The sequence below is a fragment of the Oncorhynchus gorbuscha genome, linkage group LG23 (genome assembly GCF_021184085.1).
Source record: "Oncorhynchus gorbuscha isolate QuinsamMale2020 ecotype Even-year linkage group LG23, OgorEven_v1.0, whole genome shotgun sequence".
In the NCBI taxonomy this organism is placed as follows: domain Eukaryota; kingdom Metazoa; phylum Chordata; class Actinopteri; order Salmoniformes; family Salmonidae; genus Oncorhynchus; species Oncorhynchus gorbuscha.
This window is the reverse complement of record NC_060195.1, coordinates 18,926,635-19,068,991: the sequence shown is the minus strand read 5'-3', so window position 1 is coordinate 19,068,991 and position 142,357 is coordinate 18,926,635. Positions and strand designations below refer to the sequence as shown.

The 142,357-nt window shown below is 47.6% G+C and overlaps 4 protein-coding genes and 1 pseudogene across 6 annotated transcripts in view; 4 read left to right on the top strand and 1 right to left on the bottom strand.

The window, feature by feature from the left end:
- Positions 1 to 4,924, top strand: part of LOC124010634 (inositol-trisphosphate 3-kinase B-like) — a 9,958-nt gene extending 5,034 nt beyond the window's left edge. The window contains exons 4-6 of the mRNA XM_046323304.1: positions 4,097 to 4,195; positions 4,286 to 4,357; positions 4,465 to 4,924. Of these exons, the coding sequence (XP_046179260.1) occupies positions 4,097 to 4,195; positions 4,286 to 4,357; positions 4,465 to 4,803 (510 nt within the window). The 3' untranslated portion in view covers positions 4,804 to 4,924. The remainder of the gene's footprint in view (positions 1 to 4,096; positions 4,196 to 4,285; positions 4,358 to 4,464) is intronic.
- A 16,380-nt stretch (positions 4,925 to 21,304) lies between these two features.
- On the top strand, positions 21,305 to 65,899 carry LOC124010505 (autophagy-related protein 2 homolog A-like). Its single transcript, XM_046322997.1, has 40 exons — positions 21,305 to 21,838; positions 22,259 to 22,421; positions 22,776 to 22,931; positions 23,165 to 23,267; positions 23,576 to 23,714; positions 23,981 to 24,175; positions 24,322 to 24,421; positions 25,738 to 25,908; positions 26,045 to 26,236; positions 26,346 to 26,589; positions 26,697 to 26,838; positions 26,957 to 27,055; positions 27,190 to 27,348; positions 27,775 to 28,048; positions 28,137 to 28,209; positions 28,371 to 28,539; positions 32,946 to 33,088; positions 34,805 to 34,929; positions 35,165 to 35,319; positions 35,575 to 35,725; positions 35,900 to 36,084; positions 36,214 to 36,294; positions 36,416 to 36,522; positions 36,638 to 36,730; positions 40,095 to 40,165; positions 40,268 to 40,344; positions 46,281 to 46,451; positions 46,656 to 46,782; positions 46,948 to 47,174; positions 56,484 to 56,713; positions 56,853 to 56,988; positions 61,248 to 61,472; positions 61,635 to 61,821; positions 61,989 to 62,154; positions 62,247 to 62,316; positions 62,421 to 62,503; positions 62,589 to 62,710; positions 62,896 to 63,050; positions 63,332 to 63,487; positions 63,634 to 65,899. Exons 1-40 carry the CDS (start codon positions 21,668 to 21,670, stop codon positions 63,868 to 63,870), a joined length of 6,030 nt encoding a protein of 2,009 aa, XP_046178953.1. The 5' UTR covers positions 21,305 to 21,667; the 3' UTR covers positions 63,871 to 65,899.
- Positions 65,762 to 70,682, top strand: LOC124010633 (multifunctional methyltransferase subunit TRM112-like protein). Its single transcript, XM_046323303.1, has 4 exons — positions 65,762 to 65,768; positions 66,630 to 66,739; positions 69,916 to 69,993; positions 70,581 to 70,682. The coding sequence occupies exons 1-4, from the start codon at positions 65,762 to 65,764 to the stop codon at positions 70,680 to 70,682; spliced, it is 297 nt and encodes a 98-aa protein (XP_046179259.1).
- Positions 70,683 to 73,104: 2,422 nt separating this feature from the next.
- LOC124010437 lies at positions 73,105 to 86,074 on the top strand (annotated as a pseudogene).
- A 2,459-nt stretch (positions 86,075 to 88,533) lies between these two features.
- Positions 88,534 to 114,747, bottom strand: LOC124011470 (potassium channel subfamily K member 4-like). 3 transcript variants are annotated; one of them, XM_046324890.1, is made up of 8 exons: positions 114,388 to 114,747; positions 113,138 to 113,253; positions 104,466 to 104,749; positions 102,926 to 103,043; positions 102,473 to 102,633; positions 101,949 to 102,135; positions 101,623 to 101,759; positions 88,534 to 90,442 (listed from the first exon to the last, which is right to left on the bottom strand). In XM_046324890.1, exons 3-8 carry the CDS (start codon positions 104,652 to 104,654, stop codon positions 89,444 to 89,446), a joined length of 1,791 nt encoding a protein of 596 aa, XP_046180846.1. In that variant the 5' UTR covers positions 104,655 to 104,749; positions 113,138 to 113,253; positions 114,388 to 114,747; the 3' UTR covers positions 88,534 to 89,443. The 3 variants fall into 3 exon arrangements, with proteins under 3 accessions (XP_046180846.1, XP_046180845.1, XP_046180847.1); XM_046324889.1 differs by having other exon boundaries at positions 113,138 to 114,747; XM_046324891.1 differs by lacking the exon at positions 113,138 to 113,253.
- Between the last annotated feature and the right edge of the window lie 27,610 nt (positions 114,748 to 142,357).

Below are 142,357 nucleotides of genomic sequence, written 5' to 3'. Positions count from 1 at the left end.
ATCGACAACCGTAAGAATCACAGTCTTCCCCGCAGACAAAGGCAGACCGGTAATGAAGTCTAGGGCGATGTGAGACCATGGTCGAGAAGGAATGGGGAGCGGTCTGAGGACGACCGGCAGGAGGAGAGTTACCCGACTTAGTCTGCGCGCAGTCCGAACAAGCAGCCACGAAGCGGCGCGTGTCACGCTCCTGAGTCGGCCACCAAAAGCGCTGGCGAATAGACGCAAGAGTGCCTCGAACACCGGGATGACCAGCTAACTTGGCAGAGTGAGCCCACTGAAGAACAGCCAGACGAGTGGAAACAGGAACGAAAAGGAGGTTACTAGGACAAGCGCGCGGCGAGTGTGCGTGAGTGCTTGCTTAACCTGTCTTTCAATTCCCCAGACTGTTAACCCGACAACACGCCCATAAGGAAGAATCCCCTCGGGATCAGTAGAAGCCACAGAAGAACTAAACAGACGGGATAAGGCATCAGGCTTGGTGTTCTTGCTACCCGGACGGTAAGAAATCACAAACTCGAAACGAGCGAAAAACAACGCCCAACGAGCTTGACGGGCATTAAGTCGTTTGGCAGAACGGATGTACTCAAGGTTCTTATGGTCTGTCCAAACGACAAAAGGCAGTCGCCCCCTCCAACCACTGTCGCCATTCGCCTAGGGCTAAGCGGATGGCGAGCAGTTCACGGTTACCCACATCATAGTTGCGCTCAGATGGCGACAGGCGATGAGAAAAATAAGCGCAAGGATGAACCTTATCGTCAGACTGGAAGCGCTGGGATAGAATGGCTCCCACGCCTACCTCTGAAGCGTCAACCTCGACAATGAATTGTCTAGTGACGTCAGGAGTAACGAGGATAGGAGCGGACGTAAAACGTTCTTTTAGAAGATCAAAAGCTCCCTGGGCGGAACCGGACCACTTAAAACACGTCTTGACAGAAGTAAGAGCTGTGAGAGGGCAGCAACTTGACCGAAATTACGAATGAAACGCCGATAGAAATTAGCGAAACCTAAAAAGCGCTGCAACTCGACACGTGACCTTGGAGCGGGCCAATCACTGACAGCTTGGACCTTAGCGGAATCCATCTGAATGCCTTCAGCGGAAATAACGGAACCGAGAAAAGTAACGGAGGAGACATGAAAAGAGCACTTCTCAGCCTTTACGTAGAGACAATTCTCTAAAGGCGCTGTAGAACACGTCGAACGTGCTGAACATGAATCTCGAGTGACGGAGAAAAAATCAGGATATCGTCAAGATAGACAAAAACAAAGATGTTCAGCATGTCTCTCAGAACATCATTAACTAATGCCTGAAAAACAGCTGGCGCATTGGCGAGACCAAACGGCAGAACCCGGTACTCAAAATGCCCTAACGGAGTGTTAAACGCCGTTTTCCACTCGTCCCCCTCTCTGATGCGCACGAGATGGTAAGCGTTACGAAGGTCCAACTTAGTAAAGCACCTGGCTCCCTGCAGAATCTCGAAGGCTGATGACATAAGGGGAAAGGATAACGATTCTTAACCGTTATGTCATTCAGCCCTCGATAATCCACGCAGGGGCGCAGAGTACCGTCCTTCTTCTTAACAAAAAAGAACCCCGCCCCGGCCGGAGAAAAAGGCACTATGGTACCGGCGTCAAGAGACACAGACAAATAATCCTCGAGAGCCTTACGTTCGGGAGCCGACAGAGAGTATAGTCTACCCCGAGGAGGAGTGGTCCCCGGAAGGAGATCAATACTACAATCATACGACCGGTGAGGAGGAAGGGAGTTGGCTCGGGACCGACTGAAGACCGTGCGCAGATCATGATATTCCTCCGGCACTCCTGTCAAATCGCCAGGTTCCTCCTGAGAAGTAGGGACAGAAGAAACGGGAGGGATGGCAGACATTAAACACTTCACATGACAAGAAACGTTCCAGGATAGGATAGAATTACTAGACCAATTAATAGAAGGATTATGACATACTAGCCAGGGATGACCCAAAACAACAGGTGTAAACGGTGAACGAAAATCAAAAAAGAAATAGTCTCACTGTGGTTACCAGATACTGTGAGGGTTAAAGGTAGTGTCTCAAATCTGATACTGGGAAGATGACTACCATCTAAGGCGAACATGGGCGTAGGCTTCTCTAACTCTCTGAAAGGAATGTCATGTTTCCGAACCCATGCTTCGTCCATGAAACAACCCTCAGCCCCAGAGTCTATCAAGGCACTACATGTAGCACCCGAACCGGTCCAGCGTAGATGGACCGACAAAAAATAGTACAGGATTTTGATGGAGAGACTTGAGTAGTTGCGCTCACCTGTAGCCCTCCGCTTACAGATGAGCTCTGGCTTTACTGGACATGAATTAACAAAATGTCCAGCAACTCCATAATAGAGGCACAGGCGGTTGGTGATCCTCCGTTCCCTCTCCTTAGTCGAGATGCGAATCCCTCCCAGCTGCATGGGCTCAGTCTCTGAGCCAGAGGAGGAGATGGTTGCGATGCGGAGCAGGGAAACACCGTTGATGCGAGCTCTCTTCCACGAGCCCGGTGACGAAGATCTACCCGTCGTTCTATGCGGATGGCGAGAGCAATCAAAGAGTCCACATCTGAAGGAACCTCCCGGGAGAGAATCTCATCCTTAACCACTGCGTGGAGTCCCTCCAGAAAACGAGCGAGCAGCGCCGGCTCGTTCCACTCACTAGAGGCAGCAAGAGTGCGAAACTCAATAGAATAATCCGTTATGGACCGTTCACCTTGGCATAAGGAAGCCAGGGCCCTAGAAGCCTCCCTACCAAAAACTGAACGGTCAAAAACCCGAATCATCTCCTCTTTAAAGTTCTGGAACTTGTTAGAGCAATCAGCCCTTGCCTCCCAGATAGCTGTGCCCCATTCTCGAGCCCGGCCAGTAAGGAGTGAAATGACGTAAGCAACCCGAGCTCTCTCTCTAGAGTATGTGTTGGGTTGGAGAGAGAACACAATCTCACACTGCGTGAGAAAGGAGCGGCACTCAGTGGGCTGCCCGGAGTAGCAAGGTGGGTTATTAACCCTAGGTTCTGGAGGCTCGGCAGGCCAGGAAGTAACAGGTGGCACGAGACGTAGACTCTGGAACTGTCCAGAGAGGTCGGAAACCTGAGCGGCCAGGTTCTCCACGGCATGGCGAGCAGCAGACAATTCCTGCTCGTGTCTGCCGAGCATGGCTCCTTGGATCTCGACGGCAGTGTAACGAGCGTCTGAAGTCGCTGGGTCCATTCCTTGGTCGGTTCCTTCTGTCATGCAGGTGAAAGAGGACCCAAAAGCGACTTAACGAAAACAGAGTCTTTAATCCAGTAAAGTAAATACAAACAAAAAACACAACTTTCACTCGAAATGACGAGGACAAACTGGAGACTCGATCTTGAACAGCAGGTGAACAGCAGGTTGCCTCGGGAAGGCACTTGAACCAGACAGACTCAGACACCTGCTCACCACGCAGCATCTGAGGAAAACACGACACGACAGGGCGATACACAAACACAGCACGGTGAATTCTAGACAAGGAACCGACAGGACAGGAACGGAACACAAAGGAAGAAATAGGGACTCTAATCAGGGGAAAGGATCGGGAACAGGTGTGGGAAGACTAAATGATTGATTAGGGGAATAGGAACAGCTGGGAGCAGGAACGGAGACGATAGAGAGAAGAGAGAGCGAGAGAGTGAGAGAGGAGGGGGGGGAGAGAGGGATAGAAAGAGGAAAGAACCTAATAAGACCAGCAGAGTATGTATGCTGGGCTACTTTATGCTGGGGTTATGTATGCTGGGATTATGTATGCTGGTTTTATGTATGCTGGTTTTATGTATGCTGGGATTATGTATGCTGGAGTTATGTATGCTGGGGTTATGTATGCTGGGCTACTTTATGCTGGGGTTATGTATGCTGGGCTACTTTATGCTGGGGTTATGTATGCTGGGTTTATGTATGCTGGGATTATGTATGCTGGGATTATGTATGCTGGGTTTATGTATGCTGGGGTTATGTATGCTGGGGTTATGTATGTCAGCTATCGCCAATTAACACTTGATCTGATTGAATCTAGGCCTTAGTCTGCGTCTGTCCCTCTGTGTCCATGTTAGATGGAGAACGGCAGCGTACAGCGGGACTTTAAGATGCTCACCCCAGCCCAGGTCACCGAGGCCCTCCTCTCCTTCACCAACAGTCATCTACACATCCTGGTCAGTCATTCACCATCAACAGCTCTAATAATGTAGCTGAATATTTCTCCTTTTCACCCTGCACTCTCCCTTCCTGTTTCTCACCCTTAGAAGGCCTACCATTCCAGACTTCAGGCTCTGGATGAAGCCCTGAAGGAATCCCCATTTTTCAAAGCCCATGAGGTCAGTTGATATGTGCTACTTAAACATGTCAACCTTCCCTCTACTTCATAATAACGTATTTAGCCTCAGAACTAGTCATGCAGTAATGTTTTGGGTTCACCTGGCAGGTGATTGGCAGCTCGCTCCTCTTCGTCCACGACTGGACCAGTAAGGCCAGCATCTGGATGATAGACTTTGGGAAGACCACCCCGTCGCCCAGCACTGTGCAGCTGAGGCATGACGTCCCGTGGGCCGAGGGGAATCGGGAGGATGGGTACCTGATCGGGCTGGCCGCCCTCACCTCCCTCGTGGGTCAGGCCATCAGCCAGGCAGCCTGCAGACAGGAGGAGAACCATGGAGAGGAGATGGGCAGTGTCACACACACCCTGCAGGAACAGGAACACACACAGACTAAAAGTCAGGGTGGTCAGGGCGAGGCAGCACAGAATGAAGATACTTCTGATTGAAGAAGAGAGGCCACATCAGGACAATATTCACAGGAATGTGTTCTCTAATTTACATGGATGATGTTTGTGGATAATTGCAATAGACACTATTAATGGATAGAATTATCTTAACTGTTTAGAAGCAGGACAATATTTTTATATTTTTCACAATAAAAACAACCTACTGTACAAATTCCTCGTCTATACACATCATATTGACAGTTATCAATATATTCTAACTCAAATTTGCACCATAGACCATGGTCTGGTTTGTCTCATTTGCTTGTGCCATTAAGGAAATGAAATTTGAATAGCCACAGTAGATACTCCAGGCTTTGTGGTGGTGGTTATCTCCTCAACCATCACTGCAGGACAGGTGAGGGAGGTTAACACCCAACATCAGACGCAGCCAACAAAAACAGGGTCTTTCATTTCTTTCATTACACATTTCTTCAGCATTACATCTGTGGTACAAGTTGGCAAAGTTCATGAGGTCAAAGTTGACAGGAATTGTCTTTGCTGCTCAATGGATATCCCTGTGCCCTATCAGAGATACTGTACTTTTGAGGAGATGGGAAACTCCAATGGAATTCTATTAACGCCCATTGTGTACGCCCAATGGGTCACGCGGTGCATTCTGGGCAATTCGGGACAAGGAGAGCTCTCCTTCAAGGAGTGACTGGGAGTCAGTTGGGCGCTAACTCAAAAAAAATCGAATCAAATCCAATGTTACTTGTCCCAAGCACCAAATACAACTGGTGTAGACTTTTTCCTTAAATGCTTGCTTACGAGCCATTCCCAACGATGCAGTGTTCAAATGTAAATATAAAATAGTAACACGAGGAATAAAATAAAATACACAAGAATGGAGCTGTAAACAGGGAGTACCAGTACCAGATCAATGTGCATCTATATACAGGGAGTACCAGTACCAGATCAATGTGGAGCTATAAACAGGGTGTACCAGTACCAGATCAATGTGCAGCTATATACAGGGTGTACCAGTACCAGATCAATGTGGAGCTATATACAGGGAGTACCAGTACGAGATCAATATGCATCTATATACAGGGAGTACCAGTACCAGATCAATGTGGAGCTATAAACAGGGAGTACCAGTACCAGATCAATGTGGAGCTATATACAGGGAGTACCAGTACCAGATCAATGTGGAGCTATATACAGGGAGTACCAGTACCAGATCAATGTACAGCTATATACAGGGAGTACCAGTACCAGATCAATGTGCAGCTATAAACAGGGAGTACCAGCACCAGACCAATGTGCAACTATAAACAGGGAGTACCAGTACCAGATCAATGTACAGCTATAAACAGGGAGTACCAGTACCAGATCAATGTACAGCTATATACAGGGAGTACCAGTACCAGATCAATGTGGAACTATATACAGGGAGTACCAGTACCAGATCAATGTGGAGCTATAAACAGGGAGTACCAGTACCAGATCAATGTGCAGCTATAAACAGGGAGTACCAGTACCAGACCAATGTGCAACTATAAACAGGGAGTACCAGTACCAGATCAATGTACAGCTATAAACAGGGAGTACCAGTACCAGATCAATGTGCAGCTATATACAGGGAGTACCAGTACCAGATCAATGTGCAGCTATATACAGGGAGTACCAGTACCAGATCGATGTGCAGCTATATACAGGGAGTACCAGTACCAGATCAATGTGCAGCTATAAACAGGGAGTAGCAGTACCAGATCAATGTGCAGCTATATACAGGGAGTACCAGTATCAGATCAATGTGCAGCTATATACAGGGAGTACCAGTACCAGATCAATGTGGAGCTATATACAGGGAGTACCAGTATCAGATCAATGTGCAGCTATATACAGGGAGTACCAGTACCAGATCAATGTGGCGCTATATACAGGGAGTACCAGTACCAGATCAATGTACAGCTATATACAGGGAGTACCAGTACCAGATCAATGTGCAGCTATAAACAGGGAGTACCAGTACCAGACCAATGTGCAACTATAAACAGGGAGTACCAGTACCAGATCAATGTACAGCTATAAACAGGGAGTACCAGTACCAGATCAATGTACAGCTATATACAGGGAGTACCAGTACCAGATCAATGTGCAGCTATATACAGGGAGTACCAGTACCAGATCAATGTGCAGCTATATACAGGGAGTACCAGTACCAGATCAATGTGCAGCTATAAACAGGGAGTACCAGTACCAGACCAATGTGCAACTATAAACAGGGAGTACCAGTACCAGATCAATGTACAGCTATAAACAGGGAGTACCAGTACCAGATCAATGTACAGCTATATACAGGGAGTACCAGTACCAGATCAATGTGCAGCTATATACAGGGAGTACCAGTACCAGATCAATGTGCAGCTATATACAGGGAGTACCAGTACCAGATCAATGTGGAGCTATATACAGGGAGTACCAGTACCAGATCAATGTGCAGCTATAAACAGGGAGTAGCAGTACCAGATCAATGTGCAGCTATAAGCAGGGAGTACCAGTACCAGATCAATGTACAGCTATATACAGGGAGTACCAGTACCAGATCAATGTGCAGCTATATACAGGGAGTACCAGTACCAGATCAATGTGCAGCTATAAACAGGGAGTAGCAGTACCAGATCAATGTGCAGCTATAAACAGGGAGTACCAGTACCAGATCAATGTGCAGCTATATACAGGGAGTACCAGTACCAGATCAATGTGGAGCTATATACAGGGAGTACCAGTACCAGATCAATGTGCAGCTATAAACAGTGAGTAGCAGTACCAGATCAATGTGCAGCTATAAACAGGGAGTACCAATACCAGATCAATGTGCAGCTATATACAGGGAGTACCAGTACCAGATCAATGTGGAGCTATATACAGGGAGTACCAGTACCAGATCAATGTGCAGCTATAAACAGGGAGTAGCAGTACCAGATCAATGTGCAGCTATAAACAGGGAGTACCAGTACCAGACCAATGTGCAACTATAAACAGGGAGTACCAGTACCAGATCAATGTACAGCTATAAACAGGGGGTACCAGTACCAGATCAATGTACAGCTATATACAGGGAGTACCAGTACCAGATCAATGTGCAGCTATATACAGGGAGTACCAGTACCAGATCAATGTGCAGCTATATACAGGGAGTACCAGTACCAGATCAATGTGCAGCTATAAACAGGGAGTACCAGTACCAGACCAATGTGCAACTATAAACAGGGAGTACCAGTACCAGATCAATGTACAGCTATAAACAGGGAGTACCAGTACCAGATCAATGTACAGCTATATACAGGAGTACCAGTACCAGATCAATGTGCAGCTATATACAGGGAGTACCAGTACCAGATCAATGTGCAGCTATATACAGGGAGTACCAGTACCAGATCAATGTGCAGCTATATACAGGGAGTACCAGTACCAGATCAATGTGCAGCTATAAACAGGGAGTAGCAGTACCAGATCAATGTGCAGCTATAAACAGGGAGTACCAGTACCAGATCAATGTGCAGCTATATACAGGGAGTACCAGTACCAGATCAATGTGGAGCTATATACAGGGAGTACCAGTATCAGATCAATGTGCAGCTATATACAGGGAGTACCAGTACCAGATCAATGTGGAGCTATATATAGGGAGTACCAGTACCAGATCAATGTGCAGCTATAAACAGGGAGTAGCAGTACCAGATCAATGTGCAGCTATAAACAGGGAGTACCAGTACCAGATCAATGTGCAGCTATATACAGGGAGTACCAGTACCAGATCAATGTGCAGCTATATACAGGGAGTACCAGTATCAGATCAATGTGCAGCTATATACAGGGAGTACCAGTACCAGATCAATGTGGAGCTATATACAGGGAGTACCAGTACCAGATCAATGTGGAGCTATATACAGGGAGTACCAGTACCAGATCAATGTGCAGCTACATACAGGGAGTACCAGTACCAGATCAATGTGCAGCTATATACAGGGAGTACCAGTACCAGATCAATGTACAGCTATTACATTTACATTTAAGTCATTTAGCAGACTATATACAGGGAGTACCAGTACCAGATCAATGTGCATCTATAAACAGGGAGTACCAGTACCAGATCAATGTGGAGCTATAAACAGGGAGTACCAGTACCAGATCAATGTGCAGCTATAAACAGGGAGTACCAGTACCAGATCAATGTGGAACTATATACAGGGAGTACCAGTACCAGATCAATGTGGAGCTATAAACAGGGAGTACCAGTACCAGATCAATGTGGAGCTATATACAGGGAGTACCAGTACCAGATCAATGTGGAGCTATATACAGGGAGTACCAGTACCAGATCAATGTGCAGCTATAAACAGGGAGTACCAGTACCAGATCAATGTACAGCTATAAACAGGGAGTACCAGTACCAGATCAATGTGCAGCTATATACAGGGAGGGGAGAGCCCCATTCACATTGAAAGGGTTGTAGTGGAGCGGTTCGAGAGCTTCAAATTCCTTGGCGTTCACATCACTAAGGACTTAACATGGTCCACAAACATCCGCACAGTTGTAAAGAGGGCACGGCAGTGCCTCTTCCTCCTCAGGAGGCTAAAAAGATTTAGCATGGATTCTCGGATTCTCAAAAAGTTCTACAGCTGCACCATCAAGAGCATCTTGACTGGCTCCATCATTGCGTGGTATGGAAAATGCACCGCCCTTGATTGCAAAGAGCTACAGAGGGTGATGCGGACAGCCCAGTACATCACTGGGGCCAAACTCCCTGCCATCTGACACAAAACAAATAAATATATATTACACACACTTTTCCACTCATTATTTGCTGGTGTTGCTCTGTTCTTAACGTACTCTTATTATCTATCCTGATGCCTCGTCACTTTACCCTGCCTTCACTTTTGAGCCAGGAGAGGTTGACATGCATATCATTAATATTTGCTCTCTGTGTACATCCAAGGGCCAGCCATGCTGCCCTGTTCTGAGCCAATTGCAATTTTCCTAAATCCCTCTTTGTGGCACATGACCACATGACTGAACAGTAGTCCAGGTGCAACAAAACTAGAGCCTGTAGGACCTGCCTTGTTGATAGTGCAGTTAAGAAGGTAGAGCAGCGCATTATTATGGCAGACATTCATCTTAGCTACTGTTGTATCAATATGTTTTGACCATGACAGTTTACAATCCAGGGTTACTCCAAGCAGTTTAGTCACCTCAACTTGCTCAATTTCCACATTATTTATTACAATATTTAGTTGAAGTTTAGGGTTTAGTGAATGATTTGTCCCAAATACAATGCTTTAATTTTTTATATTTAGGAACAACTTATTCCTTGCCACCCATTCAAAACTAATTGCATGTCTTTGTTAAGTGTTGCAGTCATTTCAGTCGCTGTTGTAGCTGACATGTATAGTGTTGAGTAATCCGCATACATAGACATACTGGCGTTACTGAAAGCCAGTTGCATGTCGTTAGTAAAGATTGAAAAAAGTAAGGGGCCTAGACAGTTGCTCTGGGGAATTCCTGATTCTACCTGGATTATGTTGGAGAGGCTTCCATTAAAGAACACCCTCTGTGTTCTGTTAGACAGGTAACTCTTTATCCACAATATAGCAGGCAGTTTGCTGAACACATCTGCAAGATAGGAAAGGAGGGCTCCCCAATCTGTGTCCTCGAACACAGCCACAAGGGGGTGTGAGTGCTCAGACAGAAAATCACTTATTTTGGCACGCAGCTCAAAAAGCCTCTTTAGCGTTTTCCCTCTTGATAGCCAATGGACGTCGGCGTGAAGCCGTAGCTGCTGGTGCCCAGTCCCACTGTCATCACAGAGCCTTTCAAACAGTCAGTGATTCAGAGGCCTGGACGAGATAAAGTTAATCACTTTCACTGTCTCATTCAAAACATAATGTAACCTAGGACTCATTCTCTTGCTAGCCAATTCCTCTTTGTGAATGATACAGTGGGTTTGACCTTTTTGTGGGCAATTAATCATTTCACTCTCCCGTGCATTGATGCAACACGATCGGTGCACACATGAACACAGGATTTCCAATCCTGATTGAACTCTGAGAAAGAGCAGTCAATAACGTGAAACACATCTTCACCTGTAGTTCTCTCCATTAGCTTCTTGCAGAACAGAATGTGTTCATTAATTTGCGAAATGTCTCTGTATCGCACAAACACAATCAACTGGGCTTCCCCACTGACATCAGTTGATTTTATTTTTCTCCACCTATTGATTAACAATATCAACGCCCATGACGTCGATCCTATGGCACACCGTGTTATTGTACAATGGTACAGTCTGCAGTGCATCAGGTGCTGTCTTATCATTCATAGTTTCTATAAGGATAACAGCAGCAGGCACTCAAGCGCCCGGAGCAAAGCATCACTTGTGCACTTGGCAGAAGCAGAGGCCAGATAGACAGAGCAATGCGCACAGACCAAGACTAAAGTAAAAAAGTAGGCCTATAAATATAAAATAACTACAGATTTTACACGAGTGCCCTCAGTAAATGTTTTCCTGACTATTAAAATTGAATTAAATTGAATATATTGTTTACGGTAATATTTTTCAAAGTATTTTGTTTCTTCACATTTTAGAACATTTTCTGAAGTACACCCTGGAGACTGCTTTTTCACCTCCTCTCCTACACCCACTCCTGCCTGTGTGTGCACCTTTGCTGTGACTTCTGTTGCAGAGAAGTGGGAAAAGTCACTAAATGCTACCAAAGCAATAGCGATAATCGGTGTCAAAACTCCACAAAGGCACTGAAAAGTAGATGTATTTGTCGCTTGCCTCTACCAAATAAAGTCGCTGGAGGGGTCTGAACTCAATCCAAAGTCACCCAATTGGAAACACTGGTGACCGTTGGTCAGACTGAGGCAAGCTCATGTTTTAAATGTTGATAACGTGTATAATTGCACCGGAGTCAGAACCTATAATGGCATTTTAAGTCAGAACCATCCAGAGAAGTGATGCTAGTCGGGCGGGCGGGTGCGGGCAGCGATCGGTTGAAGAGCATGCATTTAGTTTTACTAGCATTTAAGAGCAGTTGGAGGCCACGGAAGAAGTGTTGTATGGCATTGAAGCTTGTTTGGAGGTTTGTTAACACAGTGTACTAAGAAGTGCCAGATGTATACAGAATGGTGTCTTCTGCATAGAGGTGAATCAAAGAATCAGAGCGACATCATTGTTGTATACAGAGAAAAGATTCGGCCCGAGAATTGAACCCTGTGGAACCCCCATAGAGACTGCTAGAGGTCCGGACAACAGGCCCTACAATTTGACACACTAAACTCTACCTTAGAAGTAGTTAGTGAACCAGGCGAGGCAGTCATTAGAGAAACCAAGGCTGTTGAGTCTGCCGATAAGAATACGGTGATTGACAGAGTCGAAAGCCTTGGCCAGGTTGATGAAGACGGCTGCACAGTACTGTCTTTTAGCAATGGCGATTATGATATCGTTTATGACCTTGAGCGTGGCTGAGGTGCACCTGTGACCAGCACAGAAACCGGATTGCATAGCAGAGAAGGTACGGTGGGATTCTAAATGGTCGGTGATCTGTTTGTTAACTTGGCTTTCGAAGACTTTAGAAAGGCAGAATAGGATGGGTGTAGGTCTGTAACAGGTCTGTAACAGTTTGGGTCTAGAGGGTCTCCTCCTTTGAAGAGGGGGATGACCGCAGCCGCTTTCCAATCTTTAGTAATCTCAGACGAGCAGTTTCGCTAGCCAACAGGCAACACAGCACTTCTACAATTGTCAGGATTTGGCCAGGGTTGTTCCAGTTTTTGGTCACTAGATGCCCCCATTGTGCCTTTTGACCTTTTGTTTTCCCTTGATCCCCATTATTATTTGTGCCTTGTTTCCCCTGATTGTATTTAAACCCTTTGTTTTACTCAGTTCTTTGCTCTGTGTTTGTATGTTAGCACCCAGCCCTAGTACTCTGTGAACTCTTGTTGTTCCCGGTGGACTCTCTTGTGGAATTCTGTTTTTTGTTCTTGTTTGTTTGTTTTTGAGTATCTTTTGAGGCTTTTTGTGCTTTACCTTCCACCTTGTGGATTTACCTTTTTGTCTTGGAGGATTACCTTTGTTCTTGTGGAATTCCTTTTGAGGTTGTGGAGTTACATGTTTTCCTGAAGAACTTCACTTTTTACTTCATTAAATACACCGTCTCAAGTACTGCTGTGTCTGCCTCATCTTCTGGGTTCTGCCGATTATTTGTCATGTTTTGTCATATATTGTCATGTCTTGTCCCTGTGCTTTCTCTTCTATTCGTTTCCCCCTGCTGGTCTTATTAGGTTTCTTTCCCTCTCTCTCTATCCCTCTCTCTCTATCCCTCTCTCTCTCTATCGTTTCGTTCCTGCTCCCAGCTGTTCCTCATTCTCCTAACTACCTTGTTTACTCTTTCACACCTGTCCCCTATTTTGCCCTCTGATTAAGTCCCTATTTCTCTCTCTGTTTCCGCTTCTGTCTTTGTCGGATCCTTGTTTGATGTTTGCTGTTCGCCTGTGTACTTGTTCCGTCCTGTCGTGTTTTTGCCTTCTTCAGATGCTGCGTGTGAGCAGGTGTCTCTGTCAGCTACGGCCTGCGCCTACCCGAAGCGACCTGCAGTCTGTGGCCGCTTCTCCTGTTATTCCCCTCTACAGACTAGAGGATTTCTGTTATTCCCCGTTTGGACATTTCCTGTTAAGGATTCAGGATTTGTCGTTTTCTGTTTGGACGTGAATAAACTCTGTTTCTGTTAAGTCGCTTTTGGGTCTTCACTCACCAGCATAACACTATTCGTGAAATCCCTGATCACACTTGTGGGCGATATCATGGCAATGTTGGCTAACTAATGCTCAAAACAATTGGGAACTTGGAAATCTCAGACTTCAGTGCCTTAAAGATAACTGGGAACTCGGATAAAAAAAAATAACCCCTCCGACTGGGGAAAATGGTTTTAAAAGGTCATCAAACTCGGGAACTCTGGCCTCTTTTTAGAGTCGTACTTTTCGACCTGATGAACACTGACATCATGATTGACCACGTATTTTTCAGAGTTCCCAGTGGTCTAGAACACACCAGAAGCTCAAGTGTAGAAATACGTCATTGTGTCTAACAGTAGTGTAGCGCCGAGCTGCACATGTGCAGGCCATTAAATCAAAGGCACTCCTTCAATATAAAGTTGTTTTTGACGAAAATGAAATGTGTCAGTTTGTCACATTCGCAAGGTTGGAGTAATAACATGTTTAACTACATAAGACATTGGCTCGAATATAGGTTGTGCCTTTAGATTCAGAGAAAATGAACAACTAAGGAAGAATTCTTCCCTTCTCTCATTGACTTCTCAAACCTTGGCCTGGTTCCCAAAGGCTTGCGTTGTTCAGTGGTGTAAAGTACTTAATTAAGTAAAAAGTCATTTTTTGGTGGTGTCTGTACTTTACTATTTATATTTTTGACAACTTTTACTTCTACTCCACTACATTCCTTAAGAAAATAATGTACTTATTACTCCATAAATTTTCCCTCACAAAAGTAGTTGTTAAATTTCAAATGCTTAGTAGGACAAGAAATTTGTCCAATTTGTTCAAATTTGTCCAATTCATACACTCACACGCACCCTGGTCATCCCTACTGCCTTTGATCTGGCAGACACACTAAGTACAAATGTTTTGTTAGTAAAATATGTCTAAGTGTTGGAGTGTGCCCTGGCTACTTGTACATGTATTTTCATTCCATAATATAAGGATTGTGAAATTATTTATACTTACATTTTTTTTAAACCAAATATTTGTAGACTTTTACTCAAGTACTATTTTACTGGGTGACTTTCACTTTCACGCTTGAGTAATTTTCTATTAAGTTATCTTTACTTTTACTCAAGTATGAAAATTGGGTACTCTTTCCACCACTGGTGTTGTTGCGCTTCTGGGTTTAGAAACTGGGTTTAGAAACTCATATGGTTCTTTCAAGACAACTGGGTTTAGAAACTCATATGGTTCTTTCAAGACAACTGGGTTTAGAAACTCATATGGTTCTTTCAAGACAACTGGGTTTAGAAACTCATATGGTTCTTTCAAGACAACTGGGTTTAGAAACTCACATGGTTCTTTCAAGACAACTGGGTTTAGAAACTCATATGGTTCTTTCAAGACAACTGGGTTTAGAAACTCATATGGTTCTTTCAAGACAACTGGGTTTAGAAACTCATATGGTTCTTTCAAGACAACTGGGTTTAGAAACTCATATGGTTCTTTCAAGACAACTGGGTTTAGAAACTCATATGGTTCTTTCAAGACAACTGGGTTTAGAAACTCATATGGTTCTTTCAAGACAACTGGGAACTCAGGGGGAAAGAAATGTATACATCAGCGGTCTTCAGGTCAGATTTATTTGTTCATAACTGACCCAAGCAGACCAGAGATGGTTGTTTCCAATGGGCGCAAATGAATTATAGTGGACAGAACAAGCACTGTGATTGACAGAGCCAAGAATGAGCTAGTGATATCCTGTTGGCGCGTTCAACCATTTATTTGCATATGTCTGTTAGGGAACGCCTAACAGTGTGCGAGTGTGTAATAACTCAATTTGTCCTTGCACTGCTAAACAATGTCATTTTTAAGAACTTTGACAAAGGGTAAAGTCTACAAATGCAGTCCACTCTGTTTGTTACAGATTGTAGTTTTTGAAACACAAAGGCCAAAGTCCATCTCGCTCCATCTTCTCCCACTTCTGGCCACTGGGTTTCCTCTCATCACCATATTTGGCAGTGAGAAGAAAAGCCAAATGGATTTTTCACCTTTATATCTGGCTCATTGTTATATCTGTGGTTGGATGAACGTTCAAAATGTTTTTTTTTCTCAGTCGGTGATAGTTTTTTCAGAGTCTCAGTGGTCTTGAAAGCACTGAAATTGGAAATGACAAAATAAACAGACCACAAATTCCAATTGGCTATACTTAAACTCTTTAACATCATCCGCAGCTCTGGAATTTCCACCAATATTTGGAACCAAGAACTGATTTGACCCCAATAACTACTCATGGTGTAATTGTGATAACTTACAGGAACTTAAGTCCTTTTGTTTACCCAATCTAGAATACCTCACAATCAAATGCCGACCGTATTATCTCCAAAGAGAATTCTCATCGATTATAGCCACGGCTGTGTATATCTCCCCTCAAGCTGATACCACGATGGCCCTCAAAGAACTCCACTGGACTTTATGCAAACTGGAATCCACATATCCTGAGGCCGCATTTATTGAAGCTGGGGATTTTAATAAAGCAAATTTGAGAAGAATCATGCCGAAGTTCTATCAACATATCGACTGTAGTACTCCCACTGCAAAAACACTCAAACCACTGTTACTCCAAATTCTTGTTATGCACTTGAGTGAGGACCCAAAAGCGGTTTAACAAAAACAGAGTCCTTTAATGTAAACACAGGGAAGACATAGATCCTCTTCAGATGTAGATAAAGGAAAAATAGACAACCCGCAGAGAGGGCGACAAATTAAACAAAAAGTCCTTCTGATAATCACAAAAGAGTCCCCTTCTTAGCAGCAGAGGAGAATAGCTGGGTTAGCGGTGACAGGCTGCAGGTCTCTCTGGGTAGGCGCGGGTCGTAGAGGAACAGTGGTACCTGAACCCACGTAGCATCAGATGAACTGGACACAGTACAAACGATAAGACAGTTAGCTGAGTACAGGATGCACTTGCCAGGCAGATTCCGACAGGACGGGACAAGGATGAAGCAAACGAGACGATAGTTTGTTTCTGGAGAAACTCAAACGAGAATCTGACAAAGAAAGAAGCAGGAACAGAGAGAGAAATGGAGACCTAATCAGAGGGAAAAAGGGAACAGGTGGGAAAAGGGTGAACGAGGTAGTTAGAGGAGATGAGGAACAGCTGGAGGAGGAGAGAAAGAGAAGGTAACCTAATATGACCAGCAGAGGGAGACAGAGTGAAGAGAAAGAACAGGAACAAGACATCAAGACATGACATGACCAGCAGAGGGAGACAGAGTGAAGAGAAAGAACAGGAACAAGACATAATATGACAAGACATGACACTTCTGGGATGCCTATAAGGCCCTCCCCCGCCATCCTTTCAGCAAGTCTGACTACGATTCCATTTTGCACCTCCCTCCTCCCTTAACCATGGGAATATGGCAGAAACTCAAACAGGAAGTACCCGTGCAAAGGACTATTCATCGCTGGTCTGACCAATCAGAATCCACGCTTCAATATTATTTTGATCACACGGACTGGGATATGTTCCGGGTAGCTTCCGAGACTAACATTTAAGAATACACTGATTTGGTGACTGAGTTTATCAGGAAGTGTATAGGAGACGTTGTACCCACTGTGACTATTAAAACCTACCCTAACCATGGGAATATGGCAGAATACAAACAGTGTAGTTATTCCCTCCACAAGGCAATCAAACAGGCAACATATCAGTATAGAGCCAAAGTGGAGTCGCAATTCAATGGCTCAGACATGAGACATCTGTGGCAGTGTCTACAGACAATCACAGACTACAAAAGGATGACCAGCCACATTGCGGACACCAACGTCTTGCTTCCAGACAAGCTAAACACCTTCTTTGCCCGCTTTGATGATAACACAGTGCCACCGGCGCCAAGGACATTTAAACCTGTGTTAAACCTTGCAAGGCTGCCGTGCTAAATGGTATCCCTAGCCGCGTCCCCAGACCAGCTGGCTGGTGCATTTATGGACATATTCAATCTCTCCCCATCCAAGTCTGCTGTCCCCACATGATTCAAGATGGCCACCACTGTTTCTGTACCCAAGGGAAAAGGGAAAAACTCCCTAGAAAGGTAGGAACCTAGGAAGAAACCTAGAGAGGAACCAGGCTATGAGGGGTGGCCAGTCCTCTTCTGGCTGTGCCGGGTGGAGATTATGACAGAACATGGCCAAGATGTTCAAATGTTCATAAATGACCAGCAGGGTCAAATAATAATAATCACATTGGTTGTAGAGGGTGCAACAGGTCAGCATCTCAGGAGTAAATGTCCAGTGGCTTTTCATAGCCGATCATTAAGAGTATCTCTACCACTCCTGCCTGCTGTCTCTAGAGAGTTGAAAACAGCAGGTATGGGACAGGTAGCATGTCCGGTGAACAGGTCAGGGTTCCATAGCCGCAGGCAGAACAGTTGAAACTGGAGCAGCGGCACGACCAGGTGGACTGGGGACAGCAAGGAGTCATCAAGCCAGGTAGTCCTGAGGCATGGTCCTATGGCTCAGGTCCTCCGAGAGAGAGAGAGAGAGAGAGAGAGAGAGAGAGAGAGAGAGAGAGAGAGAGAGAGAGAGAGAGAGAGAGGCTCAGGTCCTCCGAGAGAGAGAGAGAGAGAGAGAGAGAGAGAGAGAGAGAGAGAGAGAGAGAGAGAGAGAGAGAGAGAGAGAGAGAGAGAAAGAAAAGAAAGAAAGAAAGAAAGACAGAAAACCAGAAAGACAGAAAGAAAGAAAAAAAGAGAAAAAGAATTAGAGAGAGCATAGTTAAAATAAGACCACACAGGACACCGGAAAAGGCAGGAGAAATACTCCAGATATAAAAGACTGACCCTAGCCCCCCGACGCATAAACTATTGCAGCATAAATACTGGAGGCTGAGACAGGAGAGGTTGGGAGACCCTGTGGCCCCGTCCGACGATACCCCCGGACAGGGCCAAACAGGCAGGATATAACCCCACCCACTTTGCCAAAGCATAGCCCCCACACCACTAGAGGGGTATCTTCAACCACCAACTTACCATCCTGAGACAAGGCAGAGTATAGCCCACGAAGATCTCCGCCACTGCACAACCCAAGGGGGGGGCGCCAACCCAGACAGGAAGATCACGTCAGTGATTCAACCCACTCAAGTGATGCACCCCCCCCTAGGGACGGCATGGAAGAGCACCAGTAAGCCAGTGACTCAGCCCCTGTAATAGGGTTTGAGGCAGAGAATCCCAGTGGAAAGAGGGGAACCGGCCAGGCAGAGACAGCAAGGGCGATTTGTTGCTCCAGTGCCTTTCCGTTCACCTTCACACTCCTGGGGCCAGACTACACTCAATCATAGGACCTACTGAAGAGATGAGTCTTCAATAAAAACTTAAAGGTTGAGACCGAGTCTGCGTCTCTCACATGGATAGGCAGACCATTCCATAGAAATGGAGCTCTATAGGAGGAAGCCAAGCCTCCAGCTGTTTGCTGAGAAATTCTAGGGACAGTAAGGAGATCTGCGTCTTGTGACCATAGAGTATGTGTAGGTATGTACGGCAGGACCAAATCGGAAAGATAGGTAGAAGCAAGCCCATGTAATGCTTTGTAAGTTAGCAGTAAAACCTTGAAATCAGCTCTTGCCTTAGCAGGAAGGCAGTGTAGAGAGGCTAGAACTGGAGTAATATGATCATTTTTGGGGGTTCTAGTCAAGATTCTAGCAGCCGTATTTAGATTCATTCAACACCATAGTACCCTCCAAGCTCATGATTAAGCTTTAGGCCCTGGGACTGAACCCCGCCCTGTGCAATTGGGTCCTGGACTTCCTGACGGGCCGCCCCCAGGTGGTGAAGGTAGGAAACAACACCTCAACTTCACTGATCATCAACACTGGGGCCCCACAAGGGGGCGTGCTCAGTCACCTCCTGTACTCCCTGTTCACCCATGACTATGTGGCCAAGCACGCCTCCAACTCAATCATCAAGTTTGCAGATGACTCAACAGTAGTAGGCCAACGATGACAAGACAGCCTACAGGGAGGAGGTGAGGCCACTGGGAGTGTGGTGCCAGGACAATAACCTCTCACTCAATGTCAACAAAACAAAGGAGATGATCGTGGACTTCAGGAAACAGCAGAGGGAGCACCCACGATCCACATCGACGGGACTGCAGTGGAGAAGGTGGAAAGCTTCAAGTTCCTCGGCGTACACATCACTGACAAACTGAAATGGTCCACTCACACAGACAGTGTGATGAAGAAGGTGCAACAGCGCCTCTTCAAACTCAGGAGGCTGAAGAAATGTGGCTTATCCCCTAAAACCCTCACAAACATTTACAGATGGACAACCGAGAGCATCCTGTTGGGCTGTATCACCTCCTGGTACAGCAACTGCACCGCATGCAACCGCAAGGCTCTCCAGAGGATGGTGCCCTACACGTCACCGGGGGCAAACTACCTGTCCTCCAGGACACCTACAGCAACCGATGTCACAGGAAGGCCAAAAAGATCATCAAGGACAACAACCACCCAAGCCACTGCCTGTTCACCCCACTATCATCCAGAAGGCGAGGTCAGTACAGGTGCATCGAAGATGGGACCGAGAGACTGGAAAACAGCTTCTATTTCAAAGTCGTCAGACTGTTAAATAGCCATCACTAGCACATAGGCTGCTGCCTATATAGATAGACTTGAAATCACTGGCCACTTTAATAAATGGAACACTAGTCACTTTAATAATGTCTACATATCTTGCATTACCCATTTCATATGTATATACTATTCTACTATATCTTATTCTATAACGCTCTGACATTGCTCGTCCAAATATTTGTATATTCTTAATTCCATTCCTTAGATCTGTGTGTATTGGGTATATGTTGTGTAATGGTTAGACATTACTTGTGGAAAGATTTAGATATTACTGCACTGTTGGAGTTAGAAGAACAAGCATTTCACTACATGCATATTCACCCTGCACACCCTAATTGATAAATAAATCAAACATTATTTGTCACATGCACGGAACAAGACAAGTGTAGACCTTACCATGAAATGCTTACTTACAGGCCCTTAACCAAAGGTGCAGTTCAGGAAGAGTTAAGAAAATATTTAACAAATAAACTAAAGTAAAAAAATGTCAAAAGTAACACTATAAAATAACATTAACGAGGCTATATATATATACAGAGGGTACCGGTACCGAGTCAATGAGTGGGGGTACAGGTTAGAGGTCATTTGTACATGTAAAAAGGGTGAAGTGACTATGCAGAGATAATAACCAGCGAGTAGGAGCAGTGTACAAAACAAATGGAGGGTGGGGTGGGTGGGTGTCAATGTAAATTGTCAGGTGTCCATTAGATTAATTGTTCAGCAGTTTTATGGCTTGGGGGTAGCTGTTAGGGAAACTGTTAGGGAGCCTTTTGGTTCTCGACTTGGCTCTCCGGTAGCGCTTGCTCTATGGTAGCAGAGAAAACAGTCTATGACTTGGGTGAGTGAATGTTATGGGCTTTCCTCTGACACCGCCTTTTATATAGGTCCTGGATGGCATGAAGCCTGGTCCCAGTGATGTACTGGGCCATACGCACTACCCTCTGTAGCGCATTACGGCATGTAACATGGCATGTAACATGGCATGTAACATGGCATGTAACATGCCATGGGCAGAACATGACATGAACGCAGTTTGGTTTTGACCATTAACATGGCAAAGATGGCAACGTGGGCAGAGGAACGCAGTTTGGTTTTGACCTTCCAAAGATGGCGTATTTATAATTTCGGCCTTTGCAATTGACGCAATGACGTCCCCCACCGTACAATCAATTCGCGTATGAAAACAATAAACAACCCTGAGAAACGGTGAAACGCGAGATATGCAAGAGGACCTGTCGCCAAGTTTAGACAGAAATACCGTTAAAAGAGGAACTGAAACAACAAGTATAACGTCTTGTAAAACGACGTTGGACTCATCGGTCCTGACACAAAGGATTCCCGAGATACGGGTTACCCCCTTCCTTAGCCACCTACTAGGCTCTAACGTTAGCTAGCCAGTCCTGTAGCTCGTTCCTCGTTAGTACACTTTGTTTGATTTGTTATGCAGTTGTCGGAGGACTATTTTCGCATTCGTTTCCCTCCATCGCCTCATCGCCCCCTCACCCTGAACTCGCTGGCCCTATGTCTCGCTGGCTTTTCCCCTGGTCAGGCTCAATCAAGAAGCGGGCCTGTCGGTACCTCTTACAGCATTACCTCGGTCACTTCTTTCAAGAACGACTGAGTTTGGAACAGCTGAGTTTGGACCTGTACAATGGTAGTGGTGTCATCAAAGAAATCAACATCGATGTTTGGGTGAGTTAGTCAATGTAGTAAGGCAGTTTTAACTGTCAAGGAACAACTGGTCCCTTTTGTGTGTTCCCATGCACTACGAACCTCAACTTTTTTGCAACTTTTTTGCAATTTCAGGACTTGAGTATAACAACAGCATCAACGCCTCTCGAGTTCAAGGAACAGCAGTTCCGATAAATATTTTTGTCAGCATCTGATTGGAAAATAACTCTCCTCATCCAGTGTCCCTGCAGTTCAGTTGAAATATACTGTATATGACTTAGGTCTCACCAACTCACTCACTTTCAATCTGCACATCAGACAAAACCATTGCCCGACGCCATTTCCACCAGCTGTTTATTGTAGGACAAGGTGTTTCTTTTTCCAACATCTTCCACTCATCTCTATTCATATCTCATCGCCCATTTCCTTCCCTCCCCCCAGGCGGTCAACGAGCTCTTGGAGTCTCTTGGGGCTCCACTTGAGATTGTGGATGGGTTTGTGAGCAGCATAGAGGTGACAATTCCCTGGTCAGCTCTTGTCACTGACCACTGCACCCTCGTCATCTCAGGCCTTCAGATAACATGCAGACCCAAGTACAGGACCAGTAAGTCTGTCTGACAGCCAGTCTTCCCTCGTTATTGCTCCTGTCACTGCCTCAGGCCTATCAGGTTCAGGAAGGAAGTTGTGGTAACCATTGATTAGCTAGCTACCTTTAGAATGTCATTGTCAACTAAGACAAATACAGTTGTCTAGTACTAGCTAACTCTTTGTTGTAAACCAATGTCAGAGCTCAAGAGAAGATGTGTTGCACTATCCCAGGCCCAACATTTTTCAGAGCCAGCTACAAACCAATTAACAAAATGACTGTTGCTCAGTCATACAGTACAGTATGTCCATGAGTCATCACTTAGCATTGATTACAGTCACTGAATTCTGTATTGTTTTTTTTTCCGTTTAGGTGTAGGTGGGGGTTTGGACTCCCAGGGCTGGTCCACATGCATGACGTCCAGCATGCAGCTGGCCCAGGAGTGCCTAAAGGACCCCCCTGAGGCGTCCGAGGAACCACCCGCTCCACTGGAGGGCTTGGAGATGTTTGCACAAACTATTGAGACTGGTGAGTCAATGTGTAGGCCTTGTTTGCACGTGTGCATGGCATTGAAAAGCACTGTGCCTTTTTGAAGATAACATATTTGTTCAGTTGTTTTCAAACTGCTGAGTCAGTTGTGTACCATCAAGTCCAAGCCTGTGAAATAAGGACTCATATCACATCACTGGTGTCCCTTGTTAGTGTCTTTGTGACCAATATGCTTAGTGATAATGGATGTCCCTTTTTGTGTTGTGTTGCAGTCCTGCGTCGGATAAAAGTCACCCTCCTGGACACCATCGTCCGAATCGAGCACCAGCCCCTGGACATGGAGACGGGCATTGCCTTAGAGGTGCACATCAAACGGTATGTTGGTTCTCACCACACTGACACTCACACTTCCTGTGGTGATCTGTTCACCTTTGACCGGTTTAGAAGTCAGGATGGAAAGGAGATAAGGCAACACTTGATTCAAATATGCAATGCCAAACAGTCACTGGATTTGTCTGTAGATCCAAAGAGAACCTTTGAACCTTGGAGAAACTTCACTATCTTTGGTAGAGCTTGTATGGTGAATGTGTGTGTGGTGGGTGATTTGGCTGAGGTTGAAGGTATATAGCGTTATTGTGCTGAGTGCTCATCTCTGCCCCCGGTGGCTGTGTGGTGCACTGTAGGCTGGAGTACTGTGACGAGGCGGTAAGGGACCCCAGCCAGACAGTGCCTGTGGACATCCACCAGCCCCCTGCCTTCCTGCACAAGATCCTCCAGCTCAGCTCTGTTCAACTGCTGTATGAGACCACCGGAGGGCCCCAGGTAGCATACAGTTTCACATTGACCATGGCACTTATCAACCCCCTCATTGTACACTATCACTCTCACATGCATATACTCACATTGGGTCCCAATATAACACACACCTCTTATATAGACTAAATATTCACTTAGAAACTACTCACATACACTCATACAGTATTTCCTCTCGCTCTCCTTCTAGTGTGAGAGGCAATATGAGACTTGGGGCTGACAGACTATCAAGCAGTGGTGCTAAGGGTTAACCCTGGTAATCTTTCTCTCCTCAGGGTCCTTTAAGAGCTGACACCCCTGGCTCAGCCTCAGCCAGTGATGAGGAAGTTGAGGAGGAGGAGACTGACCCTCCAGCTGCCCCCACCTCCCTCCCTCCGGCCACCCAACGGCCCCTCCTCATCGGCAGCTGCTCTGGCTTCATGGAGACCATGGTCAAGATCAAACAGAACGACATGCTGCCTGGACCTAAGGTGTGTGTGTGTGTCTGTCTGTCAGTGTGTTTGCATGAGATTTGGTTCACTTCCTGTGTGCTTAACCTAGTTTTAAAGAACACAGTTTTGCTTTTGTCTTGTTCTGTCTCTGTTATTACAGCCAATTGTCTCTCCTTATCTTTCAGTTGGAGCTGGATGGAAAGGTGGGCTGCCTCCACCTGCTGCTCTCTCCAGACCAGATCACTCACCTGACCGACCTTCTGTCTGCCCTCTGCATCGACACAGGTGATGAAAGACAGTGGTTTACCTCCCCACCTGCATTCCACCTACACTGAGTGTACAAAACATTAGGAACTGTTCTTTTCATGACATAGACTGACCATGTCAATTCAGGTGAGAGCTATGAGCCCTTATTGATGCCCCTTGTTAAATCCACTTCAAGCAGTGTAGATGAAGGGGAGGAGACCGGTTAAAGAAGGATTTTTAAGCCTTGAGACAATTGAGACATGGATTGTGTATGTGCCATTCAGACGGTGAATGGGCAAGATAAAATAGTTGAAGTGTCTTTGAACTGGGTTTGGTAGTAGGTGCCAGACGCAGTGGTTTGTGTCAAGAACTGCAACGCTGCTGGGTTTTTCATGCTCAACAGTTTCCATGTGTATCAAAGAATGGTCCACCACCCAAATGACATCCAGCCAACTTGACACAACTGTGGGAAGCATTGGAGTCAACATGGGCCAACATCCCTGTGGAACACTTTCGACACCTTGTAGAGTCCATGCTCTGATGAATAGAGGCTGTTCTGAGGAGGGGTGAAACATAATATTAGGAAGGTGTTCTTAATGTTTTATACAGTTAGTGTATGTGTCTTAGTTCCACATCCTAATGTCATTAACAGTGGAACAAAACTCTGCCTTTTAACCATGCACATCTTCATCCACACGGTGTACTGCAGAGCCTGTATGATTCATTCCTGTCTATTCTACCAGAGCCTGTATGATTCCTTCCTGTCTATCCTACCAGAGCCTCTATGATTCCTCCCTGTCTAACCTACCAGAGCCTGTATGATTCCTCCCTGTCTAACCTACCAGAGCCTGTATGATTCCTCCCTGTCTATCCTACCAGAGCCTGTATGATTCCTTCCTGTCTATCCTACCAGAGCCTGTATGATTCCTCCCTGTCTAACCTACCAGAGCCTGTATGATTCCTCTCTGTCTAACCTACCAGAGCCTGTATGATTCCTCCCTGTCTAACCTACCAGAGCCTGTATGATTCCTCCCTGTCTAACCTACCAGAGCCTGTATGATTCCTCCCTGTCTAACCTACCAGAGCCTGTATGATTCCTTCCTGTCTATCCTACCAGAGCCTGTATGATTCCTCCCTGTCTAACCTACCAGAGCCTCTATGATTCCTTCCTGTCTATCCTACCAGAGCCTGTATGATTCCTCCCTGTCTATCCTACCAGAGCCTGTATGATTCCTCCCTGTCTATCCTACCAGAGCCTGTATGATTCCTCCCTGTCTATCCTACCAGAGCCTGTATGATTCCTCCCTGTCTATCCTACCAGAGCCTGTATGATTCCTCCCTGTCTATCCTACCAGAGCCTGAAGCCAGTGGTGCTGGGGTTCACAGCCGTCCCCTGGACTCTGAGGACCTGCGTCTGATAGAGGAGGACTTGAGCAAACAGTTGAGCTCCAGCCCCGGAGATAGAGATCCGGACTGGGATGAAGAGCCTGACATGGAGCCCTACCTCACCGGTCTGGAGAACGGGGGTATGTGGGTTAGTGGAGGGAAGCTATAGTTGGAATGCAATATGGAGGCTAGTGAATTTGAGGTCACATTAGCCTTTGTTGAACTAGACATGTGAAGCATAATGCACCTTTTCTCTGTTTCCACTCTGTCTTTCAGATATGTTCTTCTCCATGGGTCCTGGTATGACTAGCAGTGGGACGTCAGCTCTCTCTGGCAGCTCTCTCTCCAACAGCATGGCGTCGTCTACACACAGCCAGGCTAGCTACGCCCAGGGCCTTCCACAGGGTCCCAGGTGTTATCCTGTACCAGGATCACTATCCAGCCTGCCCCAGTGTAGCAGAATACCAGGTAACTCTCACAGCATCTTACTACATTGTTTTGTACACATTTCACAGATAACAAAAACTATATTATACAACTTATCTTCCTGATTCATCTTATTAACCCCCTTGTCCAGGGCGAAGTAGCCAATCTGAGCCCCTGAAACCAGAGGCATTGCTCCGCCTCTCGCTTGGCGGGCTCACCCTAACCCTACTGGAGCAGGAACCACACCCCGGGCCGGACGGGGTGTCCTCATTGACCCAGGTGTCTCAGGTGTTCTTCCGGGAGCTGGCCTTCTTCAAAGACAGCATGTTCACCGAGAGAGACTTCCACCACCTCAGAGCTAGCTTCACTAAAGCATGCCCGCACTCACACCTAAGGTACAAACACACAATAGTCTCTTCAACATTGGCCACCACTCCTCAGATATACCAACAAACCTGCCTGCCCTACATACCCATAAATAATCACTTGCTCTATCTCTCAGGATGACTGGAGCAGCGGTACAGGTGGTGTGTGAGATGCGCAGTGCGGGTCGCCACTCCCGTGCTGTGACCTCTGACCTATCCTTCAGTAGGCTAGAGCTGCTTGAGTGTCTCTGGGAGCCAGGAAAGCCCCAATACACTGAGGTAGGTCAGGGGCTGTTATTTGAGATCATCTGAGGATTTATACACACCATTCAACATAACAGTGTGCTACAGCATGGGCTAGCAATGCCCAGGATATAACTCTTTCATCCTCCTCTAGTTGCTCCAGTTCCAGCGTGCTGGGATGTTCACAGTGGGAGATACAGCCAGACCCTGTGCACAGCTACACTACAGTCTCACAGAGAAACACCTGCGCAAGGTTAACCATGACAGTGTCCATGTTGTGTGTTGGCGTCATGTTCGAAAGCTAATATCATTAATTCAGTCTGTTTTGGTTTCCTCTGTTAACCTGCTACCCCCTCCTCCTGATATGTCAATGTCCCTGTATTGCAGGGGAGGCAGCGTGTGCAGCGTAGAGACAGTGTAGTGAGGGTAGAGTTGGGAGAGCTGAGTGCTGAGTTGGACCTGGACATACTGAGTCGACTGGAGCCTCTGAGCAGAGCCTGCAGCCACTGTCCCACACAGACCGGAGGAGGACCCGTCCACACACAGGTAAACACTTAGCAAGCAATCAGCCACTAAGAGGACCCGTCCACACAAAGGTAAACACTTAGCAAGCAATCAGCCACTAAGAGGACCCGTCCACACAAAGGTAAACACTTAGCAAGCAATCAGCCACTAAGAGGACCCGTCCACACACAGGTAAACACTTAGCAAGCAATCAGCCACTAAGAGGACCCGTCCACACACAGGTAAACACTTAGCAAGCAATCAGCCACTAAGAGGACCCGTCCACACACAGGTAAACACTTAGCAGGCCACCAGCCACTAAGATGAGCCATTTGATAATGGTTGATAAGGATTTTGACATGCCTGCCCCACAATTTAAGTTAAATTGCAGGTTTTCTTTGTTTAGATTTTTGTATATTAATATTCTCCCCTCTTTTTCCTCCAACTCTTCTCCCATCCCTCTCTCAGACCCAGAGCAGTGAGCTGCACTCCTCTCTCTCCCTCCTCTCGCCCCACGCCATCCTTAAGCTCCGCTTCCCCATCCCAGACCTCCGGCCGCTCCCCTTCCGACGCCCGCCTTCCCAGAGAGCCATGCGGCAGGAGACCCTGGTACTGGAGCTGTGTGACCTGGATATCTGCTCCCAGGAGGGCCTTGACCTCCAGCCAGATCACCATGCACCCCCTGGCCCCTCCCACAGCTCCCTCACACAGCTATTGGAGGCCAGCTTCAGTGACATGCACGGTGAGGAACACACACACACAGTCAAATATACATACACACACAGTAACGGTCACATTTTGAGCAATTGTTTGTTCATTGTCTCTCTCAGGAACGTATGAGGGCTGGGAGGGAGGCTCCTTCCCCTGTATCAGAGTCAAGAAGAGTCAAGACTCCATGGCCAAGTGAGTGTGTTTCTGGAACATTTGTTTTAGGAGAGTTTGTTTCACTTGCTGTGTCACTTGAATTGAATGTCTTTCATCAAAAACCTACTGTACACCAATTCCACAGCTGTATAGTATACATCTCCCTGTCTTTCTTTGTCTACCTCCCTCCCTCTCTCCAGATTGTCAGTGCGTGTGAGTGGAGGAGAGGGTCTAGGGTCAGCGTTAGGGGGGGTAGGGGTGGGTCTGATGAGGGACCTGGGGTCCATGTCGTTTGAGAACCCCTGTGAACTCCGAGAGAAGACCAGCTCTCCCTTCTCCTCCAACCGCACCATGTTCGAGACTGAGGAGGTACCGCACCATCCCATCACAAACACCTCTCTCACAACTGGCCATCCCTCTCTCACAACTGGCCATCCCTCTCTCACAACTGGCCATCCCTCTCTCACAACTGGCCATCCCTCTCTCACAACTGGCCATCCCTCTCTCACAACTGGCCATCCCTCTCTCACAACTGGCCATCCCTCTCTCACAACTGGCCATCCCCCTCTCTCACAACTGGCCATCCCTCTCTCACAACTGGCCATCCCTCTCTCACAACTGGCCATCCCTCTCTCACAACTGGCCATCCCTCTCTCACAACTGGCCATCCCTCTCTCACAACTGGCCATCCCTCTCTCACAACTGGCCATCCCTCTCTCACAACTGGCCATCCCTTTGCATGTAAATCTCTCATGGCTTAAAGTGGAAGAGATTGACTTCATCCATACTTGTTTTTGTAAGAAGTGTTGACAAGCTGAATGCACCGAGCTGTATGCTTAAACTACTAGCACACAGCTTGGACACTCATGCATACCCCACAAGACATGCCAACAAAGGTCTCTTCACAGTACTACATAGAGCCATGGCTACATTGAACTTTTCCACATCAGGTACTTTTCCACAACTATTCCACATCAGGTAACTGATATAAGCAGTAGAATCATATAAAAAAACTGATAAAATACACCTTATGGAACAGCAGTGTCTGTGAAGAGACATATGCGCGCGTGCACACACACACACACACACACACACACACACACACACACACACACACACACACACACACACACACACACACACACACACACACACACACACACACACACACACACGTAACAGTACCAGTCAAATGTTTGGACACACCTACTCATTCAAGGGTTTTTCTTTATTTTTAGTTGTAAAATAATAGTGAAGATATCAACATTATGAAATAACAAATATGGAATCATATATGGAATCATCATATACACATGTATGGAAATATGGAATCATGTAGCATCATGTAGTAATCAAAATATATTTTAGATTCTTCAAAGTAGCCACCCTTTGCCTTGACAGCTTTGTAAACTTGGCATTCGCTCAACCAGCTTCACCTGGAACGCTTTTCCAACTGTCTAGAAGGAGTTCCCACGTGCTGAAGACATGTTGGCTGCTTTTCCTTCACTCTGCGGTCCAACCCATCCCAAACCATCTCAATTGGATTGAGGTTGGGTGATTGTGGAGGCCAGGTCATCTGATGCAGCACTCCATCACTCTCCTTCATGGTCAAATAGCCCTTACACAGCCTGGAGGTGTGTTGGGTCGTTGTCCTGTTGAAAAACAAATGATAAGTGCAAAACCTAAGTGTAAACCAGATGGGATGGTGTATCACTGCAGAATGCTGTGGTAGCCATGCTGGTTAAGTGTGTCTTGAATTCTTAAAACAGACAGTGTCACAAGCAAAGCCCCCACACACCACCACCTTAATGCTTCACAGGGGGAACCCCACATGCAGAGATCATCCGTTCACCTACTCTGCATCTCACAAAGACACTGCGGTTGGAACCAAACATGGCACATTTAGACTCCATCGGTCTAAAAGCCATTGTTCATGTTTCTTGGCCCAAGCAAGTTTCTTCTTATTATTGGTGTCCTTTAGTAGTGGTTTCTTTGCAGCAATTGGACCATGAAGGCCTGATTCACGCAGTCTCCTCTGAACAGTTGTGTTTGTTGCTACATTTATTTGAGCTGTAATCTGAGGTGAGGTTAACTCTAATGACCTTATCCTCTGCAGAAGAGGTAACTCTAGGTCTTCCTTTTCTGTGGCTCTTGATGTTTTTTGCAACTGCACTTGAAGAAACATTCAAAGTTCTTGATTTTCCCGAATTGACTGACCTTCATGTCTTAAAGTAACGATGGACTGTTGTTTCTCTTTGCTTATTTGAGCTGTTGTTGCCATAATATGGGCTTGGTCTTTTACCAAATAGGGCTATATTCTGTATACCCCCCTAGGGTTGCACATTTTGGGGAATATTCAGAGATGGAAACTTTCTGTGGGAATATATGGGAATTAATATGACTACCATTTAAATGTAGATGTTTTTTGCATTGGATATATTTACCATACCATATGGAGACAGAAACAAACCTTTTACCTTATCATAAGTAGACATAATTGCTCATTATTATCCTTCCAATATATATATTTTTTAAATATTTAACTTACAAATTGAACTTTTAATTAAATGAGTTTACTCTTCGTATGGGAGGATTTCACTGAACAACTAAAAGGAATATTGAACAATCCCCAGTGATCCATCGCATCTCTCAAAAAGTCCCTTTCCAACCCTGTTGAGGATGGCTCATTGTCAGGCTCAAAAAGTCCCTTTCCAACCCTGTTGAGGATGGCTCATTGTCAGGCTCAAAAAGTCCCTTTCCAACCCTGTTGAGGATGGCTCATTGTCAGGCTCAAAAAGTCCCTTTCCAACCCTGTTGAGGATGGCTCATTGTCAGGCTCAAAAAGTCCCTTTCCAACCCTGTTGAGGATGACTCATTGTCAGGCTCAAAAAGTCCCTTTCCAACCCTGTTGAGGATGACTCATTGTCAGGCTCAAAAAGTCCCTTTCCAACCCTGTTGAGGATGGCTCATTGTCAGGCTCAAAAAGTCCCTTTCCAACCCTGTTGAGGATGGCTCATTGTCAGGCTCAAAAAGTCCCTTTCCAACCCTGTTGAGGATGGCTCATTGTCAGGCTCAAAAGTCCCTTTCCAACCCTGTTGAGGATGGCTCATTGTCAGGCTCAAAAAGTCCCTTTCCAACCCTGTTGAGGATGGCTCATTGTCAGGCTCAAAAAGTCCCTTTCCAACCCTGTTGAGGATGGCTCATTGTCAGGCTCAAAAAGTCCCTTTCCAACCCTGTTGAGGATGGCTCATTGTCAGGCTCAAAAAGTCCCTTTCCAACCCTGTTGAGGATGGCTCATTGTCAGGCTCAAAAAGCCTCAAGTTTGCCCATATGGCCACCAATTTTTCAACCTTTGTATTGGTCAGCCTGGTGTGTGTGTTCCCAAACAAGGACCAGTTGTGCTCTGAGGTGGCTGATGTTGGTGGGATTTGGAGGATGATGAAGGCAACAGGGGAAAGAGCCTCAGATCCACAAAGTCCCTTCCACCAGGTGGCTGATGAGACATGTTGGCATGACTGCCATATTGCATCTCCATCCCAAAGCCCTTGCTTGGAAGTGTACTTCACCAGACTGCCAAGAACCTTGCCCTCATCCAGGCCAAGGTGGCGAGACACAGTAGGGATGACACTATAGGCATTGTTGATCTGTGCACCAGACAGGTGGCTCTTGCCAGCGTACTTGGGGTTCAACATGAATGCTGCGGCATGTATGGGCTTCAGGCAGAAGTCTTCACGCTTTTTGATGCATTTCAGAACTGCAGTTTCCTCTGCTTGGAGCAACAGTGATGTGGGCAGGGCAGTACAGATTTCTTCTCACATCTTCAAGCAGAGTCTGAACATCAGACAGGATGGCATCAATCTGTGCAATTTAAAAAAATAATAATAATGTTTAAACCTTTAACTAGGCAAGTCAGTTAAGAACAAATTCTTATTTTCATTTATGGCCTAGGAACACTGGGTTAACTGCCTTGTTCAGGGGCAGAACAACCGATGTTTACCGTGTCAGCTCGAGGATTCGATCTTGCAACCTTTCAGTTACTAGTCCAACACTAACCACTAGGCTACCCTGCCGCCCCAATGGCCACTGCTATAGGTTTCGGGAGTTTCAGGCTGCTTTACCACTCTCTCCCAAAATACATCATCCAGGAGGATCCTCTTGATGGGGCTGTCCATATCGGCAGACTGTGATATGGCCATTTCTTGGAGAGACTCATTCCCCTCCAGGAGATTGTCAAACATGACAACACCATCCCGATGGGTGTTGCTGGGCAGCTTCAATGTGGTGCTCTTATTCTTCTCACTTTTGTGAGGTAGATTTCTGCCATAACTTGATGGCCCTTCACATACCTAACCATTTCCTTGGCTCTCTTGTAGAGTGTATCCGTTGCATGAGCAGCACAGCCAATGGGTGTGATGTGAGGGTAGGACTCCTCCACTTCAGACCAAGCAGCCTTCATGTTCGCAGCCTTGTCACCAGTGCAAATACCTTCTGTGGTCCAAGATCATTGATGACTGCCTTCAGCTCATCTGCAATGTAGAGACCAGTGTGTCTGTTGTCCCTTGTGTCTGTGCTCTTTTAGAATACTGGTTGAGTGGTGGAGATGATGTAGTTAACTATTCCTTGCCTGACCATCCCGCTCTCTCACATAATCTCACACTTCCTGAAGATATTGGGTTTTTATTTGACCCATTTTCCAAAAGTCGCAGTCTAATCTTTTCTCATTCTCCCTCTCCTCTTCATCCTGCTGTCTACTTTCATTGCCCCCCCCCTCTCAGATGGTAATCCCAGCAGACCCAGAGGGGATGCAACAGTTCCAGTCTCAGTGTGTTTCTCAGTGTCAGTGTGTAGTAGATGTCTTTCTGCCCCTGGCCTACATCTTCCTGCCCAGCAAACAGGCCTTCCAGAGCATCTACAACAGGTCTGTGGGTCTCTTTTTCTGCTAGTTTGCTTATTTGTACAAAAAAAATCAATGTACAGTTGAAGTCGAAAGTTTACATACACTTAGATTGGAGTCATTAACTTGTTTTTCAACCACCCCACAAATTTCTTGTTAACAAACTATAGTTTTGGCAAGTCGGTTAGGACATCTACTTTATGCATGACAAGTCATTTTTCCAACAATTCTTTACAGACAGATTATTTCCCTTATAATTCACTACATCACAATTCCAGTGGGTCAGAAGTTTACATACAGTAAGTTGACTGTGCCTTTAAACAGCTTGGAAAATTCCAGAAAATGATGTCATGGCTATAGAAGCTTCTGATAGGCTAATTGACATCATTTGAGTGTACATGTGGATGTATTTCAAGGCCTACCTTCAATCTCAGTGCCTCTTTGCTTTACATCATGGGAAAATCAAAAGAAATAAGCCAAGACCTCAGAAAAAAAAGTCTGGTTCATCCTTGGTAGAAATTTCCAAACGCCTGAAGGTACCACGTTCATCTGTATGAACAATAGTACGCAAGTATAACCACCATGGGACCACGCAGCCATCATACCGCTCAGGAAGGAGATTCGTTCAGTCTCCTAGAGGTGAATGTACTTTGGTGGGGAAAGTTCAAATCAATCCCAGAACAACAGCAAAGGACCCTGTGAAGATGCTGGAGGAAACGGGTACAAAAGTATCTATATGCACAGTAAAACAAGTCTTATATCGACATAACCTGAATGGCTGCTCAGCAAGGAAGAAGCCACTGCTCCAAAACTGCCATAAACAAGCCAGACTACGGTTTGCAACTGCACATGGGGACAAAGATTGTACTTTGGTCTGATGAAACAAAAATAGAACTGTTTGGCCATAATGACCATTGTTATGTTTGGATGAAAAAGGGGCAGGCTTGCAAGCTGAAGAACACCATCCCAACCGTGAAGCACAGAGGTGGCAGCATCACGTTGTGGGGGTGCTTTGCTGCAGGAGGGACTGGTGCACTTCACAAAATAGATGGCGTATGAGGGAGAAAAATGATGTGGATATATTGAAGCAACATCTCAAGACATCAGCCAGGAAGTTAAAAGCTTGGTCGCAAATGGGTCTTCCAAATGGACAATGACCCCAAGCATACTTCCAAAGTTGTGTCAAAATGGCTTAAGGACAACAAAGTCTAGGTATTTTGGCAGAACTGAAAATGTGTGTGCGAGCAAGGAGGCCTTACAAGCCTGTCTCAGTTACATCAGCTCTGTCAGGAGGAATGGGCCAAAATTCACCCAACGTATTGTGGGAAGCTTGTAGAAGGCTACCAAGAACGTTTGACCCAAGTTAAACAATTTAAAGGCAATGCTACCAAATATAAATTGAGTGTATGAACTTCTGACCCACTGGGAATGTAATGAAATAAATAAAAGCTGAAATAAATCATTCTCTCTGCTATTATTCTGACATTTCACATTCTTAAAATAAAGTGGTGATCCTAACTGACCTAAGACAGGTATTTTTTACAAGGATTAAATGTCAGGAATTGTGAAAAACTGAGTTTAAATTTATTTGGATGAGTATGTAAACTTCCTACTTCTACTGTAAATCTCTCTGGAGAAGAGTGGTCTGCTAAATGACTAACGAGTCAATGTGAACATTTTACAATCTCTCATTCTCCTTTTCTGTCCTTTCCCTCTGTCCTCCTCTCTCCATCCCTGTAGGATCAATAATGACCTGTTAATGTGGGAAGCCCCTCCCCCCTTAGGTTCTAAGAGCGACCACAGCCCCCTACACCGTCGCCAAGACGATGACAACTTCCAGCTTTGCAAGTCTGCCTTCAGACTAGGTGAGACCCCCATACTGAGACTTGTAAACCACTTCAGACTGGTCAGACACTCATTCAGAATTGGGTAATCCCTGGTTAGCAACTTGTTGACATCTTTAGTTTATTTAAATCTCTGATTTAAGATGGCTTGCCAAGTAGTATGAGTTGAGCATCTCTTTAGTCGGCACACCTGCAGACCATCTGAAACGTGTTGTTGCTCAGCAGTTCTATAACTGTGACGTTTCTGGTCTCTCAGACTCGGATTCCGAGGAGGAAGATGCTCAGTTCTACACAGCCGGTGAATCAACCAGACGCAGGCAGTCAGAGCCCGGCCCTAACCACACCCTCAGCCTGCTCTCTCTCACCATTGTCATAGGAAAGGGCCGCCTCCAAGCATTGACGGACAGCAAGGTGAGCCATTGATGAACCAGCTACATCTTACAATGGTTAACTAGGGATAGAGACTGGAGAGATTTTGGATCCTTTTTCAGTTCCTGACTGGACCTTACATAATGAGCGATATTAGAGCAAACATAAATGTAATTTGAATTCAATAGCTTGGAATTTGAATTACAAAAATTGAATGATTGAATGTATATATACTATGACGCTTCTAAAGAAGACACTTGCTTAAATACATCGTTTTCTGTTTCTCCTCTCCTACAGGGAGAGACGGGAAGTCCGGAGGACCGGTGTCATGGTGAGCTCCTCTTGGACCTGGAAGGGGGGAAGATGTTCAGTGTGGTGCAGCATCAGAACAACCCCCATCTCAGCTTCCTGTGCTTGGAGAGCAGGAGGGTGGATCTCTACCACAAAGGTGAATGGAATGACCGCGTGATATCAGGCTTTAGGTCTGGTAGTACCTACCTAATCATGTGTAGTAGTGTGATAATCCATGTTATCATGTAGATTTTAGTCATGAGCTAATCTCTTCTAAATGACTGACAGCCCTTTCCTTTCTGGCCACTAACCCTTTTCCTACCTCTCACAGCTGTAGTGAAGGACTCCCCTGTCCCCGGGCGGTTGGAAATGCCCAGCTTCACTCCCCCAGGGCATCTAGACCTTACCATTTACCCCACAGAGGTGGGGCTGAGCAGTGTGAGTGGCAGGGAGACGGAGGTCCAGATGTTATCCACAGCCATCAAAATCACCCTGGACCCTCAGAAGAATGTCAAGGTAACATGCATATCTTCTCAATTATTCTTTGAATGAAATATCATCTTTTGATTGTGCTTGTAGGTTAGTTGTGCTTATGATGAAGAAAGCTTAAGAAATATCATTAACTTAATTCTCTGTGTTTTACAGGAGTTTCTGGTTGCCCTTCGTCTCCATGGTGCCACTATGCGACATCGCATGGCACAGACCAATCACAGCTGGCACGAACAGGTATGGGGGATCCTAATAAATACTAAATCTGAGATGCTTCAGGCACCTAACATGATTTGACTGTTTGGGTGTGTGTTTGGTTCGTGAGTCTGGTTGATTAGTCTGTTTTACTTCATGACAGCTGGTTGATTTTCTGGATGTCATTGATGACCCGATCCTGGGCTACACATCTCCTGTAGTTATTACCGTCCTACACACACACCTGGCTACCTGCATTGTGGACTACAGGTACACACACACACTCACCAGATTTACATATGTGGACAAAGGAAGATAATACATTATTAACATAATTATTTTTCACTTCTCCCTTTTCTCCCCTTTGTCTCTTTCTGTCTTTCAGGCCCCTGTATCTTCCATTGAGGGTGTTGTTCACAGCAGAATCCTTCTCTCTCTCCAGTAACATCATAGTAGACACTGCCACCTTTCACCTCAGGTACAGTAACAGTGAACCTCAAAATATGTTCTTCCTTTAGTTCATTAATGGCCAACTGGTGGCCCCCCCTTTTTGTAAACCCAATTCAAATAAATAATCTATATTTTTTGGAACTCAACCTACTGTTGAGAGTTAGAGTAATAGAATACACAAGGCGCAATTTTGAAATTTGGTTGTGCATCAGCAGTCACTTAATTAGGCCATCAGTTAGTCGAGCAGCCAGCTATCTAAACTTGGAGCATGCTTGAATTACTGATCGGGTTGGGACCCATTGATCATCAGTTAGTAGCAAAAATGGTATTGCTAGCCTGAGGTAGAGTACTTGTTGAAAAGCTGTAGACCACGCCATCTACCAAGAGTTTATCCAAAGTTTTCCTATCCGTCTATTTACCACCACAAACCGATGCTGGCACTAAGACCGCACTCAACGAGCTGTTTAGGGCCATAAGCACACAAGAAAATGCTCATTCAGAAGCGGTGCTCCTAGTGGCCGGGCACTTTAAACCTTTAGTGACACCCCATCCCGTGAACGGGACCGTTGTCATCATCTGACACGAATTAGCATAACGCAACGGACATAAATCTTCCTTGAAAATCTTCCTATTCATGAAAATCACAAGTGAAATATATTGGAACACAGCTTAGCCTTTTGGTAATCACCCTGTCATCTCAGATTTTCAAAATATGCTTTACAGCCAAAGCTAGACAAGCATTTGTGTAAGTTTATCAATAGCATAGCATTATGTCCAGCTAGCAGCAGGCAACCTTGTCACGAAAATCAGAAAAACAATCCAATTAAATCTTTTATCTTTGAACTTCGGATGTTTTCACTCACGAGACTCCCAGGTAGACAGCCAAAGTTCATTTTTTTCCCAAAATATTATTTTTGTAGGCGAAATAGCTCCGTTTGTTCTTCACATTTGGCTGAGAAATCGACCGGAAATTGCGGTCACGACAACGACGAAATATTCCAAATTAGCTCCATAATATCGACAGAAACATGGCAAACGTTGTTTAGAATCAATCCTCAAGGTGTTTTTCAAATATCTATTCGATCCCGGGACAATTGGTTTGATGGCACATTCACAGCTCAATAGGGCATTGGAACGCAGAGCTTTCAAAATATGGGACACTTCCCAGATTGGATTTTTCTCAGGTTTTCGCCTGCAATATCAGTTCTGTTATACACACAGACAATATCTGTACAGTTTTGGAAACGTTAGTGTTTTCTATCCAAAGCTGTCAATTATATGCATATTCTAGCACTTTGTCCTAACAAAATATCCCGTTTAAAATGGGAACGTTCTTTTTTCCAAAAATGAAAATACTGCCCCTAGAGTCGCAACAGGTTAATGCAGGCAAACTTATATTAGTTTTACCTCATTTGTACCAGCATGTCACGTGCAGCCAGAGGGGGAAAAAAACTCTTGACCATCTGCTTACAAGCAAAAACTAAAGCAGGAAGTAAGTGACTCGCTCAATACGGACGTTGTCAGATGACAGATACTACGCTACAGGACTGTTTTAATATGTTCCGGGATTCATCCAATGGCATTGAATATACCACCTCAGTCACCGGTTTCGTCAATAAGTGCATCGACAGTGATCATACGTACATATCCCAACCAGAATTAATGGGTTACAGGCAGCATCCGCAACGAATTAAAGGCTAGAGCTGCCGCTTTCAATGACTGAGACACTAATCCGGATGCTTATAAGAAATCCCGCGATGTCCACAGGCGAACCATCAAACAGGCATAGCGTCAATACAGGACTAAGATTGAATCCTACTACACCGGCTCTGATGCTCGCCTGATGTGGCAAGGCCGCAAGTTGCCCAGTGACGCAAGCCTACCAGACAACATAAATTACTTTTTATGCTCGCTTCGAGGCAAGCAACACTGAAGCATTCATGAGAGCATCAGCTGTTCCGGATGACTGTGATCACGCTCTCCGTAGCCGATGTGAGCAAGACTTTTTAAACAGGTCAACATTCACAAGGCTGCGGGGCCAGACGGAATACCGGGACGTGTACTCAGACGTGCGTGGACCAATTGGTAAGTGTCTTCACTGATATTTTCAACCTCTCCCTAACCGAGTCTGTAATACCTACATGTTTCAAGCAGACCACCATAGTCCCTGTGCCCAAGAAAACTAAGGTAAACTCCTCCCTCTGCAACTGGATCCTGGACTTCTTGACGGGCCGCCCCCATGTGGTAAGGGTAGGCAGCAACACATCTGCGCGCGCTGATCCTCAACACGGGGTCCTCAGGAGTGTGTGCTTAGTTCCCTCCTGTACACCATGTTTACCCACGACTGCGTGGCCAAGCACAATTCCAACACCATCTTTATGTTTGCTGACGACACAACAGTTGTAATCCTGATCACCGACAATGATGAGACGGCCTATAGGGAGGAGGTCAAAGACCTGGCAGTGTGGTGCCAGGAGAACAACCTCTCCCTCAACTTGAGCAAGTCAAAGGAGCTGATCGTGGACTACAGGAAAAAGAGGGCTGAACATGCCCCCATTCACATCGATGGGGCTGTAGTTGGGTGGGCAGGTCAAGTTCGTGGTCCAAACACCAAGACAGTAATGAAGACGGCACGACAACACATTTGCCCCCTCAGGAGAAAAAAATATATTTGGCATGGGTCCCCAGGTCCTCAAAGTTCTACAGCTGCACCATCGAGAGCATCTGACAGGTTGCATCACCTGGTATGGCAACTGCTCGGCATCTGACTGTAAGGCGTTACAGAGTGTAGTGCATATGGCTCAGTACATCACTGGGGCCAAGCACAGGACCTATATACAAGGCGGTGTCAGAGGAAGGCCCAAAATATTGTCAAAGACTCCAGTTACCCAAGTCCCAGACTGTTCTCTTTGCTACCGCACGTCAAGCGTTAACAGAGCGTCAATTCTAGGTCCAAAAGGCTCCTTAACAACAGCTACTCTCAAGCCATAAGTCTCCTGAACAGCTAATCAAATGGCTACCCGGACTATTTACATTACACTGCTGCTACTCACTGTTTTTATTATCTATGCAAAGTCACTTTACTCCTACCTACATGTACAAATGACCTCTACTGACCTGTACCCCCGCATATTGACTCGGTACCGGTACCCCCGCATATAGCCTCGTTATTTTGATACTTTTTATTTCATTTTTTACTTGGTAAATATTTTCTAAACTCTTTCTTGAACTGCATTGTTGGTTAAGGGCTTGTAAGTAAGCATTTCACAGTACTTAGCGCATGTGACAAAATAATGTTTGATTAGAAATGTGTAGAATTGCAGGACGGGGACAGGGGGGGTAGGAATGACCTAATAGTTGGCTATTGAAGTTTGATGGTATTTCCTCCTCAGGTTTATCCTGGATGATTCTGCCTTGTTTCTCTCTGATAAGTGTGAAAGTGACGTAGTGGACCTGAGACGAGGTATGACACATAATTAACTGTACCGTGTGTGCGTGTATACATCTACATCTGAGTGTGTTTGCAGTTCTAATGCTCTCTCTTTCTCGCTCTTTCTCTCCTCAGACTATGTGTGTGTTCTGGATATTGATCTGCTAGAGCTGGCCATCACCACATGGAAAGGCAGTGATATAGGGAAACTGGTAAGTTCTTAGCCTGACAATTTTATGGGATTACACATCTGTCGGTGTGTAACTCAAATCTACGGTCTCTTTAGTTCTTCTTACCTCTTCTCCTCGCCAGCGAGATGACGCTCGACGGAGAAGTGTGACATCTTACGAGTTCTAACCAAACTTTGCTAATTACTTACTTAGTTTTATTTTGTTTATCTTTTTTGTACAAAAAGTTAATACTATCACATATCAAATGTTAATATTTACATACACATATTTAGCAGATGTTCTTGCGGGTGTACCGAAATGCTTGTGGACATCAGATCGACAGTTAGTAACCTCGATTTCGACTTTCGATCAGATCGACTTCAGTTGTTCCACTGTTCATACCAGAACCTGTTCCATGAGTCACCAAAACAATGCAGGAGTCCTGGTGAAATTAAGGTGAAGAGAGAACCGAATGGCACTCCCCTCCATTCTATTGGCTAATGTCCAGTCACTCGAGAATAAGACGTATGAGCTTTTTTTCGAGAGTCTCCAGTCAGAGCAGAGAGTCTCCAGTCAGAGCAGAGAGTCTCCAGTCAGAGCAGAGAGTCTCCAGTCAGAGCAGAGCGTCTCCAGTCAGAGCAGAGCGTCTCCAGTCAGAGCAGAGCGTCTCCAGTCAAAGCAGAGCGTCTCCAGTCAGAGCAGAGCGTCTCCAGTCAGAGCAGAGCGTCTCCAGTCAGAGCAGAGCGTCTCCAGTCAGAGCAGAGCGTCTCCAGTCAGAGCAGAGCGTCTCCAGTCAGAGCAGAGCGTCTCCAGTCAGAGCAGAGCGTCTCCAGTCAGAGCAGAGCGTCTCCAGTCAGAGCAGAGAGTCTCCAGTCAGAGAGACTTGAAAAGCTGCAATATTATGTCTTACTGAAATGTAGCTGGATGATGACTCAATGCACGTAGTACTCTGTGGATACTCCATGCAGCGGAAGGATCGGACGGCGCCTTCGGGGAAGTCGAAAGGAGTTTTTTTTTATCCATAAATAACAACTTGTGTACTGCTTCCAGTGGGAAGGAAATCTCAAACTTTTGTTCACTTGATATAGAATACCTCATGGTAAGCTGCAGACCCTTTTATCTACCAAGAGAGTTCTCATTCGTAATTACCACAGCTGTCGACATCATGCCCCAAGCAAACACCACTCTGGCCCTCAACAAACTGTATGGGGCCATAAACAAGAAACTGCTCACCCAGAGGCAGTGTTTCTGGTGGGTGGAGACTTTAGAATTAAAACCGTCCTACTTCGCTTCTACCAAGGGGCGCTAAAACTCCAGACCACTTTTATTCTACCCAGAGAAACGCATACATGACCCTCCCTCGTCATCCTGGGGCGGCAAGGTAGCCTAGTGGTTAGAGCGTTGGACTAGTAACCGGAAGGTTGCGAGTTCAAACCCCCGAGCTTGACAAGGTACAAATCTATCGTTCTGCCCCTGAACAGGCAGTTAACCCACTGTTCCCAGGCCGTCATTGAAAATAAGAATGTGTTCTTAACTGACTTGCCTGGTTAAATAAAGGTAAAATTTAAATTTAAAAAATCCCTTTGGTAAATCTGACCATGACTCCATTCCAGTGATGCGCTCAATATAGAAGTGATTGGATAGCATTGAGGAGTTTACAACAAGTCACAGTGACTATAAGAACGCAGAGATGCGTTCGAGCCCGGGCTCTGTCACAGCCAGCCGCGACGGGGAGGTCCATGGGGCACAATTGGCCCAGCTTGTTCCGTGTTAGGGATGTTTTGGCTGGCAGGGATATCCTTGTCTCATTGTGCACTAGCGACTCCTGTGGCGGGCCGGGTGCAGTGCACGCTGACCAGGTTGCCAGGTGTAAGGTGTTTCCTCCGACACACTGGTGCGGCTGGCTTCCGGGTTGGATGTGTGTTGTGTCAAGAAGCAGTGCGGTTGGGTTGTGTTTCGGAGGACGCATGACCCTCGACCTTCTCCTCCTCACCGTGCGGGAGTTGCAGCGATGGATACCACGAAATTGGAGAGATAAAAGTGGTAAAAAAATCAATGAAAATACTACTGCGACGCAAACAACAACAGAGTTACACATGGATTAAACAAACGGACAGTCAATAACACAATAGAAAAATACAGTGTGTGCAAATGAGGCAATTAATAGGCCGTGGGGTAAGGCAATTAATATGCCGTAGTGGCGAAGTAATTACAATTTAGCAGTTAAACACTGGTGTGATGGATGTGCAGAAGATGTGCAAGTAGAGATACTGGGGTGCAAAGGTGAAAATAACAATATGCGGATGAGGTAGTTGGATGGGCTATTTACAGGTGCAATGATATGTGAGCTGTATGGGGCCATTAAATATACAGTAGGAGGAAGGTGGAATCCGCATCAAGGAGTCAGCCTGCAGGCGCCCGGCCTTGGCCCTGTATGAGAGCAGTGGTGCAGTTGTTGATATTCTTACGAGACATAACCCCAGACTTTGAAATTACAGAGGCGCTTGCTTCAGTGCAGTCAATGAAGAGCACAACCACAAGGGAAGATTCATTGGAGAAGGTTAATAAGTGTGGCAAAAGTTGGGACTGAGTTTTGAAAAGTTATCCAGTGGGACCACTGATGGGTGCCCAAACTCGGCAGGAAAAAACATTGTCCTTTTGAAAAGGATACAATATCAAGTAGCTGAGCTGAACCAGGATCAGAAAATTATTTTCCTGCATTGCATTATTCATGAGCAGGTTCACTGTAAATGTGTTCTGAAAATGAGCCATGTTGTGGATACAGTCACTAAAGTGGTAAACTTCATAAGAGAAACCTTTAAACCACAGGCAGTTTGTCTCTTCTAACAGTGGGACAGAGTCGGGTCATGCAGATCTCCCCTACAACACAAACGTGAGATGGCGAAGGTGCTTAAAAGGGTGTGGGACCTGATGTCGGAGATTGCTGAGTTTTTGGAACTGGAACTGAACCCTCCCTCTGCAACTGGATCCTGGACTTCCCGACCACCCAGGTGGTGAGGGTAGGCAACAACGCCTCTGCCACGCTGACACTCAACACGGAGGCCCCTCAGGGGTGTGTACTTAGTCCCCTTCTGTACTCCCTGTTCACCCATGACTGTGTGGCTACGTAGAACTCCAACACCATCAAGTTTGCTAACAACACAAAGGTACTAGGCCTGATCAGCGATGGCGATGAGACAGCCTACAGTGAGGAGGTCAGAGACTTTGCAGTTTGGTGCTGGGACAACAAAACCTCCCTCGACGTCAGCAAGACCAAGGAGCTGAACGTGGACTACAGGAAAAAGAGGGGAGAACCCCATCGACAGGGCTGTTGTGGAGCAGGTCAAGAGCTTAAGTTCCTTGGCGTCCACATCACTAAGAACCTCTCCACGGTCGTGGAGAGGGCACAGCAGTGCCTCATCCCCCACTGGAGGCTGAAAAGGATTTGGGGTGGGTACTCGGATTCTCAAAAGGTTCTACAGCTGCACCATCAAGAGCATCTTGACTGGCTCCATCACCGCTTGGTATGGAAAATGCACCGCCCATGACTGCAAAGAGCTACAGAGGGTGATGCGGACAGCCCAGTACATCACTGGGGCCAAACTCCCTGCCATCCGATACAACACAAATACACATAAAGTTGAAGTCGGAAGTTTACATACACTTAGGTTGGCATCATTAAAACTAGTTTTTCAACCACTCTACAAATGTCTCGTTAACAAACTATAGTTTTGGCAAGTCGTTTAGGACATCTACTTTGTGCATGACACAAGTAATTTTTCTAACAATTGTTTACAGACCGATTATTTCACTTAACTCACTGTATCACAATTTCAGTGGGGCAGAAGTTTAGATACACTAAGTTGACTGTGCCTTTTAAACAGCTTGAAAAATTCCAGAAAATGATGTCATGGCTTTAGAAGCTTCTGACAGGCTAATTGACATCATTTCAGCCAATTGGAGGAGTACCTGTGGATGTATTTTGGTATTTGAAGGCCTACATTCAAACTCAGTGTCTATTTTCTTGACATGGTGAAATCAGCCAAGACCTCAGATAAAATATTGGTTCATCCTTGGGAGCAATTTTCAAAATCCTGAAGGTACCACGATCATCTGTACAAACAATTGTACGCAAGTATAAACACCATGCAACCACTCTGCCGTCATACCGCTCAGGAAGGAGACGCGTTCTGTCTCCTAGAGATGAACGTACTTTGGTGTGAAAAGTGCAAATCAATCCCAGAACAACAGCAAATGGGTCTTCCAAATGGACAATGACCACAAGCAGACTTCCAAAGGTATGGCGAAATGGCTTACGGACAACAAAGTCAAGGTATTGGCGTGGCCAACACAAAGTCCTGACCTCAATCCTATAGAACATTTGTTGGCAGAACTAAAAATGTGTGTTCGAGCAAGGGGACCAACAAACCTGACTGTTATACCAGCTCCGTCAGGAGGATGGGCCAACATTCACCCAACTTATTGTGGGAAGCTTGTGGAAGGCTACCAGGAATGTTTGACCCAAGTTAAACAATTTAAAGGCAATGCTACCAAATACTAATTGGTTGTATGGAAACTTCTGACCCACTGAGAATGTGATGAAATAAATAAAAGCTGTAATAAATCATTCTCTCTACTATTATTCTGACATTCCACATTCTTAAAATAAAGTGGTGATCCTAACTGACCTAAGACAAGGAATTTCTACTAGGATTAAATGTGAGGAATTGTAAAAAACTAAGTTTAAATGTATTTGGCTGAGGTGTATGTGAACTTCCTACTTCTACTATACATACATGCATACATATTACACACACACTTTTTTACACTCATCATTTGCTGGTGCTGCTCTGTACTTAACTTACTCTTATTGTTATCTATCCTGATGCCTAGTCACTTTATTCTGCCTCAATGTACATACCAATAAGGTATTCGATGTAGATATCTATCCTGATGCCTAGTCACTTTACCCTGTCTTCATGTACAGAGGGGAGAACAAGTATTTGATACACTGCCGATTTTGCAGGTTTTCCTACTTACAAAGCATGTAGAGGTCTGTCATTTTTTATCATAGGTACACTTCAACTGTGAGTGACGGAATCTAAAACAAAAATCCAGAAAGTCACATTGTATGATTTTTTAAGTAATTAATTTGCATTTTAAAATGACAGACCTCTACATGCTTTGTAAGTAGGAAAACCTGCAAAATCGGAAGTGTATCAAATACTTGTTCTCCCTACTGTAGCTCCACATTGATCTAGTACTTCCTGTATATAGCTCCATTTATGTGCATTTTATTTTATTCCTTATGTTACTATTTTGCTTGTATCATTATTAATGAACTGCATAATTGGAAAGGACCCGTAAGCAGTGATGTAAAGTACTTAATTCGTTTTTTGGTGTATCTGTACTTTCATTTACTATTTATATTTTTGACTACTTCACTACATTGCTAAAGAAAGTAATGTACTTTTTACTCCATACATTTTCCCTGACACTCAAAGTACTCGTTACATTTTGAATGCTTAGCAGGACAGGGAAATGGTCCAATACACATACTTATTACTGCTTCTGGAGGACTTACTAAACACAAATGCTTTGTTTGTAAATGATGTCTGTGTGCTGTAGTGTGCCGTCTGGTTTGCTCAACAATATAAGCAATTTGAAATTATTAATACTTTTACTTTTCATACTTAAGTATATTTAAAACAAAATGATTTTACTTTTACTCAAGTAGTATTTTACTGGGGGACTTTCACTTTTACTTGAGTCAATTTCTTTTAAGGTATCTTTACTTTTACTCAATTATGACAATCTGGTACTTTTACCACAACTGCGTGTAAAAAAGTATTTCAACGTAAAGACTTAAATGTAAATGTAATGTAAAGTGTCCACCAGTTGTTTTTGGCGCATGTGACAAAAATTGTTATTTGATTTCTATTCCAATCCCCTCACCTTCTTTTGGTCTCTTCTCCTAGTCCCAACCTCTGTTTGAGCTGCGTTGCTCCAACAACGTGGTCCACCTCCACACCTGTGCTGACTCCTGTGCTTCCCTGGTCAACATGCTGCAGTACCTGGTGTCCCAGGGAGACCTGCACCCTCCCCCCCGACACACATCACCCACTGAGATCGCTGGACAGAAGCTGCCGGTAAGACAGACAGGCCAGTAGACCAATAGACTAGTAAACTAGTATAATATTACCTTCTTTAAGGTCTGGAACAGATGTTGTATGTTTGTTCAGATAAACGTTGTGTGAGAACAACTGAAGAAAATGAAACTGTGGAGCGACTGGAAAGGAGCCAATCTGAACCTCTCAACTATCTGTTTTCTGTCTATATGTGACTTGTTTTAGTTGTCAGAAAGTCCCGCCTCCTTGCCACCCTGCCTTCCAGCTGAGACTGCTGAGATCAACCAGTATGATCTCCTTGATGCTTTGATTGACACAGAGAGGAGCCATCCAGATGAGGATATGGACTCAGGTAAAACGGGGGTATTAAATGATAGTGTAGTTCAATATCTCCAATTATAAATCCCTTCTGTACATTTGATAGATGAAATGGATGCCATTAGCTATTCCTATTTCTAGTGCATATTACTTTTCACTGTAAAAATGGAGTCTTCTAAATGAACATTTCTATGTCTAGGATCTCCCACTGTCCCGCGGGGCTCACCTGTTTCAGTCTACCTGTTTCCTGGGGAGGACCCTAAGCTCCGCCCACCAGTTGTCATTGAGGGGGAGAAGTCAAAGCTTGACAGACTGGTAGCGACAGCCACTGAGGTGCAGGTGGATATGATGTCAGAGGAGGGCTCTGATGGTTCAGAGGACAACGAGGACTTCTGTATCCTAGAGGCTCCTGGGATGGGTATACCTGTGAGTCTGTTTCTTTATTTCATTATGTCTCTATACTTTCTCTCTCTCTACGCTCTGTACTCTCTCACTCTGTACTCTCTCGTTCTACTCTCTCTATTCCCCCTCTATACTCTCACTCTATATATGTGTGTGTGTGTGTGTGTGTGTGTGTGTATATATATATATATATATATATATATATATATATATCTATCTATCAACAACAATTGTTTAGACAGATTATTTCACTTAAAATTCACTGTATCACAATTCCAGTGGGTCAGAAGTTTACATACATACACGAAGTTGACTGTGCCTTTAAACAGCTTGGACAATTCCAGAAAATGATGTCATGGCTTTGGAAGCTTCTGCTAATTTACATCATTTGAGTCAATTGGAGGTGTACCTGTGAATGTATTTCCAGGCCTACCTTCAATCCCAGTGCCTCTTTGCTTGACATGGGAAAATCAAAAGAAATCAGCCAAGACTTCAGGAAAAAGAATTGTAGACCTCCACAAGTCTGGTTCATACTTGGAAGCAATTTCCAAACGCCTGAAGGTACCACGTTCATCTGTACAAACAATAGTATGCAAGTGTAAACACCATGGGACCACGCAGCTGTCATATCGCGTTCTGTCTCCTAGAAATGAATGTACTTTGGTGCGAAAAGTGCAAATCAATCCCAGAACAACAGCAAAGGACCTTCTGAAAATGCTGAAGGAAACGGTACAAACGTTTCAATATCCACAGTACAACGAGTCCTATATCGACATAACCTGAAAGGCCGCTCAGCAAGGAAGAAGCCACTGCTCCAAAACTGCCATAAAAAAAGCAAGACTACGGTTTGCAACTGCACATGGGGACAAAGATTGTACTTTTTGGAGAGATGTCCTCTGGTCTGATGAAACAAAAATATAACTTTTCTTCAATAATGACTATCGTTATGTTTGGAGGAAAAAAGTGGGAGGATTGCAAGCCGAAGAACACCATCCCAACCGTGAAGCACAGAGGCGGCAGCATCATGTTGTGGGGGTGCTTTGCTGCAGGAGGGACTGGTGCACTTTACAAAATAGATGGCATCATGAAGGAGTAAAATGATGTGGACATATTGAAGCAACATCTCAAGACATCAGTCAGGAAGTTAAAGCTTGGTCACAAATAGGTCTTCCAGATGGACAATGACCCCAAGCATATTTCCATAGTTGTGTCAAAATTTCTTAACGACAACAAATTCAAGGTATTGGAGTGGCCACCACAAAGCCCTGACCTCAATCCTATTGAACATTTGTTGGCAGAACTGAAAAAGTGTGTGTGAGCAAGGCCTACAAACCTGACACACCAGGTCTGTCAGGAGGAATGGGCCAGAATTCACCCAACGTATTGTGGGAAGCTTGTGGAAGGCTACTCGAAAGTTAAACAATTTAAAGGCAATGCTACCAAATACTAATTAAGTGTATTTAATGTCATGTCTTTGGCATCATTCATTTGATGACTGTTATTTTATCAAATCAATTCTCATTATTACGTGATTAAACTAATCATGTAAATGTAATTAACTAGGAAGTTGGGGCACCAAGGAAAATCTTCAGATTACAAAGTTATAAATTTCCTAATAACTCTTCAGATATTTTAATATCTGATCAATTAGTCTTCTAATTAATTATTATTCTTTACCTCACGTTAGTCTCATTCCAAACGTCGTAAATGTTCGGTTATCTGCACGAACCCAGCCTTTACTATGAATCATCCATACACCAATTGTCTTAATCATTTATTTACTAACTAACTAAATTATGACAGAAATACATAAACAAACGAACAGTAGATATGGTTACAAGGAAATGATAGGAGAGGTTCCCTAGTGGGCTAAGCCGATATAATGGCTTGGTGGACAAAGTGAAGTGGGTGTGGACTGAGAAGGGTGCGAAAGACAATTGCAGTCACTACACAGTTGATAATTATATTAATTGAAATGCTAATCCTTTGCACATGAACGCTAACTCATTTGGGAATAATTGCAATCAATATATATTTACGCCCAGTGTGTCGTCGTGATCTCTGTTGGAATCGTCCGTCTTTTCTGTTGGAAAGTTCATCTGCGCATCTCTCTCTCTGCTTTCCTGAAGTCTTTCGTGGTTAGAATGTATACTTCAGAGTACCATTCTTCCAAGATGGCGTAGCAGTCAGGCGTCTTTGTCCTGTCCCTTGTATATATCTTTACATATTTTTCTTCGCATATCTTTACATTTTTTTTAAATGAAATAAAACCAACTTCTAAATACTCTCCTGCAACCCGCCTCACCCAATGTGGCGTGGATCTGCTTTTTTCTAAAGTATTTCTATTTACTTCGGATCTGGAATCCCTCAACTGAAGCTAGCCAGCTAACTACCTACCAGCTATCAGTTAGAAAACCATTGCTAGCGGTCATTAGCTAACCTTTTGCTCGGAAAGCTCTCGCTAGTTCGAACAACGTGACTCAAACCAGAGCATAACGGACCTATTTCTCCCCATATCCCGGATTCCTACCGCAAACTCTGAACATTTTCATCTGGATCTTCGCAACTAGCTAACCGCAATCCCGGGTGACCACTCCGGAACAAGCACCAATTAGCCTGAAGCTAGCCCGGCCAGGGCTCCTGTGCTACCACCGAAGCCCATTCCTGGGCTACAATATCCGGACCCCTTCTACTGCCGGTACGGGGCACGGAACCCCGCCGATCCTCTACGACTGGAATACCAACATAATCTGCCTGAGGATTCCAACAGGCCCTCAGGCGCGACGCCCGCTGAAGGCCCATTCTGCTAACCTGCTAGCCCTGCTAGCTACTTAGAGCTACTTGGAACCCCACTAATCCACGACTGGTCTATCGCCGTCACTGCACGAAGAGGCAAAAACAGACTTACCCCCATCGCGACGTCCCGCAAAGGCTAACTTGCTAGCCCCGGTCTGCTAACTGCTTGCTTGCTAGCCCCGGTCTGCTAACTGCTTGCTTGCTAGCCCCGGTCTGCTAACTGCTTGCTTGCCTGCCCCGGTCTGCTAACTGCTAGCTTGCCTGCCCCGGTCTGCTAACTGCTAGCTTGCCTGCCCCGGTCTGCTAACTGCTCGCTTGCCTGCCCCGGTCTGCTAACTGCTCGCTTGCCTGCCCCGGTCTGCTAACTGCTCGCTTGCCTGCCCCGGTCTGCTAACTGCTCGCTTGCCTGCCCCGGTCTGCTAACTGCTCGCTTGCCTGCCCCGGTCTGCTAACTGCTCGCTTGCCTGCCCCGGTCTGCTAACTGCTTGCTTGCCTGCCCCGGTCTGCTAACTGCTCCCTTGCCTGCCCCGGTCTGCTAACTGCTCGCTTCTTTAAGGTCTCAGAGCATGTGACGTCACCGATTGAAACGCTATTAGCGTGCTCCACTGCTAACTAGCTAGCCATTTCACATCGGTTACACTTGCATCCGTAATGGGTCTGCGACCAAGCGACCACCCCTCATCACTGTCAAATGCTACCTAAAACACTTCTGTGAGCAGGCCTTTCTAATCCACCTGGCTGGGGTATCCTGGAATGACATTGACCTCATCCCGTCAGTAGATGATGCCTGGCTATTCTTTAAAAGTGCCTTCCTCACCATCTTAAATAAGCATGCCCCATTAAAAAAAATGTAGAACTAGGAACAGATATAGTCCTTGGTTCACTCCAGACCTGTCTGCCCTTGACCAGCACAAAAACATCCTGTGGCGTTCTGCATTCGCATCGAATAGCCCCTGAGATATGAAACTTTTCAGGGAAGTTAGGAACATATATACAGGGGCAGTTAGGAAAGCTAAGACTAGCTTTTTCAAACAGAAATTTGCATCCTGTAGTACTAACTCGAAAAGGTTCTGGGACACTAAAGTACATGGAGAATAAGAGCACCTCCTCCCAGCTGCCCACTGCTCTGAGGCTAGGAAACACTGTCACTCGATGTCATAAGGTGAATGCACCAATTTGTAAGTCGCTCTGGATAAGAGCGTCTGCTAAATGACTTAAATGTAATGTAATGTAATGTCACCACCAATAAATCCACAAAAATTGAGAATTTCAATAAGCATTTCTCTACGACTGGCCATGCTTTCCACCTGGCTACCCCTACCCCGGTCAACTGCCCGGCACCCTCCACAGCAACCCGCCAAAGCCTCCACCATTTCTCCTTCACCCAAATCCAGATAGCTGATGTTCTGAAAGAGCTGCAAAATCTGTACCTCTACAAATGAGCCGGGCTAGACAATCTGGACCCTCTCTTTCTAAAATTATCTGCAGAAATGGTTGCAACCCCTATTATTAGCCTGTTCAACCTTTTTCATATCGTCTGAGATTCCCAAAGATTGGAAAGCTGCCGCGGTCATCCCCCTCTTCAAAGGGGGTGGCTCTAGACCCAAACTGCTTCAGACCTATATCTATCCCACCGTGTTTTTCTAAGGTCTTCGAAAGCCAAGTTAACAAACAGATTACCGACCATTTCGAATCCCACCGTACCTTCTCCGCTATGCAATCTGGTTTCAGAACTGGTCATGGATGCCCCTCAGCCATGCTCAAGGTCCTAATCGACATCATAACCGCCATCGATAAGAGACATTACTGTGCAGCCGTATTCATCGACCTGGCCAAGGCTTTCGACTCTGTCAATCACCACATTCTTATTGGCAGACTTTCTCTGATACACCTCTACGCAGACTACACCATTCTGTATACTTCTGGCCCCTCTCTGGACCCTGTGTTAACTAACCTCCAGACTAGCTTCAATGCCATACAACTCTCCTTCCGTGGCCTCCAACTGCTCTTAAATGCAAGTACAACTAAATGCATGCTATTCAACCGATCACTGCCTCCACCTGCTCGCCCGTCCAGCATCACTACTCTGGATGGCTTTGACTTAGAATACGTGGACAACTACAAATACCTATGTGTCTGGTTAGACTGTAAACTCTCCTTCCAGACATTAAGCATCTCCAATCCAAAATTAAATCTAGAATCGGCATCCTATTTCGCAACAAAGCATCCTTCACTCATGCTGCTAAACATACCCTCGTAAAACTGACCATCCTACCGATCCTCGACTTCGGTGATGTCATCTATAAAATAGCCTACCACACTCTACTCAACAGACTGGATGCAGTCTATCACAGTGCCATCCGTTTTGTCACCAAAGCCCCATACACTACCCACCATTGCGACCTGTACGCTCTCGTTGGTTGGCCCTCGCGTCATACTCGTCGCCAAACCCACTGGCTACAGGTTATCTATAAGTCTCTGCTAGGTAAATCCCTGCCTTATCTCAGCTTACTGGTCACCATAGCAGCACCCACCCGTAGCACGTGCTCCAGCAGGTATATTTAACTGGTCACTCCCAAAGCCAACTCCTCTTTGGTCGTCTTTCCTTCTAGTTCTCTGCTGCCAATGACTGGAACGAACTGCAAAAATCTCTGAAGCTGGAGACTCATATCTCCCTCACTAGCTTTAAGCATCAGCTGTCAGAGCAGCTCACAGATCACTGCACCTGTACATAGCCCATCTGTAAACAGCCCATCTATCTACCTATCGCATCCCCATACTGTATTTATTTATTTATTTATCTTGCTCCTTTGCACTCCAGTATCTCTACTTGCACATTCATCTTCTGCACATCTACCATTCCAGTGTTTAATTGCGATATTGTAATTACTTTTTTATTGCCTTAACTCCCTTACCTCATTTTCACTCACTGTATATAGACTTTTTTTGTTTTCTTTTGTTCTACTGTATTATTGACTGTGTGTGTATATATATATATGTATATATATATATATATATATATATATATATGTATATGTATATGTATATGTATATGTATATGTATATGTATATATATATATATATATATATATATGTATATATGTATATGTATATATGTATATATATATATATATATATATATATATATATATATATATATATATATATATATATATATATATATATATATATATACCCACTCCATGTGTAACTCTGAGTTACACATGGAATAAACATACCCCACTCTTCCACCAAGGCACCTACAAGTTCCCAGACATTTCTGGGGGGAATGGCCCTAGCCCTCACCCTTCGATCCAACAGTTCCCAGACGTGCTCAATGGGATTTCGATCCGGGCTTTTCGCTGGCCATGGCGGAACACTGACATTCCCGTCTTGCAGGAAATCACACACAGAAAGAGCAGTATGGCTGGTGGCATTGTCATGCTGGAGGGTCATGTCAAGATGAACCCGCACGAAAGGTACCACATGAGGGGGGAGGATGTCTTTCCTGTAACGCACAGTTTTAAGATTGCCGGCAATGACAACAAGCTCAGTCTGGTGACGTTGTGACACACTGTCCCAGACCATGACGTACCCTCCATCTCCAAATCAATCCCGCTCCAGAGTACAGGTCTCTTTCCTTCGACGATAAACGCAAATCTGACCATCGCCCCCTGTGAGACAAAACAGCGACTCGTCAGTGAAGAGCACTTTTTGCCAGTCCTGTCTGGTCCAGTGACGGTGGGTTACTTACTGAGATTTACTGTCAGGGCCCAGGTCTGACAGAATCTGTGCATAAGATCTAGGTGCTGCTGTAGGCCCTCCTTGGTTGGTGACAGAAGCACCAGATCATCAGCAAACAGCAGACATTTGACTTCGGATTCTAGCAGGGGGAGGCCGGGTGCTGCAGACTTTTCTAGTGCCCGCGCCAATTCGTTGATATATATGTTGAAGAGGGTGGGGCTTAAGCTGCATCCCCGTCTAACCCCACGACCCTGTGTGAAGAAATGTGTTTTTTGCCCATTTTAACCGCACACTTGTTGTTTGTGTACATGGATTTTATAATGTTGTATGTTTTACCCCCAACACCACTTTCCAACAGTTTGTATAGCAGACCCTCATGCCAGATTGAGTCGAAGGCTTTTTTGAAATCAACAAAGCATGAGAAGACTTTGCCTTTGTTTTGGTTTGTTTGGTTGTCAATTAGGGGGTGCAGGGTGAATACATGGTCTGTTGTACGCTAATTTGGTAAAAAGCCAATTTGACATTTTCTCAGTACATTGTTTTCATTGAGGAAATGTACGAGTCTGCTGTTAATAATAATGCAGAGGATCTTCTCAAGGTTACTGTTGACACATATTCCACGGTAGTTATTGGGGTCAAATTTGTCTCCACTTTTGTGGATTGGGGTGATCAGTCCTTGGTTCCAAATATTGGGGAAGATGCCAGAGCTAAGTATGATGTTAAAGAGTTTTAGTATAGCCAATTGGAATTTGTTGTCTGTATATTTGATCATTTCATTAAGGATACCATCAACACCACAGGCCTTTTTGGGTTGGAGGGTTTTTATTTTGTCCTGTAACTCATTCAATGTAATTGGAGAATCCAGTGGGTTCTGGTAGTCTTTAATAGTTGATTCTAAGATCTGTATTTGATCATGTATATGTTTTTGCTCTTTATTCTTTGTTATAGAGCCAAAAAGATTGGAGAAGTGGTTTACCCATACATCTCCATTTTGGATAGATAATTCTTCGTGTTGTTGTTTGTTTAGTGTTTTCCAATTTTCTCAGAAGTGGTTGGAGTCTATGGATTCTTCAATTGCATTGAGCTGATTTCTGACATGCTGTTCCTTCTTTTTCCGTAGTGTATTTCTGTATTGTTTTAGTGATTCACCATAGTGAAGGCGTAGACTCAGGTTTTCCGGGTCTCTATGTTTTTGGTTGGACAGATTTCTCAATTTCTTTCTTAGATTTTTGCATTCTTCATCAAACCATTTGTCATTATTGTTAATTTTCTTCGGTTTTCTATTTGAGATTTTTAGATTTGATAGGGAAGCTGAGAGGTCAAATATACTGTTAAGATTTTCTATTGCCAAGTTTACACCTTCACTATTACAGTGGAACGTTTTACCCAGGAAATTGTCTAAAAGGGATTGAATTTGTTGTTGCCTAATTGTTTTTTGGTAGGTTTCCAAACTGCATTCCTTCCATCTATAGCATTTCTTAATGTTACTCAGTTCCTTTGGCTTTGATGCCTCATGATTGAGTATTGCTCTGTTTAAGTAGACTGTGATTTTGCTGTGGTCTGATAGGGGTGTCAGTGAGCTGACTGTGAACACTCTGAGAGACTCTGGGTTGAGGTCAGTGATAAAGTGGTCTACAGTACTACTGCCAAGAGATGAGCTATAGGTGTACCTACCATAGGAGTCCCCTCGAAGCCTACCGTTGACTATGTACATACCCAGCGTGCGACAGAGCTGCAGGAGTTGTGACCTGTTTTTGTTGGTTATGTTGTCATAGGTGTGCCTAGGGGGGCATATGTGGGAGGGAATGCTGTCACCTCCAGGCAGGTGTTTGTCCCCCTGTGTGCTGAGGGTGTCAGGTTCTTGTCCGGTTCTGGCATTTAGGTCGCCACAGACTTGTCCCTGGGCCTGGAAATGATTGATTTCCCCCTCCAGGATGGAGAAGCTGTCTTCATTAAAATATGGGGATTCTAGTGGGGGGATATAGGTAGCACACAGGAGGACATTTTTCTCTGTTAGGATCATTTCCTTTTGAATTTCTAGCCAAATGTAGAATGTTCCTGTTTTGATTCATTTAATGGAGTGAGTTAGGTCTGCTCTATACCAAATTAGCATACCCCCTGAGTCCCTTTCCTGTTTCACACCTAGTGGTTTGGTGGATGGGACTACCAGCTCTCTGTAACCTAGAGGGCAACCAGTGGGTCCGTCTCCTCTATACCAGGTTTCTTGCAGGATGACAATGTCGCTCTGGATAAGAGCGTCTGCTAAATGACTTAAATGTAATGTAAATGTCTGTACTACCGATTTTTCTTTGGTGAAGTCCGGGTTTCTGCTCTTTAGGCCAAAGGCAGATGACCTCAGGCCTTGGATATTCCAGGATAATATAGTGAAGGCTTTTTGTTCCTTAGTGTCCAATGTTGTTGGTCGTGGTTTGGCCTCAGGCCAGTAAGTGTGAGCAGAGCCTGCTAAGCATCTGGTACATGCCATTGGCTTGGGCGAGTGTGAGAGTGGGGGTTGGGCCTGTTTGCCCGCTCACTACCTGGGCGTATGTGTGGCTTCCATGTTGAGGCCCTCTTTGCGGGGGTGGGGTGCATGGGGTGGGCAGGAGTGGCATAGGTGTGTGGCTATATTCTCTCTATACTCTCTCTCTACTCTGGCTTTTTATTTGATATTTTTCCTTCCTCTGTATCTTACTTTTAACTTCCTGTCCCAGTGTTCCTATTAGTCGTTGTTCACATGGAATTTAATTGTGACATTAAGTACTAAACCTGTTCATTAATTCACCCCCTCCCCAGCCCAGAGACGGGGAGCCTCTTGTGACCGTGCTAGCTGAGGGTCCTATCAGGTTTAGGGAGGGCCACTTCTCCCGGCCGCGGGGCAGCTCTGACCTGCTGCGGGCCCCCAGCCACTTCCCTGTCCCTGAGAGCAGGGTGGTGCTACGAGAGGTGTCTGTTGTCTGGCATCTGTACGGAGGGAGAGACTTCGGGGGCAAGGCCATGTCTACACACACTCCGCATGGAAACAGGTCCCTATGCACACATGTACACACAACCCAGCAACAGGCACTTGAATTTGGAGGATTTCTCTCTTACTGATCATCAAGCTCCTTTCTCCCTCCCTCTCTATCGCTCTCTCCTCTCCTCTCCTACCCTCTCGCTCTCTAGGGGTCGCTCTGCCCCCTCTGGGATGCGTGGATCCCCGTCCCGCTCCACTGCTTCGTCCCGGCCTCAGAACTCGTGGCGCTGGGCTGGAGGCGGTGGACGTCAACACAACTTGCTCATGGAGATCCAGCTCACCAAGGTAGGGAGAGTATGTACTCTACATAACCGAAAGTATGTAGACACCTGCTCATCGAACATCTCATTCTAAAATCATGGGCATTAATATGAAGTTTGGCTATAACAGCCTCCACTCTTCTGGGAAGGCTTTCCACTAGATGTTGGAACATTGCTGCGGGGACTTTCTTCCATTCAGCCATGAGCATTAGTGAGGTCGGGCACTGATGTTGGGCGATTAGGCCTGGCTCGCAGTCAGCGTTACAATTAATCCCAAAGGTGTTTGTTGGGATTGAGGTCAGGGCTCTGTGCAGGCCAGTCAAGTTCTTCCACACCGATCTCGACAAACCATTTCTGTACGGACCTCACTTTGTTCACGGGGGCATTGTCACGCTGAAACAGGAAAGGGCCTGCCTCAAACTGTTGCCACAAAGTTGGAAGCACAGAATCGTCTTGAATGTCATTGTATGCTGTAGCATTAAGATTTCCCTTCACTGGAACTAAGGGTTCTAGGCTGAACCATGAAAAACAGCCCCAAACTATTATTCCTCTTCCACCAAACTTTGCAGTTGGCACTATTCATTTGGGCAGGTAGTGTTTACCTGGCATTCACCAAACCCAGATCCGTCTAAACGTGATTATTCACTCCAGAGAACGCATTTCCACTGCTCCAGAATCCAATGGCGGCGAGCTTTAGCATTGTGGATGGTGTTCTGTGAGCTTATGTGGCCTACCACTTCGCGGCTGAGCCGTTGTTGCTCCTAGACATTTCCACTTCACAATAACAGCACTTACAGTTGATTTGGGCAGTTCTAGCAGGGCAAAAAATTTGATGAACTGACTTGTTGGAAAGCTGGCATCCTATGACAGTGCCACGTTTAAGTCACTGAGCTCTTCAGTAAGGACATTCTACTGCCAATGTTTGAGTATGGAGATTGCATGGCTGTCTGCACGATTTTATACACCTGTCAACAACAGGTGTGGCTCAAATAGCCGAATCCACTCATTTGATGGGGTGTCCACATACTTGTGTATATATAGTGTAGATAACTTTAAAAATACAGCCAGAATGATGCTGTGTTTTGCATCATACCAGCTGTATTTCTGTATTCTGAAAATTATAAATCTTAAACTTGATTGCAGACATGCAAAACATTTTGGGACTATATAAACAATGGACTACCGAAACAAATACCAACATGTTTTTTAGGGTGGAGTTTTCCTTTAACCATACTTTGAGTGTGTGGTAATAAAGACATAAGACCTGAATGTGACAGAGGTGATAGAATATTTATGCCACTGTAGTGGTTGGGGTGAACTAACCATGTTGTAGTGGTTGGGGGTGAACTAACCATGTTGTAGTGGTTGGGGGTGAACTAACCATGTTGTAGTGGTTGGGGTGAACTAACCATGTTGTAGTGGTTGGGGGTGAACTAACCATGTTGTAGTGGTTGGGGGTGAACTAACCATGTTGTAGTGGTTGGGGGTGAACTAACCATGTTGTAGTGGTTGGGGGTGAACTAACCATGTTGTAGTGGTTGGGGGTGAACTAACCATGTTGTAGTGGTTGGGGGTGAACTAACCATGTTGTAGTGGTTGGGGGTGAACTAACCATGTTGTAGTGGTTGGGGGTGAACTAACCATGTTGTAGTGGTTGGGGGTGAACTAACCATGTTGTAGTGGTTGGGGGTGAACTAACCATGTTGTAGTGGTTGGGGGTGAACTAACCATGTTGTAGTGGTTGGGGGTGAACTAACCATGTTGTAGTGGTTGGGGGTGAACTAACCATGTTGTAGTGGTTGGGGGTGAACTAACCATGTTGTAGTGGTTGGGGGTGAACTAACCATGTTGTAGTGGTTGGGGGTGAACTAACCATGTTGTAGTGGTTGGGGGTGAACTAACCATGTTGTAGTGGTTGGGGGTGAACTAACCATGTTGTAGTGGTTGGGGGTGAACTAACCATGTTGTAGTGGTTGGGGGTGAACTAACCATGTTGTAGTGGTTGGGGGTGAACTAACCATGTTGTAGTGGTTGGGGGTGAACTAACCATGTTGTAGTGGTTGGGGGTGAACTAACCATGTTGTAGTGGTTGGGGGTGAACTAACCATGTTGTAGTGGTTGGGGGTGAACTAACCATGTTGTAGTGGTTGGGGGTGAACTAACCATGTTGTAGTGGTTGGGGGTGAACTAACCATGTTGTAGTGGTTGGGGGTGAACTAACCATGTTGTAGTGGTTGGGGGTGAACTAACCATGTTGTAGTGGTTGGGGTGAACTAACCATGTTGTAGTGGTTGGGGGTGAACTAACCATGTTGTAGTGGTTGGGGGTGAACTAACCATGTTGTAGTGGTTGGGGGTGAACTAACCATGTTGTAGTGGTTGGGGGTGAACTAACCATGTTGTAGTGGTTGGGGGTGAACTAGCCATGTTGTAGTGGTTGGGGGTGAACTAGCCATGTTGTAGTGGTTGGGGGTGAACTAGCCATGTTGTAGTGGTTGGGGGTGAACTAGCCATGTTGTAGTGGTTGGGGGTGAACTAGCCATGTTGTAGTGGTTGGGGGTGAACTAGCCATGTTGTAGTGGTTGGGGGTGAACTAGCCATGTTGTAGTGGTTGGGGGTGAACTAGCCATGTTGTAGTGGTTGGGGGTGAACTAACCATGTTGTAGTGGTTGGGGGTGAACTAACCATGTTGTAGTGGTTGGGGGTGAACTAACCATGTTGTAGTGGTTGGGGGTGAACTAACCATGTTGTAGTGGTTGGGGGTGAACTAACCATGTTGTAGTGGTTGGGGGTGAACTAACCATGTTAGATCTAGCAGGGCATTAATTTGAGAAACTGACTTGTTGGAAAAGTGGCATCAAGTGAAATGTATTTATAAAGCCCTTCCTACATCAGCTGATATCTCAGAGTGCTGTACAGAAACCCAGCCTAAAACCCCAAACAGCAACAATGCAGGTGTAGAAGCACCTGCATTCTATGTCGGTGCCACCTTGAGAGTCACTGAGCTCTTCAGTAAGGATGACGGTGCCACCTTGAGAGTCACTGAGCTCTTCAGTAAGGATGACGGTGCCACCTTGAGAGTCACTGAGCTCTTCAGTAAGGATGACGGTGCCACCTTGAGAGTCACTGAGCTCTTCAGTAAGGATGACGGTGCCACCTTGAGAGTCACTGAGCTCTTCAGTAAGGATGACGGTGCCACCTTGAGTCACTGAGCTCTTCAGTAAGGATGACGGTGCCACCTTGAGTCACTGAGCTCTTCAGTAAGGATGACGGTGCCACCTTGAGTCACTGAGCTTTTCAGTAAGGATGACGGTGCCACCTTGAGAGTCACTGAGCTCTTCAGTAAGGATGACGGTGCCACCTTGAGAGTCACTGAGCTTTTCAGTAAGGATGACGGTGCCACCTTGAGTCACTGAGCTCTTCAGTAAGGATGACGGTGCCACCTTGAGTCACTGAGCTCTTCAGTAAGGATGACGGTGCCACCTTGAGAGTCACTGAGCTCTTCAGTAAGGATGACGGTGCCACCTTGAGAGTCACTGAGCTCTTCAGTAAGGATGACGGTGCCACCTTGAGAGTCACTGAGCTCTTCAGTAAGGATGACGGTGCCACCTTGAGAGTCACTGAGCTCTTCAGTAAGGATGACGGTGCCACCTTGAGTCACTGAGCTCTTCAGTAAGGATGACGGTGCCACCTTGAGAGTCACTGAGCTCTTCAGTAAGGATGACGGTGCCACCTTGAGAGTCACTGAGCTCTTCAGTAAGGATGATTTATGCCACCTTGAGTCACTGAGCTCTTCAGTAAGGATGACGGTGCCACCTTGAGAGTCACTGAGCTCTTCAGTAAGGATGACGGTGCCACCTTGAGTCACTGAGCTCTTCAGTAAGGATGACGGTGCCACCTTGAGTCACTGAGCTCTTCAGTAAGGCCATTCTACAGCCAATGTTTGTCTTTGGAGATGGCATGGCTGTGTGCTCTATTTTATACACCTGTCAGCAACGGGTGTGGCTGAAATAGCCGAATCCACTCATTTGAAGGGATGTCCTATATATACAAAAGTATGTGTGTGCGAGGTGTGTCCGTCCTTACAGTACTTGCCTTTGATTCTTTTCTCCGTACAAACTATAAAGCTAATTAATTTTCCCCATCATAAGGATATGTTCAGTTCCAGTGTAGCATAAGTGTCAACCAGTCCTTTTGTGGAGACAGCAAAAAGCTACATAACAAAAGCAAAAAGCTCCATTAGTTGTTTACAACCATTTAGTTAAATATGTCATTCCTGTTCCAGGTGAGCTTCCAACACGAGTCCTACCCAGTGGTGGTGTCTGCGTCTGGTCCGGCTCTGGAGGGAGAGGGGCCTGGGGTCGGGGCTGTGGGGGAGCAGCCTCTGTCCCGCCAGGTGTTCATTGTTCAGGAGCTGGAGGTACGCGACCGCCTGGCTTCGTCCCAGCTTAACAAGTTCCTCTACCTGTACACCAGCGAGAGCATGCCACGCAGGACACACTCCAACATGGTGAGAGACCAGGCTTTTTAAAGCCATTTATCATTATGTCCTTTCCGTTGTGGAAATCTGTTCTTATTAATGATTCTCATTTCCAAGGGAATTCTAAAGTTTTCTATGAGATAGGATTACAACAAACCAATCTAATGTGTTGTCTATGTCTGTGTGTCCCAGTTAACAGTGAAGGCCCTGCAGGTGTGTCCAGACTCTGGTGTAGGTGGTCCAGAGTCTTGTTTAAGAGTGAGCCTCCTCCCCCTCCGACTCAACATCGACCAGGATGCCTTGTTCTTCCTGAAGGATTTCTTCAGTAGTCTGGCTGCTGGAGTTAACCCCTACCTGCCTGTGGACCCTGTAGCTGAGAGTGAGCACCTTCATTGTGTTCTCTGTTCGCTACATAATAAGTAGAGTCATATGGATCAGGAAGAACATCATACATAGCACATACATGGTGCTCTGTGTCATGTATCTCCTCCTCACCCACTTGATACTTTCTCCTGTTTTCTTCATTTTCTCTCTTTCCTCTCACAGTGAAGACAGACCCTTCCCAGAAGCCCGCTGAGGATGGGGTCAGTGGCACGGAGACCACTGCTGGTCTGGGTCCTGACCTCACCACTTCTGTAGAAACCACCTATAGCGAGCAGAGCTCCTCGTCCGCTGGCTCCACCTCTTCCACTGATCAGCCAATCTACTTCCGGTAATTAACTTCATCCTCCAAAAGAGTAAATCTACAGTCTATTTAGAATGTGTGGACATTATGTATACGTTGTCTTTCCTTCTCTTTGGAAGGGAGTTCCGTTTCACCTCTGAAGTGCCCATCTGGCTGGACTACCAAGGCAAGCATGTGGTCATTGAGCAGGTGAAAGGACAAAGAACATTTAACTACGAGCACAGTGAACTCATCTCTGTGGTTATATTTTGTTATGTCACACACGTGACATTTGCTATGTGATTGTTTCCTAGGGGACGTTTGCTGGGATTCTTATTGGTCTGGCCCAGCTGAACTGCTCTGAGCTGAAGCTGAAGAGACTCTGCTGCCGAAACGGGTACAACAACACGAACTCTGTTTCTCAGTAGTCTGAAGCAAGTGTCTCTTTCATAACGCTTTTCTCTAATATCTCTTCCTTACAGACTTCTAGGCGTAGATAAGGTGATTCAGTACGCTGTCACTGAGTGGCTCACAGACATCAGGAAGAACCAGCTGCCGGGCATTCTGGGAGGTCTAGGCCCCATGCACTCTGTAGTTCAGCTGTGTAAGTACAGGACAGGACGTCACTTGTTTGGTGATCTTTGTTTCTTGGCTTCTTTGCTATTGTTCCTGAGTGATAACCTTAGTAATAGAATTGTTCTCTTGCAGTGTGGTTATAGCTAGCATACTCTCACAACCTCATTTAGTGTTGATCTCATTTGTTTTTTTTGTATAACTTTCTCTCTCTAGTCCATGGAGTGAGGGACTTGTTCTGGATGCCCATAGAGCAGTACAGGCGGGACGGCCGCATTATCCGGGGTCTCCAGCGGGGGGCAGCATCCTTCGGTACCTCCACTGCTTCTGCTGCTCTGGAGCTCAGCAACAGACTGGTGCAGGCCATACAGGTACTACTGACCTCTGAACTCTAACCACAGACAGATCAGCTGGCTACAGACTGTTGAAACAATGCATCCTATGTACCACACCCTATACACTAACCTTACAGTCAAATGTCATAGATTGCGGCCAAAAGGTCAGCATACCTACCTCATGTAGGAAAGAACTGAATGACTAGTAGCAACCGTATGGGTAGAAACCACTGGGACCAGTAATACAGGTTCCTCCATTGCTATGATGTGCCTTACTCTCCTGAAGTGTTGTAATATTCCTGCGGTTTCTCCTCTAGGCCACAGCGGAGACGGTGTACGACATCCTGTCCCCAACGCCCCCCCTGAACCGTTACATCACAGAGGGCCGACCGCCCTCCAACCGGTCCCGCCGCGCCCACCAGCCTGCCGACCTCAGAGAGGGTGTAGCTAAGGCCTATGACACCGTCAGAGAAGTACGTGTTCTACTGTTCTACTGATCAACAAATCAATCAATAAAAGTTAATTTAAGTCAACCCCTTTAGGATAATAGCAACAACAAAAGGCTTAGCACTTTCATTTGAAAACTTCTCTTCCTTACCTCTGTCTGCCTGTTTCCAAGGGCATGATGGACACAGCTCAGACGCTATGTGATGTGGCGTCTCGCGGGCATGAGCAGAAAGGCCTGCCTGGTGCTGTGGGCGGAGTCCTGCGGCAGATCCCGCCCACCGTGGTCCGTCCCCTAATAGTGGCCTCTGAAGCAACGTCCAACCTACTGGGGGGCATCCGGAACCAGATTAAGCCAGATGCACGGAAGGAGGACTTCTTAAAATGGCGCTCTGAAGAAGGCCAAGAATGATGATTCTGGGGGATGAAAGGTTAAAGATATGGGGGTGAAATTGTTATGTGTGTGAACAGATGAAAGGAGTGAATGTGTGAAAACGTGAGTTTGAATTTAAAAAAAGAACTACTGCAGAGTGATTGACACACAGTATTTTATGTGGTTCCATATGGATCAAGATAAAACAATTGTATCTCTTTCTTCAATGCAATCAAATAGAGCTCAGTTCAGTTCACTATCCTTGCAGCAGTGCGTACATGATGAGGATACTGTCCCTTTCTTAGTATGTCAACATATCACTGTCACTCTGGGTTGTCTTCATCTTTAGATGTCATCGCTGTCAAAGGGCATACAGGGCTCTAGTCTAGCATAAGGTCTGTTGTCGTGGTAGGTGGGATTAAACATGTTAATCAGTAGCTCTCGCAATCTTCTGTCGATCAGACTATGGGCCGGTTTCCCAGTTTGAGATCACACCTAATCCTGGATTAAGAAGCACCATGAATGGTGATCCTTCATTGAACATGCATTTTAGGAGTAGGCTTAATCTGAGTCTGGGAAATCATTCTATTGAGCCCAAATCAGTGTCCACAAGGATTGGTTGGTAATATCTGTCTCTCCTGTAGTCATGGAGACAGAAAGACTGATATAGTGGCCTTAGCTGAGATCCTTACAGATAGCTGTTAATCAAAACCTAAAAAACAATTCTGGGATTGTTCCATCCTAGCCAGCACACATCCCCAGCGTTGTTTGTGCCATAAGTTTGTTCAATGATGGGTTCCCTGGCCTCTCCTCCTTTGGTTTTAAACCAGTGTGTTTTTAGTTTTATCACCTTCCTGAAACCTATACTCATCTCTCTGTGTGCTTACTTGTTCATATTTGACCTGTGTTAACAATGACCTGGGCCTGGCTGTGTTAACAATGACCCGGGCCTGGTTGTGTTAACTAAATGACCCGGGCCTGGCTGTGTTAACTAAATGACCCGGGCCTGGCTGTGTTAACAATGACCCGGGCCTGGCTGTGTTAACAATGACCCGGGCCTGGCTGTGTTAACAATGACCCGGGCCTGGCTGTGTTAACAATGACCCGGGCCTGGCTGTGTTAACAATGACCCGGGCCTGGCTGTGTTAACAATGACCCGGGCCTGGCTGTGTTAACTAAATGACCCGGGCCTGGTTGTGTTAACTAAATGACCCGGGCCTGGTTGTGTTAACTAAATGACCCGGGCCTGATTGTGTTAACTAAATGACCCGGGCCTGGTTGTGTTAACTAAATGACCCGGGCCTGGTTGTGTTAACTAAATGACCCGGGCCTGATTGTGTTAACTAAATGACCCGGGCCTGGTTGTGTTAACTAAATGACCCGGGCCTGGTTGTGTTAACTAAATGACCCGGGCCTGGTTGTGTTAAATAAATGCAGTCAAGGGAGAATTTGGACGATGAACTGAATGAACTAGAGAAACGTCCTTTCCTCTCTGTCAAATGGCTTTGCTTGAGTTTAATGCTTGCCAGCGCTTGGTCATCTGATTTGTACTTTCTTTTGTCAGCGCAAGGAGGTCGCCCTCAGGGCCTTGGACCTTATCGCCAGTCTGGTTCCTTCCTCTCAACAGAACAATTGCTTGACTCGTCTCATTAGTTGCCTTCCTCCATTTTTTTATTTGTATTTTCTAATTATGTTAAACACTAGTATTATCATATTATTTGTCAAAATAAGTGTTGGTGGGATGTGTCTAGGGGGTTAAGATGGGGGGAGGGTTGTGGTAAAACATTGAACATTATTTTTTGTTCAAAACGTTTAAATTGTGTATGTGTGAGTGTGTGTGTAATGCATGTTTGTGGGTTAGTGGTTTCTTGTGAGGGTGCCCCGTGGGTTGTATTGGTCACAGGTCTGTAATTACCATTTACCTGTAAGAATGACGTGTATGGGGCCTCCCGGGTGGCGCAGTGGTAAAGGGCGCTGTACTGCAGCGCCAGCTGTGCCACCAGAGACTCTGGGTTCCAGGCTCTGTCGTAACCGGCCGCGACCGGGAGGTCCGTGGGACGACACACAATTAGCCTAGCGTCGTCCTGGTTAGGGAGAATTTGGCCGGTAGGGATATCCTTGTCTCGTCGTGCACCAGGGACTCCTGTGGCGGGCCGGGCGCAGTGCGCGCTAACCAAGGTTGCACGGTGCGCGCTGTGTTAAAAAGCAGTGCGGCTTGGTTGGGTATCGGAGGACGCATGACTTTCAACCTTCGTCTCTCGATGAGACAAGATAGTAGCTACTAACAATTGGATACCACGAAATTGGGGAGAAAAAGGGGTACAATTCACAACAACAAAAAAGAGAAAAAAAGAATGACCTGTATAATACCAAGACAGAGTACAGAAAAATATATACAAAAAAATAAAACAATATAAAAAAACGACCACATGTAAAAGCATTGTTTTTAGTTTGCCCAGTAGAGAATCATAGATATTGTAGATAAATACATATATATATTGACAAAATTTGTTCTCTCACTTTCCCCCTCAGAAAGCAGATTCGTCAAAACGTTCACAGGGATGCTGGCCCATGTTGACTACCAATGTTTCCCACAGTTGTCAAATTGGCTGGATGTTTTAATTGTCTCAACACTTTAAAATCACTTTAACCTGTCTCCTCCCCTTCATCTAAACCGATTAAAGTGGATTTAACAAGTGTCACCAATAAGGGATCATAGCTTTCATCTGGTCAGTTTATCATGGAAAGAGCTAGTGCTCTTTTAGGCTTTTAAAAATCCGTTTTTTTGCTGATCCCAGGCAATGGGGGTGAGAGTGAGGTGGAATTCAATCCCATTTTCGTGAGTCGAATGATCCCCAAATTGGATTGGAGCACACTGTTTCAGGCGGCTGATGGGGTGAGTGTCTCCGTATGACTACGACTATCTGGAATGCCAGAGTTTCTATTGGACAAATCCAGGTAGCTCCATAGAGACAAAGGACTCGTTTTAGTATCTGCCTTTTTATAGCTCAGGTATCAAATCAAATGTTATTTGTCACATGCGCCGAATACAACAGGCGTAGTAGACCTTACAGTGAAATGCTTACTTACAAGCTTGTAACCGTCAATGCAGTTGTAATAAATTACCTTAAAAAACATATGAAATCATTCAAGAGCATTAGTAAATAACAATAGCATGGCTATATACAGGGGGTACCGGTGTCAAGGTAACATGTACAGTCGAAGTCGGATGTTTACATACATTTAGGTTGAAGTCATTAAAACACATTTTTCAACCACTCCACAAATGTCTTGTTGACAAACTATAGTTTTGGCAAGTCTGTTAGGACATCTAATTTATGCGTGACAAGTAATTTTTCCAACAATTCTTTACAGACAGATTATTTCCCTTATAATTCACTACATCACAATTCCAGTGGGTCAGAAGTTTACATACAGTAAATTGACTGTGCCTTTAAACAGCTTGGGAAATTCCAGAAAACATGTCATGGCTATAGAAGCTTCTGATAGGCTAATTGACATCATTTGAGTCAATTGGAGGTGTACCTGTGGATGTATTTCAAGGCCTACTTTCAAACTCAGTGCCTCTTTGCTTGACATCATGGGAAAATCAAAAGAAATAAACCAAAAAGATTGTAGACCTCCACAGGTCTGGTTCATCATTGGAAGCAATTTCCAAACGCCTGAATGTACAACATTCATCTGTACAAACAATAGTACACAAGTATAAACACCATGGGACCACACAGCTGTCATACCGCTCAGGAAGGAGACGCGTTCTGTCTCCTAGAGATGAACATACTTTGGTGGGAAAAGTACAAATAAATCCCAGAACAACAGCAAAGGACCATGTGGAGATGCTGGAGGAAACCGGTACAAAGGTATCTACATCCACAGTAAAACAAGTCCTATATCGACATAACCTGGAAGGCCGCTCAGCAAGGAAGAAAGTTAAAGCTTGGTCACAAATGGGTCTTCCAAATGGACAAAGACCCTAAGCATACTTCCAAAGTTGTGGCAAAATGGCTTAAGGACAACAAAGTCAAGCTATTGGAGTGGCCATCACAAAGCCCTGACCTTAATCCCATAGAAAATTTGTGGTCAGAAAAAGCATGTGTGAGCAAGGAGGTCTACACACCAGTTCTGTCAGGGGGAAGGGGCCAAAATTCACTCAAATTATTGTGGGAAGCTTGTGGAAGGCTACCTGAACCATTTGACCCAAGTTAAACAACTTAAAGTCAATGCTACCAAATACTAATTGAGTGTATGTAAACTTCTGACCCACTGGGAATGTGATGAAAGAAATAAAAGCTGAAATAAATAATTCCCTCTTCTATTATTCTGACATTTCACATTCTTAAAATAAGGTGGTGATACTAACTGACCTAAGACAGGGATTTTTTACTAGGATTAAATGTCAGGAATTGTGAAAAACTGAGTTTAAATGTATTTGGCTAAGGTGTATGTAAACTTCTGACTTCAACTGTACATGTGGGCAGAGTTATTAAAGTGACTATGCATAGATAATAACAGAGAGTGGCAGCAGTGTAGAGGGGGGGGTCAATGCAAATAGTCTGGGGTGGCCATTTGATTAACTGTTCAGGCTTGGGGGTAGATGCTGTTTAGAAGCCTCTTAGACCTAGACTTGGCGCTCCGGTACCGCTTGCCGTGCGGTAGCAGAGAGAACGGTCTATCACTAGGGTGGCTGGAGTCTTTGATCATTTTTAGGGCCTTCTGACCGGTGATGTACTGGGCCGTACACACTACCCTCTGTAGTGTCTCGCTGTCAGAGGCCGAGCTGTTGCCGTACCAGGCAGTGATGCAACCCGTCAGGATGCTTTCGATGCTGCAGCTGTAAAAACCTTTTGAGGATCCATGACAAATCTTTTCAGTCTCCTGAGGGGGAATAGGTTTTGTCGTGCCCTCTTCAAGACTGTCTTGATGTGCTTGGACCATGTTAGTTTGTTGGTGATGTGGACACCAAGGAACTTGACACTCTCAAACTGCTCCACTACAGCCCCGTCGATGAGAATGTGGGCTTGCTCGGTGCTCTTTTTCCTGTAGTCCACAAGGGGGCAATGTTCTGGTCTAGAAGCACAGTTTCGACTGCTCCTACAGTTTTGCTTCAGTACTGCAGTTTACCTAACACGGCCCAGAAAGACAATGTTCATACATTGCCACATAGAGAAGTCAGATTTGAACATTCCAAATAAAACATTGTGCTCAAAACATCCATTGAATAATTCAAATAATTGTTGCTTAGGCTGATTTTGTTTCCTCCATCCCTTACAGCCGCAGACACTAACATTTTATATTCATCGAATATCTGCCATGTTTTAAGATGACGTGATGTCATCACTGCTCACGATGCTCCCTGTGCACACTGAGTGTTATTGCGTGTGTAATTTTGGTCCGTAATAAACCAGATAATGAATCATGAGTAGATCCCCTTTTAAACAATGGTCAGACATCTTTTGATGCAGTCTCCAGTTATTATTATACCTCAGTGGTGACAGCATGGGCAGTGCCATTGAGGCTATCTCCATTGTAAAGTAGTCCATTTTATTCTTCACTATTGGATGATTCCTCCTGATGACCCAGTTGGACATGACTACAACAGGAGGGATTAGCCAGTGAAATTGGAAGTCACACCCAGTTTACTTCATTAAAATGTTGGATGCCCTCAATTGTTTTGTCTATGCTAAGACAGCCTTTTGGCCACGAGAGGCATCTATCATTCTCTATGGTCCCTTCCTGTTTTGTTGTTTGCTCTGTTTACTACCGTTTGGTTCTTAAACTGAGTCATTTAAAGCTACTGTATCCAACAGAGGTAGAATAGTTAACTAGTCTTACAGCTATTCTTTGGTCTAACTAATACAGATAGGTTTTACCAAAAATTGTTCTAGTGATTGTGGTTGTATGGCAATATTACTGTTTTATACTAATTCCTAACTGTGGTCTTTCTCCAGCTGGGTCTTCTAAATAATAATAATAATAATATAATAATAATATATGCCATTTAGCAGACGCTTTTATCCAAAGCGACTTACAGTCATGTGTGCATACATTCTACGTCTTCTCCAGGGCTCACCTGCAGAACTGGTCACAGACTATGAGAAGAATGAGGACTTCCTGTGTAAAATACACAGGGTTTTGCTGGAGGTGAGGTTCACCATAAATAATAACCTGATATTGGTCTTCATTACTTGAGTCATAGTTTTATCAACTCCTATTTTGGTGAATCGGCTGCACACTGCTTTTATTACAAGGGGAATATGAGGACATCTAGTGGTCATGTTAGGTAGAGTCCCAGTCACATTCTCTCTGGCTGTTTGTCTGCTTGATAAATTGTAGGTTGTGTGATTGTAGGTTTGCATTCGTTTCCTATGTAAACACAGTGTATTGTGTAACCTATAACCCTATTGTCACTAGGGCTGTGACAATACCAGTATCGCAAGATGTTTTCCATGGCAAAAATAAAAACATGAAGCAGACAACTCTTTGGTCCTTTAAAAACCTGCTGTATGTAAAATAGTGTGTGCTATAGCTTGGAAATAAATACATGTGACTCTCGATGACGACATAATGATGTTTGTTTCCAACATTGGGGCTGTTTTCCTAAAGAAGTTAAATCCACTTTGTGTTTTGTTTCCTTGCCATGATACTAACGAATATCTTCCTGGCCCTAATTGGCACACACACACACAAAGAGTAACCACAGGTCATGTGAAGTGTATCTGCCTGTCCAGGTGAAGGCGGTGGAGGGCTGTCTGCAGTGCCCAGATTCTGGCCGTGAGTTCCCCATCTCCCGGGGGGTCTCCAACATGCTGCTGAATGAGGATGAGGCATAGAGGAGAGTGGTTGGGGGGGTTGCTTACCCCCAACATGCTGCTGAATGAGGATGAGACATAGAGGAGAGTGGTAGGGGGGGGGGGGGTTGGTTACCCCCAACATGCTGCTGAATGAGGATGAGGCATAGAGGAGAGTGGTAGGGGGGTTGGTTACCCAACATGCTGCTGAATGAGGATGAGGCATAGAGGAGAGTGGTAGGGGGGTTGGTTACCCCCAACATGCTGCTGAATGAGGATGAGACATAGAGGAGAGTGGTAGGGGGGTTGGTTACCCAACATGCTGCTGAATGAGGATGAGGCATAGAGGAGAGTGGTAGGGGGGTTGGTTACCCAACATGCTGCTGAATGAGGATGAAACATAGAGGAGAGTGGTAGGGGGGATGAGGCATAGAGGAGAGTTGGTTACCCAACATGCTGCTGAATGAGGATGAAACATAGAGGAGAGTGGTAGGGGGGGAGGGGTTGGTTACCCAACATGCTGCTGAATGAGGATGAAACATAGAGGAGAGTGGTAGGGGGGGTTGGTTACCCAACATGCTGCTGAATGAGGATGAGGCATAGAGGAGAGTGGTAGGGGGGGTTGGTTACCCCCAACATGCTGCTGAATGAGGATGAGGCATAGAGGAGAGTGGTAGGGGGGTTTGGTTACCCCCAACATGGGCTCTTAGATGTACAGAGAGAAATACACCACTTATCCATACGGTAACCCCCCATTCGCCCATCTCCACCATCTCACACCAACCATTCATTGTATGGGACTGCTGACATTAGAAGTGAGGGGGAAAAAAATGGAGTCCTGTTCAAGACTGTATAGGAAGAAATATATGTTGAAGTGGTTATATAGTACATGTGGCAATGGGATGTGAAAACACCGCTGCCCCCAGAAAACCACACAACGGATCTGAATGCTTCTATGTTGTCCAATATCTGGGAGATCATTTTGTTGAATTTATTAATGTAATACAAAGTATAATTCCTTGGTTTCCTTGACACCCTAAAATACTTTCCCTTGTAATTAAGTTACAAAGATAAATAAATCCAGGTTCAGACCTACAATACAGTTAAACATGCAAACCGGTAGTATATCCACTCATGAATGAAAGGTAATGTCACATTGTGATAAATCACCAAACCATGTCCTTGAGTTTGTTGTCGCAGGTCAGGAGAACTGCTGAGAGCTAGATGACGTGGCAATCCATGACTTTATTTTGGACTGAGGGAAAGAGAAAAAGCTCCAGCCAGGGATAAGTTGTTTTGGAGGAAGTATTTTTCTACCCACACATTGCAATACACACAACTAACCACTAGCCCCCTTTGATCCATTCACCCCCAGGTCAGACAGTCAGAAGCACTGGCTGTTGCCAAGCAACCCTAGATCCACATAGGAAAAATTTGCTCTGAACGGCTATGGGGGGGGGGGGGGCACACTGTCTGAAGCTTTGATGCGCAGCATTAACGTTCATGTTGAAACAACAGTGTTCCCAATCTTCCTATGCAGTGTTATCATTTTCAGAAACCTTGCCAGGAGAGAAAAAAAGCCTGTCCGCCCGCCACAAGCTTTTGGGCTGACTGCGTCTCATTCTCCCTCTCTCTCTACCTCCATCCCTCTCTCTCTCTTTTTATCTCTCTGTCCCCCTTCCCCCTCTCTCGCTCCTACCTATCCCTTCTACTTACTGCAATTACAGCCTTGGAGCCGAAACTATAATAGCAGCATAATGGGATGAAGAAACTGCAATAAAAGCCTCTGCTGACAGATTAACAATCCCGGGCTTCTGAACTGTAATTAACAATGAAAGTGTCAGGAAGAGGGAGAGAGAAAGGCTGAGACATGGTGGGACTGGAGAACTGGGCTACTCATTTCTTATAACTGAATGAAAACATTTCAGTAAGTTCTAGGAGTGGGACAAGTGGGTTACATTTATGTAGGACACACACTTAGGAGACATGTCATAGTTATAGAAATAACTAAAGGGAAGACAAATGAGACCATGTCAGTCAAATATGACAAGCCAAGGAATTAGCAAACTCCATCTATCACTTTTTCGTTTTTCAATAGCGACTGGGTATGAAACGGTGGTTTAATATGTTTGAACAGGATACTTACCTGACGATAGAAGGGAGGCCTGTGCAAACATTTTTGTGGTGGGGAACATCTCCAGAGATATGTATTCGTGTGTGTGTACTGAATTGATGAGGGAGATGTCCAATAACACACACCGATCACTTTGGTGGCACACCACCCACTAGCTCTCACATGCCACCTCTCTCTCTCTCTCTCTCTCTCTCTCTCTCTCTCTCTCTCTCTCTCTCTCTCTCTCTCTCTCTCTCTCTCTCTCTCTCTCTCTCTCTCTCTCTCTCTCTCTCTCTCTCTCTCTCTCTCTCTCACACACACACATTGCATTGCATTGCATTGCATTGCACACTGAAGTTACTGTCCCACAGCTCTGGATAATATTTTTCTTGCCTAAGGAATGAAAGAATGGCATCAGACCTTTTGAAGGAACACCTATGGACAGTCATTATTTTCTATATGCTCAGAAATGGCTCTCGGGGAAAATGATCAAATAAACACGTTTGAAATCATTGTAACCAACTTTATGCTAATATGCCATAGGCTGAGCTCCTCTATTCTAGCTGTATTTGTTTTATACTATTATTTGCCTATTATTTTTTACAAACGTTGGACATTTTTCTTTAAAAGTGTATTTCTGGGGGTTGATAGACAGTCGCCAGGATAGCAGAGTAACAGGTCCTCATTGCGTATTGAACTGCACCGGACACTACACAGACTGAAAGATTCCTAAAGATTTCATATGGAGCCGAGTGACTCCCTTCATCCATCTAACCACCGGACTATGTGGTTTACCCACCTCGCCCTGCTGCTGCTCCGGCTGGCGGTGTCCACCGAGGGGCTCTCCATCTGCAAGTCTTTCAGCCTGGATGATCAGAAATCCAAGCGCACCGAGGCCGTCCGCGGACAGATCCTCAGCAAGCTCCGCTACCGGAGCCCATCCGAGCCCCCCGCACCGAGCCCACAGCCCGAGGCCGCACCCGCGGAGGTAATGCTACTCTACAACAGCACCAGAGAGCTGTTGAAGAAGCGTGCACGTCAGTCCGATTTCGCGTGCGACCGAGAGAGCAGCGAGGAGGATTATTATGCAAAAGAGGTTCAGCGCTTAGACATGCTTAAGCAGCGCACGGACACAAGTGAGTGGAGTCTTAATCAATATCAACATAATTTAATGGAATGTTTTATACTTTACTGTTATGCATGTGTTAAGGTCTCCAACTACCTTGCCAAATTGTCAGATACCTCTATTACTGTCGTAACTGTGTGTGTGTGTGTCACATTATTTAGTATATGTTGCAAATTTATTGATACACCTCTCCACTTTTGTAGATGCAGTGAACCCCTCCAGTCCCCAGCCCGTATTACAGAGTGGTGGGGTTCGATGTGAGTGGTGTGGACAGGAACTCCAGCACCCTGGTCAAAGCTGAGTTCAGAATCTACAGGACACCAAACCCCTAGGCCCGCACCTCAGAGCAGAGAGTAGAGATCTATCAGGTACAGGTTCAGTTGGGTGTATTCATGGAAGCCAAGGGAAGCCAGGCTTCCCCAAAGTATTTGACAAAGAAAAAAAGGATTAAATGTATATTTTGTCTCTCTGTTTCATAAATGTCCTTCAATCTGCAAGAGGCTGAATGTTTCTCATCAGAGAAAAGCATTTGATGCTGTCTGGTCCAGAGGAGAATGACAGTGTTTACGCTAGTAGCATTGAAACTCCATTGATAAAAAATGTTAAATGATAACCAATCAGCATTGAGCTAAACTGAGCTCAGATGTGAATGGTCATGGCGTGTCAAGGAAATCCGATTTGGATTCAGACCAATAAAATTAGAAGCTAAACATCATTATTGACAGAAAAAATATTGAATTGTTGTATCTCTTTGTGTTGTTCGGCCCTTTCCTAAACTAGCCAACAATGGACATATGGATTTGGACTTGTGGTTTATATTTAATTATCTGTACTGGCCTACAACACCGGCTCTGACACTCATTGGATGTGGCAGGGCTTGCAAACTATTACGGAATACAAAGAGAAACCCAGCCCCGAGCTGCCCAGTGATGCGAGCCTACCAGACGAGCTAAATGCCTTCTATGCTCGGTTCGAGGCAAGCAACACTAAACCATGCATGGGAGAACCACCTGTTCCGGACGACTGTGATCAAGCTCTCTGTATCCGATGTAAGACCTTTAAACAGATCAACATTCACAAGGTCGCAGGGCCAGACGTGTACTCAGAGCATGCGCTGACCAACTGGCATGTGTCTTCACTGACATTTTCAACCTCAACCGAATCTGTCATACTTACATGTTTCAAGCAGACCACCACAGTCCCTGTGCCCAAGAACGCCAGGAAAGCCCCAAAAATTGTCAAAGACTCCAGTCACCCAGGTCATAGACTGTTCTTTCTGCTACCGCACGGCAAGTGGTACCCGGAGCGCAAAGTCTAGGACCAAAATGCTCTTTAACAGCTTCCACCCCAAAGCCATAAGAGTAGTAGTTCAGCAATCAAATGGCCACCCAAACAATCTACATTGACTGACCCCCCCCCCCCCCCATTGCTGCTACTCCCTGTTTATTATCTATGCATAGACACTCCACTGCAGCATTAAAGGTCCCCAAGAACACAGTGGCCTCCATCATACTTAAATGGAAGAAGTTTGGAATCACCATGACTCTTCCTAGAACTGGCCACCCGGCCAAACTGAGCAAACTGCAGCACTGTAGAAACTATTACACTCAACGGAACGACTTGATTAGTGTAGTGTCAACAACGCAGCCACTGCCAGCTAGCCTACAAAGTCAACAACGCAGCCACTGCCAGCTAGTCTACTTCAGCAGTACTGTATCATTTTAATCATTTTAGTCAATAAGATTCTTGCTACGTAAGCTTAACTTTCTGAACATTTGAGACGTGTAGTCCACTTGTCATTCCAATCTCCTTGCATTAGCGTAGCCTCTTCTGTAGCCTGTCAACTATGTGTCTGTCTATCCCTGTTCTCTCCTCTCTGCACAGACCATACAAACGCTCCACACCGCGTGGCCGCTGCCACCCTAATCTGGTGGTCCCAGCGCGCACGACCCACGTGGAGTTCCAGGTCTCCGGTAGCCTCTGGAACTGCCGATCTGCAGCCAACAAGGCAGAGTTCATCTCAGCCTATGCCTCCCTCCAGTCCCTCGACTTCTTGGCACTGACAGAAACATGGATCACCACAGATAACACTGCTACTCCTACTGCTCTCTCTTCGTCCGCCCACGTGTTCTCGCACACCCCGAGAGCTTCTGGTCAGCGGGGTGGTGGCATCGGGATCCTTATCTCTCCCAAGTGGTCATTCTCTCTTTCTCCCCTTACCCATCTGTCTATTGCCTCCTTTGAATTTCATGCTGTCACAGTTACCAGCCCTTTCAAGCTTAACATCCTTATCATTTATCGCCCCCCAGGTCCCCTCGGAGAGTTCATCAATGAGCTTGATGCCTTGATAAGCTCCTTTCCTGAGGACGGCTCACCTCTCACAGTTCTGGGCGACTTTAACCTCCCCACGTCTACCTTTGACTCATTCCTCTCTGCCTCCTTCTTTCCACTCCTCTCCTCTTTTGACCTCACCCTCTCACCTTCCCCCCCTACTCACAAGGCAGGCAATAACCTCGACCTCATCTTTACTAGATGCTGTTTTTCCACTAACCTCATTGCAACTCCCCTCCAAGTCTCCGACCACTACCTTGTATCCTTTTCCCTCTCGCTCTCATCCAACACTTCCCACACTGCCCCTATTCGGATGGTATCGTGCCGTCCCAACCTTCGCTCTCTCTCCCCCGCTACTCTCTCCTCTTCCATCCTATCATCTCTTCCCTCTGCTCAAACCTTCTCCAACCTATCTCCTGATTCTGCCTCCTCAACCCTCCTCTCCTCCCTTTCTGCATCCTTTGACTCTCTATGTCCCCTATCTTCCAGGCCGGCTCGGTCCTCCCCTCCCGCTCCGTGGCTTGACGACTCATTGCGAGCTCACAGAACAGGGCTCCGGGCAGCCGAGCGGAAATGGAGGAAAACTCGCCTCCCTGCGGACCTGGCATCCTTTCACTCCCTCCTCTCTACATTTTCCTCCTCTGTCTCTGCTACTAAAGCCACTTTCTACCACTCTAAATTCCAAGCATCTGCCTCTAACCCTAGGAAGCTCTTTGCCACCTTCTCCTCCCTCCTGAATCCTCCTCCCCCTCCCCCTCCTCCCTCTCTGCAGATGACTTCGTCAACCATTTTGAAAAGAAGGTCGACGACATCCGATCCTCGTTTGCTAAGTCAAACGACACCGCTGGTTCTGCTCACACTGCCCTACCCTGTGCTCTGACCTCTTTCTCCCCTCTCTCTCCAGATGAAATCTCGCGTCTTGTGACGGCCGGCCGCCCAACAACCTGCCCGCTCGACCCTATCCCCTCCTCTCTTCTCCAGACCATTTCCGGAGACCTTCTCCCTTACCTCACCTCGCTCATCAACTTATCCCTGACTGCTGGCTACGTCCCTTCCGTCTTCAAGAGAGCGAGAGTTGCACCCCTTCTGAAAAAAACCTACACTCGATCCCTCCGATGTCAACAACTACAGACCAGTATCCCTTCTTTCTTTTCTCTCCAAAACTCTTGAACGTGCCGTCCTTGGTCAGCTCTCCCGCTATCTCTCTCAGAATGACCTTCTTGATCCAAATCAGTCAGGTTTCAAGACTAGTCATTCAACTGAGACTGCTCTTCTCTGTATCACGGAGGCGCTCCGCACCGCTAAAGCTAACTCTCTCTCCTCTGCTCTCATCCTTCTAGACCTATCGGCTGCCTTTGATACTGTGAACCATCAGATCCTCCTCTCCACCCTCTCCGAGTTGGGCATCTCCGGCGCGCGCCCACGCTTGGATTGCGTCCTACCTGACAGGTCGTTCCTACCAGGTGGCGTGGCGAGAATCTGTCTCCTCACCACGCCCTCTCACCACTGGTGTCCCCCAGGGCTCTGTTCTAGGCCCTCTCCTATTCTCGCTATACACCAAGTCACTTGGCTCTGTCATAACCTCACATGGTCTCTCCTATCATTGCTATGCAGACGACACACAATTAATCTTCTCCTTTCCCCCTTCTGATGACCAGGTGGCGAATCGCATCTCTGCATGTCTGGCAGACATATCAGTGTGGATGACGGATCACCACCTCAAGCTGAACTTCGGCAAGACGGAGCTGCTCTTCCTCCCGGGAAGGACTGCCCGTTCCATGATCTCGCCATCACGGTTGACAACTCCATTGTGTCCTCCTCCCAGAGCGCTAAGAACCTTGGCGTGATCCTGGACAACACCCTGTCGTTCTCAACTAACATCAAGGCGGTGGCCCGTTCCTGTAGGTTCATGCTCTACAACATCCGCAGAGTACGACCCTGCCTCACACAGGAAGCGGCGCAGGTCCTAATCCAGGCACTTGTCATCTCCCGTCTGGATTACTGCAACTCGCTGTTGGCTGGGCTCCCTGCCTGTGCCATTAAACCCCTACAACTCATCCAGAACGCCGCAGCCCGTCTAGTGTTCAACCTTCCCAAGTTCTCTCACGTCACCCCGCTCCTCCGCTCTCTCCACTGGCTTCCAGTTGAAGCTCGCATCCGCTACAAGACCATGGTGCTTGCCTACGGAGCTGTGAGGGGAACGGCACCTCAGTACCTCCAGGCTCTGATCAGGCCCTACACCCAAATAAGGGCACTGCGTTCATCCACCTCTGGCCTGCTCGCCTCCCTACCACTGAGGAAGTACAGTTCCCGCTCAGCCCAGTCAAAACTGTTCGCTGCTCTGGCCCCCCAATGGTGGAACAAACTCCCTCACGACGCCAGGACAGCGGAGTCAATCACCACCTTCCGGAGACACCTGAAACCCCACCTCTTTAAGGAATACCTAGGATAGGATAAAGTAATCCTTCTCACCCCCACTCCCCCCCTTAAAATATTTAGATGCACTATTGTAAAGTGGCTGTTCCACTGGATGTCATAAGGTGAATGCACCAATTTGTAAGTCGCTCTGGATAAGAGCGTCTGCTAAATGACTTAAATGTAAATGTAAATGCAATCGGGGGGGGGGGGATGCCTTGGTCAGGGAGGTGACCAAGAACCAAATGGTCACTCTGACAGAGCTTCTCTGTGGAGATGAACCTTCCAGAAGAACAACCATCTCTGCAGCACTCCATCAATCAGGCCTTTATGGTAGAGTGGTCAGGCGGAAGTAAAAGGCACATGACAGCCCACTTGGAGTTTGCCAAAAGGCCCCTAAAGAATCTCAGACCATGAGAAACAAGATTCTCTGTTCTGATGAAACCAAGATTGAACTCTTTGGCCTGAATGCCAAGCGGTTGTGGTAGAATCGTGCTGTGGGGATGTTTTTCAGCAGCAGGGACTGGGAGGCTAGTCGGGAGAGGGAAAGATGAATGGAGAAAAGTATAGAGAGATCCTTGATGAAAACCTGATCCAGAGCACTCTGGACCTCCGACTGGTGCGAAGGTCCACCTTCGAACAGGACAACGACCCTAAGTACACACCCAAGACAATGCAGGAGTGGCTTCGGGACAAGGTTCTGAATGTCCTTGAGTGGCCCAGCCAGAGCCCAGGTCTGAATACTTATGTGAATGTGATATTTCGTTTTTTTTATTTGAAACAAATGTGCAACATTTTCTAAACTGTTTTTACTTTCTCATTATGGATTATTGTGTGTAGATGAGGGGGGGGGATTATTTCAATCAATTTTAAAATAAGGTTGTAACCTAACAAAATGTGGAAAAAGTCAAGGGGTCTGAATAGTTTCCGAATGCACTGCATATATCACAGTTTCAAAGCATATGAAGCAAATAGAGCAAACAACGCAATTGTCAGAACATAAAGATTGTAATATGGCCTTTTTTTCTGGATTGGCTTCCCCAGTGATTTAACCCACCCACCGATACTGTATGGTATATCATATTACACTATTACATTGCCTGTGCCAGGTATTACAATATTACATTCCTGTACAAAGGGTTACAACAACATCATATACTTCATGAACCAATGTCAGAATCAATCAATTTGTTGTTACAATATCTCAGAACTTCACTGGTATCACAGTTTGCTGGAGTTGTGAACTGATGCTTCTCTCCGGTTCTCCCAGAAGAGGAAACCGGTCCTTCGCAGAGATACATCAACTCCAGAATGGTTCGCCCACAGACCAAGGGGCCGTGGCTCTCGGTGGATGTCACAGACACTGTGACGGACTGGCTGGCTCATAGAGGTAAGTTGACAAGCCCATCACACGGCTCTGTAACCCTTTATCTACTTCACAGCATTTGAGGTGTAAATTGGATGAATGTTTCAGATTTTGCTCTACACGTGATTTAGAGGTTAATGCTGTATCTGTTTTCTCCTCTCACCGTCTCTCTACCCCACTCCGTCATCTCGTCCTCCATATCACTCTTTCAGAGAGAAACCTGGGTTTGAAGCTGGGTGTTCACTGTCCGTGCTGCACCTTCGTTCCCTCCACCAACAGCATGGTGTTCAATAAGAGCGAGGAGCTGGGTGCTGTTTGTTATGTAACAGACGCATACCTCCTTTAAATTAATGATTGAACTTCTCAACTCACACACAGCTGTCGTGTCTCTGACTATTATAAAATTATGACATGCTATTTTATCAATTCGATTACCTAACTTAATTAATGACGTGATTGAATTAAACCATGCAACAATTAAACCATTAATAAGCTGGGGCACCACGGAAGCTTTAATTTATATATAGCAGTTATCTTCGGAATCCACTCTTAAAGATCTTAAGATCTTTAATATCAATAGCAGTCAATTATTAATCGTCAACTTGATCGATCTCATTTTGATTGTCGTAGGTACTTGGTTATCTGCACAAACCCTAGCTAATAAGTTGAATCAGCAATACACAATTTGGCTTTATTTATTTACTAAATACCTAAATATTCACACAGAATTACAAAAACACATATACACACACACACACACAGGATAGATCACACATTGGTTACTAATCATGTCATCAAAAGCCCCTAGTGGGCTAAGACTGAGGGACAAAGGGATTGAGTCTATTGGACCTTGAGAAGGTATGCATTCTAATAACCGCCCGTTCGGAAAAGAAAAGGCAAGATATATACAGTTGAAGTCGGAAGTTTACATACACTTAGGTTGGAGTCATTAAAACTCGTTTTTCAACCATTCCACATATTTCTTGTTGGCAAATTAAGGTTTTGGCAAGTCGGTTCGGACAGCTACTTTGTGCATAACACAAGTCATTTTTCCAACAATTGTTTATAGCCAGATTATTTCACTGTATCACAATTCCAGTGGGTCAGAAGTTTACATACACTAAGTTGACTGTGCTTGGAAAATTTCAGAAAATCATGTCATGGCTTTAGAAGCTCATCCTTGGGAGCAATTTTCAAACACCTGAAGGTACCACGTTCATCTGTACAAACATTGCAAGTATAAACACCATGGGACCACGCAGCCATCATACCGCTCAGGAAGGAGACGCGTTCTGTCTCCCAGAGATGAATGTACTTTTGTGCGAAAAGTGCAAATCAATCCCAGAACAACAGCAAAGGACCCTGTGAAGATGCTGGAGGAAGCAGGTATAAAATTATATATATCCACAGTAAAACAAGTCCTATAATCAACATAACCGGAAAGGCCACTCAGCGAGGAAGAAGCCACTGCTCCAAAACCGCCATAAAAAGCCAGACTACGGTTTGCATCTGCTTTGCTGCAGGATGGACTGGTGGACTTCACAAAATAGATGGCGTCATGAGGGAGGAAAAGGATGTGGATATATTGAAGCTATATCTCTACTTCCGCTCCCTTCCCTCACCCTCCACGACCGCTCTCCCTCCTCCTCTCCCCCCACTTCCCTCTCCCTCCTCGACCGCTCTCCCTCCTCCTCTCCCCCCACTTCCCTCTCCCTCCTCGACCGCTTCCCTCCTCCTCCCCCCCACTTCCCTCTCCCTCCTCGACCGCTCTCCCTCCTCCTCTCCCCCCCCACTTCCGCTCCCTTCCCTCTCCCTCCTCGACCGCTCTCCCTCCTCCCCTCCCCCCACTTCCTCTCCCTCCTCGATCGCTCTCTCTCCTCCTCTCCCCCACTTCCTCTCCCTCCTCGACCGCTCTCCCTCCTCCTCTCCCCCCACTTCCTCTACCTCCTCGACCGCTCTCCCTCCTCCTCTCCCCCACTTCCGCTCCCTCCTCGACCGCTCTCCCTCCTCCTCTCCCCCCACTTCCTCTCCCTCCTCGACCGCTCTCCCTCCTCCTCTCCCCCACTTCCGCTCCCTTCCCGCTCCCTCCTCGACCGCTCTCCCTCCTCCCCTCCCCCCACTTCCTCTCCCTCCTCGATCGCTCTCTCTCCTCCTCTCCCCCCACTTCCTCTCCCTCCTCGACCGCTCTCCCTCCTCCTCTCCCCCCACTTCCTCTACCTCCTCGACCGCTCTCCCTCCTCCTCTCCCCCCACTTCCGCTCCCTCCTCGACCGCTCTCCCTCCTCCTCTCCCCCACTTCCTCTCCCTCCTCGACCGCTCTCCCTCCTCCTCTCCCCCCACTTCCTCTCCCTCCTCGACCGCTCTCCCTCCTCCTCTCCCCCACTTCCTCTACCTCCTCGACCGCTCTCCCCCTCCTCTCCCCCCACTTCCTCTCCCTCCTCGACCGCTCTCCCTCCTCCTCTCCCCCACTTCCTCTCCCTCCTCGACCGCTCTCCCTCCTCCTCTCCCCCCACTTCCGCTCCCTTCCCTCTCCCTCCTCGACCGCTCTCCCTCCTCCTCTCCCCCCACTTCCGCTCCCCCTCGACTTCCCTCCCCCTCTCCCCCACTTCCTCTCCCTCCACTTCCTCTCCCTCCTCGACCGCTCTCCCTCCTCCTCTCCCCCCACTTCCGCTCCCCTCTCCTCTCCCCGACCGCTCTCCCTCCTCCTCTCCCCCACTTCCTCTCCCTCCTCCCGCTCTCCCTCCTCCTCTCCCCCCACTTCCCTCTCCCTCTCTCGACCGCTCTCCCTCCTCCTCTCCCCCCCTTCCGCTCCTCTCTCTCTCCTCGACCGCTCTCCCCCTCCTCTCCCCCCACTTCCTCTCCCTCCTCCTCGACCGCTCTCCCCCTCCTCTCCCCCCACTTCCTCCTCTCCCCTCGACCGCTCTCCCTCCTCCTCTCCCCCACTTCCGCTCCTCTCTCTCTCCTCGACCGCTCTCCCTCCTCCTCTCCCCCCACTTCCCGCTCCTCTCTCTCTCCTCGACCGCTCTCCCTCCTCCTCTCCCCCCCCCCGACACTTCCGCTCCTCTCTCCCTCCTCGACCGCTCTCCCCCCTCCTCTCCCCCCACTTCCGCTCCCCTCCTCTCTCTCCTCGACCGCTCTCCCTCCTCCTCTCCCCCCACTTCCCCCCTCCCCTCCTCGACTTCCCTCCTCCTCTCCCCCCACTTCCTCTCCCTCCTCGACCGCTCTCCTCCTCTCCCCCCACTTCCTCTCCTCCTCGACCGCTCTCCCTCCTCCTCTCCCCCCACTTCCGCTCCCTTCCCTCTCCCTCCTCGACCGCTCTCCCCCTCCCTCCCCCCACTTCCGCTCCTCTCTCTCTCCTCGACCGCTCTCCCTCCTCCTCTCCCCCACTCGCTCCCTTCCCTCTCCCTCCTCGACCGCTCTCCCTCCTCCTCTCCCCCCACTTCCTCTCCCTCCTCGACCGCTCTCCCCCTCCTCTCCCCCCACTCCTCTCCCCCTCGACTTCCTCCTCCTCTCCCCCACTTCCGCTCCCTCCCTCTCCCTCTCCCCTCTCCCTCCTCCTCTCCCCCCACTTCCCTCTCCTCTCTCCTCGACCGCTCTCCCCCCTCCTCTCCCCCCACTTCCGCTCCTCTCTCTCTCCTCGACCGCTCTCCCTCCTCCTCTCCCCCCACTTCCGCTCCCTTCCCTCTCCCTCCATGTACTACTCTGTTCTTCCTCAGGTCTGGGTGATGAGCTGCCTCAGCAGCAGTTGCGGAGGCCAGGGTCAGGGCTGGCTAAGGGCCAGGTAGATTTTAGTACCAAGACCCCCCACCTCATCCTCACCTTAAGGCCCAGCGACAGGGTCGACAACCCAGGCAAGATGACCCGCAAGAAGAGGGCCACCGCAGACACCACCACCTGCTCCACGTAGGGTAAGCACCTCAGATCCAGATATCAAAAGCGTAATGTTATCTACAACCATACAAGATACTTAGAGGTTTCTCTTTATTTTGGTCTTTGATATACAGAATTACTACACATTTGTTCATAACAATATTACAATCATCAATAATGTTGCAATCAATCTATTGGAGGCTTATAGTCCTGAAATGGATAAAGTGCCTGTGTGGATCAGAATGAGAGAGTGTTTTCTCTCCATGTCTTCTAACTGTATTATAAACTCTGACGTAGACTGCTGTCTGCGATCTCTCTACATAGACTTCCGCCGGGACCTGGACTGGAAGTGGATCCACGAGCCGAAGGGCTACAAGGGCTGCCCATACCTCTGGAGCGCTGACAACCACTACAACATGGTTAGTTAACCCCCAACCACTACATGGTTAGTTAACCCCCAACCACTACAACATGGTTAGTTCACCCCCAACCACTACAACATGGTTAGTTAACCCCCAACCACTACAACATTGTTAGTTAACCCCCAACCACTACAACATGGTTAGTTAACCCCCAACCACTACAGTGGCATAAATATTATATTTAAGTATGGTTAAAGGAAAACTCCACCCTAAAAAACATGTTGGTATTTGTTTGATTAGTCCATTGTTTATATAGTCCCAAAATGTTTTGCATGTCGGCAGTCAAGTTTAAGATTTATACTTTTCAGAACACAGAAATAGAGCTTATATGATGCAAAACACAGCATCATTCTGGCTGTATTTTTCAAGATGTATATATACACACACACACACACACACACACACACACACACACACACACACACACACACACACACACACACACACACACACACACACACACACACACACACACACACACACACACACACACACACACACACACACACACACACACACACACACACACGTATGGGTCTCCAACCCCTTCAAATGAGTGGATTCGGCTATTTGAGCCACACCTGTTGCTGACAGATGTATAAAATCGAGCACACAGCCATGCATTCTCCATAGACAAACATTGGCAGTAGAATGGCCTTACTGAAGAGCTCAACGTGGCACCGTCATAGGATGCCAGCTTTCCAACAAGTCAGTTCATCAAATGTTTGCCCTGCTAGAGCTGCCCCGGTCAACTGTAAGTGCTGTTATTGTGAAGTTGAAATGTCTAGGAGCAACAATGACTCACCTGCGAAGTGGTAGGCCACACATAAGCTCACAGAACGGGACTACCAAGTACTGAAGTGCATAAAAATGGTCTGTTCTCTGTTGCAAACCTCACTACAGAGTTCCAAACTGCCTCTGCAAGCAACGTCAGCACAAGAACTGTTCATCGGCAGCTTCATGAAATGGGTTTCCATGGCCGAGCAGCCACACACAAGCCTAAGATCACCATGCACAATGCCAAGTGTCGGTTGGAGTGGTGTAAAGCTCGCTGCCATTGGACTCTGGAGCAGTGGAAACTGTTCTCTGGAGTGATGAATCACGCTTCACCATCTGGCAGTCCAATTGATGAATCTGGCTTTGGCGGATGACAGTAGTTTTTCATGGTTCGGGCTAGGCCCCTTAGTTCCAGTGATGGGAAATCTTAACGCTACAGCATACAATGGAAAGGAAACCACTGTCATTTGTTTAAGCTATTCCTTTAAGTAGTGTTTTCAGTACTTATCATTGTTTTTTATGTGATATTTCATGTGGTACCTTCTCTTGCCCTCACACACAGATCCTGCCGCTGTTTAACAAGCTGAACCCTGAGGCGTCGGCATCTCCGTGCTGCGTACCTCAGGACCTGGAGCCTCTGACCATTGTTTACTTCATGGGCCGAACGCCTAAGGTAGAGCAGCTCTCCAACATGGTGGTCAAGTCCTGCAGGTGCCGCTGACGCAGGAGCCCAGCGGCGGGCCAGGAGGAGGGACTTTGGACCAAAACTACAACAAACTACCACTTGTGGTCCTCAAACAAAAAGGACAGACTGACCATCTCTAGATATTCAACCCTTCATTTCACTATGACACATTTTACAGTCTGGCACAGATGATTTGTTTTCTCACACGCATGAAACTCTGGAAATCCTCGTCAGCATTGGGTCTTTTCCCCACTTTCATAAAGGTCGAGAATATTGTAAATATTGATTTCCTTAGCTTTAAATCGGATATTAAAGTTTTTCGATTGGAAATATGTGTTCTTGTTGCATAAGACTGATCTCTACCAAGTTGACTGAAGGGCCCAGTAACTCTGTTACTTAAGATCTGTGCATATATACTGAAGGGAGATGATTTTGATTTGAACTAGATTTCCTTTGGTCTGAAAGAAAGAGAAGCAGAGGGAGAGAAGGGTCTGGGAGGGAGGGAGGGAGGGAGGGAGGGAGGGGGGGAGGGAGGGAGGGAGGGAGGGAGGGAGGGAAGAGAGGCTGAGAGAAAGAGGAGAGAGAGAGAGAAGGGTCTGGGAGGGAGGGAGGGAGGTAGGGAGAGGAAGAGAGGCTGAGAGAGGAGGCTGAGAGAAAGGGGAGAGAGGGAGAGAAGGGTCTGGGAGGGAGGGAGGGAGGGAGGGAGGGAGGGGGAGGGGGAGGGAGGGAGGGAGGGAGGGAGGGGGAGGGAGGGAGGGAGAGGAAGAGAGGCTGAGAGAAAGAGGAGAGAGGGAGAGAAGGGTCTGGGAGGGAGAAAGAGACTTTGTAGGGAGAGACGTGGGCTCATAGGCCCAATTTGGAACACATCAGCTTTGGGCGGGGATAGCTATTTTGCAGCCTTAGCAAATTTGTAACAATCAGGTCTGTCATAATTGGGCTTTTCACAGCTATAAACACACGTATCTGTCATGTACATTTACTTGATTTCTGTTGCATGTACAATATGTTAGATCGTGTTAACATTGATCCAGTCTTCGAAGTTTGGCCACGTTAATCACGTTTGATAAGAGGGCTCAACTCAAAATAAGTCCACCCTGAGGCTCAACTCAAAATAAGTCCACCCTGAGGCTCAACTCAAAATAAGTCCACCCTGAGGCTCAACTCAAAATAAGTCCACCCTGAGGCTCAACTCAAAATAAGTCCACCCTGAGGCTTAAGTCCACCCTGAGGCTCAACTCAAAATAAGTCCACCCTGAGGCTCAACTCAAAATAAGTCCACCCTGAGGCTCAACTCAAAATAAGTCCACCCTGAGGCTCAACTCAAAATAAGTCCACCCTGAGGCTTAAGTCCACCCTGAGGCTCAACTCAAAATAAGTCCACCCTGAGGCTCAACTCAAAATAAGTCCACCCTGAGGCTCAACTCAAAATAAGTCCACCCTGAGGCTCAACTTATATTTGAGCGGTTGACACTGAACCTAGTGAGAAACAGAGTGGGTCGGCTGTCGGCCACCAAGTCGGTCCGTTTTATGTGCCAAACACAGAAAGGTGATGAAAATAAGATAATGCCTAGAGAGTTGGACATTGAGTTTGAAAAAGTAACCAAACTGGGCTTCCATGAATCCTCTCATCCTCCTCCCCCAGTCCCTCAGCCTTTCTGGGGAAAGGACGTGTGGCCTCTGTAGGGGGAGGAGGACATTAGGGGTGCTGCAGTGAGGTCCCCCTCCCACCCAGCATCTGTTAGTCCTTTCCACCTAACCACCCCTTACTATATTCAACCTGCACTTATCCCACATTAACACTCCTCTGGGTGTCTGAGTGTGTGTCTGACTCAGTGACATTGAGAGCATGTGTAGTGTGTGTGTGCTTTTGTAGTTTGTTTGCTGTGTGCTGTACATGTACGATCTGACATCCCTTCCACCCCACGTCTCCCCAAGGACTCTCCATGTATTATGTAAACTCAGGTAGGTTTGATGGGACTTCCCTTTATATTCAGAGAAACAGAATGCCGGCAAAACAAAATGTATGGGTCATTCCACGAATTAAATCCCTTTTGAATCCCTTTGATATTTTAAAAAGGCCCAATGCAGCTGCTTTTCTCAATATCAAATCATTTCTGTGTAACAATTACGTACCTTATTGTGATTGTTGTCAATCAAAATGGTCAAAAAGAACCAAACAGCTTTTTAGCAAAGAGCAATTTTCCTAGGACTGTCAGAGTGGTCTGAGTGGGGAGGGGAAAACTAGCTGTTATTGGTAGAAAGGTTTGGAACTTTCTTATTGGTCTATTAACCAATTTACCGACTGGTGTTGTTACCAAACAGGCCAAAACTCCATCCCACCAAAACAGGCCAAAACTCCATCCCACCAAAACAGGCCAAAACTCCATCCCACCAAAACAGGCCAAAACTCCATCCCTCCAAAACAGGCCAAAACTCCATCCCACCAAAACAGGCCAAAACTCCATCCCACCAAAACAGGCCAAAACTCCATCCCACCAAAACAGGCCAAACCTCCATCCCACCAAAACAGGCCAAAACTCCATCCCACCAAAACAGGCCAAAACTCCATCCCACCAAAACAGGCCAAAACTCCATCCCACCAAACAGGCCAAAACTCCATCCCACCAAAACAGGCCAAAACTCCATCCCACCAAAACAGGCAAAAATCAAATCAAATCAAATCAAATTTATTTATATAGCCCTTCGTACATCAGCTGATATCTCAAAGTGCTGTACAGAAACCCAGCCTAAAACCCCAAACAGCAAACAATGCAGGTGTAAATGTCACATTTATTTTCAAACAGCTCTAACACTAAAAGGGCATTATCATCATGTTAGTGTGGAAATATCTATACAAGTTTTTGGGAAGTTTCTATTCAATTGCCCCTGTCTGCTGCACACAAAAACTTACATACCTAATCCAGTCAGTGAGGAGGTACAGTTATTTAAGATGAAATGGTCAACCCTGTTACTTTATTTGGCACTTAAAGTATTTTTATTTATTTAACCTCTTAAAAATCATGGTTTTTATTTATTAAGTTGAACTCTGCTTTTTATGACAGACTGTTAAAATAATGTAAAGTAAAATGTTTTGCACCAAATTACACTTCCCAAAAAGGATTCCTGTTGTGGAACGGCCCTTATTCAACCAGAGCACTATATATCCCACATGCTGAAGGACACTGGGATATACAGAGAAATGGATGTCTGAAGCCAGATCTAACATGTTTATTCAAAAAAGTCCTTTAGTCAGTGATTTAAAAACCATGACTGAGGTTTGGGCTGAGCTCCAGTAGCGGACAGCACAGCAGGCTACACCTTCGCAGAGGAGATGTTGTACTACACTTACCAGCCAGGAGATGGTGCTATTTCTCAACCCAGTGAGTCTGACTTGACTGAGCTTAGACAGTTGATATATTCTATATCTGTGCTGCTGAATACATGCATTAGTTTTCATACAAATATATCTCAATGGCGACTATGGTCCTCAGTCAGTGAGATCTAGAATATTGTTGGCCTTTATCCCCAGTACATAATATAAGTACATCTGAGCTTTGAGGTCTGCTTCTCCTGTGAACACTAGTAATAAAGACCAGCCTTACTCTCCCCCTTCATGACCTGTGCCTGTCAGACTGTTCATCAGTCTCTGAGATGGGAGAGAGGGGGAGGTGTTGGGGGGGGTTGGAGGGGGACTGCATGTCACTGTGTCAGTCTCTGAGATGGGAAAGAGGGGGAGGTGTCGGGGGGTTGGAGGGGGGGCTGCATGTCACTGTCCCTCTCCTTCAGGGTGCTCCGGTGGGGCAGCTGCCTCCTTACGCTCCTCCTGCGGGGCTTACGAGGGCGAGGACTGACAGCCCCCTCAATGGGCTGGTTCCTGTCACTCAACGTGTCCGACGACTCGTCAATGTAGGCCAAGGTCTCCCCGAAGAAATCTAGCATTTTGCAGCCTGGTGGGTTGGGCATGGGGAGCGGCATGGGTTTCACAGAGAATATGGGCAACATGGGGATGGGCTTGGTGGGGTTGTGGGACTTGGGGAGCTGCTGGAGAGGCACAGGGAACCGGACATCCTCCTGTAAAAATACCTGTCTGGATCCTCCCTGGCTTCCCCTCTCCCCAGTACAGAGAGACCCACTGGCGTCAAAACTGGCAAAAGTTATTCCCTGCCCCGGTGTACACATGTCAGAGGAGGAGACTTCTGATCTGGAGTCAGACTCTGGAGACTCGGACAGCGACTTAGACTCAAACGCAGACTCCCCTTGCAGCATCATCATAGCAACAGGATCACGGACATAATCTAACTCCATCACAGAGCGCGCCGCAGGCATCGACAGCGACCTCGCCACCGTCCGGCCCAACGACCTGCCCTCTGACCTCGCACTGACTCTGGAATCTGGTCCTAACCTCGTCCCCTCATTCCTAACCTCGCCCCCCCCTAACCTCACGACCTCCAGACGGGTCATGGAGCGGGTGTGGGAGACCCACCTATTGGGCAGATGTCCGTTCTCCCCTATGACGCCCTGCCTGCCGTGGTGCCCCAGCGCCCCCCTGCGGACCCGCCGCCGGGTGCTGCGTTTCCAGCGGCGCCGCTGCAGCAGGAAGGGGTCGTTGAGGTCCAGAGGGTTGGGGATCCGGAAGTCCATGGACATATTCTGGATGTTCTGGGTCCAGTCTGTAGCATGGGCCCTCAACTCCTCCATCTGAGAGACAGGGGGAGACGGGAAAAGGGTGAGAGGCAAAGAGAGATGTGAGAGAGAGAGGCAAAGAGAGGTGTGAGAGGCAAAGAGAGGTGAGAGAGGCAAAGAGAGGTGAGAGAGGCAAAGAGAGGTGTGAGAGAGAGAGGCAAAGAGAGGTGTGAGAGACAAAGAGAGGTGAGAGAGGCAAAGAGAGGTGAGAGAGGCAAAGAGAGATGTGTGAGAGAGAGGCAAAGAGAGGTGAGAGAGGCAAAGAGAGGTGAGAGAGGCAAAGAGAGGTGAGAGAGGCAAAGAGAGGTGTGAGAGAGAGAGGCAAAGAGAGGTGTGAGAGACAAAGAGAGGTGAGAGAGGCAAAGAGAGGTGAGAGAGGCAAAGAGAGATGTGTGAGAGAGAGGCAAAGAGAGGTGAGAGAGGCAAAGACAGGTGAGAGAGGCAAAGAGAGGTGAGAGAGGCAAAGAGAGGTGAGAGAGGCAAAGAGAGGTGAGAGAGGCAAAGAGAGGTGAGAGAGGCACAGAGAGGTGTGAGAGGCAAAGAGGTGTGAGAGAGGCAAAGAGAGGTGAGAGAGGCAAAGAGAGGTGAGAGAGGCAAAGAGAGGTGAGAGAGGCAAAGAGAGGTGAGAGAGGCAAAGAGAGGTGAGAGAGGCAAAGAGAGGTGAGAGAGGCAAAGAGGTGTGAGAGAGGCAAAGAGAGGTGAGAGAGGCAAAGAGAGAGAGGCAAAGAGAGGTGAGAGAGGCAAAGAGAGGTGAGAGAGGCAAAGAGAGGTGAGAGAGGCAAAGAGAGGTGAGAGAGGCAAAGAGAGGTGAGAGAGGCAAAGAGAGGTGTGAGAGGCAAAGAGGTGTGAGAGAGGCAAAGAGAGGTGAGAGAGGCAAAGAGAGGTGAGAGAGGCAAAGAGGTGTGAGAGAGGCGTGAGAGAGACAAAAAGGTGTGAGAGGGGTGTGTGAGAGGCAAAGAGAGATGTGTGAGAGAGACACAGCTGCATGCGAGCTCCCACGTTTTTCAGCATGTTTTTACTAAAAAGTAGATTTAGTTAGATAAACAGATTTTTTTGGCAGGGACATACAGGATACTACCCACCACAACATAACCTTCACTCCAAATCAAAACTCCTAACCTACAACCTGGTTTTGGATGGAATTACCTGGAAGGATTCCTACTACCGAAGATGATTATTTCCAAGCTATACAGCAAATGCTCTGGAAAACAAACAGAAACCTGAAAACACTGTCTAACATGGAACTGAGGGTCATGTTTAGTCTGAAGCTACTTTTTATTTTCAAAAGCCAAGAAGAAAAATACATTACAATGATATATCTGACTTTATAAAGGGCTGAATGCTAAGTTAAGGCTGCCAAGCTTGCTAGGACAGAACAGATGCAACTTCAATTAGCACTGAGGTGTGAAGTGAGAGGTGTCAAAGGCCTTGAGCCCAACAAAGGCAGGAGAGTCGCACAGCCTACCCAGTGCTATATTAACACACTGCCCCTCTGTTAAGACAGGGGGGGGTAGCGATGGGTGGAAACTCAGGATATTAGACAATGAAGACGGAGTCAACCAATGTGAACTTTTACTGTTCCAGATTTGTACAGTAATGGTACAGGGCAAACAATTTCAGCTCAACTTTCACATCAAAGAGATATCTTATCCTGCTGAGCTCTCTCTTGAGAAAGATACCCCGAGCGTGTCAGACCAGACCTCTTCATTATACAACCCCACAGATGAGCAACCCGTAAAGGTTGACAGGAAAGTCAACCTCCCAGCACAGAATACTAGTCCCTCGTTGAAGTTAAGGATACATTCACCCAGCTGGAGGTAAGGCAGGTGGAGCTGGAACACACTCCAGTCAGCACAACAACAGAATAGTCCAGCTCAACACCTCCTCAACCAGACACGGGGAGCTGGAGGTGGAGAGACAACATGAACAGGAGAAAGAGCAGGAGCAGAACATAGCACTAGGAGAAGACCAGAATGTTGGAGGAGAGGGTGAGGGTGATGGCGTGTGAAAGAGAACAACCCATTAAAGGAGGTGGCCACCCCAGCAGAGAAGACAGCAGAACAACCCATTAAAGGAGGTGGCCACCCCAGCAGAGAAGACAGCAGAACAACCCATTAAAGGAGGTGGCCACCCCAGCAGAGAAGACAGCAGAACAACCCATTAAAGGAGGTGGCCACCCCAGCAGAGAAGACAGCAGAACAACCCATTAAAGGAGGTGGCCACCCCAGCAGAGAAGACAGCAGAACAACCCATTAAAGGAGGTGGCCACCCCAGCAGAGAAGACAGCAGAACAACCCATTAAAGGAGGTGGCCACCCCAGCAGAGAAGACAGCAGAACAACCCATTAAAGGAGGTGGCCACCCCAGCAGAGAAGACAGCAGAACAACCCATTAAAGGAGGTGGCCACCCCAGCAGAGAAGACAGCAGAACAACCCATTAAAGGAGGTGGCCACCCCAGCAGAGAAGACAGCAGAACAACCCATTAAAGGAGGTGGCCACCCCAGCAGAGAAGACAGCAGAACAACCCATTAAAGGAGGTGGCCACCCCAGCAGAGAAGACAGCAGAACAACCTATTAAAGGAGGTGGCCACCCCAGCAGAGAAGACAGCAGAACAACCCATTAAAGGAGGTGGCCACCCCAGCAGAGAAGACAGCAGAACAACCCATTAAAGGAGGTGGCCACCCCAGCAGAGAAGACAGCAGAACAACCCATTAAAGGAGGTGGCCACCCCAGCAGAGAAGACAGCAGAACAACCCATTAAAGGAGGTGGCCACCCCAGCAGAGAAGACAGCAGAACAACCCATTAAAGGAGGTGGCCACCCCAGCAGAGAAGACAGCAGAACAACCCATTAAAGGAGGTGGCCACCCCAGCAGAGAAGACAGCAGAACAACCCATTAAAGGAGGTGGCCACCCCAGCAGAGAAGACAGCAGAACAACCTATTAAAGGAGGTGGCCACCCCAGCAGAGAAGACAGCAGAACAACCCATTAAAGGAGGTGGCCACCCCAGCAGAGAAGACAGCAGAACAACCCATTAAAGGAGGTGGCCACCCCAGCAGAGAAGACAGCAGAACAACCCATTAAAGGAGGTGGCCACCCCAGCAGAGAAGACAGCAGAACAACCCATTAAAGGAGGTGGCCACCCCAGCAGAGAAGACAGCAGAACAACCCATTAAAGGAGGTGGCCACCCCAGCAGAGAAGACAGCAGAACAACCCATTAAAGGAGGTGGCCACCCCAGCAGAGAAGACAGCAGAACAACCCATTAAAGGAGGTGGCCACCCCAGCAGAGAAGACAGCAGAACAACCCATTAAAGGAGGTGGCCACCCCAGCAGAGAAGACAGCAGAACAACCCATTAAAGGAGGTGGCCACCCCAGCAGAGAAGACAGCAGAACAACCCATTAAAGGAGGTGGCCACCCCAGCAGAGAAGACAGCAGAACAACCCATTAAAGGAGGTGGCCACCCCAGCAGAGAAGACAGCAGAACAACCCATTAAAGGAGGTGGCCACCCCAGCAGAGAAGACAGCAGAACAACCTATTAAAGGAGGTGGCCACCCCCAGCAGAGAAGACAGCAGAACAACCCATTAAAGGAGGTGGCCACCCCAGCAGAGAAGACAGCAGAACAACCCATTAAAGGAGGTGGCCACCCCAGCAGAGAAGACAGCAGAACAACCCATTAAAGGAGGTGGCCACCCCAGCAGAGAAGACAGCAGAACAACCCATTAAAGGAGGTGGCCACCCCAGCAGAGAAGACAGCAGAACAACCCATTAAAGGAGGTGGCCACCCCAGCAGAGAAGACAGCAGAACAACCCATTAAAGGAGGTGGCCACCCCAGCAGAGAAGACAGCAGAACAACCCATTAAAGGAGGTGGCCACCCCAGCAGAGAAGACAGCAGAACAACCCATTAAAGGAGGTGGCCACCCCAGCAGAGAAGACAGCAGAACAACCTATTAAAGGAGGTGGCCACCCCAGCAGAGAAGACAGCAGAACAACCCATTAAAGGAGGTGGCCACCCCAGCAGAGAAGACAGCAGAACAACCTATTAAAGGAGGTGGCCACCCCAGCAGAGAAGACAGCAGAACAACCCATTAAAGGAGGTGGCCACCCCAGCAGAGAAGACAGCAGAACAACCCATTAAAGGAGGTGGCCACCCCAGCAGAGAAGACAGCAGAACAACCCATTAAAGGAGTTGACCACCCCAGCAGAGAAGACAGCAGAACAACCCATCTCGTTCCCCGAGTCTTGACACCACAGGAGACCAGTCAATCCCAGACACTGACCATAGCGTCGACATCACAGCAGGACAGACAAATATAGAACCCCAAGCCCAGGGGATCCCCACCCACTCTGAGCACCCCCCGTCAGACACACACACACACACACACACACACACACACACACACACACACACACACACACACACACACACACACACACACACACACACACACACACACACACACACACACACACACACACACACACACACACACACACATTGTACTCCTTATGGACTCAAACAGGAAATATATACAAGAAAATAAGCTTTTTCCGGAACAGTGACTAAACTCTGGTGCCCTAGACCAACTAGAGTCACCCAGTCACATAATACTGTCATGTATTGTCATATATTGTCATGTCTTGTCCCTGTGCTTTCTCTTCTATTCGTTTCCCCCTGCTGGTCTTATTAGGTTTCTTTCCCTCTCTCTATCCCTCTCTCTATCCCTCTCTCTCTCTATCGTTCCGTTCCGGCTCCCAGCTGTTCCTCATTCTCCTAACGACCTCGTTTACTCTCTCACACCTGTCCCCTATTTTGCCCTCTGATTAGGTCTCTATTTCTCTCTCGGTTTCTGCCTCTGTCCTTGTCGGATTCTTGTTTGCTGTTTGCTGTGTCCTTGTTCCGTCCTGTCGTGTTTTGCCTTGTCATCAGATGCTGCGTGTGAGCGGGTGTCTCTGTCCGCTACGGCCCGCGCCTACCCGAGGGGACCTGCGGCCTGTTGCCGCTTGTCCTGCAGTTCCCCTCAACAACTAGAGGATTTGTGTTTTCCCCGTTTGGACATTTCCTGTAAAGGATTGAGGATTGTGTTATCTCTGTTTGGACTTTGATAGGCTCAGTTTCTGTTAAGTCGCTTTTGGGTCCTCACTCACCTGCATAACAAATACACACAGACCTGAGAACACAGCAGGAAACGGTGGCTACAGCACTCAAGGGAGTGATTAAAAAACGGATTCTACTTTCCAACGCACAAAGTAGCCATTTCCACCTTGCTACCACGAAAGACTTCCACCCTGCTACCATACAGCAGGTAAACGTAAGTACTTCCCATGACTGTGCATCAAAACCAAATGCTTACCTGCCCACCACTCCACCGTGGGATTGAACAGCCTTTATGACCAGGTCCACCTATACAAGGCAGCCCATCTTCGCCCGGACCCTAAAAGACATCACCCTCAAACACAGCCCTAACCCTTCACACAGGAGCAACAAATCAATACACACTCCATGCACTACCTATATCCCCCACCAGAAAACCCCATCATTTAATGAAGACATCTTCTCCATCCTGGAAGGGGAAATCAATCCTTTTCAGGCCCAGGAACATGTACTAGTCTGTGGCAACCAATTGTAAATGCCAGAACTGGACAAGAACCTGACACCCTCAGCACACAAGTGAACAAACACCTACCTAGAGGTGACAGCATTCCCTCCCCCATATGTCCCCCTAGACACAACTACGACAACATAACCACCAAAAATGGGTCACAACTCCTGCAGCTCACTCTAGTCAACGGTAGGCTTCGAGGGGACTCCTATGGTAGGTACACCTATAGCTCATCTCTTGGCAGTAGTACTGTAGACTACTTTATCACTGACCTCAACCCAGAGTCTCTCAGAGCGTTCAGTCAGCCCACTGACACCCCTATCAGACCACAGAAAAATCACAGTCTACTTGAACAGAGCAACACTCAATCATGAGGCATCAAAGCCAAAATAATCCAACCACTTCTGGGAAAATTGGAACACACGAAACAAACAACACGAAAAGTTATCTATCCAGAATGGAGATGTATGGATAAACCACTTCTCCAATCTTTATGGCTCTATAACAAAGAACAAACAGCAAAAATATATACATGATCAATTACATGTCTTAGAATAATCGATCAAAGATTAAAGATTAAAGATCCAGAACCCACTGGATTCTCCAATGACATTGAATGAACTACAGGACAAAATACAAACCCTCCAGCTCAAAAAGGCCTGTGGTTTTGATGGTATCCTACATGAAATTATCAAATATACAGACTACATATTCCAATTAACTATACTAACATCATTCTCATCATTCTCAGCTCTGGCATCTTCTCCAATATTTGGAACCAAGGACTGATCACCCCAAACCACAAAAGTGGAGACAAATTTGACCACAATAACTACCCTGGGATACGCGTCAACAGCAACCTTGAGAAAACCCTCTGCATTATCATTAATAGCAGACTTGTGAAAGCAATGTACTGAGCAAATGTCAAATTGGATTTTTACCAAATTACCAGACAGACCACGTATTCCTCCTGCACACGCTAATTGACAAACAAACAAACCAACCAACCAACCAACCAAAACAAAGACAAAGTCTTTGTGTGCTTTGTTGAATTCAAACAAGCTTTTGACTCAATTTGGCATGAAGGTCTGCTATACAAATTGATGGAAAGTGTTGTTGGGGGAAAAACATGCATGACAAAATCTATGTACACAAACAACAAGTGTGCTGTTAAAACTGGCACCCAAAGAAACACCCACTTCAACATATATATCAACAAATTGGCAAAGGCACTATAACAGTCTGCAGCACCCAGCCTCACCCTACTAGAATCTGAAATCAAATGGACTGTTTTCTGATGATCTGGTGCTTCTGTCCCCAACCAAGGAAGGCCTATAGCAGCACCTAGATCTTCTGCAAAGATTCTGTCAGACCTGGGCCCTGACAGTAAATCTCAGTAAGCCAAAATGAATGGTGTTCCAAAAAAGGTCCAGTTGCCAGGACCACAATACATATTCCATCTAAACACCGTTGCCCGAGAGCACACAAAAAAACTATACATACATCGGCTTAAACATCAGCGCCACAGGTAACTTCCACAAAGCTGTGAATGATCTGAGAGACAAGAAGGGCATTCTATGCCATCAAAAGGAACATAAAATTCAACATACCAATTAGGATCTGGTTAAAAATACTTGAACCAGTTATAGAACCCATTGCCCTTTATGGTTGTGAGGTCTACAGTCCGCTCACCAACCAAGAATTCACCAAATGGAACAAACATGAAATTGAGACTGCATGCAGAATTCTGCAAAAATATCCTTTGTTTACGAGAATTATACCGATACCCGCTAATGATCAAAATCCAGAAAAAAAACGTTAAATTCGACAACCACCTAAAAGGAAGCGATTCCCAAACCTTCCATAACAAAGCCATCACCTACAGAGAGATGAACCTGGAGAAGAGTCCCCTAAGCAAGCTGGTCCTGGGGCTCAAGACTGGTGCAGCGGTCTAAAGCACTGCATCTCAGTGCAAGAGGCATCACTACAGTCCCTGGTGCAAATCCAGGCTGTATCACAGACTCCACACAGCTCCAGGACAGCAACACAATTAGACCCAACCAAACCATGAGAAAACAAAAAGACACATTGGAAAGAATTAACAAAAAAACTAGAATGCTATTTGGCCCTAAACAGAGAGGAGACAGTGGAAGAATACCTGACCACTGTGACTGACCCAAAATTAAGGAAAGCTTTGACTATTTACAGACTATTGAGAAAGGTCACCATGGGAAGACCTGGCTCTCAAAAGTGGTGCAGCACTCTAAAGCACTGCATCTCAGTGCAAGAGGTGTCACTACAGTCCCTGGTTCAAATCCAGGCTGTATCACATCCGGCTGTGATTGGGAGTCTCATAGGGCGGCACACAATTGGCCCAGCGCCGTCCAGGTTTGGCCGGAGTAAGCAGTCATTGTAAATAAGAATTTGTTCTTAACCGACTTGCCTAGTTAAATAAATACATTACAAAAATAAATAAAAAGAGAGTAGACAGGCTATGTGCTCACTGCCCACAAAATGTGGTGGAAACTGAGCTGCACTTCCTACCCTCCTGCCAAATGTATGACCATATTAGAGACACATATTTCCCTCAGATTACACAGACAGAAAGAATTCGAAAACAAATCTAATTTTAATAAACTCCCATATCTGTTGGGTAAAATACCACAGTGTGCAATCACAGCAGCAAGATTTGTGACCTTTTGCCACAGAATAACAAACACCATTGTAAATACAACCTATATTTGTTTATTTTCCCTTTTGTACTTTAACTAATTTGCAACACTGTATAGACATGATATTACATTTGACATGTCTATTATTTTGGAACTTGTTTGAGGAATATTTACTGTTCACATTTTGTTTATTTTATTTTATACATACATTTCCCATCCCAATAAAAGCCCTTGAATTGAATTTAGAGAGAGAGAAAGGTGAGAGAGAGAGAGAGAAAGGTGAGAGAGAGAGAGAAAGGTGAGAGAAAGAGAGAAAGGTGAGAGAGAGAGAGAAAGGTGAGAGAGAGAGAGAAAGGTGAGAGAGAGAGAGAAAGGTGAGGGAGAGAGAGAAAGGTGAGAGAGAGAGAGAAAGGTGAGAGAGAGAGAGAAAGGTGAGAGAGAGAGAGAAAGGTGAGAGAGAGAGAGAAAGGTGAGAGAAAGAGAGAAAGGTGAGAGAGAGAGAGAAAGGTGAGAGAGAGAGAGAAAAGGTGAGAGAGAGAGAGAAAGGTGAGGGAGAGAGAGAGAGAGAGAAAGGTGAGAGAGAGAGAGAAAAAGGTGAGAGAGAGAGAGAGAGAGAGAGAGAGAGAGAGAGAGAGAGAGAGAGAGAGAGAGAGAGAGAGAGAGAGAGAGAGAGAGAGAGAGAGAGAGAAAGGTGAGAGAGAGAGAGAGAGAGAAAGGTGAGAGAGAGAGAGAAAGGTGAGAGAGAGAGAAAGGTGAGAGAGAGAGAGAGAGAGAGAGAGAGAGAGAGAGAGAGAGAGAGAGAGAGAGAGAGAGAGAGAGAGAGAAAGGTGAGAGAAAGAGAGAAAGGTGAGAGAGAGAGAGAAAGGTGAGAGAGAGAGAGAGAAAGGTGAGAGAGAGAGAGAAAGGTGAGAGAAAGAGAGAAAGGTGAGAGAGAGAGAGAAAGGTGAGAGAAGAGAGAAAGGTGAGAGAGAGAGAGAAAGGTGAGAGAGAGAGAGAGAGAGAGAAAGGTGAGAGAGAGAGAGAAAGGTGAGAGAGAGAGAGAGAGAGAGAGAGAGAAGAGAGAGAGAGAGAGAGAGAGAGAGAGAGAGAGAGAGAGAGAGAGAGAGAGAGAGAGAGAGAGGTGAGAGAGAGAGAGAGAGAGAAAGGTGAGAGAGAGAGAGAAAGGTGAGAGAGAGAGAAAGGTGAGAGAGAGAGAGAGAGAGAGAGAAGAGAGAGAGAGAGAGAGAGAGAGAGAGAGAGAGAGAGAGAGAGAGAGAGAGAGAGAGAGAGAAGGTGAGAGAGAGAGAGAGAGAAGGTGAGTGAGAGAGAGAAAGGTGAGAGAGAGAGAGAAAGGTGAGAGAGAGAAAAAGTGAGAGAGAGAAAGGTGAGAGAGAGAGAGAAAGGTGAGAGAGAGAGAGAAAGGTGAGAGAGAGAGAGAGAGAGAGAGAGAGAGAGAGAGAGAGAGAGAGAGAGAGAGAGAGAGAGAGAGAGAGAGAGAGAGAGAGAGAGAGAGAGAGAGAGAGAAAGAGAGAGAGAGAAAGGTGAGAGAGAGAGAGAAAAAGGTGAGAGAGAGAGAGAGAAAGGTGAGAGAGAGAGAGAAAGGTGAGAGAGAGAGAGAAGAGAGAGAGAGAGAGAGAGAGAGAGAGAGAGAGAGAGAGAGAGAGAGAGAGAGAGAGAGAGAGAGAGAGAGAGAGAGAGAGAGAGAGAGAGAGAGAGAGAGAGAGAGAGAGAGAGAGAGAGAGAGAGAGAGAGAGAGAGAGAGAGAGAGAGAGAGAAAGGTGAGAGAGAGAGAGAGAGAGAAAAGGTGAGAGAGAGAAAGAAAGGTGAGAGAGAGAGAGAAAGGTGAGAGAGAGAGAGAAAGGTGAGAGAGAGAAAAAGAGAGAGAGAAAGGTGAGAGAGAGAGAGAAAGGTGAGAGAGAGAGAGAAAGGTGAGAGAGAGAGAAAGGTGAGAGAGAGAGAGAGAGAGAGAGAGAGAGAGAGAAAGGTGAGAGAGAGAGAGAGAGAGAAAGGTGAGAGAGAGAGAGAGAAAGGTGAGAGAGAGAGAGAAAGGTGAGAGAGAGAGAGAAAGGTGAGAGAGAGAAAAAAGTGAGAGAGAAAGGTGAGAGAGAGAGAGAAAGGTGAGAGAGAGAGAGAAAAGGTGAGAGAGAGAGAAAGGTGAGAGAGAGAGAGAGAGAGAGAGAGAGAGAGAGAGAGAGAGAGAGAGAGAGAGAGAGAAAGGTGAGAGAGAGAGAGAGAGAGAGAGAGAGAGAGAGAGAGAGAGAGAGAGAGAGAGAGAGAGAGAGAGAGAGAGAGAGAGAGAGAGAGAGAGAGAGAAAGGTGAGAGAGAGAGAGAGAAAGGTGAGTGAGAGAGAGAAAGGTGAGAGAGAGAGAGAAAGGTGAGAGAGAGAAAAAGTGAGAGAGAGAAAGGTAAGAGAGAGAGAGAAAGGTGAGAGAGAGAAAAAGTGAGAGAGAGAAAGGTAAGAGAGAGAGAGAAAGGTGAGAGAGAGAGAGAGAAAGGTGAGAGAGAGAGAAAGGTGAGAGAGAGAGAGAGAGAGAGAGAGAGAGAGAGAGAGAGAGAGAGAGAGAGAGAGAGAGAGAGAGAGAGAGAGAGAGAGAGAAAGGTGTGAGAGAGAGAAAGGTGAGAGAGAGAGAGAAAGGTGAGAGAGAGAGAGAGAAAGGTGAGAGAGAGAGAGAAAGGTGAGAGAGCGAGAGAGAGAGAGAGAGAGAAAGGTGAGAGAGAGAGAGAGAAAGGTGAGAGAGAGAGAGAGAGAGAGAAAGGTGAGAGAGAGAGAGAAAGGTGAGAGAGAGAGAGATAGAGAGAAAGAAAGAGGTGAGAGACAGAGTGAAAGACAGAGGGATAAAGGACAAGTAAATATTGACAGTTAAAATCCAAAGTGCCCCCAGTAAATCCTTGTCCAGCCCTTCACTTGGTTTGTGTCCCACTCACTACCACTCACCTCAGCACGTGTTTTCTTGGACAGCACCCGCAGCCAGTTCCCGATCATGGTGAGTATGGAGGCAAAGTAAGCCAGGCCAAACACTATCCAGAGCCACACCAGGGGCTTAAACAGATCTCCGTCCCTCCGGTTAGCACCTAAGCACAGGGACATTTATGCATTGATGCATGCACGTGCTCACACAAACAAAGGACCTTCGATAGGTACCCATGAAATATGAAGAAAAAAAATGTGTATCTTTCATAGCGTGTATCCTGAAAGGGATGTGTAGAGTATGTACTCTCCAGATTCTATACTGTCCAAAGTGTGTACAGTTCACTTCACACCTGCTACATAGTCTCCAAAGCCGACCGTGGTCAGGGTGATGACCACAAAGTAGAGCGCCTCCAGAAAGGACCAGTCCTCCACTTCCTTAAACACCAGCGTTGGCACGGCGAGGAAGATCAGACAGCCAATCAGGATGGACAGAACAGCAGACATGATCCGTACATAGGTGGGACTGACCCGCCGCTTCTGAGAGAGGGGCAGAGAGTGAGAGGGACACAAAATAAGCGAAAGAGTGAGGTGGATGGAGAGGGTAAGATCTTCCTCAATACTTTAATGTGCCTTTTCTTTGATAAACAGTAATACAAAAAAAATATTGCAAAGTTTCATTGGGAAGTAGCTAACAACTGACTGAATGACAGATTCTATTCTACTTGTGTGTAAACATGTTTCAAGTGCTAGAGTCCAAGATGGCGGCCTCTTCTGTTTACAGCACAGTGACATCACTTAAGCAGCCCCTGAGATAGGCAAGTACAATGAGATGACATCCTAAAAATGAAGCAGCTCCGTGACAAGACAGTCTCACCAGGAAGAGCGTCTCCATCTTCCACACGCCCTTCCTCAGCCCCGTCCCCATGTGGTCCCCAACACCAGCCAGCAGGAAACCAAACATGGGAATCCCTACCAGGGCATAACACACACAGAACAGCTGGCCCCCTTTGGTCCTGGGAGAAAGGTTACCAAACCCTGAGGACAAAGGGAAACCATACACATTCACCTATATGTTCATCTATTTCATTTAAAAAATATTTAAATTCACCAGCAACCCACTGGGCACAGACGTCAATTCAACGTCTATTCTATGTTGGTTCAACGTAATTTCATTGAAACAATGTTGATTCAACCAGCGTTTGCTCTTGAGATTTACTGTATTTTCCAAGATGGGATTATTTATTTTTGTCAAATTCCAAATGCACATCTGGCTGATTAGGTTGTTACCAAAGGGTTTCCAGGAGGGAAAAAATGAACAAAGGCTCACCAATGGTGGTGATGATGGTACCACAGAAGAAGAAGGCGCTGGCCAGGTCCCACCTGCTAGTGAAGTTGGTGGAGCTGTGTTTTACGTCCAGGCCTGCCTCCACTGCCTTCACCACACTCTGACAGTGCAGAGACAGAACAGAGGTTGACTTTATCTACACCTACTCATTACCCGTCTTAGGCTGGGTCTACACCTGCTAATTACCAGTCTTAGGCTGGGTCCATCTACACCTGCTCATTACCCGTCTTAGGCTGGGTCCATCTACACCTGCTCATTACCCGTCTTAGGCTGGGTCTACACCTGCTCATTACCCGTCTTAGGCTGGGTCTACACCTGCTCATTACCCGTCTTAGGCTGGGTCTACACCTGCTCATTACCAGTCTTAGGCTGGTTCCATCTACACCTGCTCATTACCCGTCTTAGGCTGGGTCCATCTACACCTGCTCATTACCCGTCTTAGGCTGGGTCTACACCTGCTCATTACCCGTCTTAGGCTGGGTCTACACCTGCTAATTACCAGTCTTAGGCTGGTTCCATCTACACCTGCTCATTACCCGTCTTAGGCTGGGTCCATCTACACCTGCTCATTACCCGTCTTAGGCTGGGTCCATCTACACCTGCTCATTACCAGTCTTAGGCTGGGTCCATCTACACCTGCTCATTACCAGTCTTAGGCTGGGTCCATCTACACCTGCTCATTACCAGTCTTAGGCTGGGTCCATCTACACCTGCTCATTACCCGTCTTAGGCTGGGTCCATCTACACCTGCTCATTACCCGTCTTAGGCTGGGTCCATCTACACCTGCTCATTACCAGTCTTAGGCTGGGTCCATCTACACCTGCTCATTACCAGTCTTAGGCTGGGTCCATCTACACCTGCTCATTACCAGTCTTAGGCTGGGTCCATCTACACCTGCTCATTACCAGTCTTAGGCTGGGTCCATCTACACCTGCTCATTACCAGTCTTAGGCTGGGTCCATCTACACCTGCTCATTACCAGTCTTAGGCTGGGTCCATCTACACCTGCTCATTACCCGTCTTAGGCTGGGTCCATCTACACCTGCTCATTACCCGTCTTAGGCTGGGTCCATCTACACCTGCTCATTACCAGTCTTAGGCTGGGTCCATCTACACCTGCTCATTACCAGTCTTAGGCTGGGTCCATCTACACCTGCTCATTACCCGTCTTAGGCTGGGTCTACATCTGGGGTATGTTCTTTTTAGGATTTTAGTTTTTGATCAAAAACGACTAAAATCACCAGGAAGTCTGCTAAGTATTCAACAAAAAAACAAAATAATAACTGACGTGATCGTGTAATGTAATTTTCAAAGCCCTTTTGGTGCTTAGTTGTGGTTAATTTACAAATTACCATCCACATCGACAAAAGTTGTCCTGCTGCTGAATCTAGTTGCTTACCGCTGGCTACACTTTCTCAGGTGGGGCTCTACACCGATCTTAGTCTGTTTAGATTCTTCTCAGATGTGTTTAAACTTATCTTCCTGGTCTGTGAAATGTGTGTGTGCTATGGTGTGGGTTACCTTTATGAGGTCGCTGAGGTTCTGTGCAGTGACACATGAGTGGTTTCCGAGGAAGTCACGTGTGGTGCAGAGCAGCTTCTCATGCTCCTTGCTCTCCTTGGGGCTTTCCAAGTTCCGGAACACCAACGCCCCCATCACCAGGTACAGCATGACCCCCGCCAGCAGGGCCAGCAGGGTGGGGCAGCGCATTGCCCTAAACTCACCCCCCACACCACAGGGGTCAGGGGATAAGGTTCGCCAGAATCTGCTCTACGACCTCTTCCACGATACACACGGTGGCACAGCTAGACACACAGGCACCATTCTTAGAACTGTATGTGTGTATGGGCTTTTGCTATCATTGTGGGGACCAGAAGTCCCCATAAGGATAGTAAAACAAGGAACATTCAGACAAGTGGGGACATGTCGCCAGTCCCCACAAGGAAATAGGCTATTTTAGGGGTTAGGATTATGGTTAGAATTAGGGTTACGTTTAGGTAAAATAGGATTTTGAATGTGTGTTAGTGCTGAGCGATTAACCGAAATTTACCAACATCCGTTCAATTATTTGAATTCCATTTCATAATTTTTTCCCCCCTGCGAGCTCGATATGCAGTTTCTGAAGAGATAAATCAGATCAAGCATGAACTGTGTGATCTACACTGAACGGAAATATAAACGCAACATGTAGTGTTGGTCACATGTTTCATGAACTGAAATAAAAGATACCAGAAATGTTCCATGAGCACAAAAAGGTTATTTATCTCAGATTATGTTCACATTCCTGTTAGTGAGCATTTCTCCTTTGCCAAGATAATCCATTCACTTGACAGGCATATCAAGAAGCTGATTAAATAGCATGACCTTGTACTGGGGACAATAAAAAGGCCACTCAAATGTGCAGTTTTTTTCCCACAACACAATGCCAGAGAAGTCTCAAGTTGAGGGAGCGTGCAATTGGCATACTGACTGCAGGAATGTCCACCAGAGCCGTTGCCAGAGAATTGAATGTTAATTTCTCCACCATAAACTGCCTCCAATGTCGTTTTAGAGAATTTGGCAGTACATCCAACCGGTCACACAACCACAGGCCACGTATAACCATGCCAGCCCAGGACCACCACATCCGACTTCTTCACTTGTGGGATCGTCCGAGACCAGCCAACTGGACAGCTGATGAAACTGTGGGTTTGCACAACAAAGAATTTCTGCATACACTGTCAGAAACAGTCTCAGGGAAGGTCATCTGTGTGCTCGTTGTCCTCACCAGGGTCTTGACCTGACTGCAGTTCGACGTTGGAACCGATTTCAGTGGGAAAATGCTCACCGTCGATGGCCACTGGCATGCTGGGGAAGGGTTTTCTTCACGGAGGAATCACAGTTTCAACTATACCGGACAGATAGAGTGCATGGTGTTGGCGAGTGGTGTTGCCGATGTCAACGTTGTGAACAGAGTGCCCCAGGGTGGCGATGGGGTTATGGTATGGGCAGTCATATTCTACGGACAATGAACAATTGCATTTTATCGATGGCAATTTAAATGCACAGAGATACCATGACGACATCCTGAGGCCCGTTGTTGTGCCATTCATCCGCCGTCATCACCTCGTGTTTCAGCACGATAAAGCACAGCCCCATGTCGCAAGGATCTGTACACAGTTCCTGGAGGCTGAAAATGTCCCAGTTCTTCCATGGCCTGCATACTCTGCATACTCACCTGACATGTCACCCATTGGAACATGTTTGGGATGCTCTGGATCAATGTGTAGCACAGCGTGTTCCACTTCCAGCCAATAGTCAACAACTTCGCACCGAAATTGAAGAGGAGTGGAACAACATTCCACAGGCCACAATCAACAGCTTAATCAACTCCATGTGACGGAGATGTGTCGTGCTGCATGAGTCAAATGGTGGTCACACCAGATAGTGACTGGTTTTCTGATCCACGCTCCAATCACTACCATCATTGGGCTTGTATTTCTTATTTTATTCAGTGTTATTACAGCATTCAACCCACATTAATGGGTTAGTGCATTGATTGTAAAAACGTTTTTTTTTACAAAACCAGGATTATTTTATTAATAATTTAAACAAAACCGAACAGACCTCAAAAAGCACTAATTGCTCAGCACTAACGTGTGTGTATATTCAATGATGATGATCCCTGTATGGAAATGAGATCGCAGCAACAACGTTGATAATGGGGATTATTTACATCAAGGAAACAGCACAGAGCTGGGTCGTTCTCTGGTCATTTCCGGAACATGAAAGTAAGTGTGAGACAAGATATGAAGCTCATCTCCAATAGGAATTGAATCTCTTTTTGACAGAATCCCTTTTGATTTAAACAACACTTTCCATACGTTTGCCCATGGAAGAAGAGGGCAGAACGGGACTTTTTGGACTGGAATTCACAAACATTCAAGAGATAAAGGTGCTCAAAGTTGACCCATTTTGCATACCCTGCAACAAGTCTTTATTACTGGGAAAGATAAGCAGTTGAGTTTGATATAATTTAAACGCTTACTAACAGGGTTGTCAAACTACTTGATCATTTCTTGGGGGGGGGGTTGCATAAAAACAGTTTCCTTCATATTTGCATATGGTGTAGCTCAGACCCTACTCTATATTTGAGATTTTGTGTCTGCCATCGGTTGAGCAGCAGCCAGCCAGCCATCGGTTGAGCAGCAGCCAGAGGTTGAGCAGCAGCCAGAGGTTGAGCAGCAGCCAGTCAGCCAGAGGTTGAGCAGCAGCCAGTCAGCCAGAGGTTGAGCAGCAGCCAGCCAGCCAGAGGTTGAGAAGCAGCCAGCCAGCCAGAGGTTGAGCAGCAGCCAGCCAGCCAGAGGTTGAGCAGCAGCCAGCCAGCCAGAGGTTAAGCAGCAGCCAGCCAGCCAGAGGTTGAGAAGCAGCCAGCCAGCCAGAGGTTGAGCAGCAGCCAGCCAGCCAGAGGTTGAGCAGCAGCCAGCCAGCCAGAGGTTGGAACATAACATGGTGAATGTCATAGAAATTCATAGAATGGACCTTTCCCTTCAGACCACTGCAAATTAGCTGGTACACCATTGACATTGTTTTATTGTATTGACATTTTAACTTCTAATTATTGTAGATTTCAAAAGATACTGCACACAAAACCATGAAAATGAATAAGAGGCCAATATGCAAAACAAATAATGTACTTTATGTAATTCATGCTCAAAAAGAACACAAAAAGTGAAAGTGCAAAGACAGCCCATACGTTTCGGCCTTGTCTTCATCAGTACTGTACAAACAAATTAGGAAGACACGTACTTTAAGAGCCAATTTATGCTTGATATGAAAATGTGATTGGAGACGCTGTATGCATGGTGTGACGCAATTGCGAAGCCTCTGGAGGCACACAGCCAAATTGAGCTCTGTACTGCATCGCCATGCGCCTCAGGTTTTGTAACAATGTGGAGGGCTCTGTATAGCCCCGCATTGACATAATTGGTTGACGGTAGGTGAGGACGGGAGGTCCTGTATAAACACAAACTCACTTCCCTTGAAAACTCCTTCACAACAGCTCTGCGCTGCTCGGCCAAGTATGAATGGCCCAACTTCTGCAGAGGCTATATCACCGTAAATGCTTCACGGCCAATGCAGAATTCAGATTGACCATGAAGCGCCTTTGGGAAATATGTGCTTAACAGGCGCAAGCAGCTAGTTGATTAGACTCTGGTGAATAGGGAGTCAATGCATATTATCAAGGAATATGTAGAAAAATATTTAAGAAATGTGCAATTCAAATGTCGCATTTAATTGAAAAAAAAACGATTTAGGCTGCGACAGATAGCCTTGCGGTTAGAGCGTTGGGCCAGTAACCGGAAGGTAGCAAGATCGAATCCCCGAACTGACAAGGTAATAACCCCCTGTTTCTAGGCCGTCATTGTAAATAAGTTGTTCTTAACTGACTTGCCTAGTTAAATAAAGGTTAAAAAAAATATATAGCAATATCAGAAGCAATAGATATGAAATACTTATCTGCTAATATGATGAGGATAAAATGAGGATGAAGCAGCTGTGTTTAACAAGGGACTTTCCTTTTTCCCTACACCGCGACCCAACCCCTTCCAAACCAAGGGAGAACGGTTTTTCATTCAGGAACTAGTCTACCTCGAGGTGTGTGATGCCAATGAGGATAATCGTCGAGGATTCAGATCTAAGAGCACATTCGGCCCCCTTGTAAATAACGCAGCGATTGACACGCTTTGCAAGCTTGTGGCGAGAGATGTTGATCATTTATGATATAAATCCATAGACAATTGTCTGACAGACTCCTACTGCAGACTCAAAGGTAACCCTACCTGTGTATAAAACTGAAATGTACTTTTCTCAGATGAGGCAGTTTATCTGACTGACAAGGAGCGGGGCTACCTCCTCAACAAGCAGCCCACCACAGCCGTTATGTATATTTTCACCAAAAACGCACAATGATTACCAGAAGTTTCCCCAGTCGAACGACTGGCGCAAATAATGACTAACCAAGTCTTTGTCTAATTTCCATATCAGACCTCTTTACTAAACTACCATCCTAATGAAGAGACACAGGCGACTTCAATTATCTGAACTATGATAGGCCTACCTTTCTTGTAACTATGGACAACTAGTTTGTACACCAACATTCCCCACAACATTGGACTGGAGGCTTTACGTTGCTCTTTAGACTCCAGCGCGGGCTCTACTCCTCCATCCCAAATGGCTGAGTTGGTACAGATAACTGTGTTTTGTTTGGAGAGGATTATCTGTAATCCCGAGGCACTTCGATGGGCCCCTGAGTATGCCAACACGTACGGGCCTCATGATAAATTCCAATTCTAATCATCCTTTTTCTGATAACACTGTTCTACAAAACGCTATATTTATGTTTTTATCACACGAACATGCACCAAAAACGGAACTGGACTCGTTCCATTAGTATACATTTTATAGACAAATGATTTGACAATTCGTTCTACCGTCTGTCAAACCGAAAGCCTTCTTCACGCATCAAGTTAACATCTGACTCTGAGTAGGGGCTTGCCGTACAGCCAATTCTGATTTATCAGACGCTCACTTGCTGCACTCGAAATTTGAATTGTATTATTTAATCAAATTGTACTCGAATTTCCGTCAGGTTACTTCACAGAAAGTTTGGAATCTGCTCTCAATAAAGACTATGGACAAACGTGACACATTACAAGGCAAACACAACGACAACAAAAATAATTTTCTGTGGTGTGCTGTACCACACACTCATTACGGACCTGACATTAAAAATATTATTAGACAACAAGTATTGCAAACTTTGGGCTCAGATGCGTTTCATGATGTTCCCCTGTTCACTCACTCCACGTCCCGCTGCCTGGGACATGTTGGTTCGCGCAGACACTTATGACGTATAGAACGTCTGGGTGAAGCGGATGATTTCTTCCCCTGCCGCAATTGTGCGGCCTGTACAGGTATTCTAAAGTGCAACAGTTTCAGATCTTTCGTCACAAATAAAGAATACACCAATATATTCCTTAACTGCGGATCTAGCAATGTAGTGTATCTATGCTCTTGCCCATGTGGCTTGCAATACACTGGCATTATGCGAAGAGAACTACGATTACGCATCAACGAGCACCGCAGTGCCATCCAAAGAAATGACCCGAAATCACTAGATATTGGCTAGATATTTCCTGAGGCTAATCATGCTGTGACTGATCTTAAATTCTGTGCCGTCTCTCTCCCACGGCACTCTGAGCTTTTTAGCATACTTGAGTATTTCATGTATATTGCTTCTGATAGTTATGTAGCCTAGACGTTTTATTTTGTCAATTGTGACGTTTTAATTGTTATTGTTTTATATACTTCTACATATTCCTTGCTAATAGGCGTGGACTGCATATTCGCCAGTAGGCTATCTATAATCAACTATTTGCTTGCGCCTGTTATGGACAGCAGGTGTCTCCTTAAATACGTATCTTTCTAATTTGTTTGTACTGCACTGATGAAGACGAGGCTGAAACATATGCTCCGTTTTATAGCACCTTTCCCCTTTTGTATTATGTTGAGTTTGTATTAAATTAAGTACATTATTTTTAATCTCTGTCTCTTTGGCATATAAATGAAATGCTAATGTATCTATATTTCAATAGGTTTCCTATGGAGGATTGACAGTATAATTTAAAACAGATATTCAAGTCAACATACTGTGTGGAACTCCAACAATCTTTGCGGTACCATTTGAAAGTTAAATATACATTTAATTCCAATTAACAGACAAAACATGACAACCATTCTTTATTCAAGAGCAGTTTTGCTCAAACGATGGCGGTCACAACACGATGTCAGATGACGTAAAATAGGGTCTAAGCAACAACATATGCCGATGTGAAAAAAAATCAGAAAATCTGACGTTTAAGGTTAAAAAAAAAGTTAACAAAATTAACAGTACTTTTATTTATAAACAATTATAAAATAGTTTGACAAACTTGTTCGTAAACTTTTTGATTTATATTCTCAACTGTATATTTTCCAGTGAGGACCTGGATGTCTCACGGTATGCAAAAAAAGGTCACATTTTAAATCAAATCTAATTTTATTTGTCACATAAGTCTAATACAACAGGTGTAGACTTTACCGTGGAATACTTATGAGCCCTTTCCCAACAATGCAGAGTTTAAAAAGAAAATGGTAACACACAGCCTGGTCACACAGCCTGGTAACACACAGCCCCGTCTCATAGACATAACATAGTAAATAAATCCGAGACTCAAATTAGCAAGAGGGTGCTTGGTCGGTGAATGAGTGGGCATATAATGAGGATGTCTAGCAACCCAAAGGTTGTGTGTTTGAATCTCATCATGAACAACTGTAGCATTTTAGCTAGTTAGCTACTTTTCATCTACATTTTTGCTACTTTAACTACTTAGCACGTTACCTAACCCTTTTTGCTAACCCTAACTCCGAACCTTAACCCTTAGCCTAGCTAACATTATAACAAGTTGGAATTCGTAACATACATTTTGCAAATTCACAAACACCAACAAAAAAATACCAGAAAATCAAATTGTAGGATTTTTAATGAATTTATTTGCAAATTATGGTGGAAAATAAGTATTTGGTCAATAACAAAAGTTTCTCAATACTTTGTCATATACCCTTTGTTGGCAATGACAGAGGTCAAACGTTTTCTGTAATTCTTCACAAGGTTTTCACACACTGTTGCTGGTATTTTGGCCCATTCCTCCATGCAGATCTCCTCTAGAGCAGTGATGTTTTGAGGCTGTTGCTGGGCAACACGGACTTTCAACTCCCTCCAAAGATTTTCTATGGGGTTGAGATTTGGAGACTGGCTAGGCCACTCCAGGACCTTGAAATGCTTCTTACGAAGCCACTCCTTCGTTGCCCGGGCGGTGTGTTTGGGATCATTGTCCTGCTGAAAGACACAGCCACGTTTCATCTTCAATGCCCTTGCTGATGGAAGGAGGTTTTCACTCAAAATCTCACGATACATGGCCCCATTCATTCTTTCCTTTACACAGATCAGTCGCGCTGGTCCCTTTGCAGAAAAACAGTCCCAAAGCATGATGTTTCCACCCCCATGCTTCACGGTAGGTATGGTGTTATTTGGATGCAACTCAGCATTCTTTGTCCTCCAAACACGACGAGTTGAGTTTTTACCAAAAAGTTATATTTTGGTTTCATCTGACCATATGACATTCTCCCAATCTTCTTCTGGATCATCCAAATGATCTCTAGCAAACTTCAGACGGGCCTGGACATGTACTGGCTTAAGCAGGGGGACACGTCTGGCACTGCAGGATTTGAGTCCCTGGCGGCGTAGTGTGTTACTGATGGTAGGCTTTGTTACTTTGGTCCCAGCTCCCTGCAGGTCATTCACTAGGTCCCCCCATGTGGTTCTGGGATTTTTGCTCACCGTTCTTGTGATCATTTTGACCCCATGGGGTGAGATCTTGCGTGGAGCCCCAGATCGAGGGAGATTATCAGTGGTCTTGTATGTCTTCCATTTCCTAATAATTGCTCCCACAGTTGATTTTTTCAAACCAAGCTGCTTACCTATTGCAGATTCAGTCTTCCCAGCCTAGTGCAGGTCTACAATTGTGTTTCTGGTGTCCTTTGACAGCTCTTTGGTCTTGGCCATAGTGGAGTTTGGAGTGTGACTGAGGTTGTGGACAGGTGTCTTTTATACTGATAACAAGTTCAAACAGGTGCCATAAATACAGGTAACGAGTGGAGGACAGAGGAGCCTCTTAAAGAAGAAGTTACAGGTCTGTGAGAGCCAGAAATCTTGCTTGTTTGTAGGTGACCAAATACTTATTTTCCACCATAATTTGCAAATAAATTCATTAAAAATCCTACAATGTGATTTTCTGGATTTTTCCCCCTCATTTTGTCTGTCATAGTTGAAGTGTACCTATGATGAAAATTACAGGCCTCTCATTTTTTTAAGTGGGAGAACTTGCACAATTGGTGGCTGACTAAATACTTTTTTGCCCCACTGTACGTACAGGATAATATGAAACGGTCAGACTAGGAGTACCATCTCTTGAATGTTTCGGCATTCAGGTCCAAAAAGTCATTTTCGGGGCACTTCTATAGTAGGCAAATATGTATGGAAGGTTTTATTCAAATCAAAAGGGGTGCAGTCGAAAAGTGAATTCAAATAGAGGAACGTATGACCTTACTACCGTTAAGACATTGTGCTCTAAGCCACCTCACTCATCCACGTTTTATTCATCCTGAAGATCTGGTGATGGAGAGATCTCTCCTCGATCTCTCTCTCTCCTCTCTACCAGGCCCAGGGCTAAAAGGGGGAATAGTAGGAGGGTTCAGACCAGCGTCCACGTTAGGGCCAGTCATAATAACACATGGAGACACACACCAGACTACCCTGGATATCAGCTGGCTGAAGTTTAAACGATTAACCTCTGCCAACCTGCTAAACATACGTCTCGCTGTTAATCTAAGTATGTTTAGGGTGCTTATCTTTATTTAGTGTAAAAGGTTTTCTTTAATTAAATGATATTCACCTCTCATCTACACAGGTACTGTGTCATGAGAGTGCCGGTTCAAAGGCAGCCAATTGGGGAAGAGAACCAGAAGATGGCCATGGTGTTCCAAAGAACTTGTGTCAACGTTCTGATATTTCCCAGAGTTCTCTGTTAGCATTCTGATCTAATGGACTGCATTGGTTTGTATGGACGTTCTCGCCCTCTGCCTTGGCTGAAAATGTATTATTTGTTATCGTTGTCTAAACCGATCTTGACATATTTTGATATTTTTGTAAGACATGACTGACCTAACCCCAAAAAAGCAAACGTGTGTTTGATGTGTTGTGAAATATCCCAGCTCAAACAGTCTGACATATGTTGTAATAAATCATCATGTTTCCAAAATATTGCAATTAAAAACAAAAAGGAGTACCGAACTGCCAAGGAGAGATTTGGCTTTGGAACAAGTCTCCAACTAGCTCATAAGATTACTGCAGATATGGCCACGTTTGTATTTGTCTAACAATTCATTTTAAGATACATTGGTCATTAAATAAAATGTAATGTTATGAGTAATTTATATTGAGGGATTAAAGTTAAATCAAAGAATGTTTCCAACATTTCCCTCAGCATTTGATATTGCCCAAATCAATGACTGAAAGCTATGAAACAGTATTTGAGGAGAAAAACACAATCGAGCACGCAGTCAAGCAAGTAAGTAAATAATTCAATGAAACAATAATTCACAAAAACAGATACGGAGGACCCCACCAGAACCAACACTTGAGAAGAGAAAAACATTTTATCCATACAACGATGCTGGTTAGTTGTCCCTTGCAATCAACACAAACAAGTATATAAATATATTCAGACAGTACTGTATATGACTAAATGGTAAACAAACATCTGAACAAAGTATTTCCAAAGCAAGTAACTTTAAGTCCTACCGGATTTCAGGAGAAACTGAAGTACCGGTATGCGCTTCACGGTGTCAAGGCTCTTCTCATCATCAAACGCTCTGTGAGTAGGAGTGTGTACGTCCACATGCTCAAAGAGTAGAAAAGTGTGTGTCGACTGAGTAAGAGTGTGTGTCCAGTGGTGAGAAGGTGTTTCCCCATGCTCAGGACTCTACAGCACTGTGATGGAGGAGAGGGGGATTCTAGGAGGAGTGTGTGTGTGCATGTGTATCTTAGGGCCGGGAGTTTTGGGGCACTTTTTAAGCACTGTGGTCTGACACCAGCCTCTCCAAAGCTCACTGTGGAGTCAGCCAAGCAAGCAGCACTGTGCTTTTACCAGTATTTTCAGCATTGTCCATTAGTTGATGCAGGTAGGAAATTCTAGGAAAGATTCTGTAATTGACACAAACTGTCTCCAATCAATCAATCAATCAATGTCTGGTTGTGCCTGTGTTTAGCAGAGGGAATTGCCTAATCCAGGGGAGGCGTAGCTCTGCGAATCTTAATCGCACAAAACCTATTATTTGGCAAGGAATACTACTTGTAGATTAGTGATTCTACACCTCAATTTGCTCAAGCCTCTCCAACAGACTCAGAAGTTGTAGCTAAAAATAGGTCATATAGTGGCAAGAAAAAGTATGTGAACCCTCTAAAAGCCTTGATGTTCATCGGTTGATGGTAAGACAAATGGTCTATAAATGGAGAAAGTTCAGCACTGTTGCTACTCTCCCTAGGAGTGGCCGTACAGCAAAGATGACTGCAAGAGCACAGCGCAGAATGCTCAATGAGGTTAAGAAGAATCCTAGAGTGTCAGCTAAAGACTTACATCCATTTCTGGAAGATGCTAACATCTCTGCTGATGAGCCTACAATATGTAAAACACGAAACAATCATGGTGTTCATGGGAGAACACCATGGAAGAAGCCACTGCTGTCCAAAAAAACCCATTGCTGCACGTCTGAAGTTCACAAAAGAGCACCTGGATGTTCCACAGTGCTACTGGCAAAATATTCTGTGGACAGATGAAACTAAAGGTGTGTTGTTTGGAAGGAAAATTGCTGCCAAAGGAGGGTAAACCTGTTATTAAATCCAAGGGTTCACATCCCTATTTCAACCTGTACTGTGAATGTTTACACTGTGTTCAATAAAGACATGAAACAATTGTTTGTTATTAGTTTAAGCAGACTGTCTATTGTGGTGACAGGTGAAGATCAGAGAAAATTGTATGATCAACTTACGCAGAAATCCAGGTAATTCTAAACGTTTCACATACTTTTCCTTCCCACTTTAGGCCTGGACCTCTTGGCGTAATGGTTAAGGTGTTTGCTTGACAGTTGTTGGACCTGGGTTCGAGTCTCAGGTGGGGCTCCCCCCAAAATCTTTACAATATACTTCAATGGATGGTTTCATTGACACTGCCCCTAATTAGCCTATTTTTAATTACAACTTCCTAGTCTGAGGATCATCTTGACTTGTAGAATCACTGTTAATTGCAATGTATTCCTGGTGACTACCTCATGAAGCTGGTTGAGAGAATGCCAATTGTGTGAAAAATGAAGGGTGGCTACTTTGAAGAATCTAACATTTATTTTGAATCTTTAATATTTTTTGGGTTACATGATTCCATGTGTTATTTCATAATTTTGATGTCTTCACTATTATTCTACAATGTAGAAAAAAATAAAAACCCTTGAGTGGGTGTGTTTGTGTGTATATATATTCCGGACTCTGACATTGTTCGTACTGATTTCACTTTTTGTATTGTTAGGTATTACTACACTGTTGGCGCTAGAAACAAGCATTTCAGTGCGATCTGCAAATCTGTGTACTCGACCAATAAACGTTGATTTGATATTTGGCTTAGGCAATCTCTCCCCCCCCCCCCCCCCCCCCAAATGATTGATTGGACACAGCTTGCATCAATAATAGAACACTTCCTACCTGCAGCAACACTAGTGGATAATGCTGGAAATGCAGGTAGAAGCACAGTGCCCCAAAATTCCTGGCCCTATACCGTAGTCATTACTGTGAGAAAGCATGAGAAAGCTACGGGCTGGAGTAAGAGCATAGCCCCTGTTTCCTCATGTCCATTTAGAGGGGCTTAGCTTTTTAAACCCATACATTCCTAACTACAGTGAGTTTGAATGAGAATACAGGCAGAGGTGTCTTGAGCAATGTTAAGTTATCACAATGTAATCCACTCGTCTTTATCCAGTCATCAAACTCAAGTCTCTCGAGGTGACTCGAAGGTAGACTGTGGTGTAGCAGAAACAGGAGATCTAACTATTACGCTAGGATGAGTACCTGAGACATTAAATTCACTTTCCCAGTCCTTTTATGTTACCCTGTATACCCGTCTGTATGTGCCATCATGCCACTCATTGTCATGCCAACCATGTCTGGCTTGACAATGAGCAAGCGAATTGGCAAGAGCACAAAGAGATCTGGGACCAGGCTACTTTCAAGTAAGCGGTGAATGGAAAAAATGATTTCAGTTGGACTCTGATGTCAGGACTGATGTCTTGCCAGTTACCTTACTGGGTACCCCATTAGTGACCTCTAGACTAGAGGGTACTATTTGGAATGCAACTCCAACCTAGAGAGAGAATAAAGAGAGAGATGGAAATAAATACAGCTGTGTTCCTCATAAAATATTAGCTCAAAAGTATTGTGGAGCTCCAAAATATAAACAGTACCCGGCACCCAAAATGAATACCAGCACCTATTACATTCCGGGTTAAGCACTGATGGTACTGTAACAGCCCATATAGTTATGTGTGCTCTAGAACACACGCCAGGCTTCTAGAATCTAAAGACATGGCTGTTGAAAGAGGCTACATGTATTATGTCTGTAGTGACAGAAAGCACGTGTAGCTAACTATGTACAGTGCATTCGGAACGTATTCAGACCCCTCTTGACTTTTTCCACATTTTGTTACGTTACATCCTTATTCTAAAATAGATTAAATACATTTTTCCTCATCATCAATCGACACACAATACCCCATAATGACAAAGCGAAAACAGGTTACATTTTTACTTAACTATTCAGACACTTTGCTATGAGACTCAAAATTGAGCTCAGGTGCATCCTGTTTCCATTGATTATCCTTGAGATGTTTCTACAACTTGATTGGAGTCCACCTGTGGTAAATTCAATTGATTGGACATGATTTGGAAAGGTACACACCTGTCTATATAAGGTCCCAAAGTTGGCAGTGAATGACAGAGCAAAAACCAAGCTATGAGGTCGAAGGAATTGTCTGTAGAGCTCTGAGACAGGATTGTGTCGAGGCACAGATCTGGGGAAGGGCCCCAAAAAATGTCTGCAGCATTCTTAAAATGGAAGCTCCAGAGGAAGCTCCAGAGTCCCTCTGTGGAGATGGGAGAACCTTCCAGATCAAAATGTGGAAAAATTAAAGGGGTCTGAATACTTTCCAAATGCAGTGTACATCAAGTTCAAAATGTGAGAGAAATTAAAATAATTCCACAACTAATGAATCTACTTCTATCAGCTCCAATGCCTGTTAATTTATTTAGCTGTGTTAAAAACAAAAAGGAGTGGTTTTGAAAAATTTAGATCACAACAAAAACAAATGGCAACTCAGATTGATCTAAGTAACATTGTATTAAACCTCAGCTCTGAAAGGTGGTTGGAGTATAGTGGATTTGTAATGGAGGAAGGTTTCATTCACACTAAACACTCACATATACGAGTACACACTTGTACATCGAGGGTGGCAGAACCAGAAATACATTTAAGATGTTATAAATTGTTCTGATATACAATCTCTTAACTGAATATTGTTTCAAACCAGGGCAGTTTGTTCCAACTGAAAATCTAGAAGCCAAAGGCACAATAATTAACGTGTGCAAAAATTTCTACCAAAAAGTTCAAATATAAAAACATTTGTCTTTTTAAAGACGAAAACTGTACAATTTAAATAAAGCGTATCAACAAAAGAAAATAGCCCTCATAAGTGTCTGGCACTTGCGTAAATTTAAGAACACGGTGTGAGGGTGCGAGTTTTAAAAGGTTCTAAGTGGAAGGAAAGAAAAGGGGAGGGAGAAAGGGAGGGGAAGGGAGGAAGGGGAAGAGAGGGAGCACTCCCAGTGGATTGCCATACAAGGAGAGGAAACAAGCTCAGGTTAGGTTGAGTCATACACAGGCACACGCTAACATTGAGAAAACATAACGACCCACACATCATCCTACACATGCAGTACGTACTCAGCCTTGTACACACAGTTTTGTACAAACCAACACACCCACTCCCTAAAAATGTACACCAACTGCTTATAAAAGCCGCACATACACACTGACACATTCAACAGACTATATATAAGGCAACTCAAACAAAAATTCATGTTTTTAGTTTTTACAACTTACCACTGACCATGGCCTAACCCATAACCTTGGCGTCAAGCACTATTTCTAATTAACAGCACATCAAGGAAATCTTTATCAGTAGATTTGTTAAGAACAGTACTGTGGTAGGTGCTGAGAAACCAATGAGCCGTGGTTAAACAGATTTGTTAAGAACAGTACTGTGGTAGGTGCTGAGAAACCAATGAGCCGTGGTTAAACAGATTTGTTAAGAACAGTACTGTGGTAGGTGCTGAGAAACCAATGAGCCGTGGTTAAACAGATTTGTTAAGAACAGTACTGTGGTAGGTGCTGAGAAACCAATGAGCCGTGGTTAAACAGATTTGTTAAGAACAGTACTGTGGTAGGTGCTGAGAAACCAATGAGCCGTGGTTAAACAGATTTGTTAAGAACAGTACTGTGGTAGGTGCTGAGAAACCAATGAGCCGTGGTTAAACAGATTTGTTAAGAACAGTACTGTGGTAGGTGCTGAGAAACCAATGAGCCGTGGTTAAACAGATTTGTTAAGAACAGTACTGTGGTAGGTGCTGAGAAACCAATGACCCGTGGTTAAACAGATTTGTTAAGAACAGTACTGTGGTAGGTGCTGAGAAACCAATGAGCCGTGGTTAAACAGATTTGTTAAGAACAGTACTGTGGTAGGTGCTGAGAAACCAATGAGCCGTGGTTAAACAGATTTGTTAAGAACAGTACTGTGGTAGGTGCTGAGAAACCAATGAGCCGTGGTTAAACAGATTTGTTAAGAACAGTACTATGGTAGGTGCTGAGAAACCAATGACCCGTGGTTAAACAGATTTGTTAAGAACAGTACTGTGGTAGGTGCTGAGAAACCAATGAGCCGTGGTTAAACAGATTTGTTAAGAACAGTACTGTGGTAGGTGCTGAGAAACCAATGAGCCGTGGTTAAACAGATTTGTTAAGAACAGTACTGTGGTAGGTGCTGAGAAACCAATGAGCCGTGGTTAAACAGATTTGTTAAGAACAGTACTGTGGTAGGTGCTGAGAAACCAATGAGCCGTGGTTAAACAGATTTGTTAAGAACAGTACTGTGGTAGGTGCTGAGAAACCAATGACCCGTGGTTAAACAGATTTGTTAAGAACAGTACTGTGGTAGGTGCTGAGAAACCAATGAGCCGTGGTTAAACTCAATAAAAGGCCTCTTCTGAAACGTCAGTAGGTGAAAGTTGGTGTCCCTCTTCAGGTCTAGGTGTTTCAGTAGACAGAGATGAAAGGAGTTTTGTTTGATCTCTATGTTCCAATACCACGGGTCAGTACATCAGGTCAGGAGGTGGTATGCAGTAGGTCCAGTGAAATGGACTCTCTCTGACGGTCTCCCAGTGGATGTGTACAAACACACACACACACACAACGAATATTAAGAAGAGCGTAAGGTGGAGATCCATTGTGGACCCCTACGCTCGCAAGGAGGCCAAGAGGATAAAATCAAGTCCTTAAGACGAAACAGTCCTTTTGTTCTACTGAATTGGAACAGAATGTGTATCCACTATCACGTTCAGTAGCTACATTATGACTATACATTATGACTATACATTATGACTATACATTATGACTATACATTATGACTATACATTATGACTATACATTATGACTATACATTATGACTATACAGACTCTGTGATAGACGTGAAATATGTGCCGAGCGTAATGATGACTCAGAGGTCATGTGTGTGATGACTCAGAGGTCATGTGTGTGATGACTCAGAGGTCATGTGTGTGATGACTCAGAGGTCATGTGTGTGATGACGCAGAGGTCATGTGTGTGATGACGCAGAGGTCATGTGTGTGATGACGCAGAGGTCATGTGTGTGATGACGCAGAGGTCATGTGTGTGATGACTCAGAGGTCATGTGTGTGATGACGCAGAGGTCATGTGTGTGATGACTCAGAGGTCATGTGTGTGATGACGCAGAGGTCATGTGTGTGATGACTCAGAGGTCATGTGTGTGATGACGCAGAGGTCATGTGTGTGATGACTCAGAGGTCATGTGTGTGATGACGCAGAGGTCATGTGTGTGATGACGCAGAGGTCATGTGTGTGATGACTCAGAGGTCATGTGTGTGATGACGCAGAGGTCATGTGTGTGATGACGCAGAGGTCATGTGTGTGATGACGCAGAGGTCATGTGTGTGATGACGCAGAGGTCATGTGTGTGATGACGCAGAGGTCATGTGTGTGATGACGCAGAGGTCATGTGTGTGATGACGCAGAGGTCATGTGTGTGATGACGCAGAGGTCATGTGTGTGATGACGCAGAGGTCATGTGTGTGATGACGCAGAGGTCATGTGTGTGATGACGCAGAGGTCATGTGTGTGATGACGCAGAGGTCATGTGTGTGATGACTCAGAGGTCATGTGTGTGATGACTCAGAGGTCATGTGTGTGATGACGCAGAGGTCATGTGTGTGATGACGCAGAGGTCATGTGTGTGATGACGCAGAGGTCATGTGTGTGATGACTCAGAGGTCATGTGTGTGATGACGCAGAGGTCATGTGTGTGATGACGCAGAGGTCATGTGTGTGATGACTCAGAGGTCATGTGTGTGATGACGCAGAGGTCATGTGTGTGATGACGCAGAGGTCATGTGTGTGATGACGCAGAGGTCATGTGTGTGATGACGCAGAGGTCATGTGTGTGATGACGCAGAGGTCATGTGTGTGATGACGCAGAGGTCATGTGTGTGATGACGCAGAGGTCATGTGTGTGATGACGCAGAGGTCATGTGTGTGATGACGCAGAGGTCATGTGTGTGATGACTCAGAGGTCATGTGTGTGATGACGCAGAGGTCATGTGTGTGATGACTCAGAGGTCATGTGTGTGATGACGCAGAGGTCATGTGTGTGATGACTCAGAGGTCATGTGTGTGATGACGCAGAGGTCATGTGTGTGATGACTCAGAGGTCATGTGTGTGATGACGCAGAGGTCATGTGTGTGATGACGCAGAGGTCATGTGTGTGATGACTCAGAGGTCATGTGTGTGATGACGCAGAGGTCATGTGTGTGATGACGCAGAGGTCATGTGTGTGATGACGCAGAGGTCATGTGTGTGATGACGCAGAGGTCATGTGTGTGATGACGCAGAGGTCATGTGTGTGATGACGCAGAGGTCATGTGTGTGATGACGCAGAGGTCATGTGTGTGATGACGCAGCGGTCATGTGTGTGATGACGCAGAGGTCATGTGTGTGATGACGCAGAGGTCATGTGTGTGATGACGCAGAGGTCATGTGTGTGATGACGCAGAGGTCATGTGTGTGATGACGCAGAGGTCATGTGTGTGATGACGCAGAGGTCATGTGTGTGATGACGCAGAGGTCATGTGTGTGATGACGCAGAGGTCATGTGTGTGATGATGCAGAGGTCATGTGTGTGATGACGCAGAGGTCATGTGTGTGATGATGCAGAGGTCATGTGTGTGATGACGCAGAGGTCATGTGTGTGATGACGTCCTAAATGCCTCCCAGTCTTCAGATGTCAACTAAACAGCGAGGCCTAACTTGCACTGGATATGTTAAAATGTCAGTTTCCATTTAACCCATCTAAGCAGTAGGCTACAGTTCAATTGACATGCCATCGGCCAATTTGAAGTCCCGTCTTGTGACAGTCAAATTTGCATAGCGCCTCACAATCATCACACCTAAAATAACCGCCACCATTTTCTTTTACCACTTCACCAAATATTTTCCAAAAATTACTTTTCTTTATCTTCAACTCTCCTTTCGCAGCTTTTGTCATATTGAATTGAACTTCGACAATGTCTGTTTTGCCTCCGTGAATTGACATCAACTTTTTCTGCCCTTCCTAAAAGCATTATTTGGCGATTGGCTGTGTAGGCTATTTGGCGCTCGTACAGTTAAGCCCGAAGCTTAAGCTTATGTGTAATACCAGATAGTCAAAAATGCCATTTTTTAAAAGGTATTGCTTCCCTTTATTCAACCCGCCCGACACCCACCCGCCCTTCAGCCACACAAACCCATTATGAGTCAACCCGCACATCACTAGTGTAGATGTTATGTTCTAAGGGAATAAATTCTTCACCTGTTGGGGGTTAATCAGGGTCCTCCTGTCCCCCCCCCCCCCTCCCTCTGGCCAGGGTCTCTCCGAGGGAGGGGCATAGCATCAGTAGCCAGGAGCCCCCTCCTCACGATGTACGAACAGGCTGTACCACTGAAGATGGGTGGGGGGGGGGAAGCTATGTAAACTTGTATTACTGTCCATACAGAGCCTACAGAATGTATTCACACCCCTCAACTTTTCCACATTTTGTTGATTGACAGTCTGAATTTAAAATAGATTGAGATGTGTCACTGGCCTACACAAAATACCCCATAATGTCAAAGCGGAATTATGTTTAGACATTTTTACAAATTAATGAAAAATGAAAAGCTGAAATGTCTTGAGTCAATAAATAAATAAGTTTTGGAGTAAATATTTGCTTAACAAGTCACATAATAAGTTGTATGGATAATAACAGTTCTTAACATTATTTTTTGAATGTACCCACACATAAGGTCCCTCAGTCGAGCAGTGAATTTCAAACACAGATTCAACTACAAAGACCAGGGAGGTTTTCCAATGCCTCGCAAAGGGCACCTATTGGTAGATGGGTAAAAATAAAAAGCAGACAGTGAATATCCCTTTGAGCATGGTGAAGTTATTAATTACACTTTTGATGGCGTATCAATACACTTTTTTACACTTTGGATGGTGTATCACTCAGTCACTACAAAGGGACCCTCCTAACTCAGTTTCCGAGACGAAGGAAACCGCTCAGAGATATCACCATGAGGCCAATGGGGACTTTAAAACAGAGTGTAATGGCTGTGATGGGAGAAAACTGAAGATGGATCAACAACATCGTAGTTACTCCACCTTTAAAACAGAGTGTAATGGCTGTGATGGGAGAAAACCGAAGATGGATCAACAACATTGTAGTTACTCCACCTTTAAAACAGAGTGTAATGGCTGTGATGGGAGAAAACCGAAGATGGATCAACAACATTGTAGTTACTCCACCTTTAAAACAGAGTGTAATGGCTGTGATGGGAGAAAACCGAAGATGGATCAACAACATTGTAGTTACTCCACCTTTAAAACAGAGTGTAATGGCTGTGATGGGAGAAAACCGAAGATGGATCAACAACATTGTAGTTACTCCACCATACTAACCTACAGTTGAAGTCGGAAGTTTAAATACACCTTAGCCAAATACAGTGGGGCAAAAAAGTATTTAGTCATCCACCAATTGTGCAAGTTCATACAGGCACGTGGAGGCCACAAACACTACTGAGCCTCATTTTGACTTGTTTTAAGGACATTACATCAAAGTTGGATCAGCCTGTAGTGTGTTTTTACACTTTAATTTTGAGCGTGACTCCAAATCCAGACCTCCATGGGTTGATCAATTTGATTTCCATTGATAATTTGTGTGATTTTGTTGTCAGCACATTCAACTATGTAAAGAAAAAAGTATTTCATAAGAATATTTCATTCATTCAGATCTAGAATGTGTTATTTTAGTGTTCCCTTTATTTTTTTGAAAAGTGTATATGTAAACGATCAAAACATTTTTATTTGAATGATGAAATGATTGTAACAGTATTTTAGGATCATAAAAGACATTGGCTTTACCTCTGGCCAACAGTAACAACCCCCATTATTTTATATAACCTTTATTTAACCAGGAAGAGCTCATTGAGATTAAAATCTATTTTTCAAGAGCGCCCTGGTCAAGATAGGCAGCACCAAGTCAATACAAAAAAAATTACAGACAGACAACATGAAAAACTACAAGTAATCTAGTAAAAACCATTGAATTCACAAGAACAGCAATTAAAAACATTGACAGGTCAGGGAATCAGCCTCAAAATCCTTCATCAGTGATTTAAAAACACCAAACACAAGTTCTTCCAGTTTAAAAGTATTTTGTAAGGTGTTCCAAGACGATGGCGCAGAGTACATGAATGCCCTTTTACCAAATTCAGTTGGGACATTTGGAACAGTTAGCAGGACAAAGTCCAGTGAACGAAGAGAGTACCCACCACATTTGACATTAGGCATTCAGTACTTTGTTGAAAAGGGAAAGGGGATAAAGTCCAGTGAACGAAGTTGTCAGTTGTCCCACAATGTGTCAACTCAATACGGGCTGAGGGCATTTAACCCACCCCTCTGAATCAGACCGATGCGGGGGCTGACTTTTTTGACCTTTATTTAACTAGGCAAGTCAGTTAAGAACAACTTATTTACAATGACGGCCTAGAAACAGGGGGTTATTACCTTGTCAGTTCGGGGATTCGATCTTGCTACCTTCCGGTTACTGGCCCAACGCTCTAACCACTAGGCCACCTGCCTCCGCACCTTTGGCAGCAATTACAGCCAAGTCTTCTTGGGTATGACGCTACAGGAAGAGTCTTGGTGGTTCCAAACATCTTCCATTTAAGAATGGAGGCCACTGTGTTCTTGAGGACCTTCAATGCTGCAGAAAATGATTGGTACCCTTCCCCAGATCTGTGCCTCGACACAATCCTGTCTCTACGGACAATTCCTTCGACCTCATGGCTTGGTTTCTGCTCTGACTGTGACATCATCTGTGGGACCTTATACAAACAGGTGTGTGCTTTTCCGAATCATGTCCAATCAATTGAATTTACCACAGGTGGACTCCAATCAAGTTGTAGAAACATCTCAAGGATGGTCAATGGAAACAGGATGTACTTGAACTCAATTTCGAGTCTCATAAAGGGTCTGAATAGTTATGTAAATAAGACATCGGTTTTAAATTTTTAATACAGTTGCAAAAATGTATAAAAACCTGTTGACTTTGTTATTATGTGGTATTGTGAGTAGATTAATGAGGACTTTTTTATTTAATACATTTTAGAATAAGGCTGTAACGTAACAAAATGTGGAAAAAGTCAAGGGGTCTGAATACTTTCCCAATGCACTGTTTATATTTTATATATAAGCAGTATATGAAAAGCATTATTGTCACCACATGTTTCCAACAAGTGCTAAGTGTACCATTACCTTGAGGCCAGGGTCCTCCCATAGAGTCTATAGGAGGTGCAGGAGAGAAGCAGCTCATCCTCCCTGATCACAGTCACAGTGTTGTGTCCAGGGCCGAGGGGAACAGTGTTGTGTCCAGGCCTGAGGGGAGCAGTGTTGTGTACCGGGCCGAGGGGAGCAGTGTTGTGTCCAGGGCCGAGGGGAGCAGTGTTGTGTCCAGGGCCGAGGGGAGCAGTGTTGTGTACCGGGCTGAGGGGAGCAGTGTTGTGTACCGGGCTGAGGGGAGCAGTGTTGTGTCCAGGGCCGAGGGGAGCAGTGTTGTGTCCAGGGCCAAGGGGAGCAGTGTTGTGTACCGGGCTGAGGGGAACAGTGTTGTGTCCAGGGCCGAGGGGAGCAGTGTTGTGTCCAGGGTTGAGGGGAGCAGTGTTGTGTACCGGGCTGAGGGGAACAGTGTTGTGTCCAGGGCCGAGGGGAGCAGTGTTGTGTCCAGGGTTGAGGGGAGCAGTGTTGTGTACCGGGCTGAGGGGAGCAGTGTTGTGTCCAGGCCTGAGGGGAGCAGTGTTGTGTCCAGGCCTGAGGGGAACAGTGTTGTGTCCAGGCCTGAGGGGAACAGTGTTGTGTCCAGGCCTGAGGGGAGCAGTGTTGAGGGGAGCAGTGTTGTGTCCAGGCCTGAGGGGAACAGTGTTGTGTCCAGGCCTGAGGGGAACAGTGTTGTGTACCGGGGGGAACAGTGTTGTGTACCGGGCTGAGGGGAGCAGTGTTGTGTCCAGGCCTGAGGGGAACAGTGTTGTGTCCAGGCCTGAGGGGAGCAGTGTTGTGTCCAGGCCTGAGGGGAGCAGTGTTGTGTCCAGGCCTGAGGGGAGCAGGGTTGAGGGGAGCAGTGTTGTGTCCAGGCCTGAGGGGAGCAGTGTTGTGTCCAGGCCTGAGGGGAGCAGTGTTGTGTCCAGGCCTGAGGGGAGCAGGGTTGAGGGGAGCAGTGTTGTGTCCAGGGCTGAGGGGAGCAGGTTTGAGGGGAGCAGTGTTGTGTCCAGGGCTGAGGGGAGCAGGCCTGAGGGGAGCAGTGTTGTGTCCAGGCCTAAGGGGAGCAGTGTTGTGTCCAGGCCTGAGGGGAGCAGTGTTGTGTCCAGGCCTGAGGGGAGCAGTGTTGTGTCCAGGCCTGAGGGGAGCAGTGTTGTGTCCAGGCCTGAGGGGAGCAGGCTTGAGGGGAGCAGTGTTGTGTCCAGGCCTGAGGGGAGCAGTGTTGTGTCCAGGCCTGAGGGGAGCAGTGTTGTGTCCAGGCCTGAGGGGAGCAGTGTTGTGTCCAGGCCTGAGGGGAGCAGTGTTGAGTCCAGGCCTGAGGGGAGCAGGGTTGAGGGGAGCAGTGTTGTGTCCAGGCCTGAGGGGAGCAGTGTTGTGTCCAGGCCTGAGGGGAGCAGTGTTGTGTCCAGGGCTGAGGGGAGCAGTGTTGTGTCCAGGCCTGAGGGGAGCAGGGCTGAGGGGAGCAGTGTTGTGTCCAGGCCTGAGGGGAGCAGTGTTGTGTCCAGGCCTGAGGGGAGCAGTGTTGTGTCCAGGCCTGAGGGGAGCAGTGTTGTGTCCAGGCCTGAGGGGAGCAGTGTTGAGGGGAGCAGTGTTGTGTCCAGGCCTGAGGGGAACAGTGTTGTGTCCAGGCCTGAGGGGAACAGTGTTGTGTACCGGGGGGAACAGTGTTGTGTACCGGGCTGAGGGGAGCAGTGTTGTGTCCAGGCCTGAGGGGAACAGTGTTGTGTCCAGGCCTGAGGGGAGCAGTGTTGTGTCCAGGCCTGAGGGGAGCAGTGTTGTGTCCAGGCCTGAGGGGAGCAGGGTTGAGGGGAGCAGTGTTGTGTCCAGGCCTGAGGGGAGCAGTGTTGTGTCCAGGCCTGAGGGGAGCAGTGTTGTGTCCAGGCCTGAGGGGAGCAGGGTTGAGGGGAGCAGTGTTGTGTCCAGGGCTGAGGGGAGCAGGTTTGAGGGGAGAAGTGTTGTGTCCAGGGCTGAGGGAGCAGGCCTGAGGGGAGCAGTGTTGTGTCCAGGCCTAAGGGGAGCAGTGTTGTGTCCAGGCCTGAGGGGAGCAGTGTTGTGTCCAGGCCTGAGGGGAGCAGTGTTGTGTCCAGGCCTGAGGGGAGCAGTGTTGTGTCCAGGCCTGAGGGGAGCAGGATTGAGGGGAGCAGTGTTGTGTCCAGGCCTGAGGGGAGCAGTGTTGTGTCCAGGCCTGAGGGGAGCAGTGTTGTGTCCAGGCCTGAGGGGAGCAGTGTTGTGTCCAGGCCTGAGGGGAGCAGTGTTGTGTCCAGGCCTGAGGGGAGCAGGGTTGAGGGGAGCAGTGTTGTGTCCAGGCCTGAGGGGAGCAGTGTTGTGTCCAGGCCTGAGGGGAGCAGTGTTGTGTCCAGGGCTGAGGGGAGCAGTGTTGTGTCCAGGCCTGAGGGGAGCAGTGTTGTGTCCAGGCCTGAGGGGAGCAGTGTTGTTTCCAGGCCTGAGGGGAGCAGGGCTGAGGGGAGCAGTGTTGTGTCCAGGCCTGAGGGGAGCAGTGTTGTGTCCAGGCCTGAGGGGAGCAGTGTTGTGTCCAGGCCTGAGGGGAGCAGGGTTGAGGGGAGCAGTGTTGTGTCCAGGGCTGAGGGGAGCAGGGTTGAGGGGAGCAGTGTTGTGTCCAGGGCTAAGGGGAGCAAGGTTGAGGGGAGCAGTGTTGTGTCCAGTGCTGAGGGGAGCAGGCCTGAGGGGAGCAGTGTTGTGTCCAGGCCTGAGGGGAGCAGTGCTGTGTCCAGGCCTGAGGGGAGCAGTGTTGTGTCCAGGCCTGAGGGGAGCAGTGTTGTGTCCAGGCCTGAGGGGAGCAGTGTTGTGTCCAGGCCTGAGGGGAGCAGGATTGAGGGGAGCAGTGTTGTGTCCAGGCCTGAGGGGAGCAGTGTTGTGTCCAGGCCTGAGGGGAGCAGTGTTGTGTCCAGGCCTGAGGGGAGCAGTGTTGTGTCCAGGCCTGAGGGGAGCAGTGTTGTGTCCAGGCCTGAGGGGAGCAGGGTTGAGGGGAGCAGTGTTGTGTCCAGGCCTGAGGGGAGCAGTGTTGTGTCCAGGCCTGAGGGGAGCAGTGTTGTGTCCAGGGCTGAGGGGAGCAGTGTTGTGTCCAGGCCTGAGCGGAGCAGGGCTGAGGGGAGCAGTGTTGTGTCCAGGCCTGAGGGGAACAGTGTTGTGTCCAGGCCTGAGGGGAGCAGTGTTGTGTCCAGGCCTGAGGGGAGCAGTGTTGTGTCCAGGCCTGAGGGGAGCAGTGTTGAGGGGAGCAGTGTTGTGTCCAGGCCTGAGGGGAACAGTGTTGTGTCCAGGCCTGAGGGGAACAGTGTTGTGTACCGGGGGGAACAGTGTTGTGTACCGGGCTGAGGGGAGCAGTGTTGTGTCGAGGCCTGAGGGGAACAGTGTTGTGTCCAGGCCTGAGGGGAGCAGTGTTGTGTCCAGGCCTGAGGGGAGCAGTGTTGTGTCCAGGCCTGAGGGGAGCAGGGTTGAGGGGAGCAGTGTTGTGTCCAGGCCTGAGGGGAGCAGTGTTGTGTCCAGGCCTGAGGGGAGCAGTGTTGTGTCCAGGCCTGAGGGGAGCAGGGTTGAGGGGAGCAGTGTTGTGTCCAGGGCTGAGGGGAGCAGGTTTGAGGGGAGCAGTGTTGTGTCCAGGGCTGAGGGGAGCAGGCCTGAGGGGAGCAGTGTTGTGTCCAGGCCTAAGGGGAGCAGTGTTGTGTCCAGGCCTGAGGGGAGCAGTGTTGTGTCCAGGCCTGAGGGGAGCAGTGTTGTGTCCAGGCCTGAGGGGAGCAGTGTTGTGTCCAGGCCTGAGGGGAGCAGGATTGTGTTGTGTCCAGGCCTGAGGGGAGCAGTGTTGTGTCCAGGCCTGAGGGGAGCAGTGTTGTGTCCAGGCCTGAGGGGAGCAGTGTTGTGTCCAGGCCTGAGGGGAGCAGTGTTGTGTCCAGGCCTGAGGGGAGCAGGGTTGTTGTGTCCAGGCCTGAGGGGAGCAGTGTTGTGTCCAGGCCTGAGGGGAGCAGGGTTGAGGGGAGCAGTGTTGTGTCCAGGCCTGAGGGGAGCAGTGTTGTGTCCAGGCCTGAGGGGAGCAGGGTTGAGGGGAGCAGTGTTGTGTCCAGGCTGAGGGGAGCAGGCCTGAGGGGAGCAGTGTTGTGTCCAGGCCTAAGGGGAGCAGGTTGTGTCCAGGCCTGGGGGAGCAGTGTTGTGTCCAGGCCTGAGGGGAGCAGTGTTGTGTCCAGGCCTGAGGGGAGCAGTGTTGTGTCCAGGCCTGAGGGGAGGGGTTGAGGGGAGCAGTGTTGTGTCCAGGGCTGAGGGGAGGGTTGTGTCCAGGCCTGAGGGGAGTGTTGTGTCCAGGCCTGAGGGGAGCAGTGTTGTGTCCAGGCCTGAGGGGAGCAGTGTTGTGTCCAGGCCTGAGGGGAGCAGTGTTGTGTCCAGGCCTGAGGGGAGCAGTGTTGTGTCCAGGGCTGAGGGGAGCAGTGTTGTGTCCAGGCCTGAGGGGCTGAGGGAGCAGTGTTGTGTCCAGGCCTGAGGGGAGCAGTGTTGTGTCCAGGCCTGAGGGGAGCAGTGTTGTGTCCAGGCCTGAGGGGAGCAGTGTTGTTGGCCTGAGGGGAGCAGTGTTGTGTCCAGGCCTGAGGGGAGCAGTGTTGTGTCCAGGCCTGAGGGGAGCAGTGTTGTGTCCAGGCCTGAGGGGAGCAGTTGTGTCCAGGCCTGTGTTGTGTCAGGGCTGAGGGGAGCAGGTTGTGTCCAGGCCTGAGGGGAGGGGCTGAGGGGAGCAGTGTTGTGTCCAGGCCTGAGGGGAGCAGTGTTGTGTCCAGGCCTGAGGGGAGCAGTGTTGTGTCCAGGCCTGAGGGGAGCAGTGTTGTGTCCAGGCCTGGGGGAGCAGTGTTGTGTTGTGTCCAGGCCTGAGGGGAACAGTGTTGTGTCCAGGCCTGAGGGGAACAGTGTTGTGTACCGGGGGGAACAGTGTTGTGTACCGGGCTGAGGGGAGCAGTGTTGTGTCCAGGCCTGAGGGGAACAGTGTTGTGTCCAGGCCTGAGGGGAGCAGTGTTGTGTCCAGGCCTGAGGGGAGCAGTGTTGTGTCCAGGCCTGAGGGGAGCAGGGTTGAGGGGAGCAGTGTTGTGTCCAGGCCTGAGGGGAGCAGTGTTGTGTCCAGGCCTGAGGGGAGTGTTGTGTCCAGGCCTGAGGGGAGCAGGGTTGAGGGGAGCAGTGTTGTGTCCAGGGCTGAGGGGAGCAGGTTTGAGGGGAGCAGTGTTGTGTCCAGGGCTGAGGGGAGCAGGCCTGAGGGGAGCAGTGTTGTGTCCAGGCCTAAGGGGAGCAGTGTTGTGTCCAGGCCTGAGGGGAGCAGTGTTGTGTCCAGGCCTGAGGGGAGCAGTGTTGTGTCCAGGCCTGAGGGGAGCAGTGTTGTGTCCAGGCCTGAGGGGAGCAGGATTGCAGTGTTGTGTCCAGGCCTGAGGGGAGCAGTGTTGTGTCCAGGCCTGAGGGGAGCAGTGTTGTGTCCAGGCCTGAGGGGAGCAGTGTTGTGTCCAGGCCTGAGGGGAGCAGTGTTGTGTCCAGGCCTGAGGGGAGCAGGGTTGAGGGGAGCAGTGTTGTGTCCAGGCCTGAGGGGAGCAGTGTTGTGTCCAGGCCTGAGGGGAGCAGTGTTGTGTCCAGGGCTGAGGGGAGCAGTGTTGTGTCCAGGCCTGAGGGGAGCAGTGTTGTGTCCAGGCCTGAGGGGAGCAGTGTTGTTTCCAGGCCTGAGGGGAGCAGGGCTGAGGGGAGCAGTGTTGTGTCCAGGCCTGAGGGGAGCAGTGTTGTGTCCAGGCCTGAGGGGAGCAGTGTTGTGTCCAGGCCTGAGGGGAGCAGGGTTGAGGGGAGCAGTGTTGTGTCCAGGGCTGAGGGGAGCAGGGTTGAGGGGAGCAGTGTTGTGTCCAGGGCTGAGGGTTGAGGGGAGCAGTGTTGTGTCCAGGCTGAGGGGAGCAGGCCTGAGGGGAGCAGTGTTGTGTCCAGGCCTGAGGGGAGCAGTGCTGTGTCCAGGCCTGAGGGGAGCAGTGTTGTGTCCAGGCCTGAGGGGAGCAGTGTTGTGTCCAGGCCTGAGGGGAGCAGTGTTGTGTCCAGGCCTGAGGGGAGCAGGATTGAGGGGAGCAGTGTTGTGTCCAGGCCTGAGGGGAGCAGTGTTGTGTCCAGGCCTGAGGGGAGCAGTGTTGTGTCCAGGCCTGAGGGGAGCAGTGTTGTGTCCAGGCCTGAGGGGAGCAGTGTTGTGTCCAGGCCTGAGGGGAGCAGGGTTGAGGGGAGCAGTGTTGTGTCCAGGCCTGAGGGGAGCAGTGTTGTGTCCAGGCCTGAGGGGAGCAGTGTTGTGTCCAGGGCTGAGGGGAGCAGTGTTGTGTCCAGGCCTGAGGGAGCAGGGCTGAGGGGAGCAGTGTTGTGTCCAGGCCTGAGGGGAACAGTGTTGTGTCCAGGCCTGAGGGGAGCAGTGTTGTGTCCAGGCCTGAGGGGAGCAGTGTTGTGTCCAGGCCTGAGGGGAGCAGTGTTGAGGGGAGCAGTGTTGTGTCCAGGCCTGAGGGGAACAGTGTTGTGTCCAGGCCTGAGGGGAACAGTGTTGTGTACCGGGGGGAACAGTGTTGTGTACCGGGCTGAGGGGAGCAGTGTTGTGTCGAGGCCTGAGGGGAACAGTGTTGTGTCCAGGCCTGAGGGGAGCAGTGTTGTGTCCAGGCCTGAGGGGAGCAGTGTTGTGTCCAGGCCTGAGGGGAGCAGGGTTGAGGGGAGCAGTGTTGTGTCCAGGCCTGAGGGGAGCAGTGTTGTGTCCAGGCCTGAGGGGAGCAGTGTTGTGTCCAGGCCTGAGGGGAGCAGGGTTGAGGGGAGCAGTGTTGTGTCCAGGGCTGAGGGGAGCAGGTTTGAGGGGAGCAGTGTTGTGTCCAGGGCTGAGGGGAGCAGGCCTGAGGGGAGCAGTGTTGTGTCCAGGCCTAAGGGGAGCAGTGTTGTGTCCAGGCCTGAGGGGAGCAGTGTTGTGTCCAGGCCTGAGGGGAGCAGTGTTGTGTCCAGGCCTGAGGGGAGCAGTGTTGTGTCCAGGCCTGAGGGGAGCAGGATTGAGGGGAGCAGTGTTGTGTCCAGGCCTGAGGGGAGCAGTGTTGTGTCCAGGCCTGAGGGGAGCAGTGTTGTGTCCAGGCCTGAGGGGAGCAGTGTTGTGTCCAGGCCTGAGGGGAGCAGTGTTGTGTCCAGGCCTGAGGGGAGCAGGGTTGAGGGGAGCAGTGTTGTGTCCAGGCCTGAGGGGAGCAGTGTTGTGTCCAGGCCTGAGGGGAGCAGGGTTGAGGGGAGCAGTGTTGTGTCCAGGCCTGAGGGGAGCAGTGTTGTGTCCAGGCCTGAGGGGAGCAGGGTTGAGGGGAGCAGTGTTGTGTCCAGCGCTGAGGGGAGCAGGCCTGAGGGGAGCAGTGTTGTGTCCAGGCCTAAGGGGAGCAGTGTTGTGTCCAGGCCTGAGGGGAGCAGTGTTGTGTCCAGGCCTGAGGGGAGCAGTGTTGTGTCCAGGCCTGAGGGGAGCAGTGTTGTGTCCAGGCCTGAGGGGAGCAGGGTTGAGGGGAGCAGTGTTGTGTCCAGGGCTGAGGGGAGCAGTGTTGTGTCCAGGCCTGAGGGGAGCAGTGTTGTGTCCAGGCCTGAGGGGAGCAGTGTTGTGTCCAGGCCTGAGGGGAGCAGTGTTGTGTCCAGGCCTGAGGGGAGCAGGGTTGAGGGGAGCAGTGTTGTGTCCAGGCCTGAGGGGAGCAGTGTTGTGTCCAGGCCTGAGGGGAGCAGTGTTGTGTCCAGGGCTGAGGGGAGCAGTGTTGTGTCCAGGCCTGAGGGGAGCAGGGCTGAGGGGAGCAGTGTTGTGTCCAGGCCTGAGGGGAGCAGTGTTGTGTCCAGGCCTGAGGGGAGCAGTGTTGTGTCCAGGCCTGAGGGGAGCAGTGTTGAGGGGAGCAGTGTTGTGTCCAGGCCTGAGGGGAACAGTGTTGTGTCCAGGCCTGAGGGGAACAGTGTTGTGTACCAAAAGTGTTGTGTACCGGGCTGAGGGGAGCAGTGTTGTGTCCAGGCCTGAGGGGAACAGTGTTGTGTCCAGGCCTGAGGGGAGCAGTGTTGTGTCCAGGCCTGAGGGGAGCAGTGTTGTGTCCAGGCCTGAGGGGAGCAGGGTTGAGGGGAGCAGTGTTGTGTCCAGGCCTGAGGGGAGCAGTGTTGTGTCCAGGCCTGAGGGGAGCAGTGTTGTGTCCAGGCCTGAGGGGAGCAGGGTTGAGGGGAGCAGTGTTGTGTCCAGGGCTGAGGGGAGCAGGTTTGAGGGGAGCAGTGTTGTGTCCAGGGCTGAGGGGAGCAGGCCTGAGGGGAGCAGTGTTGTGTCCAGGCCTAAGGGGAGCAGTGTTGTGTCCAGGCCTGAGGGGAGCAGTGTTGTGTCCAGGCCTGAGGGGAGCAGTGTTGTGTCCAGGCCTGAGGGGAGCAGTGTTGTGTCCAGTGCTGAGGGGAGCAGGCCTGAGGGGAGCAGTGTTGTGTCCAGGCCTGAGGGGAGCAGTGCTGTGTCCAGGCCTGAGGGGAGCAGTGTTGTGTCCAGGCCTGAGGGGAGCAGTGTTGTGTCCAGGCCTGAGGGGAGCAGTGTTGTGTCCAGGCCTGAGGGGAGCAGGCCTGAGGGGAGCAGTGTTGTGTCCAGGCCTGAGGGGAGCAGTGTTGTGTCCAGGCCTGAGGGGAGCAGTGTTGTGTCCAGGCCTGAGGGGAGCAGTGTTGTGTCCAGGCCTGAGGGGAGCAGTGTTGTGTCCAGGCCTGAGGGGAGCAGGGTTGAGGGGAGCAGTGTTGTGTCCAGGCCTGAGGGGAGCAGTGTTGTGTCCAGGGCTGAGGGGAGCAGTGTTGTGTCCAGGCCTGAGGGGAGCAGGGCTGAGGGGAGCAGTGTTGTGTCCAGGCCTGAGGGGAGCAGTGTTGTGTCCAGGCCTGAGGGGAGCAGTGTTGTGTCCAGGCCTGAGGGGAGCAGTGTTGTGTCCAGGCCTGAGGGGAGCAGTGTTGAGGGGAGCAGTGTTGTGTCCAGGCCTGAGGGGAACAGTGTTGTGTCCAGGCCTGAGGGGAACAGTGTTGTGTACCGGGGGGAACAGTGTTGTGTACCGGGCTGAGGGGAGCAGTGTTGTGTCCAGGCCTGAGGGGAACAGTGTTGTGTCCAGGCCTGAGGGGAGCAGTGTTGTGTCCAGGCCTGAGGGGAGCAGTGTTGTGTCCAGGCCTGAGGGGAGCAGGGTTGAGGGGAGCAGTGTTGTGTCCAGGCCTGAGGGGAGCAGTGTTGTGTCCAGGCCTGAGGGGAGCAGTGTTGTGTCCAGGCCTGAGGGGAGCAGGGTTGAGGGGAGCAGTGTTGTGTCCAGGGCTGAGGGGAGCAGGTTTGAGGGGAGCAGTGTTGTGTCCAGGGCTGAGGGGAGCAGGCCTGAGGGGAGCAGTGTTGTGTCCAGGCCTAAGGGGAGCAGTGTTGTGTCCAGGCCTGAGGGGAGCAGTGTTGTGTCCAGGCCTGAGGGGAGCAGTGTTGTGTCCAGGCCTGAGGGGAGCAGTGTTGTGTCCAGGCCTGAGGGGAGCAGTGTTGTGTCCAGGCCTGAGGGGAGCAGTGTTGTGTCCAGGCCTGAGGGGAGCAGTGTTGTGTCCAGGCCTGAGGGGAGCAGTGTTGTGTCCAGGCCTGAGGGGAGCAGTGTTGTGTCCAGGCCTGAGGGGAGCAGTGTTGTGGCCCAGGGGAGCAGGGTGAGGGGAGCAGTGTTGTGTCCAGGCCTGAGGGGAGCAGTGTTGTGTCCAGGCCTGAGGGGAGCAGTGTTGTGTCCAGGCCTGAGGGGAGCAGTGTTGTGTCCAGGCCTGAGGGGAGCAGTGTTGTGTCCAGGCCTGAGGGGAGCAGGGTTGAGGGGAGCAGTGTTGTGTCCAGGGCTGAGGGGAGCAGGTTTGAGGGGAGCAGTGTTGTGTCCAGGGCTGAGGGGAGCAGGCCTGAGGGGAGCAGTGTTGTGTCCAGGCCTAAGGGGAGCAGTGTTGTGTCCAGGCCTGAGGGGAGCAGTGTTGTGTCCAGGCCTGAGGGGAGCAGTGTTGTGTCCAGGCCTGAGGGGAGCAGTGTTGTTTCCAGGCCTGAGGGGAGCAGGGCTGAGGGGAGCAGTGTTGTGTCCAGGCCTGAGGGGAGCAGTGTTAGGTCCAGGCCTGAGGGGAGCAGTGTTGTGTCCAGGCCTGAGGGGAGCAGGGTTGAGGGGAACAGTGTTGTGTCCAGGGCTGTGTTGTGTCCAGGGCTGGGGAGGGTTGAGCAGTGTTGTGTCCAGTGCTGAGGGGAGCAGGCCTGAGGGGAGCAGTGTTGTGTCCAGGCCTGAGGGGAGCAGTGTTGTGTCCAGGCCTGAGGGGAACAGTGTTGTGTCCAGGCCTGAGGGGAGCAGTGTTGTGTCCAGGCCTGAGGGGAGCAGTGTTGTGTCCAGGCCTGAGGGGAGCAGTGTTGTGTCCAGGCCTGAGGGGAGCAGTGTTGTGTCCAGGCCTGAGGGGAGCAGGCCTGTGTTGTGTCCAGGGCTGAGGGGAGCAGGGTTGAGGGGAGCAGTGTTGTGTCCAGGCCTGAGGGGAGCAGTGTTGTGTCCAGGCCTGAGGGGAGCAGTGTTGTGTCCAGGCCTGAGGGGAGCAGTGTTGTGTCCAGGCCTGAGGGGAGCAGTGTTGAGGGGAGCAGTGTTGTGTCCAGGCCTGAGGGGAACAGTGTTGTGTCCAGGCCTGAGGGGAACAGTGTTGTGTACCGGGGGGAAAAGTGTTGTGTACCGGGCTGAGGGGAGCAGTGTTGTGTCCAGGCCTGAGGGGAACAGTGTTGTGTCCAGGCCTGAGGGGAGCAGTGTTGTGTCCAGGCCTGAGGGGAGCAGTGTTGTGTCCAGGCCTGAGGGGAGCAGGGTTGAGGGGAGCAGTGTTGTGTCCAGGCCTGAGGGGAGCAGTGTTGTGTCCAGGCCTGAGGGGAGCAGTGTTGTGTCCAGGCCTGAGGGGAGCAGGGTTGAGGGGAGCAGTGTTGTGTCCAGGGCTGAGGGGAGCAGGTTTGAGGGGAGCAGTGTTGTGTCCAGGGCTGAGGGGAGCAGGCCTGAGGGGAGCAGTGTTGTGTCCAGGCCTAAGGGGAGCAGTGTTGTGTCCAGGCCTGAGGGGAGCAGTGTTGTGTCCAGGCCTGAGGGGAGCAGTGTTGTGTCCAGGCCTGAGGGGAGCAGTGTTGTGTCCAGGCCTGAGGGGAGCAGGCAGTGTTGTGTCCAGGCCTGAGGGGAGCAGTGTTGTGTCCAGGCCTGAGGGGAGCAGTGTTGTGTCCAGGCCTGAGGGGAGCAGTGTTGTGTCCAGGCCTGAGGGGAGCAGTGTTGTGTCCAGGCCTGAGGGGCAGGCCTGAGGGGAGCAGTGTTGTGTCCAGGCCTGAGGGGAGCAGTGTTGTGTCCAGGCCTGAGGGGAGCAGTGTTGTGTCCAGGCCTGAGGGGAGCAGTGTTGTGTCCAGGCCTGAGGGGAGCAGTGTTGTGTCCAGGCCTGAGGGGAGCAGGGTTGAGGGGAGCAGTGTTGTGTCCAGGCCTGAGGGGAGCAGTGTTGTGTCCAGGGCTGAGGGGAGCAGTGTTGTGTCCAGGCCTGAGGGGAGCAGGGCTGAGGGGAGCAGTGTTGTGTCCAGGCCTGAGGGGAGCAGTGTTGTGTCCAGGCCTGAGGGGAGCAGTGTTGTGTCCAGGCCTGAGGGGAGCAGTGTTGTGTCCAGGCCTGAGGGGAGCAGGGAGGGGAGCAGTGTTGTGTCCAGGCCTGAGGGGAACAGTGTTGTGTCCAGGCCTGAGGGGAGCAGTGTTGTGTCCAGGCCTGAGGGGAGCAGTGTTGTGTCCAGGCCTGAGGGGAGCAGTGTTGTGTCCAGGCCTGAGGGGAGCAGTGTTGTGTCCAGGCCTGAGGGGAGCAGTGTTGTGTCCAGGCCTGAGGGGGTTGAGAGGCCTGAGGGGAGCAGTGTTGTGTCCAGGCCTGAGGGGAGCAGTTGTTTGTGTCCAGGCCTGAGGGGAGCAGGTTTGAGGGGAGCAGTGTTGTGTCCAGGCTGAGGGGAGCAGGCCTGAGGGGAGCAGTGTTGTGTCCAGGCCTAAGGGGAGCAGTGTTGTGTCCAGGCCTGAGGGGAGCAGTGTTGTGTCCAGGCCTGAGGGGAGCAGTGTTGTGTCCAGGCCTGAGGGGAGCAGTGTTGTGTCCAGGCCTGAGGGGAGCAGTGTTGTGTCCAGGCCTGAGGGGAGCAGTGTTGTGTCCAGGCCTGAGGGGAGCAGTGTTGTGTCCAGGCCTGAGGGGAGCAGTCCAGGCCTGAGGGGAGCAGTGTTGTGTCCAGGCCTGAGGGGAGCAGTGTTGTGTCCAGGCCTGAGGGGCAGGGTTGAGGGGGGAGCAGTGTTGTGTCCAGGCCTGAGGGGAGCAGTGTTGTGTCCAGGCCTGAGGGGAGCAGGGTGAGGGGAGCAGTGTTGTGTCCAGGCCTGAGGGGAGCAGGGCCTGAGGGGAGCAGTGTTGTGTCCAGGCCTGAGGGGAGCAGGGTTGAGGGGAGCAGTGTTGTGTCCAGGGCTGAGGGGAGCAGGTTTGAGGGGAGCAGTGTTGTGTCCAGGGCTGAGGGGAGCAGGCCTGAGGGGAGCAGTGTTGTGTCCAGGCCTAAGGGGAGCAGTGTTGTGTCCAGGCCTGAGGGGAGCAGTGTTGTGTCCAGGCCTGAGGGGAGCAGTGTTGTGTCCAGGCCTGAGGGGAGCAGTGTTGTTTCCAGGCCTGAGGGGAGCAGGGCTGAGGGGAGCAGTGTTGGCCTGTCCAGGGCAGTGTTGGGGCCTGAGGGGAGCAGGGTTGAGGGGAACAGGGTGTCCAGGGCTGAGGGGAGCAGGGTTGAGGGGAGCAGTGTTGTGTCCAGGGCTAAGGGGAGCAAGGTTGAGGGGAGCAGTGTTGTGTCCAGTGCTGAGGGGAGCAGGCCTGAGGGGAGCAGTGTTGTGTCCAGGCCTGAGGGGAGCAGTGTTGTGTCCAGGCCTGAGGGGAACAGTGTTGTGTCCAGGCCTGAGGGGAGCAGTGTTGTGTCCAGGCCTGAGGGGAGCAGGGCTGAGGGGAGCAGTGTTGTGTCCAGGCCTGAGGGGAGCAGTGTTGTGTCCAGGCCTGAGGGGAGCAGTGTTGTGTCCAGGCCTGAGGGGAGCAGGGTTGAGGGGAGCAGTGTTGTGTCCAGGGCTGAGGGGAGCAGGATTGAGGGGAGCAGTGTTGTGTCCAGGGCTAAGGGGAGCAAGGTTGAGGGGAGCAGTGTTGTGTCCAGTGCTGAGGGGAGCAGGCCTGAGGGGAGCAGTGTTGTGTCCAGGCCTGAGGGGAGCAGTGTTGTGTCCAGGCCTGAGGGGAACAGTGTTGTGTCCAGGCCTGAGGGGAGCAGTGTTGTGTCCAGGCCTGAGGGGAGCAGTGTTGTGTACCGGGCTGAGGGGAGCAGGGTTGAGGGGAGCAGTGTTGTGTCCAGGGCTAAGGGGAGCAAGGTTGAGGGGAGCAGTGTTGTGTCCAGTGCTGAGGGGAGCAGTGTTGTGTCCAGGGCTGAGGGGAGCAGTGTTGTGTCCAGGGCTGAGGGGAGCAGTGTTGAGGGGAGCAGTGTTGTGTCCAGGCCTGAGGGGAGCAGTGTTGTGTACCGGGCTGAGGGGAGCAGTGTTGTGTCCAGGGCTGAGGGGAGCAGGGTTGAGGGGAGCAGTGTTGTGTCCATGGCTGAGGGGAGCAGGGTTGAGGGGAGCAGTATTGTGTCCAGGCCTAAGGGGAGCAGTGTTGTGTCCAGGCCTGAGGGGAGCAGTGTTGTGTCCAGGGCTGAGGGGAGCAGTGTTGTGTCCAGGCCTGAGGGGAGCAGTGTTGTGTCCAGGGCTGAGGGGAGCAGTGTTGTGTCCAGGCCTGAGGGGAGCAGTGTTGTGTACCGGGCTGAGGGGAGCAGGGTTGAGGGGAGCAGTGTTGTGTCCAGGGCTGAGGGGAGCAGGATTGAGGGGAGCAGTGTTGTGTCCAGGCCTGAGGGGAGCAGTGTTGTGTCCAGGGCTGAGGGGAGCAGTGTTGAGGGGAGCAGTGTTGTGTCCAGGGCTGAGGGGAGCAGAGTTGAGGGGAGCAGTGTTGTGTCCAGGCCTAAGGGGAGCAGTGTTCTGTGCAGGCCTGAGGGGAGCAGTGTTGTGTCCAGGCCTGAGGGGAGCAGGGTTGTGTCCAGGCCTGAGGGGAGCAGTGTTGAGGGGAGCAGTGTTGTGTCCAGGGCTGAGGGGAGCAGGGTTGTGTCCAGGCCTGAGGGGAGCAGTGTTGTGTCCAGGGCTGAGGGGAGCAGGGTTGTGGGGAGCAGTGTTGTGTCCAGGGCTGAGGGGAGCAGGGTTGAGGGGAGCAGTGTTGTGTCCAGGCCTAAGGGGAGCAGTGTTGTGTCCAGGCCTGAGGGGAGCAGTGTTGTGTCCAGGGCTGAGGGGAGCAGTGTTGTGTCCAGGCCTGAGGGGAACAGTGTTGTGTCCAGGCCTGAGGGGAGCAGTGTTGTGTCCAGGCCTGAGGGGAGCAGTGTTGTGTACCGGGCTGAGGGGAGCAGGGTTGAGGGGAGGAGTGTTGTGTCCAGGGCTGAGGGGAGCAGGGTTGAGGGGAGCAGTGTTGTGTCCAGGCCTGAGGGGAGCAGTGTTGTGTCCAGGGCTGAGGGGAGCAGTGTTGTGTCCAGGCCTGAGGGGAGCAGTGTTGTGTCCAGGGCTGAGGGGAGCAGTGTTGTGTCCAGGCCTGAGGGGAGCAGTGTTGAGGGGAGCAGTGTTGTATCATGGCCTGAGGGGAGCAGTGTTGTGTCCAGGCCTGAGGGGAGCAGTGTTGTGTACCGGGCTGAGGGGAGCAGGGTTGAGGGGAGCAGTGTTGTGTCCAGGGCTGAGGGGAGCAGGGTTGAGGGGAGCAGTGTTGTGTCCAGGCCTGAGGGGAGCAGTGTTGTGTCCAGGGCTGAGGGGAGCAGTGTTGAGGGGAGCAGTGTTGTGTCCAGGGCTGAGGGGAGCAGAGTTGAGGGGAGCAGTGTTGTGTCCAGGCCTAAGGGGAGCAGTGTTGTGTCCAGGCCTGAGGGGAGCAGTGTTGTGTCCAGGCCTGAGGGGAGCAGGGTTGTGTCCAGGCCTGAGGGGAGCAGTGTTGAGGGGAGCAGTGTTGTGTCCAGGGCTGAGGGGAGCAGGGTTGTGTCCAGGCCTGAGGGGAGCAGTGTTGTGTCCAGGGCTGAGGGGAGCAGGGTTGTGGGGAGCAGTGTTGTGTCCAGGGCTGAGGGGAGCAGGGTTGAGGGGAGCAGTGTTGTGTCCAGGCCTAAGGGGAGCAGTGTTGTGTCCAGGCCTGAGGGGAGCAGTGTTGTGTCCAGGGCTGAGGGGAGCAGTGTTGTGTCCAGGCCTGAGGGGAACAGTGTTGTGTCCAGGCCTGAGGGGAGCAGTGTTGTGTCCAGGCCTGAGGGGAGCAGTGTTGTGTACCGGGCTGAGGGGAGCAGGGTTGAGGGGAGGAGTGTTGTGTCCAGGGCTGAGGGGAGCAGGGTTGAGGGGAGCAGTGTTGTGTCCAGGCCTGAGGGGAGCAGTGTTGTGTCCAAGCCTGAGGGGAGCAGTGTTGTGTCCAGGGCTGAGGGGAGCAGTGTTGTGTCCAGGGCTGAGGGGAGCAGTGTTGTGTCCAGGGCTGAGGGGAGCAGTGTTGTGTCCAGGCCTGAGGGGAGCAGTGTTGAGTGGAGCAGTGTTGTGTCCAGGGCTGAGGGGAGCAGTGTTGTGTCCAGGGCTGAGGGGAGCAGTGTTGTGTCCAGGCCTGAGCGGAGCAGTGTTGTGTCCAGGCCTGAGGGGAGCAGTGTTGTGTCCAGGCCTGAGGGGAGCAGTGTTGTGTACCGGGCTGAGGGGAGCAGGGTTGAGGGGAGGAGTGTTGTGTCCAGGCCTGAGGGGAGCAGTGTTGTGTCCAGGGCTGAGGGGAGCAGTGTTGTGTCCAGGCCTGAGGGGAACAGTGTTGTGTCCATGCCTGAGTGGAGCAGTGTTGTGTCCAGGCCTGAGGGGAGCAGTGTTGTGTACCGGGCTGAGGGGAGCAGGGTTGAGGGGAGCAGTGTTGTGTAACGGGTTGAGGGGAGCAGTGTTGTGTACCGGGCTGAGGGGAGCAGGGTTGTGTCCAGGCTTGAGGGGAGCAGTGTTGTGTACCGGGCTGAGGGGAGCAGGGTTGAGGGGAGCAGTGTTGTGTAACGGGTTGAGGGGAGCAGTGTTGTGTCCAGGACTGAGGGGAGCAGTATTGTGTCCAGGGCTGAGGGGAGCAGTGTTGTGTCCAGGCCTGAGGGGAGCAGTGTTGAGGGGAGCAGTGTTATGTCCAGGCCTGAGGGGAGCAGTGTTGTGTCCAGGCCTGAGGGGAGCAGTGTTGTGTACCGGGCTGAGGGGAGCAGGTCTGAGGGTAGCAGCGATGGGGTCCTCTGGGTCCAGACAGGGGGTCTGGGCCATCAGCCTTCACACTGCCAGCTCCTCAGCCCGTCTCTGGTTCTCCTCAGAGAGAGACTGCAGTTGAGCCTGCAGCGCCACCACCTGGACAGGAGGAGAGAGAGCGAGAGAGACAAAATAACATTCAGGATTTATTCAAAATACATTTATTCAAAATAGCTAGCTCGAATAAAGCCTTCTGTCGTAGGGTTTTTGAACAACCACATGCTTAAGATATGGGGGGAAATTGTTCAAGTATTTA

What these genes read in the sequence shown, in the direction of transcription:
- LOC124010505 (XM_046322997.1), top strand. Translation starts at nt 21,668, where the DNA reads ATGTCTCGCTGGCTTTTCCCCTGGTCAGGCTCAATCAAGAAGCGGGCC. An exon ending in GAGGACCCGTCCACACACAG is followed by an intron (nt 27,349 to 27,774) that starts GTAAACACTTAG and finishes TCCCTCTCTCAG; the next exon opens with ACCCAGAGCAGTGAGCTGCA. An exon ending in CCATGTTCGAGACTGAGGAG is followed by an intron (nt 28,540 to 32,945) that starts GTACCGCACCAT and finishes CCCCCCTCTCAG; the next exon opens with ATGGTAATCCCAGCAGACCC.
- LOC124010633 (XM_046323303.1), top strand. An exon ending in CTGATGGGGTGAGTGTCTCC is followed by an intron (nt 66,740 to 69,915) that starts GTATGACTACGA and finishes CGTCTTCTCCAG; the next exon opens with GGCTCACCTGCAGAACTGGT. An exon ending in TACACAGGGTTTTGCTGGAG is followed by an intron (nt 69,994 to 70,580) that starts GTGAGGTTCACC and finishes CTGCCTGTCCAG; the next exon opens with GTGAAGGCGGTGGAGGGCTG.
- LOC124011470 (XM_046324889.1), bottom strand. Translation starts at nt 104,654, where the DNA reads ATGCGCTGCCCCACCCTGCTGGCCCTGCTGGCGGGGGTCATGCTGTAC. An exon ending in ACCTCAGCGACCTCATAAAG is followed by an intron (nt 103,044 to 104,465) that starts GTAACCCACACC and finishes CTGCACTGTCAG; the next exon opens with AGTGTGGTGAAGGCAGTGGA. An exon ending in CCAAGAAAACACGTGCTGAG is followed by an intron (nt 90,443 to 101,622) that starts GTGAGTGGTAGT and finishes CCTGTCTCTCAG; the next exon opens with ATGGAGGAGTTGAGGGCCCA.